We start from the raw sequence: 134,073 nt of genomic DNA on the forward strand, positions 1-134,073 counted from the left end.
GTTGTACATTTAAAACAGTTAAAATGGCCAATTTTATGGCATATATATTTTGCCACCATAAAAAAATCATAGAGGAAGGAAAGGAAGGAAGAAAGAAGGGAAGAGAGGGAGAGAAAGAAGGAAAGGAAAGAAGGAGAGAAAGAGACCCAGACCAGCCCAGCGCTGAAGTCAGGTAGGAGCTAGGTGGGAAATTAGGCATGACACTCCACAGAGTAAAGCTGCATTCTATGTCCATGCTCCTACCTGTGCATATAATTTATACCCCCAAGATTCCTCAATCTAGAAGCTTGTTAGAGCGTTTGCAGATTGTTTGAAGGATAGTAGAGGGTTCGGCTGGACCCATGATAAAGTGTACTCACTAGAGTAAATAAGAGGTTAAAAATAAAATCAAAGGACAAACTTGCATTTCCAAACCCACAATTTCAACAGAAGGTTTATGAGACCAACCTTGGAAGACTAACTTATAATTCCAACAACATTACTGAGTTTCTCAAATTCATGTTTAATGAACAGTGGCACTGAGCTGGGAGCAAATGGCGTGGGTTGGAAAGATCACCAGCGTAGTCTCTGGGAGGTGCAACGCCTGAATGATATTTTGTGGATAATTGTGTAACAAGGGTGCAGTAATGCTACCAAACAATGGGCACATTGTCTGTTCAAAATGAGGAAGTAAACAGTTTCTAGGGCTGTCATCACATAGTTGGTTTTTGGCTTTTAGCTGGGTTTTTTGTTTTTTGTTTTTTGTTTTGAAATCTGATGTCTGATCTTATTTATTTGCTACTCTTAGAAAAATCTCATTTTTGATTGGACTCAGAGGTAGAAGCTCTCAGAGAGGATACCCCGTCTCTTGGCAATCTGTGCCTGGTGCTTTTCTTTGGCCTCCTTCATTCTCTTGGCCGAAGGCTGCGCATATTCCGCACCCTCTTCCTTATTTTTCTCCGTACGCTGTTTCTGCAGAGCGATTCGCCGACATTTGGGTTCGAGGACACACGGAGTACCAAGACGCTGAATCTTGGGCGCTTTGGTTCTAGGTTTCCTACCTCCTTTGTTTAGGGGCTTTCTCACAACATATGGGCGGACATCATCTTCTTCAGAGAGACTGAAAAATTTGCGGATTCTGCTAGCTCTTTGGGGCCCCAGGCGACGAGGCACAGTCATAGCAGTGAGCCCAGGAATATCCTTCTCCACTGTTTTTTTTTTAACAATGACCAAGCTGAGAAGCCTGAGATCGGCGTCCACAATGCAACCCTGAACAGATTTGCGCTTTCTCTCTCCAGTCCTCCTTGGTCTGTAGTGGGAATGCCCCTTACCCAGCAGCAGGCGGACACGGCCATGGGTCAAGAGCACCTGCTTTGTGGGGAAGCCTTGTTTGTTATCGCCACCCTTGCTCCAGACCACGAAACTTGCCATTCTTCACCCAGAACATTGGCAGCAACATCTGTGGCCATGCGCTTCTCCTAAAAGGTACGAAGTCTGCGTTCCTCATCCACTTCAGTGAGTCTCTGGCAGCCAGTAGCTGGAAAGAGATGTTCTGTTTCATCCTAAAGCAGCCTACCGCCTCCCAGGTGCCACGAAAAAGAGTTGCCATCACATGTTCTAAACACTTAGGGGGATGTTTGATTTTATAGCTTTATCCTGGATTCATCTGCTGCTAAATGGAACACAAGCAAGATAGAGGAGAAAATAGAAATGGAATGTGTAGGGGCCCAGGGCAGGCTGCCCCAAGATGGGCCACTTTGGCATGAAGATTATTTCGAGCTGAAGGCAGTTAAGATCCTGAGGGCTCAGTAGAAACTTTGGCCCTTTCCTTAACTAGTTAGAAGAATTTAAATTGGGGATCTTTCCCAAAATAATGGTTATTACCAGAGATAAGTTTTATCTGAGTGACCTATCTGTACGGTGGGGAAAACATCCAATTACCAACATTCCTGCCCTGTGAATTGCATTCCTTCCCTCTGAAGTCCCAGACCCCAACCCCTTTCTCCTTAGGTCAGGATGACATATATCCCTCGTTTTGCCTGTCTTTAGAATTTCCATGTCTGTTTGGATTCCCTGTATGTACCCTGTTAGATTTTATTTTCTCTGTCTCATGTCAATTTGATTCTCAGTCCAGCTGGAAGGACCTTGAAGGGGATGGGATAGTATGGCTCCCCGACAAATGGTACACCTGATTCCACTTCTGTGATGTTCTCACCCATGTCTTCCCTCACATTTGTATAACTGGGGAGTTGGATGCCAAAATCTAGACAAAGTAAAAATCTCTATTCAACTTTACAGTTACTTAATGAATATTTATTGAGGGACCACATGGAAAGTCACCATCTCCAAAGATGGGAAATAAATTATTTCAACCATGTAGATTTTAAATTCTGTTAGGTGGGATTAGAACAGACTTTAGGACTAATTTTTCTCCACTATCAAGGTGATACCCTTCTGAATGTTCAATCTGATGTCCCATGAATTATACATTTTTTTCTACTTTGTGGGGAACATAATCTATTCCTGTCCCTATATGAGTTCTGAGGATTATTCCTTTAGGTGGGTTTTCCCCCCAGGCTTGGGTGGTTTCTTCTCACGCATGCGCTGATCAGAATTGAGCTGAAGTCTCAAAAGGGACCCTCTGTAGATCTCCTGAGCATTCTCCCTGTCCCTCTTTCTGTGCGGAGCTCTCTTCTTTGGGAATTCACCTAAGAATTCCTGGCATCCCCGACTCCTAGTTCTCCTTCTTCAGCTCAGGGGCTCTACCAAGCTCCACTTGGGGTCCAGTTCCCTGAGCTTTGGCCTAGAGACTCTCTCCAGGTAGTGAGCTGGGGCAACCACAAGGATCGTATTTTTTGTTCCCCATCTCTCAGGTCATTGTCCTATGCTGCCTGAGGTCCAGTGTCTGAAAATCATTGTTTCATATTTTGTCCATTTTTTAGTTGTTTCATGCGGGAGGGCAAATCTAGTCCCTGCTACTTCATTTTGGCTGGAAACAATCACATAGATTTTAAATTAGAAAATATTCTTTATTGCTTACAAATTGCTCTTGACTCCCAACATGTTATCTTTTATACTGAGGACTTGGTTTACCATCTTCAATATTAGGGGAGAGGGTTGTCCAGATAGGTGTCAGATGGGGGCTAGCAATTCTTTTTAATGATACTACAGGTTGATTGCTATGATGGATAGCACTGGTCTTGAATTTGGCTTCTCATATAAATAAAATAAAATCTAATTTGCAGTTTGAGCTTCCAGACTCCATTTTATGAAGTCTCTTCTCTTTTTTCACAGCTGCATCTCTGGGGTACATCGTGGGATAAACTTTAGGATAGGTAATCACTAAGAGATCTGTAAGTGTAAATGCAGGCCATTTTATTCTAGAGTAAATGGAAGCCACTTTATTTAGAGTAGTATGAATAAAATAGATTAAAAAAAAAAAAGATTTTATTTTAGAGAGAGAGAGTGCGCACACACGTGAACCTGGGGAGGAACAGAGGGGAAGGGAGACAGAGAGAATCTTCAGCGGACTCCATGCTGAGCGCAGAGCCTGATTCGGGGCTCGATCCCTCGACCCTGAGATCATAACCTGAGCCAAAACCAAGAGTCGACTGTGCCACCCAAGTGCTCCTAAAATATATCTTGAGACAAAAGAAAAGGAAAGAAAAGGAAAACCCACAAATTTGGGGATGTGCCACAAGTCGTCGAATAATGTTGGAAACTCCTTTTGACAACTGGCAGAAGTTTTTATTTGGCCATGTACTGTCTATTTCATCGTTTTCAGTGATGGAAAATGTGTAGGAAACACCTTTTTTTTTTTTAATAATTTTTTTATTATGTTATGTTAGTCACCATCCAGTACATCATCAGTTTTTGATGTAGTGGAAATACCTTATATGGGGGGAAAAACCCACTAAAAATCATTTCTAAATCATTTAATTATTACTTTATAACTGTTAGGGTACATCTGACCGTATGATTAAATCACTGTCACATTTGTCGATCTTCTAATATTTTTGACTCTTTTTTTGGCTTCACCGTCCCTCCTTCCTTCAGGCCAGGTCTTCCCATCGATTTCTGAAGTCTGTAACTGCTACAAGGCACTGAGAAACTGGGCAGTACATGCATTCATTGATTCATTCAATAACCTTGCACAAGTCATCCAACCTCTTTGAACCTCATTTTTCCTATCTGAAAAATAGAGATAATAATCATACCAATATTGAAGGAATTTTTTGATAAGAGTAAGTGTGTGAGTGTGCTTGCATGTGCACGCTCGTTTGTGTCTACTCCAAGAACAATGCCTGAGTCAAAATGGAAACCCAGTAAGCGATAGCTACTATTTATTTTGCTCAAACATCCACTCTCTGGGAAGAAGTATACATATTAATAAAATGTCTGTAATACCTCTTCCAGTGACTGATTGCTCTTCTGAAATATATCATGATGAGATTTTCAATGTCCGAGACTTCATCTATTAATAGCACAACCCATAAGAAAGGTCATTTGTTGAGGCTAGAGAGGAATTGCAAAAAGAACCAAAAAAAACTGTCTTTCATCTCCACGGATTTGGAATTTTTCCCATCTAATAGAGGCAACAGAATCAGTGATATTTATCTCAGCTAAAGTCTCAGATATGATTGCTGAGATACTTGACACTTACCAAGCCCATGGTCCTGATTTTGAATCAATTCCCCAACAAGAGAGTTGACTTAAAATTTGTATTCCTCTGCCAAAGAGCATTCAGATTTGGGTTGTCTGGTTTCAAGGGAACTATCTTTCAAATTTGAAATATATCATGCACTGATGATATTATGACTAATGGGTGCAGGGATTCATTCACCTTGCATATGTAAGTTCACTTTGCTAGTATTAAAATTGTCACCTGCCAACCTGGAGTGGCCTGCTTCTTTCTTCAGTCTCTCCCTGCCCTCTGCATATGGGGCCTGGTTTCAGATTACACCAGGAAAACTCCTGAGAGGGTTGTGAACCTACATATGCATACGATGGAATATTATTTGGCCATAAAAAGGAATGATGTACTGACACATGCTACGGAGTGGATGAACTTTGAAAATATACTAGTGAAAGAAGCCAGACACAAAAGATCACAAACTGTAGGATTCCATTTACATGAAATATCCACAATAGTAAATCTACAGAAACAGCAAACAGGAAGTGAGGTGGGGGAGTAGGGGTGCTGGGGTTTCCTTTCAGATGGATGAGAATGTCTTGGAACTAGAGAGTGATGGTGGTCACACAACATTGTGAATGTATTAAATGCCTCTGAATTGTTCACTTTAAAACAGCTATTTTTGGGGCGCCTGAGTGGATCAGTTGCTTAAGCAGCTGACTCTTGATTTTGGCTCAGGTCATGATCTTGGAGTCCTGAAATCAAGCCCCACGTCAGGCTCTGCACTCAGTGGGGAGTCTGCTTGAGGATTCTCTCTCTCTCTCCCTCTACCCCTCCCCCTACTTGTACTTTCTCTAATAATTCTTTTAAAAAAAAGTTAATTTTATGTCAATGTCACCCCAATTTCTAAAAAAAAAGTGCTATCTTAAAATTAATGCACAGGTTTTAAGTGCACAACTTGATGAGTTTTAACTAGTGCATTACATGTGTAAACAAGACCCCTATCAAGAATAGAGCATTGCCATCACTCCAGAAAGTTCCCTGGTACCCCTTTTCCTACCACACTATTAACTCCCCACAGGTTATTTTCCTCTGTTCTTGAACTCCACGAGTTGCACTGTGTGTACTCTTTTGCATCTGGCTTCTTTTATGCAACATAATTTTTTTGAGATTCATGTTGTTGAATAAATCAGTAGTTTCTTTTTATTGCTGAATGGCAATACTTCAGACCAGCTTATCTGATCTTCTATTGAGAGACATTTGGGTTGTTTCCAACTCTTTATTATGATGAAGAAAGATGCAACAAACGTTTTTGATGAGCATATTGTTTTATTGGGGGGAACTATCTAGGACTGGAAATGCTGAATCGAAGGTAGATATATGATAACTCACAAGAAACTGCTGGTGTCCCATAGCAGTTGTACTGTTTACACTCACACATGTCAGATGTGAAAGCCCCAATTGTATAACCTCTCCAACATTTGGTCTTGATGGCCTTTTAAATTTTAATTATTCTAGTGTTATCTCATTGTCTTTAATTTGTATATGCATGATGAAATGGTATCTCCTTGTCCTTTTTAGAAAGTCAGCTTCATATACTTACATACGATAAAACTCTCCCATCTGGAGTGTATAATTCGACTACTTTCAACAAATGTACAGTCATGCAACCACTACCACAATCAAGATACAGAGTATTTCCAACGCACCCCTGAACTGTCAATCCCCACCCTCATCTACAGTCTCTGGCAACCACTGATATGCTTTCTGTCACTACAGTTTGCCTTTTCTAGAATGTTACATAAGTGGAATCATAACGTACATAGTTCTGGTGCGCCTGGGTGGCTCAGTGGGTTGGGGGGCTACCTTAGGCTCAGGTCATGATTCTGGAGTCCTGGGATCAAGCTCTGCGTCAGGCTCCCCACTCAGAGGAGAGTCTGCTTCTTCCTGTGACCCTCCCCCCCTCTTGGGCTCTCTCACTCTCTCTCTCTCTCAAATAAATAAAGTCTTTAAAAAAAATAATGTACATAGTTTTTTGTTTCTGGCTTCTTTGATTTAGCACAATACTCTTGAGATTCATCCATATTATTGCATGTATCAGTTGATTTTTTTTTTTTTGAGAGAGAGAGAGATTGAGAGAAAGAGAGAGAACGTGAGTGCACATGCCAGGGCAGGGGGCCAGGGGGAGGCAGAGGGAGAGAGAGAATCCTAAGTAGGCTCCACACCCAGCACCGAGCCAATGCAGGGCTCGATCTCGGGACCCTGAGATCATGACCTGAGCCAAAGTCAGGACTCAGACACTGAACTGACTGAGCCACCCAGACCACCCAGGAGCCCCAGTTTATTCCTTTTTTATTCCTAAGTAGTATTGAACAGATATATCACAATTTATTTATTCAGTAGGTGTTGGATATTTGGGTTGTTTCCAAGTGTTTGCTCTATGAATAAAGCTGCTATGAACATTTGCATGCAGGCCTGAATTGCTGGGTCATATGCTAAGAGTATGTTTCACTTTACAGGAAACTACCAAGCTGTTTTCCAATGTACCATTTTGCATTCCCACAAGCAACGTATGCATTCCAGTTGCTCTGCATCCACGCTGACACGTGGTATTTTCAGCCTTTTTCATGTGAGCTATCCTACTACGTAAGTGGTGTCTCCTTGTAGTTTTTCTTGTACTTTGGTTTTCTTTTGTTTTGCCCTTTTCCCATCCCCACCCCCTATGTCAAGGGCTGCCTTTCAATAGATCCCGATGAGGGAATTGCTCAGCTACATAGCAACCCAGACCCAGAAGCAGGTCCTCTACAAACAGTTCAACACCAGGTTTTCCTTGAATGTGCCTTGCATGGCATGCGAGGACGAGGCTCCCTTTCCAGCCACACCCGTGTCTGGAGGAGCGGCTCTCTGCTCAGGACGCCGTCCAGGGTGCACCTGCAGCAGGCACCCGGGAGAACAGGTGGAGGCCCAGCCACGCTGCCCTATCATTTGGCCTCAATAACATTCGTAGAGGTTCAGTCATATTCGTAGATGGTAGCTTCGCCCCATTGGCTCATTGAAGAACATACACCAAATCTCTGAACCTGCATCATTATAGTTTTATTTTTTTTTTAAGATTTTATTTATTTATTTGACACACACACAGAGAGAGCACAAGTAGGCAGAATGGTAGACAGAGAGAGAGAGAGAGAAGCAGGCTTCCCGCTGAGCAGGGAGCCCGATGTGGGACTCGATCCCAGGACCCTGGGATCATGACCTGAGCGGAAGGCAGATGCTTAAGGACTGAGCCACCCAGGTGCCCCCCACTTTTTTAAAGTTTTATTTAAGTAATCTCTACATCCAACATGGGGTTTTAATTCACAACCTGGAGATCAAAAGTCACATGCTCTTCTGACTGAGCCAGCCAGGAGCCCCTAGAATCTATTTTAAATCTGAACTGTATGTTAGCAGACACTTTGCCTAATTTTTTCCATACATCCTCCCCCCCTCCCCATTTAACCCTCATAACTAGCCAGTGAAGTATGGTTTGGTCTCCCCACTTCACTAATTGAAGCGTGAAGAGAAAAGAGCTTTTCAAATTGTGTTAGCTTTTCCAGTGACAGTCCCTAGCATTCTGTGTCCAAGTCCATTATAATAAAGGCACAAATGGGTTTTTTGAAAACAACTATTGATCCTTCTCGTGTGCTTTCATCTATGTAAGAAATCTGCCAAGAGCAACATATGATTGCTTGCAGCTTTCATTGCTCCGAAGCTGATGAAAGGTCATGTCAAAAGAGCATCTATTGATCCCTGGACATTAACGAGGATGAAAACTCTGCTGGGGGTGGGGGGCGGGGTCCAAAGGCCAAGAAGGTTTGAGAGGCTGGATCAGAATCACAAGTGGCATGAGATAGAGGTCCCTCAGCTACACATCTCTGAAAAGTCTCAAAGCAGTTGGGGGATTCAACCAGTAAGTACACAGCTTAATCTTAGGTCTTAAAGGACAAATCCAGAGGAAACGAGAAGGGGAGGTCCCCCAGCTGCCTTTGGTGCCCCCCCTTATTTAACTAATTCAGCTGACAGGACGTGGAAGTACCTACCATGTGCTGGGTTATCCACCTTCTTCACTGGCCCAGGGCTGGATGGACTCAGGGGGCAGCCCGGTGTGTCGTTCAGCCATGGTGAGAGGGATAGTCGCCCTCAACGAATAGCCTAAGAGCTTAAGAATGCACCTGTAACAACTGTCCTTGGCACAGCTGTTGGGTCTGTGCATGTTCTTGGCTCCAGCTCCAGTTCAAGGTCTCCTGCTTTCTGGACCCTGCTCCTCCCCCTTCCAGCCACCAGGTCCCCAGTGCTCCCCTGCTCTCCCTTTTCTATCAACGTTTCTCTTGGGATAGGGCTGAATAATTTCATTCAATTCACATACTTGCAATGCTTAATGTGTTTCCTCTCCCAGGGAATTTATATTCTGTAAAATATTTCATTTATTTGATGGAGATCGAGAGAGCACAAGCAGGGGGAGCGGCAGGCAGAGGGAGAGAGAGAGAAGCAGGCTTCCCGCTGAGCAGGGAGCCCGATGCTGGCCTCGATCCCAGGACCCTGGGATCATGACCTGAGCCAAAGGCAGACATTTAACCAACTGAGCCACCCAGGTGCCCCAAATATTCTGTAAAATATTAACCAAAGAAACCCTCAATGAAGAGTAAAACAGTAGAATGAATAATGCTGGTAGTGTTTGTGTGGGGGTAATGAGGTATATAAAGCCTGTTCTGGCCTTCCTCACCTCTAAAATGTCTCAGCTGCTTCACTTCCCCTTTGGAAAGGGCTTTACGTTTCTTGCCTGCCTCCCCCTAGCCAAGGAACAGGGCTTGGACAGCAAATGGAGAAAGGAGTGACCGTGTTATGTATTAAGTTCCCTTTACGTCCTAAGTACTTTTACTATGTCTTGCTTAATTTTCACAGCCCTGCAATGTAGGTATTATTTTCATGTTATTTAAAACACGTGACTTTAGGGGTGCCTGGGTAGCTCAGTCGCTTGGGCGTCCAACTCTTGGTTTCAGCTCGGGTAGTGATCTTGGGGTGGTGGGATTGAGCCCTGCATCAGGCTCCACGCTCAGTGAGGAGTCTGCTTGAGATTCTCTCCCTCTCCTTCCTGCCCCTTGTTCATGCGTGTGTGCTCAAATAAATAAATAAATAAATAAAACCTTAAAACAAAACACTGGACTTTAAAAAGTTAGATGACATGCCCAAGGTCACACAGCAGAACTGAGATTAGAATCCAAGGTCAGACTACAAGGTCCATGTGCTCTTTCTATCACAACACCACCTCTTCATCAGTATGCATTCTAAATTAGTTTCTGATCAATCCTGAGTGAATCTGAAGTGAACAGGAATAGTGACCACCCTCCATGCCCCCACCCCAGATCCCTACTCCACTGATCCAGAAATACCCTGTTTCTCCCCGGTCTCCAAACAGGGACTGGGTGTAAGTCATCAATTTAGAAGAACAGTGGAGGGACGCCTGGGTGGCTCAGTTGGTTAAGCAGCTGCCTCCGGCTCAGGTCATGATCCCAGGGTCCTGGGATCGAGTCCCGCATCAGGCTCCCTGCTGAGCAGGGAACCTGCTTCTCCCTCTGCCTGCCGCTCCTCCTGCTTGTGATCTTTCTCTCTCTCTCTGACAAATAAATAAATAGAATCTTAAAAAAAAAGAACAGTGGACACGTTCTGACATTTACCCCACTATAGCTCCAAAGTTAAAACTTTTGAAAAATTTCATTACTTCCCCCAAAGTCCTTACTTAGCTGAATACCTTATACCGTGGGTATTCATTGCTAAACATGTATGCTGAATGCTCAAGCAAGATTCAATTTTCTCTCAAGGGTGAAGGGGGACTATAAGCCCCATTCCTTTCTCCCATCCGGCAAAACACCCACACCTTCAGATGCTGTGATGGGATGGAAATTAAAAATAGTGTCCGTACAAAGATGCTTTAAACTACTAAGGACACTTATTTTCATTACTTGCTTAACTAAGCCCTTCTCCCACCCCCCCATTCCCACGCTGCCACAACGCCGGTCCCCTCCCCCTTCTCATTACGGGGGGATGCCATCTGGGGACACTCGGAGGGCGGGCCGAAGACCTCAAGTTGCTTTCCAAGGAGCAAACCAGCACGGCCGGGCCTCCAGACCAAAGCCCTCGCCCCAGATCAGCCACCCCAAAAGTACTGAAGCAGGTGGCCAGCTCTGTTAGGAAGGCCGGGTCCTGCCCCCGTCACAAGGTTTGTTTGACCCGGCACTAGGGTCCTGCATGCAGGTGGGACGGGGGGAGCTGGCTTCAATTCTATCGGAAGGGATTTAACCAGACTGCCAGGGCCTCTCCGCTGGGCCTGACTTTGACGTCCTTGCTGCTGAGGACTTCTCCACCAAGCTTTCTTCACAATTGTCAACATGGCCTAACGAATGGCCAGCGCAGCCATCTACTGGGTGGCCTTGAACCCAGGCAGGCCTCTCAGTGACTTTTCTATGGCTCCATCCCAACTCGCCACTTAGAACTCCAGGAGCTATGAAGCAGGGTGATGATCTTTCCAAAACTCGGAGAACGAAGGCAGAGAGCCTGGGGCCAGGGGGCTGCGCGCTGGGCACCGCTGCTAGAAAACCAGAGACTGCAGGGCTGGGGGGGGGGGGGGGCGGCGAGCAGCTCCCGGGAAGTGCTGGCTCGAGGAGGAGCACAGTTCGAGGGAAAAGCACCTTTCTGATCCACACTATCACACCGTGTGCTTCCCCTGACGCCATTCTGCCCCAGGAGAGGAGCAGAACGCCCGGTTCGGGAGCTCGTGTTCTTCGTAGGCACCATTCACTCGGTCAACATCCCACACTCGCCATCTTACTGGGTCTTGGGGAGGGAGGCAGATTCAGTTAAGACTATGAGAGTTTCGTCAGCGGTCCGGCTAGAAGGCCATCCTATAGGGGTGACTGCTCCTGAAACCCACCTGCCATGCCACCAGACTCCGCTTGCCCCCGTGACCTGGGAGCCAGACCCCGCTAATCAGAGACCGTGAAGGGAGTAAGCAGAAGCCGAGACTCCCTCTGTGTTGCGGGGACATGAAATCACAGCTCCTGCCCTGGATTGTGTCCTTCGATGGATGGACATAGACAACAGCAACTGATTATCTGGGCTCCTTCCCTGGGGCCACAGGAAATTTGCAAAGCTCACAAGACCTCTCACCTCACAGAGCGCTAAGAACTAACATCCATGAGAGAGAGAGAAGTCCAGAAGGTTGGACAGGTGGTGATGTGAGGTCAGAATACGAAGGCTCAGGACTGCTGGCTGCTGGGTATATGAAGGAAGTGAAGCCCCTAGGACTAGGACGACAGGAAGTGGGTTTATCGTGTATGGCCTCTCCCTGCCTGTCTACTGAGGAAGACTGAAGGTTTCTCAAAGTGTCCTCAGGACAGGGTGTGGGGTGCCGGGACTGAGGGTGAGATCTGAGGAGATAAGGACCTTTGGAGGGACCTCCTCAATTACAGGCAAAGGACTTCAGGCCCAAATGTGTTCAGCGCGGTTTCTCCTCTAGAGCTGTGACTTCATCACCATACCAAGGTCGAAAACAAACCACACACAGCTCTCTGAAGTTAGAAACCAAACCCTGCTTTATAAGGCTGAGTGGCCATCAGTGGCTTCTCTGTGAAGATATGAGGTACCAGCCAGTGAACCTTCCTCACCTTCTCCCCATTCCCACATTCCCACCACCCCTCCAGATACCCATCTCTGCAATTCAACCACTTCAAAAAAAAAAAAAAAAAATACTTTGAGGAAGGGGCTGGGGCTCAGGCTGGCTGGCCAGCCAGCCGGCCGGCCAGTCCCCATGAGGTAGCTAACACCGGTGCTCCTAGGCAGGGGCGAGTGGAGGGAGGCCAGTCATGGGCTCACAGCAGCCAGGAGTGAGTCACCGGTTGACTGGGAGGTGGGGGAAGCAGACAGTCTCGAAGTCTGCCCAGAGTACTTCATCAGAGGTAACATCTGGGTGGAGACACTGGGCTCTTTGCTGGTGTCCTCACTGTCCCTGGAAGAACTGGGTTTCTCGGGGAGAGGAGAAAGGCCAGCTTGGGTCTTCTTGGGCTTCGGGATGGTCCCGTCTTCAGAGAGTGGTATGCTTCCCTCGGAGAAGCTGTGTTTTCTGAAGGAAACAGGTGGGGAAAGAAATGGCTGAGACGGCCGTGTAGCTGGGACTTCAGCCTATGATCTGCCTTCAGAGTCTGGAGCAGGCATTCACGACCTTGCAAGGCTATACACCATAGTTATATGGAGAGAGAGAGAGAACCATAAAATACATCTTCTTTATCTGAAGGCTGGAGAGCTTGGTGCAAACGGGAACGTGTGAGAGGAGACCTCAAGGAGCCCACGGGCAGTGGGCGCAGCTGAGAGACCTAACCCTGCACTCCGGCTCGACTGTGCCAGGCAGATGGGGAGCCACCAGGCAGAGGAGACGGGTGGCCACATAGTCCACGCCCCCACACCCCCAAATGGAGAACGCTGATCTCATCATAATGTGGGAAGAGACGAAGAAGAAAACTCCCTGAACTCACACCCAACACCCTTCCCTTGCCCAGACAGCACTCACCCCAGCTTGCTAGTCTCTGATTTGGAGAGAGCACTGAGTGCCACATCCCCCTTTGGGACGGTCAGAAGTGATGTTGGGAGAGACCACTAAAAACAAAGGAAGCAGTGAGGCCAAAAGGGCTAGGCAGAAGTCAGGCGGGAGTCTTTAGGCTCCTGGGACTCTCTCCCGGCTCTACCTCTGAGTGATCATGGGGCTCTCCTCTTCCCTACCCTTCAGGCATGGGCCCATCTGGGACAAAAATCTGTTTTCTCCAGATTCAGACAAGAAGTTGAGGCTACAAAGCACTCTTTGACCCTTGAAAGAAAGGCAGCCAGGGAATCCTGGAGGCCACTATTCCAGTGAAAGGGAAGGGTCAGGAGACACAGAGGCAGGGCCTAGGGGAGAAGTGAGAGGGTCTGAACCTACATCCAATCCATGCTGCGCTCTTAAGGTGGAGGACTGAGGGTGCTGACTGGAGTTGCCCCCCTCCCCCGCAATGGCGTCACTCACCATTGGAGCAGAATCAGAGACGGCTCCTGTGTGGAACCCTTTGTAGCACCAACTCCGAAGCAGATCTACTCCTAGGACAAGATTAGCAGGGGTGGGACTTAAGAGGGTGGAATCAACTGGTCAATTCTCCTTGTCAGGGAGGCCCATTTCTTGGTCTACTAGGATTTAATCACTCATTAAACATGGCCTCCTGTGGACAAGGAGGACACATCACCTTTGAGCTTGTTGCCATGGTACTTCTGTTCCCATTGGGTGGTGAGAATGTTGAAATATCGTGGCTGCTCAAAAAAGCGGAGATAGCGAGAGGAGATTCGAGAAGGAAAAATTCGTTCAAATTGACCACGGCGAGAAAACTCATCCTCCGTCTCAACCAGGATCCGAACGTCATCTGGCGTCAGGACATCCAGCACAGATGCATAGAAGTCCTAAGGCCCAAGGAATGGAGAGGAAGAGAGTGTGACAAGAGGGTGTGAGCTGGAGGCAGAGGATCAAAAAGCTGGGGGACGGTGAGCACAGCTCTGAGGTCCTAGGGCTCCAGGACTCCCAAGGGAACACCAAGGCTGACTAGTGGGTCAGCTCAGGACCTTGTCTGTTCCCAAGCCTACTGAGCTTTGCTGTCTGGAGAAGATACTCTTGGTCTGGGCGGGGGAGCCCCTGGAGCACAGAGGTTTTAAGAGGTTGGCTGGATGGAGTCAAGACCAGAATCTAGCAACTGAGATCTGGCAGCCGCCTTCGGTCTACTACTCTCATCTGCTCCAAGAAGACATCAAGCCTCCCCGGGGCTCACTGCACCTCAAGAAAGAAACCCAAAGGGTCTACGGCTCTGACAACAGGGGCTGGCTAGTACAGCATTTGGCTAAGAGCTGTGGTTGACCACGTGATGAAGGCCATCAACTCTCCCCTGGAACCACACATATGCCAGCAGATCCCTGCACACCAAGGGACCCTGGAGCTGGGTTAGAGGGAGGGAAAACTGCTTGCCTTGGGCTCCTAAATGTTTCACCAGGAAAACTTTCTGTTGGCACTTGGGGGTGGAGGGTAATCTCCTACCTGATCAGGAATTTTCTGGGTCAGATAATAGGCTTTCTTCATCTTCTGTGCAGTGAAATGCTCCGGGGCCATTCGACATTTATCCCTGGGGGAGCTGGGCAGGCTAACACAGGGGATGGAAAAAAAGCAAAGTGTAAGGTCAGCAGCTTCACATCCTGAGGACATGTGGAGAGGGGGTCCATCTCAGGACCCTTAGCTTAGCTGGAGGAGAAGACAACTCTTGGTTGGGGTCAGGGGACTCACTGGGGCACCAAGGTTAAGTGGTTTGTTGGAGGGAGTCACCCCCTTCTCAAGAGAAGACAAAGAAGTTTGAACAGATATTTGTTACTCAAGTAGATGAGACTGCAGTGTACTCTACTCAAGTAGCCTGTCTGAGCATCAAAGATCAAATACCACGGAATACCTAGAAGAGTGCAAGGCACGCTCTCTGGGTTGCATGTCAGTGGTAAAAAAGAGGACTCTGGAATAATCGCTGCGTAGGTCAATTTAGTTGAATTTGGTGGATAGCTCCTAAATACCCAACTCAGCACTGGCTGCGCGACCCTGGGCACACTACAGGACTCCCTGCCCAGTTTCCTCAGCCACATCACTACAACTACTGCTGACAGACACGAAGATGGCCTCCACAGAGCTCACAGGATGGCAGGGGTCAAGTGACAGCCACAGCACAGAGCCACACCGGAGTCTACAAGGCATGGTGGGGAAAGCAAGTGTTGTTCCCAGCAAATCAGGATTGGAATCCCAGCTCTACCACTTTGTAGCTGAATAACCATGGGTGGGCTGCCTAATCCCAGTGATTTCGTTTCCTCATCTGTCAACTGAGGACACTAATACCAACCTTATGGGGTTGTGGTGAAGATAAGTTACAGGTTTCTCCTTACACACAGCAGGTCCCAACTAAATATTAGCTCCCTTCCCTCAAGAGTGCTTCCAAGAGGTTCGGGGCTGTGGTGGAGAGAGCCCACGTGGAGCTGGCTTCATGAAGATGCTGCCCTCAGCTAGGCTCCCATGGGTGGGTGAGGTCCCAACAGGGAGGTCTGACTGAGGGCAATGTCAGGAGGAAGCAACCCCATGAGCAGAGGAGGGGACACTATGGAGGGACAGCGAGAAGCCACACACATTTCAGAGAGGAGACTCGATTCGCTGATCCTTCCAACTCTGAGGTTCTAGGAGTGACTGTTTTGTCAGAGCACAGGAGCCAGGAAGAGGAGTAGAGGGAGGGGCGCCTGGGGAAAGGAGGCTGGGGCCCCGAATGTCCCTGTGGGGAGTTAAAAGCTGATTCCCCGGGCCCTGTGGAGATTCCTGAGCTGGGAACAATATAACCAGCCATGCTTTTAAGGGGCACTGACGCGGGAAGAGGTGTGCGGGAAGACCGTGGGAGCAGACTGCGCAGCACGGGAAACCCAGCAGGAGGGGGCGCCCGGGCACCCTTCCTTCCCACAGTGCCCGTGGGGCTGCTCAGGCTGCCGGCCGACCTGGCGCTGGAGCTGCCGGAGCTGCTGGAGCTGGACACGACATCCTCTGCGTGGGGCAGCACAAAGCCTGCCAGGTTCAGAAGGTCCCGGATCATCTGGCCTTTGATGCTGATGTCCAGTGGAGAGTTGGAGTGGAGGCTTCGGAGAAAGGGTACAAGGAGTAGTGAAGCGGTTTCCGGCTATGCACCCGAGTCAGTGCTAGCCCTGTGTGTACCCTGCCTTCCCGACTCCTGAGCACCACCGTGGGGGACTTCTTGCCCCCCAGAGAGTGAATAACCTCACTAGGGTTGGTTCCTGACTACGACCTTAGTTTGCCAGGGGAAAAGCATGCGGTAGGGATCAAGCTGGAAAGAGCAACTTTTTTTTTTTTTTTTAAAGATTTTATTTATTTATTTGACAGAGAGAGACACAGCGAAAGAGGGAACACAAGCAGAGGGAGTGGGAGAAGGAGAAGCAGGCTTCCCGCCGAGCAGGGAGCCCGATGTGGGGCTCAATCCCAGGACCCTGGGATCATGACCTGAGCCGAAGGCAGACACTCAACGACTGAGCCACTCAGGCGCCCCTGGAAAGAGCAACTTTTAACAATCTCTCTCCATCCTCAAAAGAAGCTTGAGATCATGGCCAAGAATGAGCGAAGGAGCGAAAAACAGATCACGAAGGGAAAACACAAATTCTAGCGCAGGAAAGGTCTTCCCAAAGTCAGCGAGGCCAGAGTGGAAAGAGGACCGTGAGGATACAGGCAGGGTTGTACTCTGAGCGCCCTGAGAACTGCACCTACCTCGGGGAGATGTTGACCTCCAGGACCCAGGGCTTGAGGTTCTCATCCAGCATGATGTCAAAACCGAAGAGCTCGTGGCAGCTGTACGGCCGCCGCACATACATCTTCAGCAGGCTGGTCACATAGGGTTCGGACCTGGTCACGGGGAAGGCCAAGTCTTCAGCCCGGCTCCTCCCAGAGAGCCCTACCTACACTGCCCGGACGGGGGGAGCTGCCCAGAGATGGGAGAACAGAAGCACCCCAGGAAAAGCAGGTCCCAAGAGATGCCTCCGATCTGGAGCCAGCTTCTGGAGAGGAAGTTCAGTAAAAGAGCAGAATTCCATCCACTCCTTCCTATTCCCTGTCCTCAGAAACTGACACACAGCGTGGTTGACGTCTGGGGTGCAGCCGTGTGGAGGCCCATGAGCCAAGGGGTGCAGGGGCAGGCCCCACACCCAGGGTGGTAGTGTGACTCACGAGATGATGGTTTTGACAACAACATCCTTTATCTTCTCCCAGATGGCATCACTATTGACTCCCTTCTGGCTCAGGTAGTTCCATAAAGCCTTCAGTGCCCTGCAAAGCAGGGGGGAGGGGGAGGGAGTGTCTGGGGTTATATTCTATGAATGGGTGATGAAGAAAAGAGAAAAGAAAAGGGAGTAAGAGGTCCAAAGGCATTCTCTCCATGTCTCTTCTTTTGAGGTTTTCAATTAAGAAAGAGAGGAGCTTGGATGGAAACAGACCAATTCTGAATTGCCCAGTGTTTACATAACCTTTGGGTTTTACATCAATCCTCCACTGACCCATGCCCCTGAACCTCCCCAAAGCCCAGAACCCTATGTTCCCCTAGGCCTCCGCCTGACGGGGATGCCGCCTGGGTACCATTTGTGGCCCTGGCAGGCTGTTTCATCGGCATTGGCCTGGTACTCGGCATTCTTTTTATTGACACTGTAGTTGGTCAGGTGCATGAACTTGTTGCCAAGGCTCTTCATGGAAGGGGAATACCTGGAAGTGAGGAGAAAGGCAGAGGTAAGACAGGGAGACGGCAGGTGGACATTTCCCCAAATCCCGAGGCAGTAAAAGACAAACAGACAGATTTTTTCAGATGCACAAGAGTCTGAGAAGTATGTCTATTGGTAAGGTTTCTAGAATACCACAGCTCCATTATCATGAGCCGCTTACAAAACTCAGGAAACCAGTTTACTTCTGTTTACTCATTCCTTATAAAAGGAGACGACAAAGGATACAGATGAACAGCCAGGTGGAAGAGAAGCGTAGCGTAAGGTATGTGGGACTCATCTCCTTCATCCCACCTCAGTCCTGCAGAAAGACCCACCCCACATTCAGTGAGGTCGAGAACCTTCTCATTTCCTCTTCCCCATGTGACAATGCGATTTATAATAAGAAACTTACATGTGTGTCTCTGCCCCTGGTTCCTGGCACAGAGCTCCTAAATCCCGTATAAATTCCTCAGTGATAAGAGCGCTGTAAGAGCATCTTTTGACTAATATTTGGTCTTTGACCCCAGCTCCTGAAACCCTTGTAATTTCCTGGTGATAAGGAGTGTCTTGTGTTCTAATGAGGTGACTTTGGGTGGGCTCCTAGATAGGGTCTGATCACTAGACAGACCAAGCCATAGTTAGAAGCTTGGAATTTTTGGCCCCGCCCCCCTCTTAAGAGGGAGAAGGGCTAAAAACAGAATTAACGATCAATCATGCCTATGTGATGAAGCCTCCATAAAACCCCAAAAGTACAGGGTGCGTGTTCTGGGTGGGTGAGCCTGTGGCACGTGCTGGGAGAGTGGTGCCCAGAGAGGGCAGGGGAGCTCTGTGCCCCTTGCCATACACGCTGTCCTGTGCCTTAGCTCCTCTGACACCCCACCTTGTCTCTTCTATCTGGATGATAGCCTGTAACCGAACTTTACCATCTCCTTTTATGATGAGCTGCTCTGGCAAATTAATGGAAGCTGAGAAGGGGGTCCCAGGAACCTCTGACTTCTAGCTGACCAATGAGAAGCACAGGGGGCACCCGGGTTGGTGACAGGCGTCTGAAGCAGGAGGAAGGGGCAACCTCGTGAGATGCAGCCCCAAGCTGGGAGCTCGGACCCTGGTGGGGGGGGGGGGGCGGCGCGTTGCCAGTGTCAGAAGGGGAGTTAAAATGCAGGATACCCAGCTGGTGTTGCAGAGAACTGCTTCCTGTGGAGAAAAGCCCCACGCATTTGGTGACCAGAAGTGGCGGAAGGGAAGTGTTCTATGTAATAGGAGACACACAAGAGGAAAGGAAGATTGGGTTTTCCAGATACACCCCTCCTTCTCCCTTGCCAACAAAAACTACCACAACGTGTTGTTTTTCTGCTTGGCATCCTCCAGTTTCCCTCGTTCTCAGGAAAACAAATCCCCAGAGCTGTCAGGGTGAGGCCTCAGTGACCACGTACTTGCAACTGGCAAAGCGGACGAGTCCATCTGAAAAGAGGTAAATCCGCAGAGGATCGTAGGAGGTGACGTAAACATAGATTCGCAGATCGAACTTGCTGCCGCTGATGAGGTAGGGTTTGTGTAGATACCTAAACAGGGAAGGGCCAGCTTTAGGGACAGGACCGACGAGACAGGGCTCGGTGGGTAAAACAGCAAAAGCCAGTCAACAGTCCCCAAGGCAAAGACCTTAAAACCGTTGGCTGACGGAGGTCGATGGCTGGGAGGACAAAGGGCAGAAGAACACTCACTATAAAAAGGGAACCTCCAGGCTGAGGAGATGGGAGAATGAGGAGTGGGATGTGAGCTGGAGACGGGCTCACCTCTGTACCAGGAGGGGCCTTCGCTTGGGGAGCTGACTCCACTTGTGAATGACCTGGATGCCAATGCCTCGGGCTGACGCCGGCTAGAAGTCAAGTGGAAGGAGATGAGCTTTGCTGCCGGCCCAGTACGCCATCATCCGCACTCTCAGACCACAGCCCGCCGCCCGCCGCCCGCTGCGATCCACCCACTGGTTTAACAATCCACTTCTGCCGGCTGCTGCTGTCCCAGGCTTTGCGCAGGAGCTTGGCGTCCTGGGGCAGGATGAAGGACTGGGGGAAGAAGCTGAACTCCTTCTTGCCAAAGCGGCTCTGCATGCGAGACAGGTTCCGCCACAGTCGGTCCTTTCGCCCAATCTGGAAGGAACCTGGGAAGTGGTTTAGCTACAGAAGGGACAAAGGGTGAGAGCACGGAGAGGGCCCAGGTGAGGCCAGGAGGAAGACAGCAAGGCTCACTGGTGCCCTTCCAACTTCCTTAGCGACGCTCTGAGCTCTTGATCCATCTTTACCATCACCATCTGATGGTAAGTACTCCCTTGCTGAGCACTCACCAAAAGATGATTAAAACACAAACAAAAAACACCAAAATGTAGTGCCCCCGAGGAGTTGATAGCTCATGAATAGCCAGAGAACCATGATTAAGTCAGACATGATATTCCCCTTAAGTGTCTTTTGCCGTGACAGTCTGTAGGGCAAAGACAGGAAAGCACCTGGCCTTCGTGAGGTCTGGGGGCAAGGGACTCCTTTGTTGCAACATGAGACCAGGGTCCTCTTTGTGCATATCCAGCTTGGAGGACCAGAGGCAATGCACAGTGGTCACAGGACAGATATGAGTCATGGGAACACGTGCCGCATCTCATGACACACCAGAGGAGAAAGTGTCTTTGGGAGGCGGCAGCTGCGCCACTAGACGTACGTGACCCGCCAGGGCCCCGCTGCCCCCTCCTCCCGGACCGCCTCTGCTCCTCTGTGCACGTTCCTGGCTTCTCCGCGGTCATCCTCCTCTTGCCCCCCTGCCCACACCAACCTCCTCCTGCCTGGTCCGAAGTCCAGGGGAAGGGCTCGCCAGAAAGGACCCCTACCTTCTGATGCTCCCGAATGGATCGGAAACTAGGAGACTTCATGTGGTGACCCCAGCAGCCCAGCCAGTCATCATTTCCTACAGAAGGCACATCAGGGAGTCAGTCCTGCTAGCAGCTCAGTCCTTGGGACAGAGAGGCTCAGAGGCCCCAGAAATACCGCCGGGCCTGGGCACAGCTCCCAGACCCAGTTTTCTAAGAGTCGCCATGGAGCTGTCCTACATGAGACCCTGGGGTCAGGAAGAGAACAACGGCTCTCTGTCTTCTAACTCTGAGGACCAGGCTCCGGCCCAGACGGACTTCAGAGCCATGTCTTCCTAGGAGGTGGAAACTCCAGGTCAGGGGCCCCGCAGAGCAGGAGGGACCTAGGGCCCTCCTCCCGCCCAGAGCCCATCTGTCGGGGCAGAGGACAGGCTCGCAGTAAGGCAGGTGACTCACTCTTGCTGATTTTGAAGTGGGACCGTCCAATGGTCTGCTTGACAATGTTGGGGGTCACTGTGCTCATCTTCCACCGGAGCAGCTTCCTCTGCTCCCAGGGAAGTTTCTCCACTGGGGAAAGGGGATGGGGGGTGGAGAAGAGCAGGAGAGTCAGGGTTAGAAGGGGAAAGGCGGCACAGGTGCTCAACCTTCACTAGGGAGACAAGTCACTAAGGAGTGTTCTAGGCCAGAGTTTCAAAGGAGCACCCTTGGTGGGAAAAATGGCGGGTTGAGGAACACGGACAGGAGGGAGGTTGGAAGGGAGAAGAAACAAGGTTAGGTTATGGGGCTGACAAGGGTCAGCTCAGGGACAGACACGGAAAAGTTCCCCATATCAGACTGGGGAACCGGGCGGGGAACGAAGCACCAGAAAGGCCATTCTGGAAAGCCCCTTGCACCCTACTGCCACCTCCTCCCAACTTCGCTAGCATCCTTCTCCTGGGGACACTTCTGGGCTTAGACACTTGGCCGGGTTTACCTCTCTCATCCCGGGTGCCAAAATAGATGGTAGGGGGCACGTTGGGAAAGAGGCTGTAGATGAGGGCTGGCCGGACAATTTTCTCAGTGGAGAGGGGTTTGGTCAGAATCTCCGCACAGCTCCTAGGATGCAAAACAGACGTGTGGTAGAGAAAGGGGAGGCCACAGCCCTGAAGTGCTGTTACTCCGTCATTTCTTTCAGGGTGATTCTACAAAGACAAGTACTCAGTCATTATTTTGCAAACAGGAATCCATCCTGTGCCAGGGCCAGCACCGTTACATGTCACCTAAAGACCAGACTTTCCAATACTTCCTTCTGTGATACAGCTCCAAAATTTCCGGTGACAAGCCACAGGCAGGGGAAGCCCCTGGAAAGAGTGGTTCTGCGAGCAGGTATGCGACACTTGAACAAAGTGGAGTAAATGAGGAGCAAAAACAATTGATATGGACAATGAAAAATAAGGAAGAGCAGGAAAGACCTAAGAAGACGTATACAGAGTTTTAAAAAGCAAAAGGAAAAAAAAGCAACAGAAAGGAAAGAAATAGGGATACTTCTAACTCATTTTATATTTAGGCTAATCTGAAGATATGCAGATGATGAAGGCTCTTCTCCATTTTGGAAATGACCCGGGACATCAGGTTTTTATGTAACAGTGTGGTAACACAGGACTGGGAATCTGGGGCAGATGGCTCAGCCAAGGCGATCTCAAGGGCTCTCTAAAAACTGAACACCTCAACTATGTACCAGGTACAAGTGGACAGACCCAGACCATGTCTTTAAATAGCACTGGGAAAGAAGAAAACAGTTATTACTCTCTCTACTGAGCTGACATGACCCACAAACATTACTATTTAAGATTAATCTTTAGCTTATAAAGAGCCGTTCTACCTGTTATTTTCCAGGACAACATAAAGAGGCACCAGTATGAAAAACATTTCAGTGTTTAAATTCTTAAAGATTTTTAAAGAGTGTTACTGGTTCAAGTTAAATACTAATTCTCAGTTAAATAATTCCAACTCTTAATTCCTCATCCAAAATATTTTATTTCGAAGGCTTTTAACTTACAGAGTATTAGAATTTAAGATTGCTGAAAATCAAGGAGTTAAGATTTAGAAACAAAGACAAGATAGGAATGTAACATGGTATAGCCATTAAAAATTAAACATGTGGGGTGCCTGGGTGGCTCAGTCGGTCAACTAGGTCATGATCTCAAGGTTGTGAGATCCAGCCCCGCATCGGGCTCCACACTCAGCTCGGAGTCAGCTTGAGATTCTTTTCCCCTCCTTCTCCCCCGCCCTCTGCTCCTCCCCCTGCTAGTGCTCACTCTCTCAAATAAATAAATAAATAAAATTAAAAAAAAAAAAAAAAAAAAGAACAAAAAGACTAAATATGCAACTACCACACGACCCAGCAACTGCACTCCTGGACATGGATTTCAGAGGGATGAAGACTTATGTTCACACAAAAATATGTACGTGAGGGTCGCCTGGTTGGCTCCATTGGTAGAGCCTGTGACTCTTAATCTCGGGGTTGTGAGTTCGAGCCCCACGGTGGGTGTAGGGATTACTTAAAAAAAATAAAAAATTTTTAAAAAATATGTATATGATGGTTTACAGCAGCTTTATTTGTAATAGCCCAAACTGGAAGTAACCCAAATATCCTTCAACAGGCAAATGTACTGTGGTACCTACATCCACACCACACAACATTGCTCAGCAATAAAAAGGAATGAAAAACCTCAATGCATGCAACAACCTACATAAATCTGCAGCAAATACGCCAAGTAAAAAAAAAAGCTCATCCTAAAAAGTTACATACGGCAATCATTCTATTTGTATAATATTCCTGAAATGACTAAATTATAGACCAGATTAGTGGTTGCCAAGCATTAAGGAGGGGCTAGTCATAGGAGGGAAGTAGGTGTGGCTATTAGGACAACAGGAGGATTCCTGCAGTGATGTACATATTTGTATCTTGACTAATATTACTCTCTTGGTTATACTACATCACCCTAGTTTTGCCAGATGTCACCACTGGGGGAAACTGAGTAAAGAGTTGAGGGGATCTCTGTATTATTTCTTACAACTGCATGTGAATCTGTAATTGCCTCAAAATCAAAAGTTTAATTTTTAAAAAAAAGGGCAGAAAATCTTTGTTAGCTGCCTCTCAAGAGTACTGGACTGATCATCCTCAAGAGGCCTGGCTTCTGGTCTAGCACTGTTGGAAACTATGGCCCCACAATAGTTAACTTCTCTGGTCCTCAATACTCATATCTGAAAAAAGAGTCTGGACTTAATGACCTCCAGCTCTAAAATTAAGTGATTCTTTGAGAAAAAGAATATGCAACAGGAAAGACAATAAACTACTGCTAGGTAGAGAAACAGAGACAGTGTCTTCAATGACCTTTCTAAAATTGTCAACTTTTCTATAATAAAATATATGCATCTCTCACAATTCAGAGAAAATGATTTTAACAATCCAAAAGTATTTCTGATTTTAGTCATCCTTACAATGCAAAGTGGTTTGGAACTCATCAACCTCCATTTGTTTGCAAATCCATTTAAGCCTGTATAGACAAGGACAGTACATCTTGTAGGAGTTAAATTAACCAAGAAACAAATTGTAAGTATTTCACCTTTGGTGAATTTTATCTTATAAATCAGAAAAGTTAAGTAAAGGGCCATGCAGCTGTCTCAAAGGAGGCCTGAAAGACAAACCGAGAGCACCCTTAAGTATGGAAAACATGAGACTCCAAGTCAATCACGTAATAAGTATCCTTCTCTTACGGAGAGTAGAGGTCCTCAGGCAACATCCAGATGTACCTTTGTTTTTCTGGAAGGAGGACAGGTTAGGCTCAAAGTAACAGAACTGAGGCACCAGACTCCAGGTACCTAAGACAGGATTTCTATCGCCCTTCACAGAAAGTCCTAGTTCTGTCTCTCCACTTTGCAAACAGCTCTCCCCCCTTGCTGGCTTGGAGCTCTGAAACTGATGCGGTCGCCGCCACCATCACACGCACAGAGCTGCGTGGACAAGGCCACACTAACCAAAGCATGGAAGGCTCCTGGTCCCCTTGGCTTCATCTGAGGCACAGCGGACGCAGAGAAAAGCAAGCTGAGTGCGGGTGCTACGTATGACAGGTATGGGTTAGCCTTCATACAGGTGGCTTTTCATTAAAATGAAGAGACATTTTGCATGAAAAACAGAACAAAACTCACCAATTGTCAATGCTTGTACTTCGGGGGTTTTTGTTTGTTTTTTTTACATTTTCAGTAGAAGTTATTTTTAAAAAGAAGAAAACTTTAATGTTTAGTACTTTGGGGAGGGGGGTTCTTTATAATATTTAATAGACCAATATAATGAGGCAAGGCGGGAAGCGGTGAGGGGAACAAGATTATGTTGAAGCGTGTTAACTTTCTACCCGAAAGATGGCATATATGATCCTTTAGCCAGTTCCAAAGATCTTTAGCACAATGACACGCCCTCATTTATTGTAACTTCCTCACAGTCCTGCATTCCTTCCTCTCCCCTGACTCCCCATCTCAGTTATGCAGCATCCTCCAACAACCTGTTTTGTAAAGGAAGGGCCTACATGAAGAGACTTCCATTGGTCCTTGTTTGAAAACTGAAGTCCCAAATGTAAAAATCTGGTAAAAATGAGTTACGGTTAACAGGGCCATTAATGACTTTATAATCTTTTTTTTTTTTTTAAGATTTATTTATTTGAGAGAGAGTGCAAGTGAGCAAGCGGGGGGTGGGGCGACGGTAAGGGAGAGAATCTTCAAGCAGACTCCCCACTGAGTGCGGAGATCATGATCTGAGCTGAAACCAAGAGTCAGCAGCTTGACCGACTGAGCCACCCAAGCGCCCCTCTTTACAGTCTTAAAGAGAGCAAATGAGCCTGTACCAACGACCGACACAACACTCACCGAGAGATCACTGCTACTGACTCGCTGGTGGAGACAGCACTGAATGAGGAACACTCTGAGTCTCCTGGAGGGGAAAGAGCAGAGACGTTCCACTAAGAGAGGCTGCTACAAAACCCACCAAGCCTAGGCATCTCTTCCTTGGGCATCTTGGCTCAGCCTTCCTGCGGAGCCACAAGCGCCCCCCTGCCGCCTTGCACTGCCTTCCGTGAGCTTGGCAGCAGTGCAGAGAAAAGAAGACTGGTGGACCGCAGGGCTAGTGAATCAATTTCCCAGAAGCCACTACCGCCCTTACACCCACAAGGCAAATGATTACGGTAGGGGGTAAAGTGAGTCAAGGACCCAGTATACAACTGTCAGCCCCCTTCCCACGCGGGTGGTGACCACTTCCCAGTTGGAGGGGAGAGGGTCCCTTACTCACCCTCTTCCTCTTCGTTCTCATCATGGCTGCAGCAGTCCTCCAAACCATCTACTAGCTCTTCTTCTAGATCTTCAGCCTCACCCAGGTCTAGCTGGGGGTCTGTAGGTGAACTATAAGAAAGAATCATGCCCCAGCCCAGTCCGTAAGAGAGAGCTCACAGCTAGATTCTCATTCCTTCATCACCTCCCAGTGTTTGTCTCCTCCCCACTCACCAACCTGCCGTCTCTTGCCCGGATCTCACAACTCATTTTTCTTGCCCTCAGAGCTTAGGTCTAGCCATAGTTCCTCAACCCCACAGCCCCTGTTGTGCAGAGAGGCACTCTGTCTCCCATCTTCTCTGAAGTCCCTCCACAGCACTTCAGTGCAAAATTCTGCATACAAAATACCATCAATGAATGTCTGGTAATTGACTTCACAGGTCCCTGGACCTCTGGGAATTCAGAACAAGGCCTTGGTGGACCAAGGTTCCAGAGAAGTTACAAGGCACAAGAGAAGGAGCCAGGTTTGTGTATGCCCTAACTCTGAAATGGCTCTGAAACAAGGAATGACAGAGAGCCTGATGTGGTTTGGAATTAAGTAGAAAAGTCACAGGCCCCAACGTTTGGTATTATTTCTTCCTGGTTGTAACCTAAAGCAGGGTCGGCAAACTCCTTCTCTAAAGGACTAGATAGTAAATCTTTTCAGTTTTGCGGGCCATTCAGTTTGGTGCAACTACTCACCCCTACCACTGTAACAGGAAAGTAGCCACAGACAGCAATAAACGAATGGGTGAGGTTGCGTTTCAATAAAACTTTATTCATAAAAGCAGGCAGTGGGTGAGATTTGGCCCACATGCTGGTCTAGGTGTGCTAACCTCTGCCCTAAAGTGAAAACCAAAATTCCAGGGCAGCCAAAAAAATAAAACCACCTTCAGAGACGTAGGGTCAGTGTCACCAAATTATGGTGTATACATTCTACTGCGTCTAAAGGAATCAAAAACTTTCTCGAACTTACCCGATATCCCTAGCAGGGCAGTCCAGTCCCCTGGCTTCCTTAGGCCCCTCCTTCCCAAGCTGGCCCAGATGGATGGAAGAGAGGCGGGTGGCCACGTCGGCTACACCAAGCGGCTGAGGGGGAGAAGGCAGAACGGGAGCTTTGTCTTCTCCAAGTGGTAGGGAGTCCATCGCAGACCCACAGGCAGGGCTGTGGCTGAGCGCGCTGGCATGGGAGGCAAGGAGGTGAATGCTGATGCGTTTGGTACAGAACACTGTACTGTCCAACTCCAAGGTGTCCGAGGCGCTAGGGGGGATCCTACTGTCTGCTCTGGCATCCTCCTGCGGGAACTGCTGACCTACCACGGGAGGTCTCCACTGCCGGGTCCTGTTGAGGAGATCACACTGCAAGCCGGGGCTCAGGAAACAAGACTGTTCAAACTGGCAGCCTTGCCTTGGCTTCTTCTCAAAGCCTCTTGCAGTCAACTTCCTCACGGCCTCGGTGAACCGAACCTCCTTAGTCAGAGCCTGAGGAACCAAGTCGCCATCCAGGCCACAAGGATGCGGCTCTGCTCTTGCGGCTAAGTTACTGCGGTTGTACTGGGAAGAGGCAACACTGGTGGTCAGAGTGTCGAAGGAGCGAGGTGCGGACAGGGTGCTAGGGGCTGGGGCGTCACCTGGGACAGTGCCGTTGCTCTTGGGCACCTTGTGCTCCACGGGCTGGAGTGCACAGTCTCCGGTGCCCCCCGAATGATGCCAGGGGACGAGATGGACCTTGGGTGAGGGTACTGTATTCAGGCACTCTGGGGCCTGCGATAAAGGCACTTTAGTGCTATTTGGCCGCATGAAGGAGTTGTTATTCAGCATGGGCTTGTAGGAGGAGTGGGGGGAGGCGAGCGGAGACGGGATCTTCCCTGAGATGGCAGAGGCCAGGCTCTTCCCCGAAGGGTTTTCCCCAGCCGCGCCCAGTGAGAGGTACGGATCTGTGGAGGACGCCATGGGCTGGGCCATGGGGGAGACCGTGAAAGAAGGGGCCTTATTGGCAGTGAGTCTGACAGGGAGGCTCTTTGGAGGGAGAGAGAGAGGTCTCTTTTCCGGCAGGCTTGAGCGCAAGCAAAAGGACTCCAGCTGCTGGTAGGGTCTGTGCCCGTAGCCGGCGCGGCGGTCCAACAGGGTGCCGCTGAACAAGTCTGGGAGGGAGTGCAGGGAACGGGAGCCGCTGCAGCCCGCGATGACAGCCGAGCGCCCCGAGCTACACAAAGCGCCGGGGCAAAAGAAATACGCTGGCTGGGCTGGGACACCCAAGAGGCCAGGGCCCAACCCCGCTGACAGTGTCCCCACGTGCTTCCGCTCCAGCTTCCAGATTGGCTTCACCTGCTGATGGGCCTGCGCCCAGCCTCTGCCCTCAGAGGGCTTCTCCGGCGGCTGCGCGGGCACCGAGCCGGAGGGGCCGCTCTGCTTGAAGCTGGTTCCCTGGTGGAGGCCAATACTGTAGTGCTCTGTTCCTGCGGAGGCCATGAGGGGCCCCCATCATGGCCGCGTGGCCTCGTGGCCCAACTCGGAACAGGTGCCACGCACCTCCGGTAGCCGTGGTGGCTGCATTCTCGAAGTCCGTCAGCCTGGAGGGAAGAGAAGCCGTTGGGAATGTTACTGTCCCAGGAGGACAGACCGCATGCTACGGCGGTCCTCAGTGAAGCAACGGAGCCCCACCTCTGTCCCCCCCACAGGGCAACCAGCCGTGGCTGTCACTTAGGAGCCCCAGAGAAGAACATTAGACTCCTCCAGTGTTTTCAGCGGTCTTCCGGCTGCCCTCACGCAATCAGAGCCAGCTTCATCAGGGACTGGGCCACCAAGGAGTCCACTCACAGGTTCCCACTCCCTCAGAGCTCTTTGCTCTCTCTCCAAAGAAAAATGCATCTCTCTGTCTCACCATCCGTGACTTCACTGAGCGACTTCCTTCTCTCTCCTAATAAGGCAAGTCCGGGGGTGGCAGAGAAACCAGCCAATATCTTCCTCCTCACCAACCAATTCTGAAAGGTCAGGGGTTACCTGAGAAACCTATTTTACATCTACTCATCCCTGACCAACTCTCAGAGGCCCCTGGTGTGGTCTGCTTTTCATGGCTAGGTGTGACAAGCTGAGATAGATGCAGAGAATTCCCCTGCTGACCTCTGGAGTTCACTCAGAAGCTGAGACACTGACTTCACGTCTCCAAGCGTGTCGCCAGCTATAATAGACTTAAATCCCATTACACGTGTTGATGGGAAAAAGAAGAAACAAAACGGAACTGGACACCAACATTATTTTTACTTAAAGTGACCTTATTTCCAGCAGCCATGGTGGGAGAGGAAGAGTTCAGGGAGTAGAATACAGGGGAAGAAGGAGGAGAGCTTGCTTCACCCCAAGCCCCAGGCATCAGTTTGGGCTGACCTCAGGGGGGAGGGCCTGTCTCAGACGTTCCCTCATTCGATGTTTCCTCTAAGGCAAAACCAGCCAGTAATTCTGAGTTCCAGTCTGTTAAGCATGGTCACTTACTTTCTAAATCAAAGTCACAAAATAATCTCCAGTTTTCACAAATGACAGCATCCAGAGGGTTGGAAAAACAAGACCCTTCTATAAGAAGTCACTCATCTGGGATAATTCTGAATGGAATCCTGGCATCCATACCAAGGAAGTGTTTTTGTAGTGGCTACAGGGAAAGAATTAGCAGAGAATTTTTTTGTTCAAAATACTTTTAAAACACAAACTTCGGGGCACCTGGGTGGCTCAGTTGGTTAAGTAGCTGCCTTCGGCTCAGGTCATGATCCCAGGGTCCTGGGATCGAGCCCCGCATCGGGCTCCCTGCTCGGCAGGAGGCCTGCTTCTCCCTCGCCCTCTGCCCCTCCCCCACTTGTGCGCGAGCACGCGCGCTCTCTCAAATAAATAAAATCTAAAAAAAAAACCCAAAACAAACAAACAAAAAAACCCCACAAACTTCAATGCGGAGAGGACCGCATATTCTGATAAGAGACTAATGGCCAAGGAAGATCCATGATTCCTTTCTACATCTATAGGAACTGTTGGTGTTGTCTACCAACAGAAAGCCTGCAGAAGCCACATGACGTCACCTTCTTTTACTGCAAAGGCTGACCTACGTGGATTCTTTCTCAAGGACAGAGTACAAAAACCACAACTCATGGCTGCCAGTATTCAACATGACAGTGGGCTAAAAACAGCCTAAGTTCTAAAACTAGATTTTGATGCCAGGAACCTTAAATTAAAGAGACAGAAAATGGACCTCCACCAAGTCCAAACCACGGAAATCCTGTGCAGGGGCTGATTACACTCCGTGCATTTATGGTAGAGAAGCAGACACAAGGGAAGAGTCAAAGCCCGCCAGGGACTTTACCAGACCACATGTGTGTGTTGTGTACACCCAACAGATTCACAATCCCAACTCATGTCGTCCTGTTTCAGGAATCCATGTCTTGCCCTCCCCGTGCAACCCAAAAGACACACCAAAGTGATGGGAGAAAAGAGCCAAAGAAATGAAACTGCCCTGGGCGGCCTGAAAAATACCCCACTTGTGCTTCCTCACGTGCATCCCGCTATCTCCGACCTTCATGCCTTTACAAGTGCTCCTCCCCGGAGTCCTTTCCTTCTCTTTCACCAGACTTAAAAGTCATCAGCTTGAACACCCCCTTCTCCAGGTAGCCTTCCCGGACTCTCCTCTTTGAACAGGATGCCTCATCCGCGTGCAGGCCACCATCACCGCTTCTACCACACTGAACTGTAATAATGCACCACTCATCTGACCAGGAGCCACACGCTGGTTTTCTGCTAGCTCATGTCCCCAGCAGCATCTGGAACACAGTAAGTGCTCAATATTCCGTGGGATGAATAAACTGCAAAAGTTCAGTAAGTGAAGGGGAAACACACTAGCAGTGGTGAATACTAATTTGGGCACCTAACAAATGCCAGGTACCGTGCTAGGCACTTCGCCTCTGCGGTCTTATTGAATCCTCACAAAAACCTTACGCTCAATTTACTGACGATGAATCTGAGAATCAGAAAAGCTAAGTAACTCTTGTATAATTAAACAACCAATAATGAGTGGTGCCGAGATTAAAACTTGAGTTTGTCTGACTCCACATGCCTCTTAAATAGGAATGAAACACACGCTTAGTCCCTGTCCCCTCAGTTATCCTTAAGCTTCAGGGACAAGACAAAACCCAGGTTGGAAACACTCTCCCAGTTTATACTGAGCCCCGTCGGGGTTGCAGCTTGTAAGAGCATGCGTTCTCATCAGCACCACGGCCAATCTCACTTTCCCCCGTAGCCATGGATGCCCACTGCACACTACCCCAGGGCTGGGTGAAAAGAACCCTCCCACCATGCAGTGTCTGCCTCTCTGCATTGCATCACATGAATCCAGGCCAGGAATACTGAATGCGAGTGGCCTGGCATCTGGCTAGCTTGACTTCTAATCCAAATGAGGAAGAGGAAAGCAAAGAATACACTCCCACCCTCTTCAGAGGCTGCGGGTGGCCGGCTCCCAGGCAGAGTGTGAAGCGGGCCAGCTGGGCAAGCACCAGAGTCAAGTGGATTCTCCTCTCTCTGACTAACAGGATTCCAGATCTCGTATGTCTTTGCAATGGCTGTTCCCCACTCCTTGTTCCCTCCATAGTCCCCATGATGTGTAGGATGGCAGCTTAGAATAGAGCCACCTGTCTCCCTAAGGAAGCATTATCTGGACACAGGGGCTAAGCAGATGATGAGACGGTTCTGTAAAAGTCTCTTTCTGGGAAAGAGCTCCATTGCTAGTAAAAGACGGCCAGGGTTGGCTAAGATGACTGTCGGGAACTACCGAGCAAAACAAGTCTGTCATGTCAGATAATCTACACAGAGCAGATTCGAGAACATGAAGTAAACAGTTGCACTCAGAGCAGTACCACATACAAACGTTCTGCCCTGGTACCACAGTTTCTGCCTCAGAAGTAGTGTCTGGTTTAGAGAAGGAAATGGTCACTAAAAGCAACCTTCTTCCTTCTCCTTACAGAGATTCTTGATGAAATCACAACTCCACGTGAAGGGGAAGCAGGGACCTAGCTAGAAAATTCAGGCAACCTGGGTCCCAGGAACCTCTGACTGCTGCCACAGGCCGCCTTTTCCCAGATGTGGCCCTTAATAGCACTACCACTCAAGTGCCACGGAATGACCCCATCTCCCTACAGGAATGAGGAGTGACAAACTTTAAAAAGGCCTAGGTGGTCGAAAATGTAAGTAGAGGAAATGAGAAAATAGTTGCAAAATACAGCACACTGAGAGTAGTGGTTTCTGGCCATAAAGTCAAAGTCTAGATTGCCAAATCAGGTCTGGCAGCCAGACCCCACAGATAGCTTACACCCAGAAGGTCGTTTTTCCCTGAGGTCATAAAACCTGTCCCCTGTGGTATACCCTGGGCTCCTGACACAATGTCTGGAAGATCCTTCTCCCCATCTCCCTCAAATGTCTAAGTGCACTGAGATGACACAAACTTGGTGTGTCTGTGTGTGTGCCTACAGAATCTCAGAGATGGGCTGCCCATCTCCCAGGAAATATTTTAGGATGAGACATCAAAGGCAAGAGAACAAGAAGGAAAGGTATGTATATATGTAGGAGGCCTCACAGAGGCTACTAATGGAAGCCTTGTCTTAGCGCCAACTAAGCGGCCCCTGGGTGGCTCAGTCGTTAAGCATCTGCCTTCAGCTCAGGTCATGATCCCGGGGTCCTGGGATCGAGTCCCGCATCGGGCTCCCTGCTCAGCAAGGAGTCTACTTCTCTCTCTCCCTCTGCCTGCCTCTCTGCCTACTTGTGCTTGCATGCTCTCTGTCAAATAAATAAATAAAATCTTTAAAAAAAATAAAAAATAAAAATAAAAGAATAAAAACACCCAACTGAAGCAAACCTAAACTTAGAGTAATTGGTGATTATATAAATTAAAGGATTCACAAATCCCATTACTTTCATTCAATTTACATACACTTTTTTAGCCATATATATCCACTACTTAAAAATAAGCAAAGGCATTCATACTTATTCTCTCTGACTAAGCCTAAAGGATCCACCATCAGTTGACCCTCCAATCGACAGCTTGTGAGGAACTTACTTTAAGGAGCCAACACACTGATCTCATCTGGAAAAAAGTATTTTGAACAATCTAACACATTTCACAGAGCTATTAATCTTATATCTTTATTGCTCCTACACATTATCCCTGGGGAATAGGAGGACTTAAGGGGTGAACAGGGGATACAAACACTATTCTATTGCCTGCAGAGTTCAAGTTTAGAAGCAAACAAGCCTGTTTCTGGTTAAGTTCCTCAATCAAGGTCCAAACAGGAAAATGCCCAGCTGAAAAGAAAGGTTAGTTTAGGGCAGAGCAGCTGAGGAACGGGTTCTTGGGAAAAATTCACATAAATTCACATAAACCACAGTGCATGGTCCACACTAAACATTCAAGGGATGGCAGTTATCATGCTCATTATGACTGGCACCAAATGATCTCTCTCCACTCAGCCCTCTTCTCAAACTTCCGTGAAGAGGGGTGGGGAGGGGGACACACTTGGCGAAGGCAAAGAGTATTCCACTGCAAAATTTCAGCTAGTACAAATAATGTTCTTTTATAAAAAGACATAGTAGTCTTGTCATCTGGAAACATCTGTGAAATTTATTATATTACCAGTAACTGGGTTCTTCAGTGGCAGGTCTGAGTTGGCACTAAAAAACAATCGAAAAGTGCTTTGGGATATACCCAGAGAAAACCCTTGCTTCTGGCTCTTACATTTTTTATATAACTAGATGGTTGGGATTTCTGAAAACACTGGGAGAAGAGTTAAAAAGTGATTGTTACTCACCTAGTGCCTAGACCCTGATCACTACGTACCATTTGTCAATAAAAGAAACCAAGAAACTAGAGCTCCTTGGAGAACAGTTGGGGCAGGGAAAGCATCAGATGAGCCCAAGTGTCTCTTATGCTGCAAAAACTAAGGAAATTCTCAAATTGTGATAGAGACGTATCATAAGATCACAGAAATAGCTCACATCACAGTTAACAGTTAAACCCTAGACGTTTTCCCTCTAAGACTGAGAACAAGGCAAGGATGTCTACTCTCCTCATTTCTGTTGAACATTGCACCGGAAATTCTAGCCAGTGCAATAAGGCAAGAAAAAGAAATTAAATGCATGTAGATTATAAAGGAAGAAGTGAAACTATACTTACTTGCCGGAACCATCATCTGGTACATACAAAAATCCTAAGAAATCTACAAAAAACCTACTAAGGTAAGCAAGTTTAGTAAGATTATAGGATACAAGATCAATATACAAAAACTAATTTATTTCTATATACTAACAAGTAAAAAATCAAATAAAAGAAGTACACTGAAAACTACAAAACACTCCCAAGAGAAATTAAAAAGTTAAATAAATGGAGGGATATAACATGTTCATGAATTGAAAGACTCAATATTGTTAAGATGGCAATTCTTCCCAAACTGATCTATGGAGTAAATGCAATTCCTATCAAAATCTCAGCAGGCTTTTCTGGAGAAATTGACAAGCTGATCATAAAATTTATATGTTAATGGAAAAGACCTAGAACAGCCAAAAACAATTTTGAAAAAAAAAAAAAAATGAACAAAATTGAACTTATACTACCTGATTTCAAAACTTAGTATAAAGTTACAGTTATCAAGATAATGTGGTATTGGCATAAGAACAGACATACAGATCAATGGAACCAAATAGAGTCTAGAAATAAATCCTTATATTTATGGTCAATTCTCAATAAAGTTGCCTATGCAACTTAATGAGGAAAAGGATAACCTTTAACAAATGATGTTGGAAGAAGTAGATATCCATGTACAAAAAAATGAACTCAGACTCTTACCTTACACCATAAATTAACTCAAACTGGATCAGAGACCTAAATGTAAGAACTAAAACTATAAAACTTCTGGCAGAAAACATAGGAGAAAATGTTTATGACTTTGGGCAATTGAAAAATTTTAAGAGAAAATATAACAGTCCAGCTGTTAACTAGGGATTATATCAATGAAGAATTTAGAAAAACACTATTGAGAGAATGAAAAGAAAAATTTACAAACTGGGAGAAAATATTTGCAATTATAAAGGACTTGTATCCAGAATATGCTAAGAACTCTCAGAACTCAAGAAGATGAAAACCAACCCAATTAAATTTTTTTTTTAAATAGGCAATTTTAAAGATAGGTAAAATATCTGAATAAACATTTCACTAAAGAAGATGTATAAGTGACTAATAAGCACATGAAAAGATGATCAATATCTTTAGTCATTAGGAAAATGACAATTAAAACCACGGTAAGATACTACTACACACCCACTAGAATGGCTATAATCAAATGGATTGATAATAGTGTTCACCAGAATATGGAGAAATTAGAACTTTCCTACATTGCTGATGGGAATATACAATGATACAGCCACTCTGAAAACAGATTGTCAGTTTCATAAAAACTGTAATATATAATGACCCACCAATTCCACTCCCAAGTATCTACCAAAGAGAAATTAAAGCATTATGTCCAAACACTTACACACAAACATTCATAGCAGCATTTTTCTTGATAGGCAAAAACTAGAAATAATCCAAATGTCCATCAACTGGTATAGTAATAAACAAAATGGAATGCTACTCAGCAATAAAAGGCAACAACCTGGATTAACCTCAGAAACATTCTGCTAAGAAAAAGAAGCCAGACACAAAAGACTATATATTGTAGGATTCCATTTTTATAAAATTTCTAAAAAAGACAAAATTATAGAGATAGAAAGTAGATCAGTGGTTGCCTGAGGCTGAGGGTAGGAGCAAGGAATGACTATAACTGGGAATGAGGGAACTTTATGGGGTGATGAAAGTGTCCTAAAACCAGATGGTGGGGGCACCTGGGTGGCTCAGTCGGTTACGTGTCTGCCTTTGGCTCAGGTCTCAGGGTCTTGGGTTGGAGCCCCTGCATCGGGCTCTCTGCTCAGCAGGGAGTCTGCCTCTCCCTGTCACTCTCCCTCTGTGTGCTCTCGCTCTCTCTCTCTCAAATAAATAAGTAAAATCTTTAAAAAATAAAATAAAAAATAAAACCAGATGGTGGCGATGGTTGCACAAATGTACAAACTTACTACAAGTGATCAACCTCTACTTTATAGTGAATGAATCAATTGTATGGTATGTAAATTATACCTCAATAAAGCCGTTAGAGGTGGAAGGGAAAAAAAAGGACAGAGGAGCCAGCTTAAAGAGGTTCCCTCTAACCAAATCTGGGACAACCTGAGCAGCAAAATAAATGAGTATCAGACTACATAAACAAGAATCCATGAATCCATAGTGATATAAATAAATAAAAGAATGAATGAATAAATTGGGGAGAAGGAACAATGCCCCTTACAACAGAATTCCAACTGATAAGAATAGAAACTTACCACTGGCAACCACCATGGTAGTAACTGCTTCAGGCAAAACTCATCAGTGGATCCTAAAACTGGTGGGTGAGAGATTACTGGGAAATGGAATAATTATATTGTCTCAAAACATCTCTCCACAAGATATTTATTAATTATGAAAGAAAAAAAAACATAACTTGGGGTACCTGGGTGGCGCAGTCGGTTGAGCCTCCGACTCTTGGTTTTGCTTCAGATTGTGATCTCAGGGTCCTGAGATCAAGCCCCACATCAGCTCCAAGCTCAGTGTAGAGTCTGCTTAGAGTTTCTCTCTCCCTCTCCCCACTCCCTGCCATGTGCACTCTCTCTCTCAAATAAATAAATACATCTTGAAAGAAAAAAAACAAACACAGTGGAGAAACCAGGCAGACACGACCATAATCAAGTGATCAAAGTTCCTATCATCAGTAAGAGCACAAATTGGCATTACACACACATCACCGCATCTGTGATTTCCTGACCTAAATGCACCACCTGAATTCAAAGGGAAATATCAGACAAGACCAAATTGAAGGTCATTCTACAGAATAACTGGTCTGTACTCTTCAACTGTGTCAAGCTCATGAAAGACAAAGGCTGAGGAACTATTCCACTTACAGGAGACAAAAGACAAGACAACCAAATGCAATGTGTGCTCCTAAAACAAAGGACAGTGACAAGATAATTGACAACATCTGAATAAGGTAGATATGATAATAACATTATAGTATATGGTATTATATCAACGTTAATTTCCTGATTTTGATCAACATACTGTGTCAGTTTAAGAGAATATCTTTGTTTTAGGAAACATTAAGAAGTTTTTAGGAAATATTCAGATGTACAGGGGTTTCACGCAATTTATTGGCAAACATTTTTTTTTTTTTTTTAATTTTATTTATTTATTTGACAGAGAGAGCACACAAGCGGGGGGAACGGCAGAGGGAGAGGGAGAAGCAGCCTCCCCGCTGAGCAGGGAGCCTGATGCGGGGCTCAATTCCAGGACCCTGGGATCATGACCTGAGCCGAAAGCAGACGCTTAACCGGCTGAGCCACCCAGGTGCACCTTGGCAAACATTTCAAAAAACAATTCACTGTTCACATATGAACACTAAAGCAAGTGTGGTAAAATATTAACATTTGATAAATGTGGGTAAAATGGAAATAGGAATTCTTTGTACTATTTTTGCAGCTTTTTTGCAAGTCTGAAATCATTTCAAAATGAAAAAGTTTTTTTTAAAAAAAGGTTATTACTATTTTTAAAGGGAAGCTTGGTTTTTCTCAGACCAGGAGGCAGGCAGCGCACAATCACCTTCAATTCTTTGAAAAAAGACTGGCAGGAATGGATTTTACCAGGGAATGATTCCAGCCAATGAAGTAAGACTCACTCCTTGCTCCATACCTAAAAGCAGACTTGACTGGGGACCTGCCTGTCATCACTAAGGTACAAGAACTGAAGTCACACGCCTTTCCCCAGTACATAATTCTTCTCAGTGTAGCCACCTTAATATGAACTAGCCACCCAGCTTACTCCGCTCTAATCTGCCAGTGAATTTGCAAACTCTGGTTTAAGGGGAGTTCGAGGAGGAAGGCAAACACCAGAGCCTGGCAGATGATGTCCAAGAGCACTTTCTCTGGGGCCCATCAACACACAATGTCGGGGGATGTCTCCAATTTTTAGGGGAGAAATGCCGTTTAAACCTGATTCTACGTGAAAATCTCACTGCCTAACAAAACACAAGTCTTTGTCTTGACTTCAACCTAGAAAGCAGTTACTGCCAGCACCATCTGGGAAACAGAAACCTAGAGGCTGAGATAAGGACTGGCTAGACTCAAGGGATCACAGAGACAAAATGGGAAACTCAAGGTTTTCTATGACCCCTGCTATTGAAGAAGGGAACATGCTTTCTCTTAATCTCCTTGAAATTAGATGAGAATGTCAGATTTTAATAAAGTCATGCTAAGGAGCATGGGAGCAAGGCTGAGATAAGAATGCATCAATCATATCCCTCACTTAATTCACTTTTAGAGCCAATTAACCTTGTAGAGTCAGGAGCAGTAAATAAGCTGCAACTGCACAAAAAGACTTTAGAAAAAAAAATTGTACACACACACACACACAGAGGCAGAAGGGGCTAAGTCCCTGGGACAGGTGTCCATGCAACCCCAAAACTCCCAACATGCCCTGGGTAATGATTTCACCCCTACCTCAGATCTTCACTCCTACTCACTCAATCCATCAACAAGTCTTTCCAGCTTCAAATATATGTCTGGAGCCATCTATTCTCTGTTTCCACCATTATTCCCTTAGTCCACACCACTATCACCTCTCACCTGCTGGTTTCCCCCTCCTTCTTTATAATCAATTCTCCAGACTGTGGTCGAGGTGCTCTTTTTAAAATGTAGCTTAAAGCTATCTGGTGGCTCCAAGGCCACATGATCTGACTCCTATCTCTCTGACTTTCTGCAAGTCACTCTTCCTCCTCAGCAAGCGTGTTCCCACCTGTGTTCCCAGGGGCTTTGTTGTTCCCTCTGAAACACTCAGATATCTGAATGGCCAGCTCAGTTCCCTCACTCAGCATTCAGCAAACATCACCACCCCAAAGAGCCTGTCCACACTAATACTGCACCACCCCTGATCATTCCCTATCACATTACCTTATTCTAATCTGTTTCATTCTTCCACTAGCTGAAATTACTGTATGTTAATATTTCCTTATAACTGCCTAAAGAAACGGTGGAAGAATAAATAGGAACTGATTTTTTATAAAGGTGACCATGGGGTATGAGACCTGTGTATACCTTTTCTATCATTTTAACTTCTGGCTATATAAATGAATGACCTAGTCAAAAACCCTGTTCATTATTTTTAAAATAGAAACTTCAATTATTTATGCATTCCTTTGTTATGTGTCTATCTTCTCTTCCAGAATGAAAACTCTTTGAGAACTGGGGCCTTGTTTACACAGTCTGTGCCCAGCCCTGGAAATGTCATCAGGGCCCATTAAATATTTGCTGAATACATACATGCATCTACAACAGTGAAACCCAGCATAGCCACAGCAGGCCCTCTTCAGATTAAACAGGTGCTCCTCTCCTACCACCATCTCCTTGTCGCTCCTTTACTCAGTGCAGGAACTTGGCCACAGCCAAACCCAGCTCCTTCAGGGGTGCCTCCTCCTCCCCAAGAGTCCCCCTCCAAAGTCCTCCATGGCTCCTGTTTTATCCTCCCTCCCACGTCCAACCAATCTGCTCTCGCTATTTTAACCATTATCTGCAGAAGCTCCACTCTTCAGATCTGACCTCTCTCCAGCTTCATGTCCTCGTCACCAACCCTCTGTGTCACCTTTTCCACGTGCATATCCAACCACTTCAAGCTTGTCACACCAGCTCTGCACTCTTGACCTTCAGTTTCTTTCAGTGAAACCTTCTTTCTCTCAGTCACCTGAGAGGAACACGTAAGCCACTTGTGACTTCTTCCTTTCCCTTATTCTCCAAAGCCATGCCAGTTGTAAAACTTAAGAGAGATTCTTCCTTGCTAGCATGCCTCCTCCATTTATTCCCCCACTCCCTCCGCAGAGCTGGACCATTGCAATAACATCCAGACTGAGGTCTGTGTTTCCAGGGTCCCCCCCTTCCAAAGTCCACCCTGCAGGCAGCCTCGAGATTAACTTTGCTTGATTTTACTTTATCGGGTTACTCCCCTTTCAAAAATTTCCTAGGAGTCCTCACTAAATATCACAGTAGCCCACCAATCACCTACATCAGAATAACATGGGGTGCAGGGCGCCTGGCTGGCTCAGTCAGTAGAATGTGCAACTCTTGATCTCAGGGTTGTGAGTTCAAGCCCCATGTTGGGTGTGGAGCCTACTTGAAATAAAAAATAATAATAAAAAAAAAAACAGAACACACATGGGATGCAGATTCCCAAGCCCCATCTTCAAAGTGGATTCAGTGGGTCAGGGGGGTAGGGTCGGGAATCTGCATTTTTAACAGACATTCCAGATGATTCTCACATGAGTCAGTAAATAAAATCCAGGTTTCTTAGTTTGGGTTGAAAGGCTTATTTCCATCTCCTTCCACCTTGAACTCTGCCCTATGAACTGTGCTGGTCTTAACACTAAACTCCCAGAATAAACCTTTCAAACCTGTCTGCAGGCCTTTACTCCACTAAGCCTCTTCCTTCTGAATCCTTATATTTTATTTACCTTTTCCAGGCACAGCTCAAGCCCCACTCTCTCCATGAATATCTCTTGCATATCTATCCCTCTAACTCGATACTTTACAAAGGCTACTCTCACCACTGTTCTCTTTTCACATGGATATGCCTACGCTGCACAGATGGTTTTCCTAGGGAATCCCTGTGCCCCTATAACAGACAGGTGCAAAGCTAATCTGGTGGAAGATCACTGCCCTAGTTTGTCCTCCTCAGCCGTGGTGGCCATGTCTCCTCCCCAAAAAACTTCGTGGGGCACTCGGTCCCTAGAACAAAGTTTCAAAAACAATTGACTTAGGATGATGGATATGTCCCATATCAGTTATACCTCCACAAAGCTGTTAAAAATAAAACCAAAAAAAAAATTGACTAAAGGATAAGAAAGGAGGATAAAGAACCGCAGAGCAGTCTAAAGATAAAATGGCCTCAAACATCCCTTCCTTTCTATTTACATGCCTGGCTCAGCCCAATCCCTAGCCCTCCGAGCACCCACCTGACGAAGTGCAGGACTCTTGCAGTAGAAGCCTGACGGCCGTCCCTGCCTACAGCCTCTGCAACCAGCCTCAGGAATCACACCAACCTGCTTTGTCATCTTTATCCAGCACTCGGAATCTGCCTATCTCATTCCGCCTTCCACTCTCTGAGATGTAATTTTGCCTCAAGTTTCCTCCTTAGTCGAGAGTGAATGAAGAGCAGTCTATGCTAGAAAAATCTATGGTTGTTGTTTCAAACCACCAAGTCTCTAGAGGCCAGGTCCAGACCAACCTGGACAAGGTATCTATTTCTACAGAAAGCAGTTATTCATTGCCCACTGATTAAATCACTCTTCTGTATTACAAGAGTGTGTGTGTGGCTCTTGGGACCGGCAGTTTCCTTTCCCTCCTCCACCTAGGTGCTTCCCTCCGTCACCAGGGGAACTCAGGACATCAGAAATGGTTCAGAGTCTACAATTAGAAGGATCTCTAATGAGATTAATTGCTCAGTAGTTATTTTAGATGACGTAACTGACTTACCTGGAACCAAAGAGAATGGGGAGGATCGTAGGAATCATCTTCATTTTCTCTTATGAGGTAAATCCCTAGCTATGTCTCCCTAAAAAAAGTTGGAGGGGCAATGAACTTCTTGAAGGCCTATTGAGAAAGGAAGGTCAATACCCCAGCCCTATGAGACGGGAGGGTCAGTCCCACAAGTTAAGATAGATGGCTTTTGTAGAACACAGTTCAGCAATGCAAAAGGAGGTGGCCAAGCTGAGAGAAAAATATAGCTTACGGCACCTAGAACTGAGGGGGGCCAATCTACAAATTACTGAAAAGTGACAACTGTTGAAGGCTTAACATAATTAGGTGACTAGCTCTCCTAGAGCCTTGGCTTTTATCACCTTCAGAAAGGAACCTCCTTCCTCCTCCTGAGAGGGGACAGTGGTCCTCAGGGTACAGTACACAAGTTCTGCTGGGGAAACAAGCTTCCTAACAAAACTAAGGTGTGATCTGCTTTTTTAATTGTGCTGGTCTCTCCATGATGGTACAAAAGCAATGGCAGGTCAGACTGTTGATGCCTGAGCAAGAACTGAGACAATGGCACACCGAGTTGGATCCTTGACCACCACACACTTCCTCACCACACAGTCAAAGAATGCCAGGTTTACCCAAGAACATCCTTGGTGCCACAATAAAAATTATCTTACATCTCAATTCTGGAGTGCATCTTTTTAATGCTCTGTGTGACCAAACAAGGAGCGCGTGTAAAACACTTCTGTGGCGTACACAAGGTGATGGCCGTCTCTAAGGAAAGCACTGTGTGTTTGAATTTCCAAAATTTTTCTGTGGAACACCATGTTCACTTGAGAGAATAAATGACACGAAAGTGATGGGTTATTCAGACTTTGGCATCTGGCAAACATTTTCTAGAAAACAAAACAAAGTGAGTCTGTCAATTCAAGAAAAATAACTGACAGTATTTGTTGCCAATGATAAAATTTCAGCTTCCAAGAGAAAAATTAGAATTCTGACAAAACTGTATCTGCCACCATAAACTTGACAGCTTCCCAAAAGTTAAGGATTTTTCTGATGAAAGTGTGGTGATAATATGAATGATTTTTTTTTTTTTTTTTTGGATATTGTTAATAAAATGTGGCAACATTTGGAAGAGCTGTTTTCCAGATACCTATCACAATGTTACAGAATCATGTCTGGGTAAAAGGCCCTGTCAAAAACAAACAGGAAGAAAAAGAATAAAAAGACCCAGTCAAAATGAGACACAGACCGATGGATTTTAATGTAACAAAGTATGAAAAGTTAATTTCAGATTCCACATTGCAATAATCTTCATAAAACCACCCCTTGTTAATTTTTGTGTAATACCAAAGAATACCCACAACTACCAACTAAATGTCTGTGAAGCTGGATTTTCTTTTCTTTTCTTTTTTTTTTTATTATTAGAGATTTCATTTATTCACTTGAAAGAGAGAGACAGTGAGAGCATGAGTGGCGGGGAGGGGCAGAAGGAAAGACAGAAGCAGGTTCAGGGAGCCCCAGGCAGGGCTCAACCCCAGGACCCTGGGATCATGACCTGAGCTGAAGGCAGACACTTAACCAACTGAACCACCCAGGCGACCCGAGCTGGATTTTCTTAATAATTCAACCAGAACAACACATCACAACTGACTGAACACAGAAAGAGATATGAAAATCCAGCTATCTTCTATTAAGCCAGACATTAAAGAGATTTGCAAAAACAAATCTACTGTTCTCACTGATCTTTTTGAAACAGTATCATTTTTCATTTAAAAACTTCTGCTTATGGGGCACCTGGGTGGCTCAGTCAGTCGGGTGTCTGACTCATGATTTCGGTTCAGGTCATGATCTCCGGGTCATGAGAGCTGCTCTCAAGCTCTCATTCAAAGAAATAAAATCTTTTAAAAAATTAAAATAAAATAAAAATTCTACCTATGTTAACTTGTATTTATTACTTCTAAATGAATTAATAGGGTGGGGGGATGGGGTAGCCAGGTGATGGGTACTAAGGAGGGCACGTGTTGTGATGAGCACTGGGTGTTATACGCAACTAATGAATCATCGAACACTACATCAAAAACTAATGATGTACCATACAGTGGCTAACTGAACATAGTAAAAAAAAAAAAAAAGAAGAAATAAATGAATTAATATTTCAATTTCTAATATGGCAAATATCCAGATTATATATCCCACATTAAAAAATATATTGACGATCCGGAAGAGGTTTTGAAGTGCTTAAAAGAGTCCTAAAAGCAGTAAGTCTGAGCACCTCTGGTCTAAAATACCATTGCCTGTCCAGAATATCCATGAGGGCTCCTAAAGACAAATTTCTCTGTATTTCAGGGCCTAAGAGAAATTAGCACTCTCCATATTTATTCCCAAATACCCAGTCTGGTTCCCTCCAGTTCTGCCAGAGGAAAGGGTAAGAAGTTCAGGGCACTTAAGAAAATTTTTCTCTGCATTTCACTGACAGATCAAAGCATCTGATGCCATGCTGGAATCCAGGGAGCCTATAATCAGACAATTCAAGGTCACAAAGGAATCTTGTGGGGAAGCTAAACTCAACTCCAGATCATGAGTATCAGATCCTGAAGTTAAGGCTTCATCCAGATACAGCTGTTTAGCAATTGACTTTTCATTTACACACTCATTTTTGTATTTGGTTATAAATTCTCTTTCATCCCTTTTCCTCTGCCCACTCTCTCAATGTTGGTGTTCCTAGGAGTTCAGTCTTCTCACTCTGCCTGGCACACAGTCAATATTCAATAAACTCTCCTAGAGCAATCTCTTCCATCCCATGACTGTGACCACCTCCTCCATTCTCAACTTTTTATCATCACCCAAACCTCTGTCATGAACTCCAGACCTACAGAACGACCTCCTGGGCCTCTCTACCTGGATGTGCTGTAGGGAACTCAACTCGTCATGTCCAAAGTGAACCCCTTTATCTTTCTCCTCAAAGCTCCTCTTCCTCCTAATAGTTTCTCCTGCATCACCACCCACCTGGTCACTAAAGTCGGAACTTAGGATCATTCCAGATTGTTCTTTGTCCCACTCTCTGTATATCTATTTTGCCACCAGGCCTCGTCCACTCTATCATCTTTAACGTCTCTCTAAACCCTCTCCATTCCCACTGCAGCCAACATAGAGCCCTCAGCATCTCTAGCCTGGTCTCAAATTTTCTCACTGGCTCCCTGCCTCCAGTCTAAAATCCTCCCTATTCAACCCACACTCTAATGCTACAGTAACCTCAAACACAAATCTAATGTTATCTTCCCGCTAATTATCTTTCCATGGTTTTCCTGCAACACACTCTTCAAATGGTTTAACTCATGTATCCCCAAAAGAATTTAAATCATGTATTCCTTGCACATTAAAGTTTAATTCTAAGATTTTCATCACAAGTTTAAACATGCTTATTCTTTTGTTAAAAAGGTGGTAGAATCTACTAAACATTTTATAAAAAGAACTCAGTTAAGGATTAACTGTAATTCAAATAAGCATTTCATGATTTAATAAAATAATTTTTAACTATCTTATTGAAAAATGCACACCTAAATTAAAAGAAATCTCTTTAAAAGTTTTTATGCAAGTTTTATCCTATAGCTTGAAAAACCCATGGTCCCAAAAAACATTCTAGCCACATTTAACTGTTGAGTTCTTCTGTATTCAGAATATCACAATAAGAATCAAGCCTCACCCTAACAGCAATGTGTATTAGGGGAAGACAGGAAGACTTCTGAGTTTTCAAAGTAATTTAATCATCAAAGGAGGCCTTCCTGAAATCAGTATTTCCTAATACTACACTTGGCAACCTGACTTTTTTTTTTTTTTTAAAGATTTTATTTATCTATTTGACAGAAAGAGAGAGAGAGCACAAGCAGGGGAGCTGCAGACAGAGGGAGAGGGAGAAGTGGGCTCTCCACTGAGCAGGGAGCCAGACCTGGGATCATGACCTGAGCTGAAGGCAGATGCTTAACCGACTGAGCCACCCAGGCACCCCACAACCTGACATTTTTACACTTGGGACAACATTATAATTTGGGAAGTGTGAGGGATATAACATCCTGCCGCCCCCACCTTTTCTTGTAAGGTCAGTTTCAGAAGAGTTCATTTGGAAGCTGAGGATCTGGAAACTGATTCTTCTAAAGCTATATGTGCAGGTGTATTCCTTGGAAGTCCTGGGCCCCAACCACCCTGCTTGAAAACCTTGAGGATACTGTTCTCTTTAACAAAACAGCTATGGCCCTTTGTGATCTAACCTCTATTAATTTTCCTCTTCCGATTTGTCATTGGATGGCTACCTCCAAACCCAGCTCAGGTCTGTCAAACTGTTTCCAATTCTCTTTTTAGGCCTTGCTGTATATTTTCTAAAGCTACTTTGTATCTGGAGTGTGCTCTCAACTTCTTTATTCCCAGAAGGCACTTGATAATTTTTCAAGGTTCCATTCAGCCCAACCAATAAGCAGCTGGTAACTTTCTCAGCGTCAAGGGGGTAGGTCTCATTCCGTGTCCCAGTATTTACTGCAAGAAATGAAGGATGGACAGAACACTGTCCCAAAAAGTCCCCCAGCTACTTGCTGATTGGCTAAATCAACAGGTGATGAAGTTGAGGAAGATGTGAGCTGGACTATCTGAGAGAGCAAGGATGACTCCCTAAAGAATGATTAAAACATTTCCTAGATCCAGAATGAGAATGTGAAGACCAGGGAATGGGGATAATATACTTTTACAAGCAAGTCTGGGTTAACTATCTTTCTAATGTTTTATCAGAGCACACACCACACAGTATGGCAAATACTTGTTTACTTGATTAAAATCCCCCCTAGACTATAAGCTCCGTGAAGACATGCCTGCCTTGTTCACCACTGTTATCACCCCAGCGCCTTCCATAGTGCCCTGGCTTCACTAAATATATGCCGATGTTTGTAAAAAGTTGTTGAATGAATGATTACATAAAGGGTGCATAAATGAAGAGTTAAATTTACAAGATCTCAAATTCTGTTTGAAACTCTACAGTTTAGAAAAGTATTTCCCTACAGCTACTGAAGATGGAGAAAGAAAAAAGTGGGTATTCATGTTCAATTCAGCTACGAATTGAGAGGAGCCTGGGCTCACACCCAGGCGAGGACAATTTAAACCGCAGCGCGGCGGGAAAGAGGAGGCACGGAGGCCCAGGGTGAGGGGATGCTGCAGGGTTCAGGCACCCAGAGGCAGGGCTAAGTTCACGGGGCGTGGCGGAAGGGGAGAAGGGTCCCGAGGACGCGCGAAGACCTGACCCGGTGGAAGGCCGCAGCCCCCTCGCCTCCCTGGAGATGGCGAGGTGGCGGGCAGGAAGCGGGGCAGGGGCGGGAGCCGCCGGAGGGCTGGGGAGCCGCGCGAAAGGACCCGGGCAGAGGGAGGGGCGGGAGAGTCGGCGGGCGGAGGGTCGTTCCCCCGGCTTCACCGTCACACTCACCTAGCGGACCCAACTTCGCCCCGGCTCGGCGCCGGCTCCGCGCTGCTTCCTCCCTCGGCCTGCTGGGCAAGCGGGCGGCCTGAGACGCCCCTAGCAACCACGCACCGCCACGCGACCCGCGCTCCCAGCCGCCGGCGCTGAGGCCGCCTGCCAGGCACTGCGCGCGCCCCCAGCGGACAGACCGAGGGCCTGGAAGGGGCGAGCTCAGCAGGCGGGCGGGAGGCAGGCAAGCGGAATCTCGGGGGTTGTGGGGCCTGGGAAGGCAGGCCGTCACCTGTCTCGCGCATGCGCAGGCGCTTCGGAGCGCGTGAGACCCAGAGAGCGGAATTCTGGGAGATGTAGTCCTGAGATTAACACATTTCCCCCCCCCCCCCGCCACTACCACCACCACTACTACCACCACCACCGTGAAAGACTACGTTCTGGGATTCCAGGATTCTCTCCTTCTCTGGGCCTTGATACCACCTCACCGAATGGACTCTTTCTTTGTCCATGCCTTAATTCGCTCCTCTAAAATCAAATCTTTATTAAAGAAGTTTCTAAGTAGTCCTTTTCAACAGAAGTCTTTCGAATTTGACCCCAGGAGAGGAGACACCGCCAGATCCGCTGTTTCCCTCCAACCCACTTTCTCCTAACTCCAATCTACTCAGTAGAGTACTATTACAACCACCTGCTTTATGGGCTTCAGGTATGAACTTTAGGAAACACTGACTCAATTCATCATCTCCCTAGGCAAGGCAGACTGTGCCCTGGATGTTCTTAGTCCCAGATGTCCCTAGACCTAATGGATTTGAAAATCAAAGGAGAGGGGTGTCTGGGTGGCTTAGTCAGTTAAGCGTCTGCCTTCAGCTGCGGTCATGATCTTGGGGTCCTGAGAGAGAGCCCCACCCACATCAGGCTCTCTACCCAGGAGGGAGTCGGCTTACCCTTCTCCCTCTTCCCCTCCCCTGATCCTGCGGCGAGTGCTCTGTCTCTCTCAAATAAAAATAAAATCTTTAAAAAAGAAAAAGAAAATCGGAAGAGAGCTGGAGGGTGAAAAGGTCTTTTCTAAACAGTAGGCTACAGAAATAAAGGGCGCAATAAAAGTGAAGCTAACCTAATGAAAACAATCTGGACCAGCGCAAGGAAGGTTAATGAATAATTGACTTCAGCAATAGTATTGACAGATGCTAAAACCATTAGAGGATTGATTGGGGGAATTTTACACTGGAAGGATCACCTCTAGATTTTAACCAATCTTAGATCATGAAATGCAGGACAGCTATAAATTATGTTTCCTAATGTGATACAATTTGAACTATACAATATTTAGGAAGTAGTGTATTTTTGTCAGTAGTTGAATCTGAATCTAATCAAGCTTTTGGCTCCAACTTCCAGGTTATAGGAAATAAAGAGAAATAATGACACTGCAAGAAAGCAATCCGGCGAATCCAGAATGTGGGTCAATGTACAGATGAATGACCTCATTTCTTCAACAATTTCAGAGTTTTAAAAAAAAAGTGAGGTGTTCTAGATTGTAAGAGACTTAAAAGACTCTCAAATGCAGTGAGTGGACCCTGTCTGGATGTTGATTCAAACAAACCAACTGTAAAAGATATTTTTGAGACAATGGAGAAATCTGAATATGGACTGGGGACATTAAGAACAAAGACAGGTGTTAGGAAACCATTATTAATTCTGTTATGCAGTTGACTGAATGGTGCCCCCTCCAAAAAAATATATCCACATCCTAATTCCAGGAACCTGTAAGTATTATATATATATGGCAAAAGGATTTTGAGAGGATTAAGGAATTTTCCTGGATTTTCTGAATCCTAAATCCCATAACAGGTGTCCTTCATAGGCTGAGGGAGATGTGACAGAGAGAAGACACAGAAAAGAGGAGGAAGGGGCACCAGGGTGGCTCAGTTGGTTGTGTCTGCCTTCGGCTCAGGTCATGATCCAGGGGTCCTGGGATTGAGCCCCACATCGGGCTCCCTGCTCATGTTCTCCCTCTCCCTCTGCCTGCTGTTCCCCCAGCTTGTGCTCTCTCTCTCTCTCTCTCTCAAATAAATAAATAAAATCTTTAAAAAAAAAAAAAAAAAAGGAAGAAAAGAAAAGAGGAGGAGGCAATGTGACCAAGGAGGCAGAGATTGGACTGATGTGGATACAAGCCAAGGAATGCCTAAAACCACCAGAAGATAGAAGAGGCGAGAAGTGGATTCTTCCATAGAGCCTTCTGAGGGAATGGAGGTCCTTAAGACAGCCTGATTTCAGACTTCTGGCCTCCAGAACTGTGAAAGAAAAAAATGTCTCTTATTTTAAGCCATTAAATTTGAGGTAATTTATTGTGGCAGCTACAGTTTACTTTGACATTTTGGTTATTTAAGAAAATACCCTTATTGTGGCACCTGGGTGGCTCAGTGGGTTAAGTGTCTGCCTTTGGCTCAGGCCCTGATCCCACCGTCCTGGGATCAAACCCCACATTGGGCTTCCTGCTCAGTGGGGAGCCTGCTTCTCCCTCTCCCTCTGCTGCTCCCCGTGCTTGTGCAAGCTCTCTCTCTTTCTGTCAAATAAATAAAATATTTAAAAAAAGAAAATACTCTTATTTTTCACATACAGATATTTTTTAGCAATTAGACATGATGCCAGGGATTTGCTTTTGCTTTAAAATACTGATAGCAAACACTCTAGAGGCAATGAGCACACCTAGCACTCAGGTCCTACTTTCTTTTTTTTTTTTTTTTTAAGATTTCATTTATTTATTTGACAGAGAGAGACACAGCGACAGAGGGAACACAAGCAGGGGGAGTGGGAGAGGGAGAAGCAGGCTTCCCGCGGAGCAGGGAGCCCGATGCGGGACTCGATCCCAGGACCCTGGGATGATGACCTGAGCCGAAGGCAGCTGCTTAACGACTGAGCCACCCAGGCGCCCCTCAGGTCCTACTTTCTAATATCATTCTCCATTAAAAAAAAAACAGGGGCTCCTTGAAGAAATGTCTGATTCCAGGACTGGGGTAAGAAATATACAAGATGAGCCTGAAGCATTTTGTAGTGCCAGAAAGAAAAACCACATTGGTGGGAGTGTGTCACGGGAGCTAACTGAAAGAACTCCCAGTGACCAAAGCTGGAACAATTTGAGCAACAAAACTGAATAAAGTAGTAGTGGTTTATAACCTAAAGTATAAAACAAGTATCTATGAGTCCCTGGCATAAATAAATGGTTCAATATGTTCATAAACACAGTAAATACACAAATTTCCTGTGCAGAAGAATTCCAAATAAATGTAGATACTATGTAGATACTCAGCCCTAAAGGAGGGGAAGCATAACTCCCTCATTCCTTAAGTATGGGCTGTGCAAAGTGACTTCTTTCCAAGAGCACAGTAAGGAAAGATGGAAAGGGTGGAGTAGGGCAAAAGTAGAAACAGTAGAAAAATCTGACAAACACCACTTCAGCCAGGTGATCAAGGTCAACATCAACAGTCAGAAATCAGATACACAGTATGCACCCTTGATAGGTCATGAAAATGGCACTTTACTTTTGTGATCTTCCTCCCCAAAACCCATAACCCAGTCTAGTCATGAGAAACATCAAATTCCAATAGAGGGGAATCCTACAAAATACCTGACCAGTACTTCTCAAAATTGACAAATTCATCAAAAACAAGAAACTTCTGAGAAACGGTTATAGTCAGGGGAGCCTAAGGAGACAACTAAATGTAACGTGTAATGAGATCATGGCACAGAAAAGGCAATCAGGTAAGAAAACTAAGGAAATCTGAATAAAATACAGGCTTTGGTTAATAATATATCAATCTCAGTTCATTAATTATAACAAATGTATCATAATAACGTAAGATGTTAATAATAAGGGAAACTGTGTAGGGGAGGAGTATAACATATGAACTCTCTCTACTATCTCCTCAACTTTTCTGTAAATCTAAAACTGTTCTAAGATATAAAGTCTATTAAAAAAAAAAAAAAGCTACATCAAAAGAAATCTGCCCAGACCACCTTAACCAAGTGATCAAAGGTACTTCACCAATAATGGGAAAAAGCAACATCATTAGCTTCGGATATATGATATAGAAGACACATCACCACTTACGTAGTGTTTCTACTAAAAATGTATAACCTGTGGGGTGCCTGGGTGGCTCATTGGTTAAGCGTCTGCCTTTGGCTCAGGTCATGATCCCAGGGTCGTGGGATGGAGTCCGGAGTCAGGCTCCCTGCTCAGTGAGGAGTCTGCTTCTCCCTCTGCCCCTTCCCACTGCTCATGATCTCTCTCTTTCTCACTCTCTCTCTCTCAAATAAATAAAATCTTTAAAAAAATAAAAATAAAAATGTATAACCTGAATCAAATCACAAAAAAATCATCAGATATACCCAAATTGGCCTGTATTCTTCAAAATGTCAACCGATGTAAAAAAAGGCAAAGGAAAAGATGACGGGTGTTTCTAGATTAGAGACAACACAACTAACACAAAGCATGATCTTTGGTTGGATCCTGGACCAGGAAAAAAAAAATTGGTATAAAGAACATTACTGGAGGGAGGTGGGCAGGGGTTAGGCTAAATGGGTGATATGTATTAAGGAGGGCACTTGTTGTGATGAGCACTGGGTGTTATATGTAAGTGATGAATCACTAAATTCTACTCCTGAAACAAATATTACACTATAGGTTAATTAGAATTTAAATAAAAATTTGAAAAAAAAAAGAGAACCATTTTGAAAAAAAAATATATAGGAACAATTGAGAATATTTGAATATGGGCAGCAGACTAGTTAATATTATTATATCAGTGTTAAATTTCCTGATTCTGCTAATCATGTTGTGATTATATAAGTGAATATCCTTGATCTTAAGAAATTGCCACGTAAGTATGTAAAGGTAAAAGGACATGATATTTACAACTTACTAACAAATAGTTCAGAAAAAGATGGTAAAACCAGTTGTGGCAAAATGTTAATCAGTGACTCTGGGTGAAGGGTGTATGCAAGTTCTTTGTAACTGTTCTTTCAACTTTTCTTTACATTTTAAATTACTTCAAAATAGAGTGCTTTTTAAACGATAACAATGACAAAATTTAAGAAGGAATAGGTAGAACCAGTTTGACAAAATGTTTGTAACAGCTGAATCTGTGGGATCAGGGTTTGGGAGCTTACTATGCCATTCTCTCTCCTTTTTTTTTTTTTTTTTTTTAAGATTTTATTTATTTGACAGAGAGAGACACAGTGAGAGAGGCAACACAAGCAGGGGGAGTGGGAGAGGGAGAAGCAGGCTTCCTGCCCCGAGCAGGTAGCCCGATGTAGGACTCGATCCCAGGACCCCAGGATCATGACCCGAGTGGAAGGAAGAGGCTTAATGACTAAACCACCCAGGCGCCCCTCTACTTTTAATGTTTGAAAACGTTAACCTGCTTCTCACCCCAGAAGAGTTAAAACACATATACTCTCACACATGCAAAACCAAACACAGGCACAAATCCTCAAACCTTCCAGACATTCTCTGAATTCCAGGCACTAACTCAGACCATTCATGTCAAATCCTCTCAGTACTTTGTGCAATGATATAAAATGAAGTGAAATTGTTTACATATTTCTAAGCCCTTAGATTATATGCTCCCAAGGATGGAAACGTGTTTTCTTATTACGCTTACTCATGAAATGATTAACTATTGTTTTATGTGAAAACCTAAAAAGTTTGTATATTTAATTTCTCTACATCAAATTTTTTATGTACCAGGCAAGTATGGTATTTCTAGCTAGTATTTAATGAATTATTTGGGGGAAAAAATAATTCTTTCCTAAGGTAATTCTTCCTAGTTCATCTTTTAGGGGGAAGAAATCTAGATTTTAAAATACAATACTGTATTTGCCTGAATCCACACAAGTCTTAGTGAAGTACTGTGGTTTTGTTAAAAACAAAAACAGAAGTTCTGATCTGTTAAAGATATACACCAAAGTACTATGGGTAACATTATATGTTTTCCAAGATTTATTTTCAAATACTTGAAGAAAAAAAATAAAAATAAAATAGAATACTTGAATAGAAAAAGAATAGATATGGCAGCTGTAGGAACCGTAATAGAGTTCACTGAATTTATGTCTCTACTTTTGTGTGTTTAAAAATTTCCAGCTGGGGCGCCTGGGTGGCTCAGTTGTTAAGCGGCTGCCTTCAGCTCAGGTCATGATCCCCAGGTCCTGGGATTGAGCCCCCGCATCGGGCTCCCTGCTCGTCGGGAAGCCTGCTTCTCCCTCTCCCACTCCCCCTACTTGTGTTCCCTCTCTCGCTGTGTCTCTGTCAAATAAATAAAATCTTAAAAAAAAAAAAATTTCCAATAGACATAACATGTTCAAAACTGAACTTGAATTTTCCCACCCATTATCCCTCCACTAACAGCCTTCCTCATTTTAGTTAACGGCAATTCCGTTCTCCCAATTGCTTAGGCCAAAAATCTGGGAGTTATCCTGTCTACTTTCCTTTGTTCACATCCAATCAGTTAAAAAATCTTATTTGCTCCATGTCCAAAATATATTCAAAATCTATTTTTCACCATCCCACTGGTACCACGGTAGCCTCCTAAGCACTCACCCTGCCTCCCAGCCCCGCCCCCCACTCCTCACAGTCCATGCACAACACGAGAATGAAGAGTAATCTTTCAGAACATAAGGTAGATCACATCTCTTCTCTGTCAAAACTCTCCAGTAGATGCCTACTTTACTCAAAGTACTAGGTCTGCAGGCTTATAACATCTGGTCCCCACTACCTTCCTGTCCTCATCTCTACTATTCTCCCCCTTCTTCAAATCTTGCATCCAAACTGGCCTTCCCCACAGCTCCTCAAGCCCACCAGGTATGCTTCTGTCTCAGGGCCTTTGAAGTGATTATTGTCTCTGCCTCAAATTTTCCCTCAGATAGCTGCCCTGCTCGTTGCCTCATCTCCTTCAAGTCTTTGCTCAAAGGTCATCTCAGTGAGGCCTAACCTGACCATCCAACTCAGCATTCCTCATCCTCTTTCTGTGCTTAATTTTTCTCCAGAGCTTTTCTCACCTCTCTACATGCTATGCAGAATTCACTTATTTTATTAAGTTCGTCGTCTTCCCGCCCAGAATGGAAACTCTATGGCGAATACACATTGCTTTATCTCCAGTGCCTAGAACAGTACCTCTGGCATAGAGAAAGGACTCAATGGTGAACCGAACTGAAATAATCTGGATAGGAGGAAATTATGGTGGTCTCTAGAAAAAAAATGTTATTTTTGCTAAAATATAAACACAGACAATGCACAATGAAGATGAGGGCTAAATAAAATTACTTATAAAAATAAGGGCACATGGGGCGCCTGGGTGGCTCAGTCAGTTGAGTGTTCAGCTCTTGATTTTGGCTCAAGTCATGATCTGATCTCAGGGGCATGAGATCGAGCCCTGTTTCAGGCTCAGGCTCTGCGCTCAGCACAGAGTCTGCTTATCCCTCTCCCTCTGCTCTTCCCCTGACTCGCGTGTGCATGCACACACACACACTCTCTCTCTCTCTAATAAATAAATAAAATCTTTAAAAAAAATTAAGGACACTTTACTCATCTTTCATTTCAAAAACAAGTGGAATTTAGGAAGGACAAAAAGTAGTCTCCCCATTTTACAGATGGAGAAATCAGAGCTCTGGGAAGCTTGTTGCAAGGTTTAAGCTTTCTAGTATGTTTCCAGCTGGATCACGACTCTAACTAATGGGTCTGCCAAACATCTCTTTCTGGTAAAATGCACAATGTCCATAAACAGTTGCCCTTCTCAAGCAGCTGGGCTTCCCAAACATTGAAACTACATCAAACATCAAAACTCGTCAGTCAGGCTGAGATCACAAAGCAATCCAATGTACCTCTCTGTTTAATCCTATCCCTCCCTATTTCAGCTCCACTGGCCCTGGCTTGGAAATAGGTGACCACATGTAGCTCATCTGGGATGGAAGAAGCTGGAAGGCAGAAAGAGATAGAATAAATAAGCTCCCAAACAGGATCTTTTGTGAACAGGACACGAGTGCTTGCAACACCACACAGCAGCTGAGAGAGGAGCTGAGCCCCCCAACCTCTTACCCTGGCAGCTCCAAGTAAGGTGAGGTATACCTTTTATGACAAGGGTTTACAAACAGAGGAAGGATGAGCAGAAGGAAGGTAGGAAGGCAAGAAGGCAAGAAAGAAAGAGAGAGAGAGAAAGAAAGAGGAAGGAAGACAGGCAGGAGGGCGGGAGGGAGGGAAAGGAAGGAAGGAAGGAAGGAAGGAAGGAAGGAAGGAAGGAAGGAAGGAAGGAAGGAAGGAAGGAAGGAAGAGGAAAGAAAGAAAGGAAAGGAAAGGAAAGGAAAGGGGAAGAAAGAAAGAAAGAAAGAAAGAAAGAAAGAAAGAAAGAAAGAAAGAAAGAAAGAAAGAAAGAAAGAAAGAAAGAAAAAAAGAAAGAAAAGACTCTCCACCCTAACCCATGGATGGGAATGTGGGCTACGGGTCAGAGAACCATCCACAGCAGGGACTGATGGCATTTATCACCTAGAGAGGAGACAGGCTCTGTCCTCATCACTGTCCTGGGGCCAGTGCACTAAGGCAGGAACCTGCTGGAAGGATTATAGGAGCTCCAGAAAGGAAGAGAGCTCTCAGATAGAAGATGCCTCCCTGACATCCAGGAGACATGTTCTTGAGATTAAAGACACATGATTGGAGAAAGAGCCTTTGATGTAGAAAAGGAAGGAATCTTCTCTGGCACCAACATCAATGACGTTTACTGGTTGAAATCAGTATCTGGGGAAAGGAGGGAGCTTTATACATAAATCTCTTCTAGTTTCTCGTTCTCAAATCAGTTGACTTGCAGCTTATCTCTTTTTTTTAGTCTCCTTAGCTCTTGGTTGAGTTGGTGGCTCGTATGGTAGAAAAAGGAGAGGCTGGCAATAAGGGGGCCACAAAGGCTGGAGGACGGACCACAGGAATCTGAGATCACGTGCTGTGGGTTGGCCTCAGGAGGTGAATGAGCTTCCTGCAGTGTCTGGCAGAGGCAGGCCGGGGGCTGCTGGGCGCCAGTAACTGATTCCCCAAAGAGAGCATGGCTAATCGCTCACTGGCCCCCAGGGACACCAGCACCTGTGGGACAGAGAGCAGATGACAGAACACGACATGGCCCAGCAATTCCCACTCTACAAAAGAAAGAAAAAGAAAACGGGCTCTTGGCGACTCAGTCTAGATTGGGTGGGGAAAGAGAAATGGTGGAGACGGGGCTCATCAAGACCGGAGGTCTACTCCCATTCACTTTGGTTATACACCATGAAATCAAGGCACCAAGGGATCCATGGGCTTGGCCCCAAGAAGGGTTAATACATGCTGTGCTGATACTCAGTCAAAAGCGCGATTCCCAGCCATGGGTCCTAACCAGTGGGCCTTAACCTCGTTACCACCGAGAATCCTTTTCGTTATTCCCCCCCAGGGATTGCCAGAAAATCCTATAATTTCTATCATCGCCACCCTGTCAAAATGTCTGTTCCGCATGCACCATCCAATGCTACCACATCGCACTATAATAATTTGGACGTTTAGCCTTATCATAGGTAGATGTGTGATTTCCATTCGGCTACTTCATACACCGGGCAGAAAAAGCAGGATAAAGCAGTGGTTAAGCTATGGGGCTCAGGACTCAGACCCTTGAGCTCAGAAGTCCAATCCCCCAAACTAGCTTTGTAACTTGGACAAGTTCTTAAAATTCTTAGTGCCTCAGTGTCCTCACCTGCAAAATGAGGACTATAATAGCTTCAACTAAGTAACAAAGGTAAAATGCTTAGCATGCTGCTTGTCACATGGTGAGGGCTGAAAAAAGACAGTTAGCCGCTTCACGGCCCCCAGGATGAAATCCCTCTATGCCTCAACATGGCCTAGTGTGTCCTCACCTCCATCCCACACAGCAAGACAGAAAGCCTGGTCCTTGAGATCCCAGGAACTTCCCACTCATCGGAGCCCTCTCCTGCACTCCTTCCCTTCTCCAGGGTGGGAGATGGGAGATGAGTGCGTCATCTCCCACTTCCGGACAAGGGGATTTATGGGTGTCCCGATTCCTTAAAAGACTACCTCAGAAAGATGTTGTGAAATACAACCCCATCGCCGTGGTCCACGAGTCCCCAGGGGCGTACCTGATGGATGCAGGGCTCCTGTCGGAGGCTCCGGAGGGCAATGAGGGCGGCCTCCTTCACATTTAGCTGGGGGTCTCCACACGCCATCTCTAGGAGCCGCTGGGGTACTTGGCACTGTAACAGCTCTGCCCCCAGCCCCTCAGGCCCCAAGTTGCCCAGAGCCGACGCGGCATTGCGCCGGATGCCAGCCTGAGGGTCTCCAAGCAGCTGGGTCATACCGGGTACGGCAGCAGCCAAGGCAGGCCCCAGGGGACCAGCCTGGTAGGCTGCGTTGCCCACAGCAAAGGTGGCACTGCGCCGCACAGCCGGGTCCTTGTCTCCAAGCCCCACCAGCAGGAGGCTGAGCAGCCCCGCCTGGCTCTGCAGCGCCCCACGCAGGGCCATGCTGTGTTGCAGCAAGTGTCCCAGGAGCCCGTATGTGCGGGCCCGCACAGAATTCTCTGGGTGGCCCAGGAGACTCCGCAGGGGCCGGTAGGATTCATCAGAGCCGGCCAGGAGTTCTTGGATAAAGGACAAGTGGCTGGGAGACAGCACTCGGGCTGTGTGGGCCAGCAGGGAGAGAAGGTCGGAGGTTAGCAGTGGCTGGTCACCCAGGAGGGCAACTGAGAAGAAGGAGATGACAGGTCTAGGGGAGGCAGCCACCGCGGTCACAAACTGGTTGAGAGAGGTGGGATCCGTAAGGGCCAGGCGTGTGAGGAGACTGACAGGCAACTCAACTTGAGGCAGCGGAAGATGGTGACAGCAGACCTGGGGACAGAGGGGCAGGGCAGTAGGCAAAACGGGTTCAGGGAGAGGGAGCACTCACTACAGTGAGGTAGCTCGAAGGAGCCCAAGCTCTGGCAGAGAGAAAAGCCAAGCTATGCTGCGAAATACCACAGAGAACCGGAAGACCTGACCCAAGCCTGCCACGTGAGACCCAGGGTGGAGCCCAGGAGAACAGGTACAAGATCATTCCTTGCTCTGCAAGGACGCGCTCGCTCTGCTTTCAGAGGCCCACTGCTTAGTGCCAAGAATTGCCAGAGAGGTGATTCCTGGCTGAGGAGCTGAGTATCCAGTGCCTAGACTGGGATGTCCTCCCAACGGAGCTCCAACGGATCCAGATGAGGGACTGATGGAGAGAGGGGGGTGCCAACCCCAGCTCCAAACAATGCCTCTGCTCAGGCCTGGATGCTTTCTCCACTCCCAGCCCTTAGATGGAGTCAGACCCTCCACTCTCCCCGGGGCCCAGAAGAGCCTTGGAGCTGTTGGCAAGTGAATTCGAGTACACAGGGTTGGCCATCCTCCTCCCCGACTGTCGCGCCTGAGGAGCTTCCCAAGTACCTGAAGCAGGTGGGCTGCGACTTCTGAGGCCCCAAAGTCAGCCAAGACACCTCCGAGGAGGTCGTCGTCCACATCCAGGGCGAAGGGGAAGCAGAGGAGCTGGCAGACAGACAGCACCACGAGCGGCAGAAACTCAGACCCGTGAGGCCTAAGGAGGGCAGCGTGGAAGGCCCGACTTGGTTTGCTCACCCGCCCTTTACCATTCTCCGCCCCCTTCTCAAATCCCGGCTCCACTTGCCCAACCTCACCCATCCCACTGCTCCCCTCATAGCTCGTGTTCTCAGCGACAGCTCTCCTGACTCCCCCTCCCCACCCCGCCCTGCAGACTCTCTCCTCCAGCTCTGACTCACGCCCGGCCCAGCTGATGCAGGAAGCTGGGGGAAAGCAGATGCTTCAGGGTGGACATGAGGATACTTCCACGCTGCGACAGGTGGCTCAGGCATAACTGGGGCTCCTGGGTGAAGGTGGCCACGGCCAGGCTCAGCAGGGCTGCCACACCTGGAAACACCCAGAATGGAGACCCAGTGGGGCAGGCAAGAGGCCTAGGTGCTCCTGCCTCTCCAGGGCTCCCGGGGCTTCCACTTGCTTAGTCCCTTTCCCACCCAGCGTGGCCCGCGCCATCCTCTTCCCAGGTGGCAATGGTCGCGGCAATCTCCTCCTCTTGAAGAGGGATCAACACTTTGGCCCTACAACGGAGGCCATGCCGATGGAAAGATACCTTGGGGTGAGATCAGCGTCCAGTCTGGCTCTGGGTTTTGTGGCCTAGACAGCGACGGCTCCTCTTCCGGTGGAGACACCACCTCGGGGAGCCTTAGGGCCATGGAGAAGCGGTGCCACAGAATGGTCCACATTTCTGAGCTAACCACGTCCCTTATCAGGCTACCCTTCCCTGGCTGGAGAGGAAATTGAAGGAGGGTGGGTAGGGAGGTCGAAGTCAGGCCTCAAAATGCCTTTTTCCCCCCCCACTCTTATCCCTGACCTCCAAGGAAAGAGAGTCCTAGAAATAATTCCTCTATTTTCCCAAAAACCTGGGATTTCCCTAGTGTCTGAGTTCCTTTCTTCTCACATCTTAACCCATGTGTGTGTCTGCTGGAAACCAGGGAATTATGGCTCTCCTCCCCCACTGAATCCTGATGGAGGCAGCTGTGATTCCCCAGAAAGGGTCCGTGCTGAAGGCAGGTGGGCCCATTCGAAGGGCACCCTAATTTGACTGAAGAGGCGAGTATGGGTTGCTTCTTCATTCCTATTGTCTAGCAGCTCATTAGCCTAGGAGGCACCCATACCTGGGTGAGGAGGTGCAGCAGGAGGATGAGGAGGCCGTCGTAGAATCCACAGCTACCTGGTGGGGTCAGCCGGACCTGTTGCAGAGAGGCAGGGAGCATGCAGGTCCTGTGCATGCAACTCCTGGTCAGGCAGAAAGAGCTCTTCCTCAGCCCAGGGCAGTGGGGAGAGCTCTTCTGGACTTAGGAGTCTTGGTTCCTGACTATTCATTCAATGACTACCTCTGTCCCAAAGACACATAGACTGGTAGGGTAGGAAGATACTTGCTAGACAAGAGGCTGGGGTGGGGGTGGGGGTGGAGACACAGTGGAGAGGGCCTAACTCTACTTTCTGGAGGTAGAACACTGATGAATTAGAAGTTTAAAAGGCAGTCAAGAGAAGGAGGTGGTAGGAAGGGACAGCATTCCAAGTAGAACGCATAGCATAAATAAAGCAGCTCATGAACGATGACTGTGACCTTTGGAAGTGGTAAGTCCTGGTGTAACAAGATTATAGAGCCCAGAGGAAATAGATGAGCTCTGAGGAGAAGGTAAAGGAGTCTGGACTTTATCCCGGAAACAGTGCGAAGCCACTGAGGACTTATGCAACGTCCACACGGGCAAGATTTTTATCTCTTTTATTCACTGCAGTATCCTCAGAGCCCAGAATAGTGTCTGGTACTCAATACACATTTCTGTGCTAAATACTTACTGGTTGAACAAATGACTGGACTTTTAAGAAAGCTCACCCTGGTGGCAGTGAAGAGAATGGACTGGAGAGGAGAGAGTCTAGAAAAGAGATCCTTCAGCAGGCAAGCGCCACAGTGCAAGATCGATGATATGCCCACAAACTAAGGCAGGACCATGATAGTGGCAGGCAGCAAAAGATCTGAGAGATGACAGGAAGGCAGAGCACATGGGGCCTGGGGGAACCATCTAGATGGCGGAATAATGGAGCAGAGGGCACAGTCTATGAGGACTCCCAGGTTTCTGACTGGGGCTCCTGGATGAATGGTAATGCCATCCCTACCACCTCTCTGAAGTTCAACTTCATCTGGAAAAAGCAGGTGAGTATCATTACATTTCATGTGTCTCTCCTTCAAGCATGTTGTGGGATAACAGGTGAAGTGCTTTTAAGTTATAAGGAATTCTGTGTCTGTAAGGATGACAATCATCTGAATATGAAGTCTATCCTTCTTTTTACAGAATGAGAGAAATACAGATTCCAAAGTATCTAAAAAGGAGGAGGGGGGAAGGCCTGGAAAAGGAGAAAGTGGAAAGGAGGCTACACGGTGGACGGGATTCCTGAAGAGTTCTCAGGATGCCAGCCACCTTTTCCACCTCAGTTAAGGAGAATGAGGGGGCCAGGGAGTGCAAACTGCAGGCAGAGGGGAAGAGATGAAGCTTCTGAAAAGACCTAAACAACAGGAGCAGGAGCTGCTGGAGGAGGGGACTAGAGCAGGCAGGGAAATCTCATCCTGGGGTAACTCGGGTCCCCCTCCCTCTCTCCTTCCTTGCCTGCGAGTCTGGGCTCAGAGGGGGCTGTTATCTGGGGGCAGACACAGAGGAAAGGAAAGACCCCTTGGCTCCCTTCCCACCCCTTGGTTTGCCCCAGGCGGGCTGGCGCTTCAGTCTTTTCCCCTGAATGGAGTCCTGGGTCTGGTCAGAGAGGTCTGTGTCCTCCCCGGCCCGCCTCACCTCCGCAGGGGCAGACAGAGCGTGTGAGGCTGCTGCAATCCACTCCACAGGCTGGAGGTCGAAGGTCACCCCTTGCTGACCGAGTTGTCCCAACAGACAGGCTGCTGCACTCTGAGAGGAGTCAGAGGAGAAAGAGTGTCTGAACCTGCACAGCAGGCAGGACAGGCAGAGGGGATTTACGTCTCCGTCCGGCCCCACGGACAGCCTCAGAACCGGCTGCTACTGGGACAGTGACCCCCGTGCTCCCCGAAGGGCCGGATGGCAGGGTGAAAAGGGGAGGAAGAAGAAAGCTGAAAACTCACCACGAGAGAGACGATGTGTGAATGGGTAAAAAGAGTAGCAATCTCATTGCCCAGCTTCTCCATTCTGGAAAAAGGAGATACATCAAAGGGTGCAGCCAGGGAAAAGGAGGCTGGCGAGTGGCCTCCCTCCCCGCTGGACGGCACTCTCCCCAGAGGCTGTACGACCCCCGCCAAGACACAGAGTTGGTGGGAAGCTAGGTCTGCTCTTTGCAGAGAAGACTTCACTCTCTCTATCCCAATCCCTCCTAAAGATAGGCTGCAAGGTGCCATTCCCCCATATTTTATAACAGGGTGAGCTGTGGGGATGGAAGATTCCAGTGGAGAGACCCCCCTTTGTGACCTACCCAGAAGGCAGATCTTGCAGCCGGAGGACAAGAAGGGAGAGGAGGTAGAGTGCTACTTCGGTAGACTCTTCCCAATCCATTACCTTTACCTACAAAGGAAACCCTAGATAGCAGAGCAACTTCTGATTGAGACAGCGGGGCCACCATGATATACCAGCCTGTGTTGCTGGCCTACCTTGCCCTGGACCAACATCAACAGTGACTCCAAGGCCAGGGGCTCGTGCCCTAGAAGATGGCACAGGCGCTCACTGACGTGGCAGCAGGAGTAAAGAACCTGAGGAAAGGGGAAGCAGTCTATCAGTGAGGCTCAGCAGCCCCTGAGCTGAGAAGCAAGCTGGCCTCTCAACAGATCTAGCATCCACCGTGGAGGTAGTAGAGAAGTCCAGGCCACTTCCACCTCTTGCTATAGGACAGTGAGATCGGGCTACTTCTAGGCTCTGGAGGGGACTGGCTGACAGTGGGGTCATCTCAGTGGAATAGATTTAAAAGCAGAAAGGGACCCTCTGGGGTCTTTTGTCTTTCTCAGTGTCTTTCTTTCTCTCTCTCTCAGTCCTGGGGATTGAAAAGAAATCTGGGGCGCCTGGGTGGCTCAGTCGGTGAAGCGTCCGACTCTTGATTTCAGCTCAGGTCATGATCTCAGGGTCATGAGATCCAGCCCCGAGTCCCACACCCAGCGCGGAGCCTGCTGAAGATTCTCCCTCTCCCTCTGTCCCTTCCCCCCCTAAAAAAAAAAAGAAAAGAAAAGAAAAGAAAAGAAATCTGAAGTCCCAAGGGTTTTGGACAGGCAGTACCTTGAGAAGGTGGAGGCACAGGATGGGATGCTGCAAGCCAGAGATAAGGGATGGCCTCAGTTGGTTGCTGTCTTCAGTGAGCTGATTCGCCAAATGCCGAGAGATCTGTAGGAACATACGTGAAGCCTCCATCCCATTCCCATGATTCCCATCCTATTCCTCTATCTCCAACGAATCAGGTTTCTCAACGCCTTGCTAGCCACTCTCCCTCAGATTCACCAGGAACCTCAGACCCCATCCCATCCCTAGTCCTCATGGCCAGTGGAGAACCAAAGGTCATGGCCTAGTTTAGCCCTAGTGTAGGCAGGTACAGAGGAAAGTGTTGCTGGCCAAAAGGGGGCAGGAAATCTAAATCCTGAGCCGTTGAGGAAGCATCACGGGTGGCTTCAGATCAGCCACCCTGCCACATGGGCAGTTTGTCACTGAGCTCTCTAACCAGCTGGCCAAGGGCTCTGGGATCTTGGTGACATCATGTTCTACAAGTGGCCCCGACCCAGGGTAGGAGCATCTGTTGCTGGAAGTACAGAGTAAGGAGAAGTATAAAGGCTTGTTTTTCTGCCTTTCTGAGAAACTGAGGCCAGCTTCCTCATCTCCAGCAACCCGGACGAGAGGAAGCAGACACTGCAGCTCGGACCTGCTCCTTGGCTTCCCAGCAGCTGGGCAGCCCCACCGGAGCAGTGCAGACGGCTGCCAACGCAGAGGACATGGCTCCAGGCAGATCCTCGCTCTGCTCCCGCAGAGGCTGGCTCACTTGGGGGGCTCCTATAGAGAAAGGGCAAAGAACGCAGGGTGTGGTCTGGTTGCTTCTCTCAGCTCCCGGTTCATTCTTTTAGCACATAGCACACAGTTAGTTACTGAGCGCTCACTAAATGCCAGGCATTATTCAAGACAATGGCAGTCGAGGCAGGGGTGGGGGGGGCGCAGAGCCAGAGTTGCTCTGGAGTCAAGCGAACCTCCGCGCCCTACTCTGGTTACCTGGGGGTGTGTGGAAAGGGAGCTGGGGAACTGTCAAGCCGTGGAGCAGCCCGTCCAGCACCGCCCGCTGAGTCGTCAGCAGGCTGGAGTAAAAGGCTTTGGAGACAGACCAGCTGTTCCCATCCATGGCTTCACACAGAACAGTAAAGCACTAAGGGAGACAAGGACGGGGTTGACATGAGGGCAGCAGAAAATTGACGGGGCTTAGGGTAAGGAGCAAGAATCCCCCAGAGAACCTAAGCAAAAGGGAGAAAACCCAGAGGGACCAGCGGTGCCATTAAAAGTGTTCCTTGCACAGAAAATGCATTATAATCACCCTCACGTTTTATTTTTATTTTTTTTAAATCTTTTTTTTTTTTTAAAGATTTTATTTATTTATTTGACAGAGAGAGACAGCGAGAGCAGGAACACAAGCAGGGGGAGTGGGAGAGGGAGAAGCAGGCTTCCCGCTGAGCAGGGAGCCCGATGTGGGACTCGATCCCAGGACCCTGGGATCATGACCTGAGCCGAAGACAGACGCTTAACGACTGAGCCACCCAGGCGCCCCACCCTCACGTTTTAAAGAATGGCAATTTTAGGTGTCAATCCTTCTATTCTCTGATCAGCTGCCTCCTAGATAATGTTCCTCAAAGTGTTATCTATGGACCATGAGTATGAGAATTCCTGGGGATTCCTGGGTCCCTCCCAACCCAGTCCTACTGGTTCAGAATTTTGGGAGGTGGGGTGTTTATTCCAAACTCCCTATGCAGTCGCTGCACAGTGACATATAGGATAAATGCTGGCCAATAACATAAGTTGCTGATGGCCAAAATTTAGGTTAGGCATTGGAAAAGCTTCCTGACTCGAAAGGGTGAGGGATGTTAAAAATAGGCTCTCAGACTAGAAGAGTTTGAATGGACTGCTAGTTGGAAGCAGAAATGCAGTCCAGATCTGTGTCCCCCACTGCCAGTTTGAACAATGACTAGGCAATTGCTTACTTCCTTGCTGATGTTCCTAACTGTCTCCTCTGAGATCAGTCAGAACTCAGCTATCCTCTTGCTCAATCCTCCATTCTCCGGTCCCTCACCTCCACAGTCCAGGGATGAGAACCCACTAGTTTACTGGTCCACAGGACAAATAAGTTTGGGAAATACTAGCCCATCTGCAAGTCTCTTTAAAAAGGAATACTTCAACTTGTGGTTCCCTGAAATAGGCCACAGTGCTTAATGCCTCTAGATCTTTATATATGCTACTCCTTCTGCCTGGACTGTCCTCCCTACTTCCTGCCTCACCCATCTGGCAAACTTCTATGAGTTCTTCAAATCCTAGCAAAGATGATTTCCTTCAAGACTTCTTCTATGACTCTCCAAGTAGCATTAATCATATCTTCTTCAGTGGTGCTTCTGTATTTCATACAAGTTTTATGTAAGTTCTAATGTACTTCTCATGCAATTATCCTTGATCATTTTTCATCTCCCCTACTAGACTATTTCTAGTCCCTTGAAGATGGGGACTTTCTCTTACTCATATGGCACATAGTCGGTAAATGTCTGTTGTATTACCTTGACCTAACCCTGTATAGTTATAAGAAAGGGGAAGGGAGAAACACAGGGAAATACGTCAAAGACAGAAATCTGGACAAGGGCGCAGATTACCATAAGGCTATCCCTCCGCAAGGTCTGCTCAGAGTCTTCTGGTTGGGCCAGCAGTTTCCCCAACAGGTCCAGAAAGAGGTTGGCAGCCTCCTGAAACACCTGTAGGCTGGGGAAAAATAGCCCATCTCTCTAAAAGCCCACATGTGGTAAATGGGTCAGTTCTGGGCAGGTAGGAGAATCTCTGCAAAGGAACATCTCAGAATGCTCCCTCCCCTCTCCCCTACTAAACACACACACAGTCTTCTATACACACCCTCCTAGCCCCTTCTTTGCCATTTTCTCTAGGTTATTCCTATTGTGACCCTTCCATTTAGTGTATGGTGACCCTTAGAACCTGCAAGTCTTGGGGTGAACTTAGAGGGGTCTCAGGGTCCTTAGGAGGATTAGCTAGACCCTCAGTGGTCAGTCAGCTGATCCCTAACCTGTCGGCTTCTCCTTACTTAGCCTCTTCCTAACAGAGAGGGGAAGAAATGGGGGTAGAAATTGAAGCCAAAGTGGCCAACGGACCAAAGCTGGCTCTCATCCCACCTGTCACCTGTCTGGCTCCTCTCCAGATTGAAGGTACAGGCAAAGTAGGCCTGGATCACAGCCATCAGGTCCCGTGAGAAGGTCCCATACCAACATTGCTGCCAGGCAAGAGGACAGAGAGTAAGGGCAATGGAGAGGATGGAGACGAAGAAGAGAAAAAGCAGTAAAAAAAAAAAAAAAAAAAAGGTGTCCAATATCCAGGCAGGTTGACCAAACAGGAAGGGGCAGAGGGAAGAGAGCGTCCGGACAGAAAGGGGAAATCTAGAGGTCACAAAGTGGTGGCCAGTGGGCAATAAGCAGCCTGAAAATGTGTCCTGTGTGGCCGGAATAGGATTTAGGAGTTTAGGAGGCTCTGTTTTTCAAAATAGCTTAAATTCTTCTCTAAACTCCTTAAAAACACTCAAGGTTAGTACTCATGAGCAGAATGCAGCTTTCAGCTGCCTGAGCTGAGGCCCCATTAAACGTTTCAGTATTCTGTCCTCTCAGCTCGGCCACAGCAGAACACAGTAGGGGGAGGGAGGGACTCAGCCTCAGACACACTGAGCCTCAATCCTAGCTCCTCCACTCATCGTCCCTGAGACCATTTACAAGTTAGTGCCTGTGTATAAGTTGGTGAATCTCTGAATTTCAGTACTCTGTTCTATAAAATCAGGGCAACGAAAGCCTAGGATTTAACATTCCAAAACACAGCGCTCTAAAGATTGGGAAACTGTGCATACAAATTTGGATTTCTAGCTTCTCTTAGAAAACTGGAAGATCTGGTAACACTGGGCCCATGTTCTTATGGGCAGCAGTGAGCTGGAACTGAGGGGATGTCACATTCAGCTTGGGCACAAGCTCTCCAGTTTATCATACTCCCCACTACTCATATGATCACACAGACTCTACTTCCCCGCCTGACAGGATCTGTCTGGCCTCAGAGGGCAGCAGAGTTTGCAACTCATGATCTACTAACTAGACAGGAGGAAAGAAAAGAAAATGCGGGGGGCTGAATAGAAATCCAAGGTGAAGAAATTGAAGAAGAGGAAATTTGAAGAAGAGAGATCCAAGGTGAAGAAACTCCTATATGTCTTCCGAGGTTCCCAGGCTCCCTGCGTAGGGCTTACCTGCTGGATACTGTTGCATTCCTGGCTGTGTCTGAGCAGGCTGAGCAGGAGCCCGGGGAGCCCCGCCTCGCGGCAGAAGGAGTACAAGGGAATGGAGTCACTGCAGCTAGACAGAAGACTGCTCAGGACTCGGAGTGCCGGAAGGATACGGGATGCACCCTCCAGCATGCCTTTCAGGATCTGGGTGATGTGAGGGAAACACATAGTAATCGATATTATCAGAGGGAAAAGGAGGGTGACAAATACCAGTCCCCAAGGAGCTGGCAAAGCAGACCAAATGTTCTCACTCCTTTCTTTGGGACTCTAAAACCCAGGGAAGGAGAACAGAGAAAAAGGGAAAGAGAGCCAGGGAAGTGACCAAGGGAAAGGGGACCTCCCCTCAGTCTCTGTGGGACCCAGTGTCATTCCTATCTGCTCGCTCCCTTCCCCAGCCCTTCGCCTTAAACACACACACACAGGCACACACGCATGCACACACACACATGCACATACTTCCAAAGATTAAAACAACAGACACAAAACAATGTCATTCAACTCCAAACAGATAAAACGAATTATCTAACTCTAGATCAAGACTTGACTAACTATGACCCACAGGCCAAATCCAGTCCGTCACTTATTTATATATAACCTGCAAGATAAGGGCACTATGATACTTTTAAAGGGTTATTCTTTAAAAAGTCACTCTTCAAAAAAGAATAACATTTACGTCAAGTGCTTTATAATATGTCATCCTCTGTTTCTAAATCTTTTCACTTATTTGTTCATTTACTCTTTACAATCACAGTGCACAGTAAACAATTATCCATTTTACAGATGAGAAGACTAATGCCTCTACATAGGTTAGGTAAGGAGTCAATTACCACACAGCTGAAGGGTAGTTCAGCTGGAATTCCAACTCCGCAAGACTTACCCTGGAGGCAGAGCCTTTCGCCTGCCTCCCTACTGAAGTTACCACCCACTACAAGGACAGCATGGAAGGCCCAGAAGGGAGGTGCAAAGTGCCAAGACAATTCAATGGGGAAAGGAGAGTCTTGGACCAAGGGTGCTGGGACGACTCTATAGCCACATGCAAAAAGATGAACTTAGATCCCTACCTCACATTATATATAAAAAGTAACTCAAAAAATGGGCCAGAGACCTAAATGCTACAGCTCCAACTAAAAAACTTTTAGAAAACACATAGGAGAAAATCTTCCAGACTTTGGGTCTGGAAAAGATTTCTTCCATATAACCCAAAAGCATAAACCACAAAAGAAAAAAAATGGTAATTGGACATCATCAAAATTCAAAACCTTTGTGCTTCAAAAAACACCCTTATAAAAATAAAAGAACAAACCATAGACTGAGAGAAAATATTTGCAAACCACATATCTGATAAAGGTCTCCTATCCAGAATATACAAAGGACTCTTACAACTCAAGGGGACAAACAACCCAACTTAGAAACAAGCAAAAGAACCGAATAGATATTTCACCAAAGAAGATATACAAAGGGCTAATAAGCACATGAAAAGATGCTCCACATTAGTTATTAGCAAAATGCAAATTAAAATGACAATAACACACGATTTCACATTCACTAGAATGGGCTGTGATAAAAACAGACAATACATGCTGGCAAGAATGTGGAGAAACGGAGACCCTCACACAGTGCTGATGGGAATGCAAAATGAGGCAGCCACTTTGGAAAACAGTTTATCAGCTTCTTAAAATGGTAAATATAAATTACCATGCAACCCAGCAATTCCTAGATATCCAAGGGAGAAAAAAGAAAACGTATGTCCACACAAAGACTTCCATGTGAATGTTCATGGAGACATTATTCATAAAAGCCAAAAAGTTGAAACAATTCAAATGTCCATCAGCTGGTGAATAAACAACACTAATTATGAATGCCAATTAAGCGAACTGTTATCCTTTAAAAAAGAATCTCGTTCTTCTCATTAGTATACCTGTATCAGAAGCTCTTATACACTTATTATATCTATATTTTTAATTTCATCAACAAATTTTTTTTATTTAAATTCAATTAGCCAACATATATTCATCATTAATTTCAGATGTGGTGTTCAGTAATTTATCAGTTGCGTATAACACCCAGTGCTGATCACATCATCATCAATAAAAATTATGTGGAAAAGTGCTTTCTCTCATTCCAGAAGTACTTAATAACATCCTCCATTTTTGCCTCTTGCTCTTCAATGCCCAAAACGTTTACCATCCAAGTTTGCCAACCCCTGCTCTAAATGAATGCTTTTCCCTTCAAAAAGAGAAAATCCAGGCCTGTTTTGGGTTTTTTTTTTTTTTTAAGATTTATTTACTTATGGGGGCACCTGGGTGGCTCAGTCGGTTGGGCATCTGCCTTTGGCTCAGGTCATAATCCCAGGGTCCTGGGATCGAGCCCTGTATTGGGCTCCCTGCTCAGCAGGAAGCCTGCTTCTCCCTCTGCCTGCCCCCCCCCACTCATGTTCTCTCTCTCTTTCAAATAAATAAATAAAATCTTTATAAAAAAATATGTATTTATTTATTAGAGAGAAAGAGAGAGCGTGCATGCTCAGGAGGTGGAGGAGCAGAGGGAGAGGGAGAGAAGAAACTCAAGCAGACTCCCCACTGAGTGTGGAACCAGAGGCGGGACTGGGTCTCTCAACCCTGAGATCATGACCTGAGCCGAAATCAAGAGCCAGACACTTAACTGACTGAGCCATCCAGGCGCCCCCTTTATTTAAAGATTGATTTATTTAATTTAGAGAGCCGAGACCTGTTCTTTCTGTGTTACTAAAGGAGGCTAGCAAATCTTGAATTAAATAGATGAATTGAAAAAGAACTGAAAAGGGACAAACTTTCTTTTTCTCCTCAAGTTTTTTAACGCCTCATCTGTGATTACAATAGTCCAAAATCCCATTGCGTGTGCCCGTTACCTGCCCCCCGGCCTCATGCAGCTGGCCCTGGATGCGCTGGCAGAAGTCAGGATTGCACAGCAGAGTGAGAGGGGCCTTCAGTTGGATGGGCACAGGCTCAGCGGTCTCTAGCAGGTGCTGCCACTCATCGTCGCTGTCTGGCTCCTGAGGTATAGGGGAGTGAAAGAGGTCAGGAGCGTGTCGGGTTTAAGGGTAGTAGCGTCCAACCTGGGGAATCATGGAGCAAACGCAAGAACCAGTGAATTCTTCAGCACAGATATATATGTTTCAACAACCAGTTTACAAAGGCAGAGTTGGCCATGCGTGAGGGGTCTTGAAAAGTCTCTCGGAGAATACTGGCACGTGTTCATAAAGAGATACCTACAATTAGGTCTACTGCAGCATGGTTTATAATAAAAAAAAAAATTGGAAGTGTCATAAAGCCAATCAGTAAGGGAATAATAAATCACGGCACATCCATCTTAGGAAATATTATGAAGTTATTAAAAAGACTATAGAACTGGGGATGCACCACCTATGCGGTATTCCCACCAAAACTGCATACATGAATCTCATCATGAGGAAGTATGAATTTGAGGAACATTCTACAAAATAACTGGCCTTTGTACCTCAAAACTGTCAGTCATGAAAAACAAAAAAAGACTAGGAACGATTCCAGATTAGAGGAGACTAATGAAGTATAACAACTAAACACAATGCCTAACACCAGATTGGAGCATGGGCTGGGAAAATTTTTTTTCCCCCTATAAAGAACATTATTGGACCAACTGGCAAACTTTGAATATGGATCGTCGATGAAGTAACGGAATCGTATCAGTATCAAATTTCTGACTTCCGTAACTGTACTAGAGTGGTGGAGGTTAATGGTCTTGTTCTTCAGCAATAGGCACTATTTAGGGATAAAGGGACAGATTGCATCTTACGCTACAACAACTCAAGAAAGAGGATTTACCCATATGCAGATATCTAGGGAGAGAGAATCAGAAAGCAAATGTGGCAGAATTTTAACAGTTGGTGGATCTGTGTGAAGGGTATACAGGAATTCTTTGTGGCATCCTCACAACTACTCTCTAAGTTTGAAACTATTTCAAAATAAAAAGTTAAAACCCCCCAAAAATGACATGTTCAGATGTAGAAGGATCTCCGAAACAGATCCTATGGTAAGTGAGGCACGATGTAAAACAGTACATGCAGTGTGAACTCAGTAACCAAAAACAGCCAAACTATAGATTTCTGCGTGTGCATATACATATCTAAAAATTCAGCAAGTTTGGAAGAAGAAAGACAAACTAATAACAGCAGACACCACTGGGATTGGGGTAAGGCTCAAGAGGGACTTTCATTCTTACCCGTATGTTCCAATTTTTTTATAATTACCTGTTCAGATGCTATGCAATTAAAATCTACAAACTGATAATAAGAAATCAATTTTTAACATAAGGGGAGCTCATACTTGGGATAGCTAGGAATCAATGTTCTAGAAAAACATCTGCCCAGACCCAACATCCCATGGCAGGGTCAAGGCCAAGTGGAGCCTCTAGGGCTTACCTCATTTTCTAGGTCCACTGCATCAATGCTCCGCTGGCCCACCACCTCTGGCCTCAGCTCTGGGAGAACTTGTTCAGAATCCTGAGTGATCTGGTTTTCCCTGCCAGAGGAACAGGGAGTAGGAGGCTCCTACTGACCTGTGAGGTTCAGAGTTCATTAACATGTCCCTCGCTCTAGGTCCAAGATAAGAATGAAGAACAAGCCATACAGGATTGGATAGGGGAGAGCTTTCTTCTAGGATATGGCCAGGACAGGATGTTGACCACTCCACACGTATCCTTGACTGCCCTTCCACTTTGGATCTTACTGTCAAGTCTACCTTGGCAGTTTTCACCTGTAGCTCTCAACTCAAATAATCTTCCCTTTTGCATGGAAACAATTCTTTCCTTCTCAGTCAATGTGCAACTGAGGCATAGAGAAAGGAAAATTCCCACGATTCCTGATGAATTAGGAAAATAGCCAGAATCAGAATTCAAGAACCCAGGACTCGGACTCCCAGGGCCCTGTCCCCATGAGGCGGTGGCTAGTGACAGGCACCATGTTGTATTTGCTTTGGCAAAAGCCAAAGATCTGCAAGATACTTCACCCTATAAATTCCTGGCTACCCCCTCCTCACCGAGGTGCAGGGGGGGCCTCTCCAGCCCCCAACTCAGCCCAGCTGCTCTTCATTTCTGAGGCCAAGATTCCAGCCAAGAGGCCTGGTTCCTGAGGAGTGGCTCTTAGTCTAGGCAGAGGGGCTGTGCCAGAAGCCATCTTGCTGGTCCTATCCTCTTGCTCAAGGGCAGGTCCTGTGTTCTGGTGTTTCTGTGGGCAGTGGGCAGGAGACACTGAATCAAAACTATTTGGTTGCCTTAGGGCAGTATGAATCCTATTCATGGCCCTTCATCAACCTTCCTTCTCCAACCTCCCCAGTCGCTAACCTGGTCATGTCCCCTATCCCCTCTGTCCTACATACCTTCTGCTTGGCCTCCTCAGCCATGCGCTTACAGGCCTGTCTCAAGATGCGAGATCGATTGCCCTTGGGGGCCAGCTGATGCACCTGTTGGTCCTTTAGGACCTGAAGTTCTGGGGGTAGGCGACTGGTGAATGGAGTGCCCAAATCTGGGCCTCCTGGTTCAGTTATTACTGTAGGGAAGGAAGAGGGAGAATGCGTGATCATGCTACAGCTGCGCCACCATCTCCACTTGGCCAGAGACAACGACAGTGTCCTCAGGCTTCTGTGGAAGGAGACCATCTTGACAACGTGACAAAGAGGGAGTGGGGTGGCAAGGGAAGTGGCAAAGGTTAGGCAAAGGGCGAGGAAGAAAGTTCGAGCTGGTAAGGTAAAGCAGATGCGCTGTATCCAGACACTGGGGAAGGGGGCAGATTGGGAAGAGCCCAGGGAAGTGCGAAAGCCCTGGGGACCATAAGCACTCACTGGTGACACGGCCAGCTATAAAGGGGTGATGTAAGAGGTCTGGCCAGGACAGACGCTGCCTGGGGTCCTTGGTGAGCAGTCCCTGCAGGAAGCTCTGTGGAGAGAAAAAAATACCCCATGGGTCTTCGCTTTCCTACAGACTCTCTTTAACTCACCAGCAGAAGCAGGAAACCAAGACTCCTGAGCCCATTCCTTCAGCAAACTAGATGGTCTTAACCACATCCTCTCTAATCCTATCCTCAGGCCTCGTTTCCCTGGCTCCAGGAACAGATTTTACTCCCTCCCCTCCTGGAGAGCTCCACATCCTGTCCAGAGACATTCTGTCACCTTCACAATCATCTTCAGAAAGCAAACATTCAAAGGGGTCCAAATGGCTCACTGTGCCTTCCCTCTGATTGCGGGTTTGTTTGCAGCTTGGTAGGAACAGATGCACACTCACACACAAGTCATTGCACAAAGACAGGTTTGGGAGCACGCAAAAACAGAAATCTTTCAGCAAGTCTTCAGATGGTAGTGGGAAAGGGAAACTGCCTCTGAAAAGGGTACATCTGTTATGAGGTATCCTTGGGAAAATCCTCGGTTGGGCCTAAAATAGGAATAGAAGGTACTGGTAGATGATGACCACTGTTCTAAAACAAAGTGCCATCTGTGGCTCTTGCTGAATGAAGATGCCTGCATGTCTGCTCTAAGGGAGAATGGAATATCCTATGCCTATCACCCACTCAAGTTTCTTTTGTTTAGATTCTTTTTGATAATTACTGAGCTTTCCCAACTAAATAGGTTGGGGAGAAACTTGTCCCTTTTCATCTTAGAGCAAGGGAAAGTTATAATGAGACTGCACTCTGGGAAAAGGTTGCATTTAAATTCCATTGAGGGTCCAAATTTTGCCCTAGATAAGAAATAAAAAGGGTCAACTCTTTTTCCTCCCTCCCTCCAACCCTCCCTCCCCCACTGAGACTTAGGTGCAATCAATAGGCACCACCTCTGTCACCTGTCCCTAATCGCTGAGCTGGCCCCACTTGCTCTGGCCATTGGAGTGTCTTAAGATTCTTTCTTTCAGGAAGACTGAAAAGTTCTGTGGGCAAATCTAGATATCATCTGGACCTTGCATCTGATAGGAAATAAGTGGAATAGAGTGTGTGTAAAAGGACAGCATCTGTCCCTGGTGGCTTGAAATTACCTTTTCGTTGTGATAAAGAATAACCTGCCCCAAGGAAGGGCTGCTAGTCCCAGGTTTGGCGGACCTTAGAACAGCCGCCCAGAACCAGCCCCTGCAGTAGAAAAGCAAGGCAGTTGGGCCCAACTCCTGCATTCATTCAGTAACAGCAAAATCTTGCCCCAGATTTTGGAAAAGGGAACAGGGGCAGAGAAAGACAGGTTTCAGATGCAAAGTAATCTCCCTTTCTATGTTCATTACCTTGAAGCAAGGACTAATGGTGGTCGGCCAGCGCACAGGGTCCTTGAGAATGAGGCTGACCAGCTGAAAGATGCTCGTAGTGTAGAAGGGAGGGGTGCCTACAGCCAGCTCATACAGTATGCAGCCCACAGACCAGAGGTCTGCGGTGTGGTCGTATGGACGCTCTTCCACCAGCTCTGGAGACATATAGAGTGGTGTGCCTTTGATGGACGTCAGCACCATCGTGTTGGTGCTCATCGCCCGGGCAAATCTGCAGGAGATGATGGAATGGAAATGGGAAGAGAGACCGTAATCAATACAAACTAGGCCTGGTGACTACTACCTATCATTGTGTGAGCTATCCCAAACCCACACAGAGAGCACCTTCCTAAAGACCCAACAGGAATCCCAGTCTCCAGCTCGGCTTCTAAAATGAGGCCTAGGTAAGTCAAGCATATGGTCTGAGACTCCCTGCAGAACGAGAAGCAGAGACGGAAGGTCAGTCTCCTCACCCAAAGTCACAGAGCTTGATGCCACCACCCTTAGCAAGAAGGATGTTCTGAGGTTTCATGTCTCGGTGGAGGATGCGGTGGGAATGCAGATAGTACAGAGCGGACACCAACTGGGCAGCAATGGCTTGAACCTAGGGGTCAAACGGGTGGGAGAAAGAAAGGAGAGGTCAGAGGAAGGAGCCCACTGACAAGCCCAAAGATACTTCCCGAAATTACCGATGTGATCTCTTCTTTTTCTTTTTTCCAGAGCTTCCCATGACATCTTCCTTAGTTCTTGCCCCCCCATTCATTCATTCTTTCATTTGGTCATTCATTCATTGAAGAAAAATGACCATGGATGAGCAAATCATCCCATGCCTCTCAGATGTGTCATTTATAAGCTGATGATAAGAATACCACCTCCCTTATAGGGTTACTGCAAGGATGAAGTAAGTTACAGCATGCCATGCTCAGAACGGTGCCTGGCACTTAGTAAACCTTCAATATACATTAGCTGTTATTAAGTAAGACAAAGTCCTCTTTCTCAAGAGAAGTGGCCAAACGAATAAGATACACAAAATGAGCAAGATGATAACTTACAAATAATAATGCTCAGAAGGAGATGGCATGCTGCAACAGGAAATCCTGAGGGGGGGGGCTCTACTTGCTAGGGTACAGAGAAATCTCTAGAACAAGTGTAGCTGCAGAATGTGTTTGACCAAATCCCACTGCTAACCACTAGATCTTGGTGGTGAATCCTGCCTTAACCACAACCCTTATCCCTTCCTGCCCCCTCTGGTACCACACACTAAAGGTGCCTAGTGACAGCAGCAGCATTAGTAATTGGGCGCCTGGGTGGCTCAGCCAGTTAAGCATCTGCCTTCGGCTCAGGTCATGATCCCGGGGTCCTAGATTGAGGCCTGCATTGGGCTCCCTGCTCAGTGGGGAGCCTGCTTCTCCCTCTCTCTCTGCCTGCCACTCCCCCTGCTCATGCTCTCTCTGTCAAATGAATAAATAAAATCTTTAAAAATAATAATAATAGCTAACTATGTTGAATACTGCGTGTCAGGCACCCTTTTAAACACTTTACATGAATTAATTCACTAATCTTCACAACAGCCTCATGCGACAGACATTATAATTACATCCATTTCTAAATCAGGAAGCTGAGCACCAAGAGGTTAAAGTAACTTGCCCCCGAAGATCCAGCTAGAAAGTGACAGGGTCAACCTTTGTACTCCAAGATTCTGGCTCCAGTGTTCACATACTTTCCTGTCACACCACATTGTCTCCACATACACCCAGACTTTTGTATTTTCCTTGGGAGTTTTCAAAATGGTGACTCTCAGTGCCCTCAGCTTTCCCTACCAGTCCTTAAACTGAAAAGAGGTCAGGGGAGGGGAGAAGTTTGCGCCAGGAAACATACCTGGTCTTCGGGAAGTTTTCCGTCATCTTCCAAGATCTGAAAGAGCTCTCCCTCAGCATAGTCTGTCACCACCACCACCTGCAGGGAGAGGTCAATGGTCCTGATGGCTCCAGATTTATGCATTCTGAGATCGGGAAATTTCCGGGACCCTTCTTCTTGGGGAAGCGTGACCCAAACCCGAAGTGCACCTCTTTGTCAGTTTCAAAGCTGTCAAGCATATGCACAATGTTGGGATGCCGCAGACCCCGCATGATTTCAATCTCTCGTTGCAGATTCCTCAGCTCCTTCTCTGAGCGTCCCAATTTTGGAATGAACTTCAGGGCCACCACCTGTCAGTGGTAAGATGAAGAAGAGTCAAGGCCTAACTACACTATTGAAACATTCACCTCAGAGCTCCAGAACTCAGGCTTTAGATTGTTGGAGCAAATTCTCCTACTCCCCTTTCCCACAGTACCCTGGCCTTATCCAGGCCTCCTCCACCCTTGCCCTAGGAGAAAACAGCCTCTGCCAGACAGATCCCTTTGGTGGATTCTGGGAGAGGTGTTCTGATCTGGGTAACAAACTCTGGGTAAAGATTTAAGAGATTCAGGGGAAAGAGAAGGAAGAAAAAAAATGAAGAATTGAGTTCAGGTGGTTTATCTCTTCCAGCATGGTATAATAGAGGAGAATAACAATAAATATAAAATTTATTTATTGTTTACTAGGTGCCAGACACTGTACTCGTATAGTAATTCAGCGTGAATCACATTTAATCCTCAAACCCCATCAATCAGATACTGTTCATAATTATCCTCATTCTAGAAATGAGGAAAGAGACATTGAGAGGTTAAGTAACTTGTCCATAGTTCGAAGGCTACAAAATGGTGGACCTAGGATCTGAACCCAAGTAATCCAATATTAGGGCTCATACTCCGTAAGAGGAATGAGGGAGTCAGTGCCTCAGGAATACAGGTCGGTATTCTGGTCCCATTTTCCACCGTAGTTGGAGGTACAGAATCCCACCCAAGAGATACCCCTCTTTGTTCACCACCTGAGCACTGTATTTTCTTCGACCTTTGTACACCCTCCCAAAAGAGCCTTCTCCAATCATCTCCAACACGTGGTACTTCTCCATGACAGAGGTTTCAGGATCCCTCAGAAGGAAGGAGGTAGAGATGGTGGTGAAGGGCTACAGCTCCAGGGACAGTTCCATACATCTAGGAGGCCTGGTTCGGGCATGGAAGGAAGGTTAATGTTAGCCACCTTGCCTTTTCCTTTTTCATAATAATCCAGGCGTCAAAAACATCGTAGGGCGAAGTGGATGGAAAAATGAGATCTTGGAGCAAAGAGAGCGCCTCCTGCCGTTCTCCCTCCTTTTCAGCCACCTCCTGTCCCCCAACCCAACCTCGTTCCCACCGGACCCCGTGTCCCCCTTCCCCCTCCACGCAGCCCCGTCCACCCGCCCCCTCCCCCTCTCTTTCTCCCTCTCCTTCTACCCAGACTCGCCCCTCGGCCCCGCCCCCTTCACCCAGACTCGCCCCTCCACCCCGCCCCCCTCCGGCCAGCCTTGCCCACCCGACCCCGCCCCCTCCATCAGCCTCGCCCACCCGACCCCGCCCCTTCCAGCCTCTCCCAAGTTCCTGCCACCGCCAACCTCCTCAGAACCGCCTCCCACGCCCCCTGCCCGCGCGCTTCGCAGACCGGAGCCCCTCTCTCACCCCCAGCCTAGGAGTTTCAAGCTCCTTAGGCTGAGGGACGTCCGCCCTGGCCTTCAGCCCCGTCACTTCCGGCTGCCTGCAGACTTTGCCTGACTTATAATTCTTCTCCACCCCCACTGCCTGTCTCTTTAGACTCCCATTGTTACCAGCTGTACTCGTTGGAACTGGTCAGAGAGGTTCAGAGGACGAAGGCGTTCAGAGGTGTTGGGAGAGACGGCGGACCGCCCATAGGCACTTCCTAGGGCACTTCCGAACCGTCTCTTGGGCATCAGGACCCACTAAGGACCTGGAGTCTACGGTTGCCTAGAAACGGCCGCTAGCCTCCCTGCCTCCCTCCCTCCTTTAACTTGCCGCCCCTGGTTTCCCCGAGAGTATTTCCGGTTCCGGCTGTGGGCCGGAGAAGACATGGCGGCGACTGCGTCGGCGGCTGCAGGGGAGGAGGACTGGTAACTTTGGGGGCATGGGCTTTGGCTGGCCGCCTGGATCCGATCCGGGGGACTAGCAGTGGCCGCGGACGGTCCTACGGCGGGCTTGTGGGGCGGAGCGAGGGATAAGGGATAACAGAGACGCTGACATGTCTTCCTAAGAGACCTTCTGTACTGGGGAGCAGGAGGGTGGAGGGGCACCGATATGGTGGGAGAGGAGAGCGGATCTGCGCCGGCCAGGCCAGCTCGGGCTGCGCCTTATCTGGCTTGATCCCCTCTTCTTCGGCCTCACTCGTCCCATTCTCCTGAAGTGGATTTGTTCAGGGTCCCGGAGGATGCCTGCACCTCCCTTTTACCTCCCGGAACCGATGTCCTCCAGCCCCCCGACCCCCTTTCCCCTTGGATCAGCCTATTTCCGCCGAGGCTTTCCTCAGCCGTCTGTCCCCGACAGCCCTAATGAGGACTGTTGTCTGAATAAAGCTTTACACCTCACAAAAAGCTCTCCTAGTCCTTCTCTGAAGCATTCTCAACAAGAGACCAAAACCTGGAAGGACTCTGGGATTGGAAATAGGATAAATGTGGGTTCACTCCACATTTTATTAGCGTGTGATGCTGACCAGGCCACCCAGGTTCTGTGAGTCAGTGTCCTCAGATGTAAAAAAGTGGGTGTGGCATCTACCTCATAGAATAGTTGATAGGATCAGGGTGGATTTGTAACATAAAAGCCTCCTTTTTGTAACTGAGGTGTGGGCCCCTGAGGGGCCTAGATGAGGCCTGAAGAGGTAAATCGATTTGCTAAAAAGGTACATAGTTATGACTAGGAATCCAGGTTGTCTGACTCCATGAATCTTAGTTTTTAGTTCTAGGACATTATACAATCCCCCTGCCCCCCCCCCCCTTTTTTTTTGTCACCACCTTACCATCATCCCATTCCATACCTCACATCCAGGGCCCAAGTCCCAGCTAGGGTGGGTGAAGTATTGAAGGGCCTCTTGATGGAGGTTACACTTCAGTGTTTTGTTGGTTCAGAGAGGCCAGCCAGTGTTGGCCTTTTTGAGACCACCTGGGCTCATCGTTTTCACCTTGTTCAGCGGAACTTTTAAGATTCTGAGGAGACACTTTGAGCCATGGAGAGGGCAGTAGTGATCGCACAGCTAGCTTGTGCTCTGAGACTCCCACACTTATGTCAACCAAAACTACTCCACAGTTATCTGTTCTATATTTTGAGGTGTCTAAGACTTAAAAAGAAAATTTGAAAACCAGTAATATATGGGTCATGCTAGGGCAACCCTGCTCTTGATGAAGAAAGAACAATATAAGAAAGGAAAGCAAGCGTGCATCTTTACATGCATTACCTGGGTAGAGCTATGGACTCGAGCCTATCACTAACTTTCAGTGTCATTACAACGGCTATTTCTATAATTAAACATGTATGTCCTCTCATTTACATCAAGACCACCAGATCCTGACCTGAACAGGTTGATCTAAATCAACCAGATAACAAGGGTCAAAAATACATTGAATACTAACTATATCCTTCCTTCTTTCCTTTTAAGGGAGAAGGTTATATACAAATAGGAGAAAAGAGAACATAGACTAGCTACTATGGCCAAGATATTATTAGGTACTTTCATAAACAACTTTTTATCCTCGCAACAACCCTGGAGAGTAGGTGGTATTATCTATATATGGTAGACAGTGTGACTCAAGCTTACAGAGATACTTACTCAGATCATGTAGCTGGTAAGTGATTGGTACCTATTACTCCCAAGCTGATGGCTCTTCTGCTACATCACGGCCTTTAATACCACCTCGATCTCTTTTTCTGTTCAGTTGGTATCTCCTTTGAGTAGGCTTAGGGCAACTGATATTGGCAGTATGTGTAGACGCTGGGATCCATGTGAACAGTGGTGTAGGGAAAGCCAGGAGTGGTATTGGTAACCTTGATGTGAACCAGTGGACATCTTATTTCTGGGTCAGAGATGGCCAACCAGCAGCGCGATGCAACTTAAAACAGGGAGTCAGGAAACCTGGCTCTGGTTCTAGTTCTGCCTTTGTTAAACTTTGATATTTGAGCTAGTCATTTCACCTTCCCGGGAATCCATTTCCTCATCTGTTGACAGAAATGGTCCCTTAAACTCTGATTCCCATGCTTCCTACCTGGCCACTTGACAACTTAAGAAAACATATTTCCCCCATTTCTGTGGAGGTTAGCAAGAGCACGCACTCAGGCAGATTGCCAGTTTTCTATAAAGCCAGCCTTCATGGGCTCTAGCAGGCTTTAACGGGGAGAGCTATAATGGTGAGTCAGTCTCCTCCTGTCTCCCTAGGGTACTTCCCTCTGAAGTCGAGGTGCTAGAATCTATCTATCTGGATGAACTACAGGTGGTTAAAGGAAACGGCAGGTACGTATTTGACTAGAGGTGGGCAGGAGTCCCCTTAGTAATGAGAGAATTCCATGCAGAATCCACGAACCTTGATTCAGAGAAAATGTTCTCATGGAGACAAAGACGACTTCTTTAATCGCCCCCAAAAGAAGGAGCCCGGTGCTCACTTCCTCTACCTGCTTTACTGTTTCACCCCCATCTTCCCCGGTCCTCAAACTCCTGCTCAATCACATGCCCGGTCCCCACTTCATCCACCTGCAGATCTTCACCGTGGGAGATCTCCATCACCCTGCACCCTGCCACTGCAGAAGACCAGGATTCACAGTATGTGTGCTTCACTCTGGTGCTTCAGGTCCCAGCACAGGTGAGGCCCCTGCTTCACGGCAGCAAAGGGAGGAAGGGGAGAGGCCCTGGGGTGGAGTGCTTTAGCAGTAATGTTATTTCCTCCCACTAGTACCCCAATGAGGTGCCACAGATCTCTATCCGTAACCCGCGAGGACTCTCAGATGAACAGATCCACAAGTAAGTCGGGCCGGTCAGAGCAGGGAAAACGGGATACAGCTCAGTCTGGTGAGAGGAGGGGGCACGCCTAACGTTTGCTTTGCCCTTTTCCAGGATTTCACAGGCGCTGAGCCACGTGGCCAACGCTGGGCTGGGTACTGCCATGCTCTATGAACTCATCGAGGTAAGAGGTGTGCTAGCTCGGGAAACTGTGAGAGCCGCTTCTCTCAAGGGAGGTAGTGGGCCCAGAATCTTAAATATATCTGGAGTCATACATTCAGTTAGTCCTTGTTTAGGTGAGGCCTAAATCCAGAAAGAAGATTTTCTTCTGTTTCCAAGAACTGCCCCCCACAAAAGACAGTTCTATAGCTTCCCCAAGTGGCCTATGCCAGTATCTTGAAAACGGCTTTTCCTGTTTAACTTGGATTTTTCTTGATTCCGTTTCAGTGCATTCTTTTGGTACTGGCAACCAAAAGTAGCCAGAGATAGGGACCTTGCCTAGAGGGTCTCGCCACGGATTACATTTGAGAGCTAGCCTGCCTTTGGAGCGGACGGAAAACGGCCTGGTTCTTTCACTCAGAGCTTCTACCCTAATGAAGTTAACAACCCACAGGGACCACCCTGAGCTACAAGTTCACATACACAGAAAACTTCTGTTGCTTGAGATTAAAAACACACAATTAAGTACAGTCTTGTTTTCCTCAACTTTAAGTTTTGAAGAAAAATGTCCAGAGAAGAATGAAGGTGGGCGGCCTGGAGTCAGAGGGTGGGCTTAGAGCGCTGTAGCGCTCCTGAGGCCGGCCTCCACGATGCAGCATTGAGCTTTGTGGAATTCCAGAGTATTAGCTATTCAAACAGCAGTGCGCACGAGTTAGTTCATAGCCCAACTCGATGCCTTTGAGTTCTCCGTCGTTGGGGCTGTCCATGCCTTGACTTTTTCTTTCTTTTTTTTTTTTTTTTTAAAGATTTTATTTATTTATTTGACAGAGAGAGAGACAGCGAGAGCAGGAACACAAGCAGGGGGAGTGGGAGAGGGAGAAGCAGGCTTCCCGCTGAGTAGTGAGCCTGATGCGGGGCTCGATCCCAGGACCCTGGGATCATGACCTGAGCCAAAGGCAGACCCTTAACCTACAACCACCCTGACGCCTCTCATTTTTTATTTTTTTAATATTTTATTTATTTGAAAGAGAGAGAGAGTGAGAGAGAGCACAAGATGGGGGAAGGTCAGAGGGTTTGACAAAGAGAGACACAGCGAGAGCAGGAACACAAGCAGGGGGAGTGGGAGAGGGAGAAGCAGGCTTCCCGCTGAGTATTGAGCCTGATGCGGGGCTCGATCCCAGGACCCTGGGATCATGACCTGAGCCGAAGGCAGACGCTTAACGACTGAGCCACCCAGGCGCCCATGCCTTGACTTTTTCTGAAAGCTGCTTCCAAGAACAGCCTTTTGGGGGGAGTGATAATCAGAGGGGGTGAACCAAGGAAAGCATCCCAGAAGATAGGAGCATCAACAGGACATTTTATTCTCCCCGGGTATATCATTTTCATGCCTGAGATGTATTAAAGGTGACAATGCGTGGAGAAACAGTGAAATGGGATTTTGCAGCTGGGTGGATGGGGCAGGAGGGGCAGGGACGTGGAGGATTGATTCCAGGCAGAGGGAGTCTCATCAAGACAGAGAGGCGGGAACACAAAGTACCACACCGGCTTGGTAGGAGACGGTCCCATGGTCACTCCTGGGAATAAGTGACGGGCTTTGTGCACAGTTCTTGCCCCTGCCTCCCTGTTTGAACAGTGTCTTCTCTCCTCTCAGAAAGGGAAGGAAATCCTCACAGACAACAACATCCCCCATGGCCAGTGCGTCATCTGCCTCTATGGTTTCCAGGTGGGGTTCTCTCTTGGGACCTGGGGTCAGCCCGGGACGGGCAGCAGAGGGCTCACGAGAGCTTTGGCGCCATGCCCTGTGTCTGTCGTCCCTTCAGGAGAAGGAGGCCTTTACCAAAACCCCGTGTTACCACTACTTCCACTGCCACTGCCTCGCTCGGTACATCGAGCACATGGAGCGTGAGCTGCAGGCTCGAGGCCAGGAGCAGGAGCGGCCGCACGCCGCAACCAAGCAGGTCAGCGCGCCCACCCGGCCCTGCGCCCACCTGGCCCCCTGCCTCACACCCTTTTCTGTCCCCCCGCTCCAGTGGCTGCTCACCTTTTTAGGGTCACAGATACGTTTTTGTTTAACGAAAGCTCACCTCCGTCCAGAAAAAAGGGCTTTCTTAGATCCATATGTACACACTGCATGCAGTTTCAGAGTCCCCGGACCTCTGTCTGGAGAGGCAGGCCCTGCGCTGTCCTGCTTCCCTGCTGAACGGTGTGCCCCTGCCCTGGGTCCCCGCGCTGTGCGGATTAGGCTGGCTGACGGGGTTGGGCCGCTGGCGAGCACCCTGCGCTAGAAAGCAGGGCTGTGAGTTCTCTCTTATTTTTAGAAGGCAGTCGGTGTGCAGTGTCCGGTGTGCAGAGAGCCCCTCGTGTATGATCTTGCCTCACTGAAAGCAGCCCCCGAACCCCAACAGCCCATGGTAAGGGGACTCCCTTCTCATCTGAGCCAGGAATAATGGCATTCTCTGAGGAGGGAGGGATGGCATCTTGTCTGCCTCGAATGGGATCTCTGGAATTGGGCTGGACCTCCCTGGGACCTCTCTGCAGAACTGCAGCCCCCACTAGGCGAAGGCTCTGGGAGCCCAAATCTGAGGGACACACCCAAGCACCTCATGCAGATCTCCTGGGGCAGTCCTGAAAGCAGGGGTTCGAGTCTACTTCTTCTGTCTACTCTGCTCCCTTCTCTCCAGGAGCTATACCAGCCCAACGCAGAGAGCTTGCGCCAACAAGAAGAGCGCAAGCGGCTCTACCAGAGGCAGCAGGAGCGGGGGGGCATCATTGACCTCGAGGCTGAGCGGAACCGGTACTTCATCAGCCTCCAGCAGGTGAGGGAAGGCTTTCTCACTCCTCCCAGACCGCCACCTACCTTCCCACCAGTGCCCCGCTGCCATGGCCCTAGGGTGAGCTTTGTTCTACCCTTGAGGTTATAGGCTGATGGTGGTCAGCCCCTGTAGTGAGCGAGAGGCCTGCAGTTCCCCGCTTTGGGGAACTACATCTCCCTCACTGCGTCTGCGCACTTCTTTCCAGCCTCCTGCCCCTGTGGAGCCTGAGTCGGCTATAGAGGCCTCCAGAGGATCCCAGCCACCCAGTGCCCTTGCCACAGAACTGTCCACCTCATCAGCTGCCCAACCCAACCTGTCAGCTCCTCTGCCCGTGGCCTCCCAGTACATGTGTGAGAAGATTGCAGGGGCTGGGCCAAATCAGCAAAGGTTGGGCGAGACCCAGAAAGCTATGCTAGACCCCCCCCGGGCCAGTCGAGGCCCCTGGAAACAGCCTGAACGGAGGCACCTAAAGGGAGGGGAGTGCCATGCCCACAGAGGTTCCAGTGACACCCAGGAACTGCCACCTCCTGAGGGGCCCCTCAAGGAGCCCATGGACCTAAAGCCAGAACCCTGTAGCCAAGGGGTTGAAGGTCCTCCCCAAGAGAAGGGCCCTGGCAACTGGCAGGGTCCCCCACCCCGCAGGACTCGGGACTGTGCTCGCTGGGAGCGCTCCAAGGGTCGGACACCAGGTTCCTCCTACCCCCGCCTGCCTCGGGGTCGGGGAGCCTATCGTCCTGGTACTCGAAGGGAGCCCCTGAGCCTGGAGTCTGAGGATGGTTCCTAGCAGTACTGTGGGGGGCAGGGACTTGGGGGGGCAGGGGGGCAATAAAGAGATTTGGCCTTGTTTGGCTTTCTTTGCTTAGTAGTGCCTAGCCTGTACAGTACGGCTCTGAGTTTCTAGCAAGACTGATTATGTGGCAGAACAGCCCCAGCTTTGCTCTAAAGTCCCATTTTCCCAAGAGACCAGGGTCCGAATAAAGACAGGTCTGACATACCAGCTAGCGTGGTGGGTTTCAGGAAAACTGGTAGATGCCAACATTTAAGCAGAATATGTGGAAACATAACACGCACACACCCACTTCGTATACATCCATGTTTTTACACATACACATTTTTTAAAAAATTGAATGCCTTTAGGTGGTAGACTGTACTTCCCTGTTTACCATAGCGTTTCTTCCAGCTTTGCCTTAGCTTATGCCCCCAGCACTTGCCTCTGTGGCTGCCTGAGGGCCCCTGCTTTTTACTTAAGTACCAACACAGGGAGGTCAGACCAGAATGGTGTGGCAGGTGTTTATTGATCTACAGGAGGAGAGCTGAGGACAGCCTGCTCATCATGTCCTCAGAGACTCAGCATTGTGAATTGCCCCTGCAGGGTCATTTTTATACAGCATGAAGTAGCCCTGTACCTGGGCAGGACTGATCTGAGTTGTACCTTGAAGGACACGTCCTGCAAAGGCCTCAGCCAAGGAAGGCGCCTGCCCTGGATAGAACCTCTGGAACATGTGGGTCAGCTGCCAGTGTGAGCAGTAGCCCACGTACTCCTTCATGTCTACTCGTCCAGGGCGTATCAGGGCAGGGTCCAGCCTAAGGGGACAAGGCAGGAAAGGGAGAGTCACAGGCACAAGTACCACCAGGACCCCCCCAAACCTCCTGATCCTCCCAAGGCGCTGAGGGGGTGGAGTCTTGCCTCGCAGTCTCAGAGGGCCTCACCCCTTCTTACCTGTCAACATGGTTGGTGGTCATGAACACGATGCGTGCCTCGGTGGATGCCACGCCATCCAAGGCATTGAGCAGTCCGCTGAAGGTGAGGCGACCCAGACCTTGGTACTTGACTGGGTCTAGAGGAAGGCAGAGATAGAGAAGTGTGGCTGGCCATGACCCTGCTTAAACCCTCTACTCCCCACCACATTCCCTGACTTGTCTGTGCCTCTTGTGGACTCCTATTGCCAACCCCAGGCATCTTCGGTGAGCCCTCCGGATTTCCACTTTCTTCCACTGCTCCTCACTTACTCCTGTATCTCATTTACCTTCATTTAGGAATGCTTCCCCTTTCCTCAAGACTCCCCTCACTTACTCTCTGCAGCTAGGTCTCGGCTAAGAAAGGCTGCATCCACGTCCTCCAGGAGCACCAGGCTCTGCTGTGGGGCCACGCTCAGCAGGTGGTTGAGCCGGTCGTCGGAGAGGCTGGAGTCCGTAAGGCTCAGCAGGCAGATGCTGTGTTCCAGTTCCCCTGCCAGGGCTGTGCTATGGAGGATGGGAGGACAGGAGCTGGGCAACCTGGGAAGCCGTTCTTCGGCCCAAATGCTTGTCCTCACCGTCCTGGGTGGGTCTCAGAGACCTAACCCTTCTATGACCCGAACGCTCCTCATGTCCCACGTTTATCCTGTTCCCTGGTCCCCACATTCAACTCCCTTTCCAACCCCACGGCCGATTTTTTTCTCCAGTTTACCGATTAAAGAGAGAATGTGACCCTACTCACATAAAACTGCTTTTTCCACAACCAGGGGGCCCATAAAGCAGGTAGCCACGTCTGTAGGGAATGCCTAGGAATACAGCCAAGAGGATCATCAAGACCTAAAATGAATTCCTGTACTCTACCCCAGATGTCCACATTCATTCCCAACCCTGCCCCCTGGTGGCCTGATGACCTTGATATGGGAAGAAATCACCCCCACGGCAACTTCTCTTTCCCCTTAATGTCTGGGAATTAGGCTAGAGCTTTATATTTGCCCGTCTGGCCACAGAGACCAGCCCGTTTCCCCCTACTCTGACACCACATCAAAAACGTCCTGGCCAGGACCCCGGCTGCTGCTCACCTCTGTCAGTGTACCACTTGGGGTTATCGATGAATTCCCGGACGTCTCTGACAATTCGGTCAGCCAGACCCTGTCCTAGAACCACAGAATTCAGCGGCCGCCGCCGGCGTGGATAGCCAAAAGGACGCCACTCAGAGCCCATGGCTGTGTACATGACCGTCTTCCCTTCCTCCTGCTGCAAGGCCAGCTCTCGAGCTAGGAGGGGGAAGATGAGACAAGTTACAACTCAGATCTTCCCCGCACAATTAAGCAGAGCTGTGCCAGAACAGCTTCCCTCTTGGTCCCCTGGCTGAGATCCTCCTCTCCAAGCTTCCCTTGCTCCGATGTCAAATGCCCCCATTCTTGCAACCCCCATGTAAGGCCAGCCTGTGCCATCCCACACCTTCCTCCAGGATGTTGAAGAAAACCTTTCGGTCAGTGCCCAGAGCTGTGAAGGTGACAGATTCCCAAGGGGTCCCTGTCTGCAGGTCTATCATCTGCATCTCTCGGCTTCGTTCCACTCGGATCCATTTCCCCTGATACCTGAATAAAAATGGTCAAGGCAGGGTGAATGAATGGGTCAAATCCAGCTCCCCTCATTCTCCTTTTCTACTCTTTGAGCCCTCCCTGGTTCCCAACCTTACCAGATAAAGTGGTTTCCAGGGCTGGGGACAAATTCAAACTTAGTGGAGATGCGCCCACTCTCATGCTGAAGGTACGAAGTCTCAACACTGAGGTGCTGAGTACGGGTACTGTGGCGGGTGAGCCAGCTAAGCAACCAGGCATAGCTTCGATCTCGAGCAGGGACTTCCAGTGTGATCATGTAATGGCGCCGGAATGCCACCAGGCCCAGTTGGGCACCCTTCCGGGCCAGGGCCAGGGCTGTGCCCACACCCACAAGCCCAAATCCAGCCCCAAAGTAGGGATTGTCCTTCAGGGCCAGAATAAAGTCTGAGAGGGGCATCTTGAGAGGGAAACACTCAACTTTACAGGCTCTGAGGCATTTTCAAAACCTGGGGGTAGGGAGCAGCAGAGATGGGACAAAGCACAAGATCAGTTCAGAAACTGGACTCCACAATCCCTCCTCACCCTTGCCCACTCCCTCCGCAGAAGCCAGGTGCAGGAAGCACAGGTCAGTGCTACTGGATGTTTCAATATCCTCTGTGGGCTGGAGGAGGTGCTGGAATGCAAGAGCTGAGACTCCAGGCCCCCTTTTCCATTTTACCCTTCATTATCCTGTTCGTATCTCATTTTCTGCCAGAGGACTAGGTCTGAAGATTCTTTAAACATGAGAGAGCAATGTAACCAGCTTCTCATCAGGATAATGGACAGAATATTTGTGGTCCCTGGGATTAGCTGAGATAGAACACTGGCCAGAGTGAACAGGGGATGAAGTTATTTTCTTCCACTGACCTGTCAGTAACCTCATGCCTTGTCACCATGATTAATGTCCTTCAAATACCCTGTCCTTTATATGCTCAATTGCTAACGTCCTGTTCAGCCCTTTATTACCTCCCAACTGCCTCTTGAAAATTAATTTTAGTTCTTGAAATGTCATCTTAATGGGTCTACCTACTGTTTCACCAAATCGCCTCACAGGGATCTAGAACTTTCTTCATAAAGTCCGCTTCAATCCTATTATTTCGGGTACCGCAACACCTCCAATGGCTGGCTCTCAACAGATCCCTGAATTAGGTAAAAATTTCTTTGCCTGGTACTCAAAACCGTCCACAGCACGGCGCCCACCTATCTTTCATTCTTAGCGCCTAATACTCCCTGTTGTACAAATAGGCAAAGAACCTTTTCCTTGCTCAAGCAGGTCTCTTTACTCGGAATGCCCATTCTAATTGATTCTTTCCCTCTCTCCAATTGAAGACCTGTCCATTTGCTGCTTTCTCCATGGAGATTTTTCCCAACCCCCCCCCCCAATAAAACGTGACCGAGTCTAATTCTAGAGATCCCGAGGGATAGGAGGCTACGTCGTTTCTAGTACACCTTCCCGGCCCCTGCCACTTTGCGCGGGGCGCAGGGGGCACGCGGGGCGGTGAACCGACGGCCGAGACCACCGCCGAGGCTCAGAGTAGAATCCAGAATGCCAAAATACCTATGCATGGAAGGCCACAAACAAAGCCCTTCCCCCTCCTGGCCCTTGTCGGACGCCCAGAAGCCCCCTCCCGAACCCCCTCCACACCCCAGCTCGCGCCTGCGGCAGCGTGATTTAGAATAGCCCGTCACTCCGCCCCCTTACCGCCATGACTCTCTGGCCCTCCCTCTCGATGGTTTCAGCCCTGCGCACTTGAGGAAAGCGCCGCTCGGCCCCGCCCCCGCGTTCCTTCACCTACTTCCCGCCACACCCACCCAGCGGGCCCTGCCGCTCTGCCCCACAACTCTCGATGGTAGTCCTTGGGCTTCTCGGTTGGGGGAAGGGGCAAGGGGAAACGCCAGAGAAAACCATAGAGTACCCCGTCAGCCGACGAGCGGAAGAGAGAGCGGCCTCTATCGGCCCCGAAGTCCTAGAGGTGGCTGGGCCGGAGGCGGTCGCACAAAAGGAGTCCCGGGAGGCCGCTCCAGCCGCTGGCGGACCATAGAGACTCGGCTCCCGCCCGCCCTGGGCCGGGAGGTGAGTGAGCGGCTGCTGGGCGGGAAGTAGTAGGGGGTGCGTGGGGAGCGGGCCGCAGGCAAAAGTTTCTCGAGCCCCAGGATGAGGGTGGGCCTGGGCGGCGGGACCCCTCGGGAGGAGGTGCTGAAGGGAGCACGCCGACGATCGGGGCCCCGGCGCACCACAGCAGCAGTCCCGGTGCCCCAGCCGCGTCACTGTCCTGGACCCCGCCCGGTTACCCGCTGCCTCTCCTCAGGACCGTAATCATGACGATGCTCCATCCCAAGCTTTGCAGGTTACAAAACGCCTTTCCCATTTGCTGGCTCTTGTGATTCTCGCTCCCGCCCAACGATGTGGACGCTGTCATCACCTCCACTTTACAGATAGGAAAGCTGAGGCCCTGGGAAGCGAGGTGACTGTATCTGTCTGAGGCTACGCGGTGAGTCAGAGCCCAAAGGCAGGTGGAATCCCGGTGCCTCGGGTCTCATTCTTTCCGCAGGCCCTCTCTCCACCTTAATTTGTCCTTTCTCTTCCTCAATGCCTCTGCCCCAAAGATACGCTCATTTCTCCTCCTACCTGTCTCCCACTTCACCCGCCTTCCAGCGGCTGAAGGTTCAGGTTCTCCATCTAGAAGGACCTAGTCCTCCTTGGCTCCCCACAGAGCGGTGATAATATTCAGTAAGTGAAGGCTGTGGTTTCCAGAGAACCCTCTGACCGTGGAAGTGCACTTCCCAGCTACCTTCCCCTGAGCCGAGGTTTTGAGTTGCAGGGTTTTCACCTGCAACCTGATTTCCTAGCCCTAAGCCCTCACTCGACGGGCATGACTCAATTTCATGAAGCTATTACCGCCATTCTTATACGTTACTAATTATTCAGCTTCAGCTAATTTTAGCCCTGTATAACAGGATATGCAGTTTAGTTGCCATTCATTTCTCGATTGTGTTCTAGTGTTTTCAATATGAGGCCATAGTCAATGAGTTTGATATTTCTCTGGGTGGGTTACTTTATACCTAAGGAACCACTGGTTTGTTATCTTTGTAGAAATCTAGCTTTCCTCTGATGCATCTCCGTGTCTGCAGTTCTTCACTAGAATCTCATCTGTCTGACTTGCGTAGACTGTTGTGGTTTGTGTTCAGTGAAGTGATATTGTCAGTCAGTTGCACTCAGAAAGCTCCAAGTCTAGGGAGGGAGACTGATAGGTAACAAAGGTGCAGTGGGACAGAGTTTCTGGCAGAGCTAGGTACAAGGTGCCAGTGGGACCCCAGAGGGAAATACCTTCTATGAACAGTGTCAAGAAGCCATAGCCAAAGTGACATTTGTGCAGATTCTTAAAGGATGGGAGTTGATTAGCCAGATAAGAGAGAGGGCGAAGGGGAAAAGGCCCATCAGGTGGGGGGGAGGGGCATGTGTGAGGGTATGGGAACAAAAGAGGATGTGGTGAGCCTGGGGTGTGGCAGCTCATTGATATGGCTGGGTCAGAGGTCTGTTAAGGGGTGAGGTGGAAGCTGAGTCTGGAGAGGTCAGCAAGGCCAGATCCTGAAGGAAGGGCCTTAGACCTATACTAAGGAATAGTGAGATCATAGTATGTTAAGAGGGGAAGGGACTCTGAGATCCCTTGGCCCCAGTTTTGGTGCAGATAAGAAAACTGAGGCCCAGATTGCTTAACGATTTCACCAAGGTCACTTAGCTCCAAGAAACATAACCTTCAGTCTTTAATATATTGGCCAAAACTTGTTGGCTCTCTCCTAATGCTGATCCCTATTAGCATCTGTATACTTTTTGTTCTGAACATTGTTGTAAAAAGACTTCTAGGTTAGCTAGGTATGGCATGTTGCCATGCAAGGAAATGCCTAAGTGGGCAGACACTGGGCCGTGCCCCCACACCAACGGGTAAGAAAGTGAGATTTCTAACTCTGTTTTGTTTGGGTTCTCTTCCATTGGCTTTTCAGCACATAAGGAGACCACAGAACACCAGTCAGTGGTGATGACAGACCCCGTGTTGGACTCACAGCCAACCAGCAACACTGGGGAGATGGATGGACTGTGCCCTGAGCTATTGCTGATCCCCCCATCTCTCTCTAACCGTGGAATCCTGGAGCCCGTCCAGAGCCCCTGTCCTGCTGAGAACCCCACACATTTGCCTGCTGACCCTGGCTGTCTACTGGTAGAGGCCACGGCAACTGAAGAGGACACAGGGAACATGGAGATCATTGTGGAAGCAGTAGCTGGAAACCTGTCCCCAGGTGCTCCTGGAGAGACCCCAGGTACCAACCCAGTCGCTAGCAGGCCACTGGGACAATCAGCCCTGAGGTTTTCTCTGTGCTATTTTTGACCCTTTTGTATAAATAATGATGAGAACACAAGGTAGCATCTTATTTTTATTCTTAGAGATGTTGTCATTTGGTTTGCAGTTGGTGAATGTTGATTGAAGGCTGGCAAGCTGGTTCACAACCTGGTACCAAGCTCTTGGCAGAGTCTCTCCGTGCAAGGACTTCATGTCTGCTAGGCAGGAATCCAGAAGGGAAGACCTTTTTGACACCTCCACCCAATCCTTACTCCTATAGCGTATTGACCCTCCCACTCAGGAACTGCAGCCAGGGATTAGGCAAAAGGCCCAGCGTCTCCACCACCCTGGGCTTGGCAGGGCTTCCCGGAGGTAATCCGGTATTTCCTTGCCCTAGTTTCTTATGTGTAACATCCGTAACTCATCCAAGGCATGTTGTCAAGAGTGGGAGTTGAGCATTTATATTTATGCTAGAAAAAAGATTCTCCCCTTTATTCTTCCCATATCTACAACTTCTTATTTTTAGATAACTTCCCCGTTTGTTAACTGCCATCCTCCGGTTACAGTTGTCACAACTTGCCTTGGCAGTGTAGTATAGTGACAACGAATCCTGGGAAAGATTAGCTAATTTGATCATAGAGTGTTTCTAAGCTTCTGTGTCATAAAGCAAAAAATAAAGACAGAACAAACATGGGAAAAACATTTGCAATACAGACGAGATCGGGCACATTCAGGGTGGTATGGCCGTAGACAACATTTGCAATACATAAGGAAGAGTTATTCTCTTTAATTTTTTGTAAAGATTATTTATTTATTTGAGAGAGAGAGAGCTAGCAAGAGCAGAGCAGGAGGGTGGGGTAGAGAGAGAGAAGCAGGCTCTCCACTGAGCAGGGAGCCTGATGCGGGGCTCCATCCGAAGACCTCAGGATCATGACCTGAGCTGAAGGCAGACGCTCAACCGACTGAGCCACCCAGGCACCCTGAGTTAATCTCTTTGAAATTCAAAGAGCTCCATAATAAGAAAAAGAACGGGTGTTTTGTTTTTTGGGGTTTTTTTGAAAGGGAAAAAGAAACCTACATGCGATTCACTAAAGAAGAATAAAAATACTTAATAACCATAAGAATGCTTAATCTCACTAACACACAAATTCCAGTTAAAAATAATTACGAGGGGTGCTTGGCTGGCTTAGTTGGAAGAGCATGTGACTTTTTTTTTTTTTTTTAGATTTTATTTATTTATTTTTGCAAGAGAGAGACAGCACACAAGCAGGGAGGAGGGGCAGAGGGAGAGGGAGAAGTAGACTCCCTGCTGAGTGGGGAGCCTGATATGGGACTCAATCCCAGGACCCTGGGATCATGACCCGAGCTGAAGGCAGACGCTTAACTGACTAAGCCATCCAGCCGCCCGAGCATGTGACTCTTGATGTCAGGGTTGTGAGTTGAAGCCCCATGTTGGATGTAGAGATTACTAAAAAAAAAAAAAAAAACTTAAAAAAATAATAATTATTATGATATGCCATTGTTGTTTCTCAACTTTGGCAAAAATTAAACATTTTTTATAATACCTAGTGTTGGTGGGAAAACAGATACTGTCTTATAGCTTACAGAGAGTATAAATTTAGCATAATCTTTTGAAGGTCAATTTATCTACATAACAGATTTGAAAATATGCATACTCTGACCCAGTAATTCCATTTCCTAGGGCTCTGTCCTCTAGAAAGTGCTCACACGCATACACAAGAATACAGGGGTAAGGATGTCTAGAGCCGCTTTATTTACAAGGGTTGCAAATAACCCAAATGTCCATCAGTAAAGGCAAGACCTCATTTTGACCTGTTCATGCTTGGAAGTACTATGAACTGGACAAAAAAAATATTAGATCTGAAGTTACTCATAGAAGAAAGTATCTGATCTATAGCAAGTGGGTGGGGGGGGAAGCAAATTGCAGAGAAATGACTCAGAAAGGCCTAAAACAATATAGACCAAATTGTGTGTGTAAGGGTGGGGTTGGTTATTCTTTCTGTAGGTACATCCATGTCATTTGAATTGTTGCACTGAATTTTTCTTTAAACAAAGAAATGATAAAGAAAAAAAGAACCACCAGAGTAGACATGGCACAAACCTGGGCTGGGGTCTTAACAAGTGCCACGGCCTTCACCTCCCAGAACTCTGGGGCCCTCTTCTCATAGGGCAGCTAGAAGACCAAGTGCGTGTTTCCTAAGCCTTTCTTTATCAAGGTCCTGCCCATTGCTTAAGAAATGACAGTGATTACTATGAACACGATTTGGGTCTTTCGAAAACAGATGTTCTCCATTTTATGAATTACTGTGCCTTTGAAAAAAATCTCTTTACAGAATGTAAAAAGTAGCACTTTGTCATTTAAACTGCAGATATTATCCCCATATTGTCATTTTCTTCTTTTGAAAGCTCCTAATTTTTCCTGAGGGCAAAACGTATTGCCTTTTCTTAATGCTTTCTGGATTTGGTTACTGCTTATTGTATTCGTTCAGCAAATGTTTATTAAATACCCGTTTTATGCCAAATATGGTGCTACCTACTGGGAACCCAGGTACATGTGCATATTGACTGTCCCTGACCTCATGGGGCTTACACTCCGGGTAGAAGACTTAAGGTCCATCTCCACTCCACCAATATTAAAAGATTCATCCACATTTTCTATTGGTAGCTAACGCCTGAGAGTCTCGTTCCGTCTGATTCCGTGCCTTTCTCTGTCGGTCCTCTGCCTGCAGGTGTCCTGGTAAAGGTGGTGGAGGTGTACTTCTGTGAGCGCTGTGAGCAGAGCTTCGCAGAGCCCACTCTGCTGGCCCTGCACCAGTGCACTGAGACCCTTATACAGCCTCTAGCGGACCTCTCTGGCCCCCCATGCCCTGTAGAGCTGACCCCCAGCAACCTCCCTCTCTCTGGCCCTCCGCAGGGCCAGAGCCCACCAGATAGCCCCCTGCCGTGCCCTGTGTGTAGACAGGAGTTTGCCCAACCCCAGGCCCTGAAGAGCCACTTCAAGAGTCACCGGAGCACTCCCGACACCTTCCCCTGCCCAGAGTCTGGCTGCGCGTTCTCGGCAGAAGATCGCAAGGGTCTGCAGCACCACCTGAGGCTGGCCCACACCGCAGCTCCTGTGCCGTGTTCTTTCCGGGGCTGCCCCCTGCTCTTTGGGAGCCAGCAGGGCATGGAGCTGCACCGGCAGGCCCATTACCCTTTCCACTGCAACCACTGCAGCTTCATGGGCTCCAACGTCAAGCTCTTCCGGCAGCATCAGCGGAACCACGGGGCCGGGACGCAGGGAGAACTGTCTGCCCAGCAGAGTCCTCCATCCCAGGAGCTGCTGCCAGGTATGAGGCCAAGGCCCAGCAGTCCCTTGCCTGGAACGTGGCCACGGTCAGTCCTGTAGGAGAGGCAGTTGGTTCCAGTGCCATGAACATGTGCGTGAATGCAAGGGACTCTGGAGCAATGGTTCAGGAGGGCAGAATTACTGATGGACATGGGAAGGCCTCTCAAAACCTTGTGCCAGTCAGAATATGTGAGACAAAGAGGAAGTCTTTGTCCATGACAATGAGTGAAATTTGGCTTTGGCAACACTGTGGCTTTGAAGTTACTTGATGATTATTCTTTTTTTGATTCATTTCAGAACTTTCTGAGGGCAAAAGCTAAAATACTGTCAGCGGCTGTAGCCACTGGTAGAATGCCTGTAGACTTCCTGTTAGAGCAAGTGGGATTGGGCCAGAGAAGCTGGGGTTATTTTAAAAAGAAGCCTTCAATGAGGGGTGGTACTTCACTGATTCTTACTCCTCTTGGTCTCAAAAAGAAGGCATGAGGTGAATAGAGGAGGAGGAGGAAGAAATAGGCCAGGAGAGGCCAGGATTCTGCTGAGAGACCTAGGCTTGCTAAGACTGGTTGGTGCTGTGTTCCCAAAGAGAAGACCCCTCTTTCCTGGGAAATAGTCCTACGTCTTTGCCTTATTGAAGCAACTGCCTCTGTGGAGATGTAGAAGCGATGAATTGGAGGGGACAGGGAGTGACCCTGAATTGCTGAGTTAGGCTTCTCAGTAGACCAGTTTAGAGGTCAGGCTATGTTCACCTGCACTGGGCCACCGGCCATTAGCCCTGGGAACCCGAGCGAGGGAAGTGCAGTCTACCCATTCTGTACCTTCCAGCCGCCTTCCCCCACAGTGATCTCAAAGCCCTTGCCTTCAAGGGGTCTGAGGATGGTGTTATCTGAGGTTTGATTTGCTTTAGGTTGGAGCATTAATGATACCTTAGCTCCTGGTCTTCCTCTGTCTGCCTTGAGTGGTAATAAATGTATAGACCTCGAATCCAAGTGCAAGGTTCTCTTCCACTAAATGGGGAGGGGGTGGTCCTGCCAGCCAGGAAGAGCAGCAATACAAGCAGCCGCTGCTGTTGTTGGCTCCTGTAGACATTATCAAGTTTTATGTGTCTCCAGCTCCCAAACTGCCCCCTAGAGAGGGAGAGCCGTCAGAACGAGCAGATATGCCCTTGCCCAGGCAGGAGTCAGCAGACGAGGAGGACGTGGAGGAAGAAGAGGAGAGTGGTGCCCTGAAGGACACCCAGAAAGCCCTGGAGAAAGGCCAGGGGCCTCAGCAGTTAGAAGGTAATGACGTGATTAGGCTTGACCCTCTTGGTGGTGGGGAGGAATGGATCGTGGCTCTGGGCTTTGGTTTATAGCCTTTTGTTCTTAACCTTCCACTTTGATTTGTCTAGTGGGGAAATGATAAGTGGGTAAAGACTGTAGAAACACAGAGTAGGGGTCAATAGAGTTTGCTCTCCTGGGCTGGTTTTCCTCAGGCAGAAAGCTCTTTTGCAGGAAAGGAGAGGGTGATATTCATCATATAAAAGTACTAGAGGTTATTGGTCAGCAGCCTGTCTTGTCTGGCATTGGGCCCACGAATATTTTATTTCTGAATCCTTGCTTCCTGGTTTTCCAGCTCACTAGAACAACATTCGAAACCCATCCATTCCACAAGGAAGCACGTTTACTGTCAAGTGAATAGAAAAGATCTGATTTGTACAGTTCTCTACGATCTAGAACTCAGTGAACCAGTGTTTAGAAGCAGGAGTACTTGACCTTCTTCTCTTCCCTTCTACACACTCTGTGGGTTTCTTTTCCTTCCAACCAACCCTGCTGGTCCCGCTGCCTACTCCCGTGAACGAGGGCAGGAAAAACGAGAATGCTTCATCCAGATTATTCTCTTGAGCAGCTCTGGACATAGGCTTAGGAATAGTAGGTGGCTGGGTAAAGCACTTCAGATGGGCCCACAACAAGGTCAGAGAAACCCTTGTGATTTTGCTTCTTCCAGTACTTGAATTTCTCGTCTCTTTTTTGAGACGACGCTGTTTGAGATGCTGTTGTTAGGTTTCCTGCAGAGAAAAGGGAAAGGCCACGTAATGTTGCATCTGGGCAAATGGTGGTTCTTCCGTTATCTGGGCAACCCCCGACCCCACACAACCTCGCTGTCAACCAACCCTCTCTACCTTTCCCTCTCCCAGGGGATGTGGCTTCTGGCCCCGAGTCCCTCTTCAAGACCCACATGTGCCCAGAATGCAAGCGCTGCTTCAAGAAGCGGACGCACCTGGTGGAGCACCTGCATCTCCACTTCCCAGACCCCAGCCTCCAGTGCCCCAACTGCCAGAAGTTCTTCACCAGTAAGAGCAAGCTCAAGACCCATCTGCTGCGGGAGCTGGGCCAGAAGGCCCACCGCTGCCCACTGTGCCATTACAGCGCGGTGGAGAGGAATGCGCTCAACCGCCACATGGCTAGCATGCACGAGGACATTTCCAACCTGTACTCGGACACCTACGCCTGTCCCGTGTGCCGGGAGGAGTTCCGCCTCAGCCAGGCCCTGAAGGAGCACCTCAAGAGCCACACGGCGGCGGCAGCCGCGGGGCCCTTGCCCCTTCGCTGCTTTCAGGAGGGCTGCAGCTATGCGGCCCCCGACCGCAAGGCCTTTGTCAGGCACCTGAAGGAGAGCCACGGCACGCGGGCCGTGGAGTGCCGCCATCACTCCTGCCCCCTGCTCTTCGCCACGGCCGAGGCCATGGAGGCCCACCACAAGAGCCACTACGCCTTCCACTGCCCGCACTGTGACTTTGCCTGCTCCAATAAGCACCTGTTCCGCAAACACAAGAAGCAGGGCCACCCGGGCAGCGAAGAGCTGCGCTGCACCTTCTGCCCCTTCGCCACCTTCAACCCAGTGGCCTACCAGGACCACGTGGGCAAGATGCACGCCCACGAGAAGATCCATCAGTGCCCCGAGTGCAGCTTCGCCACTGCCCACAAGAGGGTGCTCATCCGCCACATGCTGCTGCACACGGGTGAGCCGCCTGCCCCTCTGCAGTTACCCCTACAGTCGCCCCTACCGTAACCCCTACAGTAACCCGCCCGTGATGGCGAAGACACACGAAGGGCTCCGCGTCCGTTGTTTTCTTTGACCCCGTGTTCCTAGAGCTAAATCTACCATTTGTAGTTTACAAAGGAGCCGTAAGTGGAGGGTCCCTTGGCTAGTGAAACGGTTCAGCTGGGATCGGAATCCAGGCAGTGTCCTCCCACGCTCTAACCGTGGTGCTGCTGTGTCTCACCCTCGGGCAGGCGTGGGCGGGGTCAGTACCCAGCCTGTTAGAGCAGAGAAACCCAGAGCGGGAGAGATACCTTCCTTTGTGATTTAGGTTTTCAGAACGTGCTGAGAGATGGGGGCGGTGGGGAGACTGAGCCGTCCACACCCGCGAGAGCCTTGGCAGCCAACGCGGACCCTTAATTGGTTGCCAGCATTATACCGATGCTTTGACTGACAACCAAATTGGGCTTCCTGCCTCAGCATCATCCCATTTGTGATCTCTAGGCAAGCATCAGTGGGTTGACAAGACATTTTTTTAAAAATCTCATCAAAGGGGCGCCTGGGTGGCTCAGTCGTTACGCGTATGCCTTCGGCTCAGGTCATGATCCCAGGGTCCTGGGATCGAGCCCCGCATCGGGCTCCCTGCTCAGCTGGGAGTCTGCTTCTCCCTGTCCCACTCCCCCTGCTTGTGTTCCCTCTCTCGCTGTCTCTCTCTGTCAAATAAAATCTTAAAAAAAAAAAAATCTCATCAAAGACTCTAGTTTGGGAGGACAGCTTTTAGGCAGCTTGGGACAAAGCCATTGCTCCCAGTGAACAGTTCATTTCTGTGCATGCTTTAGTCACCAGACCTCATTTTTCGGAGGCCCTTCATAAAATCTCCCATCTCTAAGAGTTTGCTGACTTCTTTTATATTATCTCATTTAATGCATAATAACAGTCTTGCAAGGAAGGCAGGTAAAGGAGAGAAACTGAACATGTAAATGGCCCGTTTCGGGATCACACAGGTAGTGTTAGAACCAGAGCCAGAATACCATTTCCCTTGCCTTTCACCACAGGGAAACGGGCTGAGTGGGTCAGCAGGGATCACAGGGAAGGGTCCTGAAGGAACGTGCCCCCTTAGTGCGAGCTCTTGCCCAACTCCACGGACAGCTCTTTCTTGTGTTCTTGCTGGGCACCGCGGAGGACTTTGGGACGTCTCGCTTAATCGTCTCACCAACCATCAGCAGTCAGTATTTCCGTTGCCCCCTCTTTGGAGGCAAGGAAACAGACTGGGAGGGGTTATATGACCTGTCCAAGGCCACATAGTAGTAGTAAGCTGGGATCTGAACCACCACTTCCTAGCTCTGTGGTTTCCCTGTGCCTCAGCTTCTTTCTCTGTAAAATGGGGCAGTCCTAGCGCCTGCCTCATAGGGCTGTTGGGAAGAGTCAGCAAGAGGAGGCATTTTTTTTTTAAAGATTTTATTTATTTATTTGTCAGATAGAAAGCACAAGCAGGGGGCGCCTGGGTGGCTCAGTTGGTTAAGTGACTGCCTTCGGCTCAGGTCATGATCCTGGAGTCCCTGGATCGAGTCCTGCATCAGGCTCCCTGCTCGGCAGGGAGTCTGCTTCTCCCTCTGACCCTCCCGACCCTCCCCCCTCTCATGCTCTCTCTCTCTGTCTTTCTCTCTCAAATAAATAAATAAAATCTTTAAAAAAAAAAAAAAAAGCACAAGCAGGGGGAGGGGCAGGCAGAGGGAGAGGGAGAAGCAGACCCCCCGCTGAGCAAGGAGCCCGATGCAGGACTTGATCCCAGGACCCTGGGATCATGACCTGAGGCAGAGGCACACGCTTAACCAACCGACTGAGCCACCCACGTGCCCCAAGAGGGGGCATTTTTATAAAGTGCTCAAAAGGGGGCACTTTGTAATGCACATTCTGTACCTGTTAGCTATTAATATCTTTATTAATGGGATGGACTCCAGAGTCCAAATTCTTAACCACTATGTTGTATGGCCTAATTTTTTCTCCTCTTCTGCAAAACTGGAGGGAATTGGGCTAAGTGGAGCACTCGGCCGTTAGTGCCAACAAGCTCCCCAGCAAATCCCGGTAGACTCGCCAGCTGGTTGTGGAAAGCATGGTCTTCACTTGCCCCCCGGCTTCCTCCGTGTCGGAGCGGAGGAGAGGGCCGGGAAGAGCTTTCGCTTGTGCTGGGCATCAGGGCAAGCTTGCGGGCGTGGGGGCGGTGGGGGGGGGGGGTGGTCTGTGTGCTCACTCCACCTGCGTCTGACCCGTGTTTCTGCCCCTCCCATCCCTACCCCCACTCGCACCCAAGGTGAGAAACCTCACAAGTGTGAGCTCTGCGACTTCACGTGCCGAGACGTGAGCTACCTGTCCAAGCACATGCTGACCCACTCCAACGCCAAGGATTACATGTGCACCGAGTGTGGCTACGTCACCAAGTGGAAGCACTACCTCAGTGTGCACATGCGGAAACACGCAGGGGACCTCAGGTAGGAGCGCGCGAGCCTCCCTCCCTAGCCCAGGAAGCTGACGCTAAGCCAGCGTCCTCTTGAGCTCAGCGTGTTCTCCTGGCCGCAGAGCGACTCCTCCCAGTGCCCCTCTCTGCCCCTCTCGTGTCCGCTCCATTGCCTGCAGCTGGCCTCTGTGCCTGCGGCCCAGTCTGCCTGGGGAGAGCTCCCTAGGCTCAGGGAAGGGAGCACAGACCCAGAGTCCAGGCCTAGACATGAAGGTGGCCCTTGAGCTCTCACAGAGTCGGGGCCTGGGAAAGTCGGGAGATGGCACCTGCAACCCCAATCCTAGCCACGCTCCGCATGCAGGCAGGCTCCCCTCTGCGCTGGGGCACGACTGGCCAAGGGGTTTCTCCGGAGCTCTCACGCCTCCGTGGGAGAACGGGATCTAGGCACAGACACCTGCCCCGTGGGGCCACAGCCCCGCAGCTCCTTCCGAGTCCACAGCGGGTGGCGGATTCATGCTGTCTTCCCTGTGGGGAGCAATGTAGAGTAGGGGTCGGAACATAATTCCTGAAGCTGGGCTGTCAGCCCTTCACTTCCTCTGTAACCTGAGGCAGGTCATTGACCTCTGTGCGTGAGTCTCCTCACTTGGAAGTAGGTGCCGATGTCGTAGGGTAGCGGCAAAGAATAAGTTAGATGACACGAGTACGACGCTGAGCATAGAGCCTCGTCCGCAGGAAGTACTTACGGGCTGGTTACGGGAGATTGATCACGGCGCCTTTGCCGCACCCCCCCTTCCTCCTCACCAGATACCAGTGCAACCAGTGCTCCTATCGTTGCCACCGGGCCGATCAGCTGAGCAGCCACAAGCTGCGCCACCAGGGCAAGTCCCTGATGTGCGAGGTGTGTGCGTTCGCCTGCAAGCGGAAGTACGAGCTGCAGAAGCACATGGCCTCCCAGCACCACCCGGGCGCGCCGGCGCCGCTCTACCCCTGCCGCTACTGCAGCTACCAGAGCCGCCACAAGCAGGCGCTGCTGAGCCACGAGAACTGCAAGCACACGCGGCTGCGGGAGTTCCGCTGCGCCCTCTGTGACTACCGCACCTTCAGCAACACCACCCTCTTCTTCCACAAGCGCAAGGCCCACGGCTACGTGCCCGGCGACCAGGTGTGGCAGCTCCGCTACGGCGGCCAGGAGCCAGAGGGGCCCGGGCCGTGCCCGACCCCCCCACCCGACTCCGAGCCCCCGGGCCAGCCGCCCGCCCAGCCTGCGGGGCCAGACCGTGACCCTGGGCCCGTGGTGGAGCCCGCCCTGGACCCGGCGCCGCCGGAGACCAGTGAGGAGGAGAGCGCCGGCAGACGGGATGGCAGTGAGGTTCCGCCGGGGGCCGAGCTGGTTGGCAGCCCCAGTCCGGCGGAGGTCGATGAGGCCAGCTGCACGCTACACCTGGAGGCCCTGGGGGTAGAGCTGGAACCTGTGGCCGAGCCACCCCTTGAAGGGATGGCTGAAACCGCCCCTGTGGCGTTCAGGCCCCTGGATGCCTCAGGGCCCCTGAGACTGGAAGGGCCAGAGGAAACTTTGACACAGCTGTCTACCTTTGAAGGTGCCGGAACTTCTGGCTTGGGTGCCGAAGAAAAGCCCGTTCTGGAAAAGCCAGTTCCTGAGGCCCCCCGAAATGCCCCTTCCTCAGAGGAGCCCCCTGACAGCTGGGCGGGCACCTTCAAGGCCGCTCTGGCCGCCGAGAGCGCCCCCCTCCCCCAGTTCCCCGAGTCAGAGTCCTTACTCAGGGCCCTCCGGAGGCAGGACAAAGAGCAAGCCGAGGCTCTGGTCCTGGAGGGGCGGGTTCAGATGGTGGTGATCCAGGGAGAGGGGCGGGCTTTCCGCTGCCCGCACTGCCCGTTCATTACCCGCCGGGAGAAGGCCCTGAGTGTGCACTCCAGGACGGGGTGCCAGGGCCGCCGAGAGCCCCTGCTGTGCCCCGAGTGCGGGGCCAGCTTCAAGCAACAGCGCGGCCTTAGCACCCACCTGCTGAAGAAGTGCCCCGTTCTGCTCAGAAAGAACAAGGCTTTGCCCACACCGGGTTCACCCCTCCGTCCGCATCCCCTGCCCCCGGGCACCCAGGGCTCTGAGGATGCAGAAGGTGGGAAGCGCCCGCCTGCACCGTTAGAAGTAGAGCTGGTGCTCCCCAAAGATGCTGCTTCCACGCTTCCTAGGGAGCCCGAAGAAGTAGAGGAGCCTCCTGGCCCACTCTGCGTCTCCGCAGCCCCTCCCGCGGGGAGCACCTCACCCGCAGAGACCCCCGAGAAGTTCCACTTCGAGCAGGGCAAGTTTCACTGCAACTCGTGCTCGTTCCTGTGCTCTCGGCTCTCCTCCATCACCTCTCACGTGGCCGAAGGCTGCCGGGGGGGACGCGGCGGGGCAGCAAAGCGAGGGGCCTCCCTTCTGAGCAGCGGGGACTCGGCCTGCGCAACCGGGGGGGGCGCGGAGTGCAGCCCCGGCAGTGGGGACCCAGCTGTGGCTCCCAAGCAGAAGGGGGCCCGCTTCTCCTGCCCCACGTGTCCCTTCAGCTGCCAGCAGGAGCGGGCCCTGAGGACTCACCAGAGCCGGGGCTGCCCCCTGCAAGAGTCTGGAGAGCTGCAGTGTGGCCTCTGCTCGTTCAGCAGCCCCGCCGCCGCCGCCCTGCGGCTGCACCAGCAGCGGAGGCACCCCGCCGCCGCGCCGGCCCGCGGGCCCCGGCCCCCGCTCCAGTGCGCCGACTGCGGCTTCACGTGCAAACAGAGCCGCTGCCTGCAGCAGCACCGGCGCCTCAAGCACGAGGGCGTGAAGCCGCATCAGTGCCCCTTCTGCGACTTCTCCACCACGCGACGCTACCGGCTGGAGGCCCATCAGTCCCGGCACACGGGTGTGGGCCGCATCCCCTGCAGCGCCTGCCCGCAGACGTTCGGGACCAACTCGAAACTGCGCCTGCACCGGCTGAGGGTCCACGACAAGACGCCCACCCACTTCTGCCCGCTCTGCGACTACAGCGGCTACCTGCGCCACGACATCACCCGCCACGTCAACAGCTGCCACCGGGGCGCCCCCGCCTTCGCCTGCCCCCAGTGCGAGGCCCAGTTCAGCTCGGAGACGGCGCTCAAGCAGCACGCCCTGCGCCGCCACCCCGAGCCGCCGCCCGCCGCGCCGGGCCCCCCCGCCGAGGCCGCCGCCGCCGGCCCCCTGCGCTGCGCCCGCTGCGGGCTGCTGTGCCCCAGCCCGGCCAGCCTGCGGGGACACACGCGGAAGCAGCACCCGCGCCTGGAGTGCGGGGCCTGCCGGGAGGCCTTCCCCAGCCGGCCGGCCCTGGACGAGCACCGGCGGCGGCGGCACTTCAGCCACCGCTGCCAGCTGTGCGACTTCGCGGCGCGGGAGCGCGCCGGCCTGGTCAAGCACTACGTGGAGCGGCACGAGGGCGAGGCGGCCGGCCAGCCCCCCCTGCGCTGCCCCTTTTGTGACTTCGCGTGCCGCCACCAGCTGGTGCTGGACCACCACGTGAAAGGGCACGGCGGCACCCGGCTCTACAAGTGCGCCGACTGCGCCTACAGCACCAAGAACCGGCAGAAGATCACCTGGCACAGCCGCGTGCACACGGGGGAGAAGCCCTACCGCTGTCACCTCTGTCCCTACGCCTGTGCCGACCCCTCCCGCCTCAAGGTAAGGCCGCGGCCGCCGAGGGAACTCCCCGGGTTCTCGGATCCTGGCTCCCGGTTATTCATTAGTTCCGGGACCTCCGCCAAGCCCCTGTGAAAGCGGGCCCCGGGGGGCGGGGGGTGATGCTTCACGGGGTGGTTGCGAAGGTGAAATTCCAGCGTGCGCGCTTGGCCCGCGACCAAGGCATGTAATAGTTCGGTGGTCATCTAGACGATAACGGCTAGCATTTATCGAGCACTTACTGCATGCTGGACGCCGTAATTTTAATCCTCGCAAAACAGGAGATCTAGTTACCTTTGCTCTTTCTCGTTTTATAGATTAATAGACTGAGAGTTAGGGGTTAAGCACCCAAAGGCAGGCCCAGTGGGCTAGGGTGGCGTCAGAGTGGCCAGACCGGGGAGCCCGCTTGGGAGTAGGGCGAGGGTGGGAGCGCCTCCGTTGAGGACCAAGGGTGCACATTTTCCGGGCATACTCTGCTCTTCCCTCCTCCAGTACCACATGCGGATCCACAAGGAAGAACGGAAGTATCTGTGCCCCGACTGTGGCTACAAGTGCAAGTGGGTCAACCAGCTCAAGTACCACATGACCAAGCACACAGGTGAGTCTGCGTGGTTTCGACGGGCCCAAGGGGGTCCCCCCAGCCCCCACTCCCTGGCACACCCAACCTCCCTGAGGTGGCGGATGTCCTTACTCAGATTCAGGGCGCACATTAGGGGTAGAGGGGAGGCTGAGGCCAGAATAGCTTCCCAACCCACTGAAGACCTATGAGCATCAGGAGAGAGGTGAGCCTGAGGGCCTGGACATGAGTACTTTGTAAAAGCTTCCCTGCTGACCGTGGCACTAGGCCACCCACCCCTCATTGAGAACCCCCCAGCATAAACCTGTGACTGACGGAGGTCTGCTTAGTTCCGGCAGACACGATGGAACTATTAGGAGTAACGAGGAGAACATGGAAGGTTCACCTGTTTTAACTTCTTTTTTTCTCTTGGGTATGGAGTCCGTGAATTTCAGGTGCTCAGGAAACGGCTAATGATGGCGTGCCTGTATTACTCATAGGATGCTCTCGTGTCAAGGAAATAACCAGATGCATTTCAGGGCACTCTGCATCTATGAGGGCCACTCTCTTGCCTCTACCCCTTCCTTCTTAAGCATTTTTGTTTACTTCTTGAGTTGAACAAGGAGTTCTATTTAAATGGATTCCCAAGTTCCATGAGTACCCCATGATCAAAAGGGGGGTTGGAGTTTCCCATTTGGAAACGCTATGATATCTGAGTGAGTATTCATTGCTCTCAGGTGGCTACTCAGGGGTCCAGTTAGTTAGCAGCATTCATTGGGCACTCATTGTACACAAGGGGCTGTGTCGGGAGGAGGGCATGGAAACGTCAGACGGGGCTGGAGCGTTCCAGAGGTGCGGTCCTGAGTCAGCTTGCTGCTTGGGTCACGTCCCAGGATCTCAGCGACTCCTGGGCCCACGAGACGTTGCTCCGCCCCCTTGGGTAGTAATTTTGTTCATTGGCCCTGCCCGCCCTGTAGGGCTGAAGCCATACCAGTGTCCCGAGTGTGAGTACTGCACCAACCGGGCCGACGCGCTGCGTGTGCACCAGGAGACACGGCACCGGGAGGCGCGGGCCTTCATGTGTGAGCAGTGCGGCAAGGCCTTCAAGACACGCTTCCTGCTGCGCACCCACCTCCGCAAGCACAGCGAGGCCAAACCCTACGTGTGCAATGTGTGCCGCCGTGCCTTCCGCTGGGCCGCCGGCCTGCGCCACCACGCGCTCACGCACACCGACCGCCACCCCTTCTTCTGCCGCCTCTGCAGCTACAAGGCCAAGCAGAAGTTCCAGGTGGTGAAGCACGTGCGCCGGCACCACCCCGACCAGGCCGACCCAAACCAAGGTGTGGGCAAAGACCCCGCCACCCCCACGGTGCACCTGCACGACGTGCAGCTGGAGGAGCCCAGCCCCCCTGCTCCTGCCGCCCCCCTACCCGGGACCGAGGGCTGAGAGCCCGCGCGGCCTCCTGGGGGGCGTGGGCCGAGCCGTGCCGGCTGGAAGCAGAGCTCGCCTGCGGCTCGGGGCCTGAGGAAGGGCTGGCTTCGAGGAGCCCGGGTGGCCGGAGGCCTAGCACTGGGACGCTGATGGCCACATACCCGAGTGACATGGACCACAAATTGATTTCCGGTTGGGGCACACTGTGTTTCTAACCCGTGAGTGCCCGACTCCTTCATCGCCCCCCCAGAGTCCCTGGCTCTGCGACCTCGGTTTGCCGCATTCTCTCTTCCCCTGCCTCCTTGCTCTGCCAAGTCCACACAGCGTATCTAACTGCATGTGCCGTCGCGCCGGCTGCTCTCTAAAGCATGTTAAACAGAACGGTTCCTAGCTTACCGACGCGTCCACGTCCCTGACTCAACACGGCCAGGCTGTCCTGTCCGTCTGCCCGGTTCCCTCTCAGACCTCTGCCTCTCCTCTGTCTCCTTCCATCTTCGCCGAGGGATTCCAAAACGTTCCCGGGTCTGCCTTCTCTCTCTGTCCTTGAGCCTGTCTTGGCCCTTGCCCTGCTCCTTATTTCTGAGCCCCTTGGTCTACCTGTAGACCCAGGAAGCCGCCCGGCCCGGAAGCAGCTTTAATTCAGCCTCTATCCTCAGCCTGTCTTGGCAGCTGGGAGCATGGGAGTTAAAGCACGAGACAGTGTGAAAGGCACGGGACTTGGGGGAGGCGGGGGGCCCAGGGAGAACCTCTAATCCAGAATTCTGTGAGTACCTCATGGTGACCGTATGCTTAATCATTGAAACTGGGACACGCTGGGAAAATGAAGAAGAGTACTTCTAATCATTATATCGGGACAGTAGACATAAACCGGGACTATTCCGGGCATACTCTCGGGAGGGCTTGGATCACATAACCCTTTGTCTCCTCCTTTTGCCCGTAGGAGCCGTATTTCTGTACCCTTCTATGTAGCACATGCGGCGGGGGGAGGGGGGGCCTGGAAACTTATTTTTCCACCCTTTCCCTGCCCCACCTGTCTTCCCCAAATGTCCCCCAACCTTCCTATGTCCTCTTCTTGCCCCGCAACAGACCATACTCAGGCCAAACTGGGTAGGAAAGCTCTATTTGTACAGGTGGGGCCAGGAGAGAGCGGTCCAGTGGGGACTTGGGGCTGTGCAGTGTCCTCTTGAACGTCAAAGTATAGTCTTAGGGTCTGGTGTCCTTCCCCAGCCTTTGCCTGGGGAGGCTTGAGGCTTGATTTATCTTTCCCTTGGCTCTGGGCTTAGAGGAAGTTAGGGTGGAGGGGATAATGCCTCTTTGTGTCCTTCTGCTCCAAGCCCCTCTCTGGGTTGCAGCCAGCCTTTGAGCCAGGGTTGATGAGAGAGAGTAGTCCTAGATCTGGGTAGGGGATTGAGCCTATGGCAAGAGAAAGGAAGGAAGTCCAGTATAGAATATGTGAAGGAAGGGGGTAGAAATGATACCACAGACTTGTAAAAACGAAGAAAGGGAAGAGAGAGAGAGAATGAAAAATCAGGTCCTAGATTGGCTTGTTAGGAAGGGTGAAGTAATTTTGTGCTTAGGAATGCACAATCCAAAACTTGGTTTCTACCACCTCGGTTTGCTTTCTGGAGCATCCTTCGAGGTTTTTCTTACCATCTCAAGCCAGTGCACCCACCCTTCCCAAGAAGTGCCCACCTTAGGATTCATCCCCCTCCAGCCCTTCCCGGATGCTGATATGCACGAAGATGGAAGCTGGATGGAGGCTGATGCCATCCTTGGAGAGCAGGTGTATGTGGCGGTAGCCTGGAGAGGGGCAGGAGGAGGGCATTAGAAGGACAGCCCGAGCCCGGGTGGTGGTGGCCAGGGGTTGAAGGACTGGCCCACCTTGCTGCATGCAGGTCCAAGGCACTGTGTACTGCCCGATAAAGTCATGTCGGGATTTCCAGTTGTAATCCTTCACCACGAAACGCAGCAGGGCCAGTTCGGGCACCAGGACCCGGAAGCTTAGCGTCTGCCCCCAGTATGGATTAAAACCTGAGGTGGGGGTGAAGGAGAGAGGGAGTGAAGGAATAGAACTTGTTGGCTGTTTGCTTTAGGCGCATCCTTGTGTTCCACAATTTTCACAGCGATCAGCATCTTACAGGTGAGGGGATTGCGGTGCAGAGTGTGTAAGCAGTTTGCCCAGGTCACCAGAGCATGGAAGTAAGGGGCCAGGATTCAGATCCAAGATGTCCAAGCCCTTATTCTTTGTCCCGTTCCACACTGCCTCCCATGGAGGTGGGAGGGGGGTGGAGACAGGGACTGTGCTTCCTGGAGGGAGGGCAGCTGGGTAGGGAAGCAGCCACGCTCCTCCCCCCGCCCCTCCACCCTCCCAGCACCGCCCAGCCTCACCGTTGTTCTCCACGTAACTGGTCTCTTGCCGGGTTGTGTCAGGGCGGATGCCAAAGATCTCCACTCTCACCAGTGGATCCACAATGGACCTCTCTTTACTCATGTCCTCCTTGGGGAGTTGCTGCCCACTGATCACCTGCAAGCAGGACTCTGGGACCTCACTAGTTCCTGTTCATCCCAGCCCCACTGGGGGGGGCGGGCAGGGGGTGGGGGGGGGGGGGGCTGGTGTCTCAGGACCTGGCGCTATAGCTTCTGGCTTTGAGTAATACATTCTCTTCTAGTAACCCAGCTGCAATTTAAGATGCATCCGAGGAGAAATTGCACAAGGTTTGAAAGTAGGTGTGTTCAGCAAACCCTTTACAGCCCCGACCCTGCCCCAGGCATTGTTGTGGGCACTTGTTAGACTCATGATCACAGCAACCCTGTGGGCTGGGGAGTGGCATTCCTCCCATTTTGCAGGTGAGGAGCCTGAGGTTCTGGAACTTGCCCAGAGTTACACGAACCTAGGCGGCTGGCTCCCAAATCCCCGCGGTTCACAGTCAGGCTATCCTGCCTCTCTTGAGGAATTCTTCACCCACTACGTTCCTGCCAGGCCCCGCCACCTCTGCCCTGCCCCCCCGGTTTCCATCCTGGCTACCCTAGGTTCTTCCTGCGGTTTCTCTCTCCGTGGTACCTGGATTAGGAGGGTCTGGGCTTTGAAAGGGCTGATGGGCCGCTCGGGGTGGAAGGAGCTCTGGACATCACGCAGGAAGTCAGGCTTCAGCACGTAGCCACAGGCACCGTTCTGGCGGAAGAGCCCATCGTAGATGTCCATCTCAAGCCCCGCGGTCTGCACATTCATGGCCACTGCGGGCCCCAGGAGAAAGGAAGGGAAGCATACATCTCAGGAGCCCTCTAGCCCCTCTTTCAGGGAACGAAGGAGATGGATTGGGTATAAAAGGGCCTGCTGGGAACACCCCCCCCCCCCCCCCGATTGCATCTTTCTTCGCCTAGCACCCTTCAAAGCATTCCCTGGCCCTCCTGCCACCGGGGCAGGTAACCCCCCGTGTTACCCTTCCACTCCCTCTTCCCTGTCCCTGCCACCCCCTCACCCATCTGGCAGCCTGCGTTCCAGAGCTCCTGGGGGTTGTAGTTGGACGAGTCTGTCCTCAGGCCACTGGGATACACGCGGCTGAGCTGCCAGGCGTTGTGCTGCACAAACTCATTGCCTGTATAAAGGGCATAGTGGGGAGATGACAAGGGGGTGGACCCCCCGCCACTTCCCTGGCCTCAGGTACACCACCTACCCACTTGACTCTTGTCCCCAGCATCTCCTGAGGCCAGGCCCAGAAAGCTTCTGTGCCTGTCTGTTCCATGCTGACCGTCTCCCCCAGCTCTCCTCCCCCTAGAGCCTTGAGCGCACTGCCCAGAGCTCCTGACCCTGTACCTGCTCTGAGGAGCCGCTTAGCTCCCTCAGCCCCCCTCAGCCCCTTGGTCCTCTTTCTCGGGACTCATGTGCCTGACCCTACCCATCCCACTTCCCTCCCTGGCCCTCCCTTTCGGTCCTGACCAGCCTCCTTGATGAGGCTTCTGGCCTTGGTTTCAGAGAAAGATGAGGTCTCATAGAAGCGGTAGTGTTCCCTTGAATGAGTGAAGCTGTGGAATGAGACAGACTTCAAGTAGACAACCAGGGCAGAGAGGGATGGACACAAGATGGGTTTGGATCTCTGGAAAAGGAGAAAATAGAGAGGAAGACGGAATTGAACCCTCAGGGGTCTGAGAGGGAAAGAACCGATGGCCAGGATCTGAATTTCCCCGTCCAACCTAAGCCTCTGCCCGCTGCCTCCCCTTTGCGTTCTCCCTCCTGCCTCACCTGCTTGGGAAAGAGAAGGGGCCCAGGCTTGGAAATAGGAGCCTGAACCACAACCTCACAACAGACAGGCGGACAAAACAGCGGACACATCACAACCTGGGGATGGGAATGGGAATAAGGCAGTCTACATACCCTCATGGGATCGGTTTCAGCCTCTGGGCTTAAAGGGTCTGCCCTACTGTTAATTTCTGGGTAACAGGTTCTTAATGATTACTTTTAAGCAGAGAGGTGTCCTCCTCCCTACCTCTCGTCTTTTAAAACAATTTAATAGTATAGTTTGGTCAAAATGTACACGAACCCAGACAGATATGTCGAGGTACGCAAATGGCCAGGAAAGTCGCACCAGAAGGATGTGAGGGTCCCAGAGTAATATCGTTATATTCTTCTGAATTCCCATTTCCTTCCCCGGACATGGTAGCAGGTTAGACACGACAGCCCCGGAGAGGGGAGGACAAGCTAGAAGTGAGTCAGCTAAGTCAGGGAAGCGCACGAGAAGGAGAAAGGCAGACTTCTGACCAGGACCTTGGCAGCCCCACCAATGGCACCCCTTCCCCACAGGGAGGTGGACCCGACCACTTTGGCACGGTCTTAGAGCCTTCACCTTCCCCAACTCTCTGCTCCTCCTTTTTGGCTACTGCTGGCCCTTTCTCAGACTCACCTTTTCCAAGAAGCTTTCTCTAAGCCCATTTCAGATGAGGTCACAGCAGTCACTTCAGTAAGCCCTACGTCCCCAATGCAACAGTGCAGGGTGTACTCTCTCTCTGTCGCGCGCATGTGCGCACACACACACACACACAGAGCAGTGTTTTTCAAACTGGCCTTAATTTAAAGAGACTGAGAAGAAGTACAAAGATGTCTCGGGAGCCAACAGGGGACCCGAGAGAGCCAAATGGGTGCTTCAACCAGGATGGCTCCGCATTGATCCTTTTGTATACAGGGCTCCCATATACAATTTCATTCAAAAATGATTCCATGGCCCAAAGAAGTTGGAAAGCCACTGTAATCTATCTACATATGACAATATGTCATGATGTCATGCACGCATCCTTACACCTCTTTTACTGGGGGCAAGGGGCATTTTGCTCCTCGGCCCTCCACCCTGCCTGGCACTAGTCTCTCCACACATGAACTCAGCTTATGGTACAGACTGACCAAATGCTAGAGCAGAAAGACCACTCTGCTGGCCCACCTTCTCCTTCTTTTTGTCCTTACTGCGTGGGCTCAACGCCTGGGGCTCAGACTCCAGCTGGGCCTCCAGCTCCGGGTCAGCTTCCTGCTCTCTCTCCAGTTCAGACTCTAGCTCTTCCTCCTCTTCCTCTTCCTCAAGATCCTCCTCAAGTGTCCTTAACTTCTTCCCCTTCACCAAGATCTTCCCCCGAAGCTCCTGGAGACAGAAATGAACGGGCTTGTTTACCTGTCTGCTCTGGGGGCCATGCAGCTGAGTGGCCAGAAGTCCCCACAGGGGGGCTGCTTGGTACATACAGTAGGGATTCCCTATTGTTAAGCGAACTTGTCACATCTCTATCCAATTGGAAAACAATACAAAACAAAAAATACCTCACTCTTGACACAGAGAGATTTCTCCCAGATTAAAGATTTACATGTAAATATAAAGGATATAAGAGTATTAGAAGAAAATAAAGAATCTTTTTGGGGCGCCTGGGTGGCTCAGTCGTTAAGCGTCTGCCTTTGGCTCAGGTCATGATCTCAGGTTCCTGGGATCGAGCCCCGCATCTGGCTCCCTGCTCCCTGCTCCCTGCTCCGTGGGGAATTTGCTTCTCCCTCTCCCACTCCCCCTGCTTGTGTTCCCTCTCTTGCTGTGTCTCTCTCTGTCAAATAAATAAATAAAATCTTTTAAAAAAAAATAGAGAATCTTTTTGAATAATCAAAGTGGGAAAGCCTTTAGAAACAGGAGATGAGGGGTGTGTGGGTGGCTCAGTCAGTTAAGCGTCCTACTCTTGGTTTTGGCTCAGATCATGATCTCAGGGTCCTGAGATCAAGCCCTGTGTTGGGTTCTGCGTTCAGCAAGGAGTCTGCTTGAGATCCTCTCCCTTTCCCTCTGTCTGCCCCCACCCCCGCCGCTCTCTCTCTTTCAAAAAAAGAAAAGAAAAGAAAAGAAAAGAAACAGGAGATGATAACTCAGAAGACATAAAAAGCACTGGCCAATTTGACCACATAAAGCTTAAAATCCTCTATAGGGCAGAAGATGCTATAAGACAAAAGCAAAGACTGCAAAAACAAATTTCCCAATGCATCAATGTCTTTAACATTTAAATCTTGTTATATACCAATAAAGATTATAAATCCCAATAAAAGTAGGTAAATAATATCAATTAATTCAAAAGAAGAAAATATAGACCTTTCTTTTTTAAAAACTTGGCTTTTTTCCCCCCACATTTGCCACTATGAATCATCTTACTACTGGAGATATTTGTGGTCCATCTCTTACATTGTTGGTCAGAGTGCAATTTGGTATTTTTTTCCAGAGGGCAACTTGGCAGTAATAACCAAAATATCAACATGCAAACTCTTCAACCCAGCAATTTACTTCTAGGAATCCATCTCAAAGAAAGAGTAAATGGGGCGCCAGGGTGGCTCAGTTGGTTAAGCATCCGACTCTTGATTTTGGCTCAGGTCATGATCTCAGGGTCGTGGGATTGAGCCCCGTGTCAGGCTCTGTGCTCAGCGGGGAGTCTGTTTGAGATTCTCTCCCTCTGCCCCCCCCCCCCCCCCCCCCCCCCCCTTTGCGCTCTCTATCCCTCTTTCTCTCAAATAAATAAATTTTTAAAAAAAAAAAAAAGAAAGAGTAGATGGACAAAGCTGTATGTACAAGTGAACAATTACCAACAACCTGAATGTTTACCATTTACTGGTTGAATAAATAATGGTTCATAAAAGAAAATGGACTACCACAGAGCTATTAAAAGGAAAAAAATTATACATGAAAAGACATCCATGATATATATTGTATGTGAGATATAAAAGGGATATAGAAAATGACCCCAAGCATTTTTTAAAGTGCAAATATATACACACATATATGTTTACATAAGCATTTACAAAAATCTCTTGACACCTGTTATGGGAGAGGTTGAGATTATGGTGGGGGGATTTGCTTTTCTCTCTATTGTCTGTACGGTCTACAACAACTATGAACTATCCGGGAAAAAAATCAAGATATTTCCATTGAAAAAAGAAATAAGAAGTAAACAACTGATTTCAAATTTAGAAAACGATAAACAATTCTGCATTGAATTGGACTTTTTGAAAATTAAAGTTGTCTCCAAGGATATTAAAGAGCAAGATGGTCCATGTAAGGGTGAGAAGAAGGGAACAGGAGGGGCACGGAGGGGCACGGTAGGGAGGGAATGCAAGCCACAGCAGAGCCCGGGCTAGGGGAAGAGGGCGCCTACCTCAGGTGAGGGCAGCTGAGTGGGCAGAAGCCCATCCAAGGTAGTGCTCAGCAGTTGCTCCCCCAAGATCTCGGTCAGATGGCATGCCATGACCTGCTGCTGTTCCCAGCTGCAGTGGGTCTCCAGGGACAAGATAACTGGATAGTCTGAGGTCTGATGGGGAAGGGAAGGAACGCTAGAGCCAGAGGTCTAAAGCATGCAAACTCCCTGCTTCTCCGGACCCCGCCACCCCTGGTGACTCACTCAGAGTACCCTGATTCTGGACATCAAGGAGGTCTTGCTGGGTCTGGGGCCCACCTCACAGCTCAAAGTCACTGTTGGGATCCCAAATCTCAGACCTATACTAGGTGTGACCCAGGTCCTTCTGGGACCTTTGAGTTTTCAGGCTCAGCGTGGGACGGCTAGGCCATTCCCCTGATTATGTGTTCATGTTACACTCTCCTCTCCAGACTCCTATTTTCCCCCAGCCCTACCCACCACTTTCTCGGTTTCCTTAACCACCCTCTCCGAGATGGGTGACAGTTGTTAGAAGTAATAGTCACTGAGCTCTAGCAATTACCTCTAGGACTACTAATTACTAGTGACACATCCAACCCTTATTCATAATCCCTTAATATTTGCCTGATGCTTCACAGTTAAAATCTCTTGTACATCTCTGCCATTTGACATAACCTCCCCTGCATCCATCTACCTTCGCCAGATGCAGAGCCAGCCACTCTTCCCTCAGATCATCTTCCCTCACCAGTACGCCCATCCCGGGACTCCTACCTGGAAGGCGTACTGGGCTACAGTGGCCACGACATCTTTGAATGGGATGCGGGAGGTCAGGGTGTGTCCATGGTAAACGATAGGTTCCCCGCTAGGTCCATCCCATATATCCACCTCCACGCAGCGGCACCCCCTCTTCAGGGCCCTGCAAGAACCCCAAGCCCCCAGGGACAGAGAGGTCAAGGTCTTATCATCCGTCTAGGGACTCTCTGCCCACTCTGGAGAGAACAGTGCTCACTGGCACTTAGTCGTCAAGACCCCCTCAAGCTACATCTCCGCAGACCCTTCTCTGTCCACCGAGATACTGCTACGGCTCACTACCTCCACCCCCCACCCTCCCCAACTCGCCATCTTCCTTCAGCAAGTCATCACATACTGCCTCATGATGCTTCTAGGGTTCTGGTTGTAGAGCATTCTGCAACACCTGACTTAGTCAAACTCTCAGTAATTCTGTTTGTTTGTTTGTTTGTTTGTTTGTTTTTAAAGTAAGCTCTATGCCCAACATGGGGCTTGAACTCATGACCCCGAGATCAAGAGTTGCATGCTCTACCGACTGAGCCAGCCAGGCGCCCCTCAAACTCTCAGTAAATTTATACTTTATTTTCTCGACTAGACTTCCTAGGGCAGAAGCAATATGTTCCACTCATCTCTTATACCCTGAAACTACTAGTTCAGTTGCTGCCGCTACAGCGATATCTTGACTCCTCGATCCAAGTCATGATTAATCACAATAAAAGCAGATATCACTTATTAGTTATTAACAGATGGATTATTTCATTTAATCCTCACAACAGCTCAGACAGAATAGGCAATGTTATCATCCCTATTTCATAGATGGGGATACTGAGACACAGAGAAGTTAAATACTTAGAACCAGAGTACCAGTGAGAGAACTAGGATTTGACCTCATATCGTCTGACTCCAGAACCTATGTTTCTAACTTCTATGCTCTCCTGCCTTCCATGTAACGTTTAGTTTATTTGTTCAAAATAAATCTTCCAGGACCTCTGAGTTCCAAGAGAGTTTCACAGCCTATGAAAGAGAGAGAAGCTCCATATACCCATAGAATTTCAATACTACTCTCCTGTCAGTCTTCAACATCTCTTCCAAGTCTCTCAGGTATCCAGGGGTCCTCAGCCCCAAGCCCCCCACAACATCTTTCAATCCCTGTTATCCACTGATAGAACAGATGGCCCCTTCTCATGAGCTGGAGCCCTTTCCCCTTCTTTCCCATTGCACCGTATATAGCCCTCCACGCTGCTCTGGCCACAAAGCTGGTCCCCCATGAGGTAGGTGTTGTGAGAGGAGTTGATGTAGTAGTGGTTCAGGGGTTGAGTCATATCCTGGTAGATGGGAAGGCAGGTCGGGTTGAAGATATCTCCATCCTTCGAGCAGAGATAGCTGAGGAAGCCATCCATGCTCAGCACGTGTCGCAATTTGCCTAAGGTGTGGAAGAGGAGAAGGCTAGAGTGAGAAGCTCTGAGCGAGGGCATCCCAGCACACCTCTAGCCCATCCTGCACCTCGCCCCTCTCCAGGGTCCTGCCTTTCAGATGGTGTCCATTCTCAGCCTCCAGATCCCAAACGTGCCCCACCCACTGTCTGTCATTTCAATCATCCCCACCCTCAGAGAGAGTTAAAGCTACGAGGAGAATCATTAAGATCATGCTAGTTCACTAGTATCCAATAGAATTTCTGCAATGGTGGAAATGTTCTGTTCTGTGCGGTCCAGTATGGCAGCCTCTAGACACATATGGCTACTGAGCACTTGAGATGTGGCTGTGTGACTGAAGAACTGAATTTAAAATTTTGATTTTAATTAATTAATTAATTGAAAGTTTTTTTTTTATTTATTCATTTAAGTAATCTCTACACCCAAAGTGAGATCAAGAGTCACATGCTTTTCCAACTGAGCCAGCCAGGCACCCCAATTTTAGTTAATTTAAATTTATTTTATTATTTTTAAGATTTTATTTATTTTTTTAGATAGAGCACGTATGCGTGTGCATGTGCGCAAGAGCAGGGGGGCCAGGAGCAGAGGGCGAGGGAGAGAGAGAATCCCAAGCAGACTCTGCTGAGCACAGAGCCCAACATGGGGCTCAATCTCACAACCCTGAGATCATGACCTGAGCCAAAATCAAGAGTCAGAAGCTTAACTGACAGTCACACAAGGACCCTGTTAATTTAAATTTAAATAATCACACAGTGGGGTGCTTGGGTGGCTCACTCAGTCAATTGAGCATCCACTCTTGGTTCCAGCTCAGGTCATGATCTTGGAGTTGTGGGACTGAGCCCCATATCGGGCTCGGTGCTCTGCACTCAGCCTGGAGTCCACTTGTCCCTCTCCCTCTCCCTCTGCTCTTCCCCCTGCTCATGTGAGCCCCCGCACTCAAGTTCTCTCTCTCTCTCAAATAAATAAAAATCATAAAAAAAAAAAAACTTTTAAAAAATAGTCACAAAGAACTCATGGTTACCATAAAGGACAGCATAGTATTCAGTGTAAAGGGTTAATTTTATATATAGGGAAACTGAGCCCAGAGAGGAACAAAGTCGAAGACTCTTAGCAACACGACCAAGGTACCTGTGTTTTATTCCCTGGGCTGTGAGGCTGATGCCAACTATGACCTGAGGGTTTCTTCCTATCATCAATTCCCATATGGTGTTCGGCAGAGTGGTCGTCCAATATACCCCTGGACTACAATACACCCTCTGTTTGAGGGCAGGGCCCCGTCACTCCTGCCAGAGCCCTCACCCATGTCAGCATGGGCTTCATACAATATCTAGTACTGGTACTGAGCGACTAGTGCTGAGCACTTGCTCTGTGCCCAGGACATCCCGTGCAGCATCTCTCTTAATGTTCTCGCCAACGTGATGAGGTAGATAGAATATAATCTGCCCTGAGAAGTTGGGTAACATAACTAGTAAGTGAAGGAGCTGGGATTTGAACCCCAGCCATCAGGTGTCTGAGCCACGCCAGTCCCACCGGGCCGTGCAGTCTCACTGAGGGCAACATTGCTGCAGGGGGCCTCCGTGGGAGGTGGAGCAACTCGACTCTAATGCCCAGCTTCGTTGCTCCCGCTTTGACAAGGCTACAGACGGTGGAGAGCGGCAGGAAGTCAGGCAGGAAGTTTTATTCTTAACAGTAAGAACTTAAATTGCGAGAGAAAATCCACAGTTGCCAGATACTTTTCATGTATGTCATTTCATTTGATCACCGATTATTTTACAAATGAGAAAATTGAGCCCCCACTAGATTAAGCAGCTTGCCCAGGGTGACTCAGTTAGTAAGCGGCAGAGTGGGGCCTTGAGCCCGGGTTTCCTGGCAGAGACTATCCTCTGCAGCCAGTCGAGAGCAGGGGGGGGAACACCACCCAGAGGGGCAGGTGGTAGAATAAATGTAACTGATGTCTACTGGATCCTGCACTGGAGATAGAAGACCCTATTTCTTGGGGCACCTGGGTGGCTCACTCAGTTAAGTGTCTGCCTTCGGCTCAGGTCATGATCCCAGGGTCCTGGGATCGAGCCCTGCATTGGGCTCCCTGCTCATCAGGGAGCCTGCTTCTCCCTCTCCCTCTGCCTGCCGCTCTGCCTACTTGTGATTCCTCTCTCTCTCTCTGGGTCAAATAAATAAATAAAATCTTTTAAAAAGAAGAAGAAGAAGAAGAAGATCTTATTTCTTAACCCTTAGGCATTCTTCTTCTATTTATTTTTCTGAAATGATTGCTTTACAGCCCCCTTTCTTCTCTGAGCACAGACATGAATCTGGAATCAGGGATTCCAACCCTTTCTGTTTGAGTCTCAGTTCCATGAGGGCAGCGTTCTTGTCGGACCTCCTGCTGTATCTCTGGGGCTGAGCAAAAGTCCTGGCCCATTACAGGGGTTCAATAAGCATTAGCTGAAGTAGTGAGTGAATGAATGAATAAAAGGAGTAGGAGTTGAGACCTAGGAAATGTGGGTCACTTGTCCAGCTCTCATTCATCTCATCTCTCTCTCTCTTTTTTTAAAGATTTTAGTTATTTGAGAGAGAGAGAGTTTGCGAGCAAGTGCATAAACGCAAGAGCAGGGGGGAGGAGCAGAGGGAGAAGAGCGGAGGGAGAGGGAGATACAGACTCCCCGCTAAGCAAGGAGCCTGATCCAGCGCTCAGATCCCAGGACCCTGGGATCGTGACCTGAGCTGAAGGCAGACGCTTAACCGACTGAACCACGCAGGCACCTCTCATCCACCTCATCTCTAATCCTCATGCTCAACAGAGGTATTAGGTAAGGGTCAGGTGACCGGGGTTTGAATCCCAATTCCTCCTCTCATTAGGCTTTGGCTTTGAGCAAGTCATTTGATCTTTCTAAACCCGAGTTTTCCTCTTTTGCACAACTGACTTAATAACAGAAGCCACTTCAACTGGTCATCGGAATGATGAGAAAAGACATGTAGAGATGTTAGCACATTAATGGGATACTTAGCAGAGGCTGAATAAGGATTATGCTCCTGATTTACAAGATCGTAGTGAGGGCTAGAGGAAGTAAGTGATGTGAAAGTACCTTGTCAATCATTTATTATTAATGTAAATTCCTCGTATTCTGAAGGGAATGGAGGGCAGGGCAATGTCTATTGAAGGGGCAAGGAGAAAGGGCTGAAGACAGAGGGCATATTTGAGCTGTGCTTGCTGAAAGAAAGCCTCCTCTTCATCCCCCTCAGCCAGGGACTGACTAGCTTCCTGGCCTGGAGGCTTAGCCACTCAAGAACCACTTGGAGAATTTGGAGAAAGCCCAGGAAGCGGCAGAGAGCCAGCATTTAAAGAGACAGCAAACAGGAACCATGAAGAGAGCTGGAAGCAAAGGAATTAGGCACTAGAAGAGAAGAAGCCGAAGGAAGAGGACCACGGATCTTCCTTTCCACTGGGGACAAACGTTGACATCAGGACGAACTTATTCTGAAAGTGAAGCATGAGCATAGTGGAGGAAAGGAGACTTGTGGAATGTTCTTCCTCCTGAGAGATACAGCATTACGGAGGAGACTCCTGTCTTATCTGGGCAGGAAACTGCTGCTCCCCTTCCCAGGGGTTGAATGAGATGAAGATGCTTGCACAGGGGCTGGGGTAGGCATGGGCTCAGCCTTCCCTGAGTTAGGCAGAAGGTGGCTTGTCTCTGGACCTTTCTAAGGTCCCCCTCCTCGCCCATGCCCAGTGCCTCTCCACCCTAGCCCTCTTACCGCTATCTGAGGGCTCATAGCGGTCGATGAGTTCCAGAGCAAGGTCAGAAGCTCGCTCTCCTTCTTTCTGCTCCTCTTGGAGGAAATCCACAAATTCCAGCAGGGTCAACTTCTGCCCATCGGCCGAAAAGTTTTCAAACAGCTCGTGCACCTCAGTACGTTCAGTCAGCGCCTTATAGAACTCTACAAACTCTTTTCCCTCCAGAGTCCCAGACTCGGATGTGTCTGCTGCCTGCAAGCAAGGGTTTAGAGGATGGTGGAAAAATCCTTTTAAGAGCACATTGTATGGCTTTGACCCGTCCCATAAGGGCAATCTTGCCGACAGGTGGATACAAACATCTTTCTGCAAAATTCTCCCAGAACTCCTGACACTTTGTGTTCATAGAAGCCGCTTCAGTAAGTAAAAAGCAAAATGGCAGCCGTACCATTTGCTATTAGAGAAAAATTTCAATCAGAAAGGGTTAAATGCCCCAACAAGTGCCTAAAAGTTTAAAAGATCCCTCCTCCTATTTTATTCACATTCCAGTTGGAGTTTTCCATTGTTACTAGGCACGTGGGAAGTTCTGGCCATGGACAGAGAGGTCCTTGAGGTCTGACACAGTAACGTATGGTTGTTTACCCTTCATAAGACTATGAATCGTCTTTCTAAGAAGACTGAAGGGTGAGAACCATGCCTTACACTTTCCATCGAGCCTGGCACAGTGGTAGGGCATATAGGAGAGATTCAACAAAGAGTGATGCTGGATAGGGTCAGGTATATCTGGCCATGTGAGAACATGGCCTTGGCTGGCTTCTGAAAATCCTTCCCCAAAACACTCACTTGGAAAAGCTGGAAGGCATATTCTTGGTCCATTTCCACATTCATCAGGCGCAGTAACCGCTGGACTTCGTGGAAACTCATCCGACCATCCTGGTTCCTGTCTCCACGCTGGAACCAGTCACTCAGCCATCCAGGTGTGAGTCAAGGCAAAAGCACTGTGTGTGTTTGTGTGTGCATGTTCATCCACTGACATTGTCTCCCCTATCTCCTCCATGCCAATGCATTTTCCATATTAGCTTCCAGAATAATCTCCCCCCGAGCACCAATCTGTCTTGTCCCTGCATGGCTCAGGTGCTGCAGGGTCCTCCCTGTTGCTTGCAGAAAGAAGCCCAAATTTTTTCACGTAGATTGAAGGTCTTCACCCCCATGATCTGGCCCCCACACAGCCTTCTCAACACACCTGTGTCCTCCCTGTACTTTAGCCAGACTCTCCCTCCTGCTCTTCAATGTCCTATCTCTGAGACTTTTCTCATGCTGTTCCCTCTGGCAGGAGAGCCTTCCCCCTCCTTTCTTTATGTTCAAGTTCTACTCCTTTTCAAGGCTCAGCTCAAATTCAACTTCCTCCCTGATGTTTTTCTCAGAACTCTCTCAGCTAGAATTAAATATCTCTCCTTCCTTTGAACACCCACAAATAATTTCAGTCCCATAACACTTCTAGGGTACTTAGATGATTTACACAATTCCATTTTCTCCACCGACTAAAACAATGCCTGAGTCTCATTAATCTTTGTACCTCTAAAGCCTGGCACAGTGCCTGATACCTTCTGCTCAATAGATGGTGAATGAATGAACGAACGAACAAATGAATGAACGACCTGGCATGGAAGATGAATACAATCTAGGAAACCTGAATAAGTCAACACCACGAAGTTCTGCTTCCCAGTCCTACGGTAGCTAATGCCACTGGGATCTTCTGTTCAGCTCTCAAGATCAGCACCTTGTTTGGTCCTTTGCCTCGCACCATCCCTCCCACCAGTCCTGAAGGGCCTGATTTCTGCCTACTCTCTGCCTGGTTATGTCTTTGTCATCCCAAGCCTCCATTACACCTTCAATATCCTCTGCCTCACAGTGGCCTGAGCTGTCCTTGCCCACCCCATCTGGACTCTTAGGCCTCCCTAGCGCAGCATGCCAACCCCCCCCCCAACCCCGTCTCTAGCCCTGCAGCATCTGGCTCCTTCAGTGACCCCTGGCCCCACCTCTGACTCCATCCTGCTGATACTGGTCCAGCCGCTCCTGTTGGTCCATGCTGGTAACAAAGTCCACCAAAACCTGGAGCCCCTGCATCCATATCTTGGCCTCCTCGACGCTGTTGGCTACCAGGTCCAGGTTGGAGCGGCGGCCGTGGAAGACGATGGTGAAGCCCTGCTCCAGGGGGAGCTCCTCTGCCAGGCTCCGCAGCAGCTCAGACTCGTGGCCCTCCCGCACCGTCTCCACATCAGAGATAGAGACTACCAGAGAGGAAACAGGGGGGCGCAGGGGGAAGAGAGTCCACCAAGTTGCAGGGGCAAAGGGTCAGGGACCCTTTAAGGAGCCATAGGGAGGAGGAACCCCAACCTCCCTCCGCAGGATGAAACTCCCAAAGACTGGGTATGGGGAGATGCAGACCCCTGTGATTCAGGATTCCCCATGAGTCGCTGCCATGCTCAGAGGCAGCATGCCAAGGGGCCCATGCTGGAAGCGGCAAGACCTGGCTTCGGGCCCCTGGCTGGCAGTGGGACACAGACCAAAATGACTTAACCCCTCAGTACCCTCGTCTGAAATAGGGGATAGTCCCTTCTATGGCCAGTCCACATGGTGACCACTGGCGGGGCTGACGGGATGGAAACACACTTAAAGGTAGAAGCGGTTACACCAAAGCATGATATGTCCAAGTTCAATTTCCCTGTTCCAGGTTTGAGGGCCTCCTCTTTCCAGATGTCTAAGAAAGCACCAGAGAAATTCTTCCACCCCCTTTCCTCAGCTGGGGGTGCTATGGATCGTGAGCTTTGATTATGTCTCTAAAGTGGACTCTCTCAGATGTGTCCTGTGATCACATTTTTGGAGGGGTCATAAAGCGTCTGGCCAACAGGATGCACATTGTTGTGCTGCATTTGTGGTATTTAAAAATATGCATCATAGTGGCTAATTTGTGAAATGCATCCTGGCTTCAGGTGCCACGCTAGGTGCTTTGTGCATTAACTTACTGAGTCTCTGTAACAACCTGCTAGCAGGTACTATTCAATCCCCATTTTGCAGATGAGGAAACTGAAGCTTAATGTAACTTGTCCAAAGCCACTCAGCTAGAAAGTGGCAGAGCCAGGGCTTTGATCCGGGCAGTCTGATGCGTGAGGTCATGCTCTCACTATAATAATAATAAATATAACCTAGGATTTATTGAGCCTTATTATGTGCCAGGGCACTCCTAAGCCTTTTACGTGCAGTAACGGATACACTGTAGGACCCTGGTCCCTGCCCTGCTCTCAAGCAGCTGGGCTCTTCAGAGTCCGACCCCCCCCACACCCACGCCTAGCCATCCACGTGACTCACAGGTGGGCTTAGCAGTGCCTCCTGCCTGCCGGGCATGCCAGACTGTCATGCCATCATCCTGAAGTCTGAAGTATCGCAGTTTCTTCCAGCTTTTGGACCTCACCTTGCGCATCAGCATGCCCTTCTGCATCAGCAGCAAGTCTTGATTGATGGGCAGCCCTGGGCCAGGAGAAGAAGGGGCTGGCTGGGTAGCCGGCGGGAAAGGTGGAGGGCCCAGGAGGAGCTCTTGAACAGGGGTCCAGACTCCTCCCCGCCTCCCCATCCCTGGGCTGTCTCCCGAAAGCCTCCTCTCCTGCTGGGGTACTCACGGCCTTGCATCAGAGACACCATCACCCACTGGTCCGCCAGCTGGTGCCAGAGTCACCTGGAGGAGCACAGAGGAACAAAAGGCTCTGGGTTAACGCTGGTGATCTTAGAATAACAGATCAGAGGAGGAAGAGAAGGAAACCCGTGTGTCCTGACAGCCCACGATGGGCCAGGCACTTCATCTACATAGTCTTTAGCTCTTTTTTACTTTTCGTTTGAGTTTGATGACTTTGAGGCTTAGAGAGGCTAAGAAACTTGCATCAAATCACATAAGGATTCAGAATTTAGAGCCAAATATGTCTGATTCCACAGCATCTGCTGTTTCCCATAGCCGTCGCCAGAGAGGACTAGACCAGGGCTTTCTGCCCAACACCCCAGAGTCACACCCTTCAGCTCCTCATTATTAAGGACCACCATCTTGCTGGCTGCCCCCTTTCAGAACCTGAAATCTCTCTATATCCTAGCCTTCTCTTCTCCAGGGGGAATCACCCCAGCTGCTCTATCTTGGGAGCCCTCCCCATGGTCCCGGGCAGGCCCCCCAGCTCCCAAGGGGCCAAGGCAGAATGCTACTTTTGCCTCTTCGGGGACACTTAGTACCATACTTGCTACATAAACCACATTCTTCTGCCTTCCCGTGGTAAAGCACACTTTACTTGTCATAACAGTTATTCCCAACAGCTTAACGGACCAGGTGAGTTACGTAGTCTTAGAAATGCATTTTCAAGTTTTCTTTGCCTCCTCAAAAAGAGAGCCCTCTTTAAGATGCGTGCTAATTTAGGATCTGGTTAAGTTGTCCTAGTAGGTAAGAACAAACTTCTCTTGAAAAGAACCAGAAGAGGGGCAGCCTGGGTGGCTTAGTCGGTTAAGCGTCTGCCTTCGCCTCAGGTCATGATCCCGGAGTCCTGGGACTGAGACCCGGGTTGGGCTCCTTGCTCAGTGGGGAGTCTGCTTCTCCCTCTCCCTCTGCCTGCCCCTCCCCCTGCTTGTGCGTGTGCGCGCACGCGCGCGCTCTCTCTCTCTCTCTCACGCTCTTTCATAAATAAATAAATAAATAAATAAATAAATAAATAAATAAATAACTTAAAAAAAAAAAAGCCAGAAGACTTGATATGTAGCCACATTGATTCTAGCTCAGCCCCTCTAAGAAATTCTCAACTCTTGACCAAATCATTCTGGAACTGGCAAAGCCCAAGAAACATAGAGCTCAATGCTTTGCAAAAGCAAAGGAACTGCGGGACGCCTGGGTGGCTCAGTCGGTTAAGCGGCTGCCTTCGGCCCAGGTCATGATCCCAGGGTTCTGGGATCGAGTCCCACATCGGGCTCCTTGCTCAGCAGGGAGCCTGCTTCTCCCTCTCTCTCCCTCTGCTTGTGCTCTCTCTGTCAAATAAATAAAATCTTAAAAAAAAAAAAAAAAAAAAAAAAAAAAAATTTTTAAAAAAAAAAAAAAAGCAAAGGAACTGCACTTGAATAGAAATGCTGTGTTTTTTAATTGATCAGTTTAAATTTTTGACAATGGTGAGCATCTAAAACACGAAAAGCATCTCTAAAGCAATCATTCAGTTGGTGCTCCATTAGAACATGGTGCAGTTCAACTCACTAGATCTCATCAACGAAAAGCAGAAGTCCAAAAATGATTTGTGACTTGTCTGAGGTCACATAGCATCTCAGTGCCTTCTCTCTCTTTAGCTGGAAGGGCCTATCAAGTCACCCAAGTGTGACTAAATCTTTAGGAAAAATGTAGAGGTCACTGAAAATACAGCTCCCCTGACTGGAGGACCTAGAGAAGGCTTTCTAAAGGAGTAGCAATATGCAGGGCCCCAGAGGGAGAGGGGAAGTTTGGGGAGCCAGACTGTACCTAAGTGGGAAAGATAACTCAAGGCGGCCCTCAGGAGAGACAGAACTCTGCGACAGTTCCAAAAAGCAAAGGTTTTGCTGGCTGAGGCTGAATACAGTGAGCCTGGGTGAGATCAGAAGAAGCCTCTGGATGGAAGAAGGGACCCAAGGTGCTTCATGAGTGGCAGAAAAGCAGCCCCGCTTAGAATCTAAGGCTCGCAAAAATTGAATGAAGAGTGAAGTAACAGGTCCCTCCTAAATGTCTCAGGTCCCCAGACTGCAGCGGAAGGGAGAAGCCTGGGGTTCTGATCCCCCTTGCCAATATCCTTCCTTACCTCCTCTTTGAATTTCAGCTCCCATGTTTGGGGTATAGGGACCTTGGGATGGGGTGGATCTCGGCCCTGGGAGACGACAGAATGCCCTTTCCTTACACCTGTGTCCAGGAGCCTCACAATCATGTCCTGAAACATGTGCTGGGACACCCCTGTTTTGGAGCCTATCTCCTCTCAAGAAAGCCTTAGAAAATTATTTTATGCATTTTGGTCAAACTCTTCCAACCCCAGGGTTTGGCATGCTCTTCCAATCCTGCTCCCATTCCTGACTCACTATTTTAAACCTAGATCCAGGTGACATGTGGCCATATGAGGGCCGATTTCAACTCAGGGAGCCACAGAATGTCAGAGCTGGACTTCATTTTATAGAGAAGGGCTAGAAAGATTAGCTGAACTGCCAGAGTCATTGAATGAATTCTGTGGCAGAAGTGGGACCAGAACCATGGTTCCTTGTGACCAGCTCAGAGATCTCACCAAGGCTCTGCCCTTAGAAAAGGTTTTCTCTGGGGGTGCCTGGGTGGCTCAGTTCATTGCACGTCCAACTCTTGGTTTCGGCTCAGGTCATGATCTCAGAGTTGTGGGATCGAGCCCGCATCAGGCTCCACACTCAGCAGGGGGTCTGCTTGAGATCCTCTCTCTCCCTCTCCCTCTGCCCCACCCCTCGCTCTCTCTCTCTCTCAAATAAATAATAAATCTTAAAAAAAAAAAAGAAAAGAAAGGGAAAACCCTTTCTTTCCAAAAGGAAACTCTGGAAGCAGGTTAGAGCAGGGCTAAGAAGCAACAAGGGACATGGATGCTTTGTCTCCCCACTTTTGTCATTCTCTGCCCCCACCATGTCCCACTTAATAGCCTTTCTTTTCTTTCTTCCCATTTCTCTCCTCTCCCCATCCTGGTGCCTTCCTTCTCCTTTCGCCCAGCTCACTCTTCTCTCCTGATCCCATCTGCCTCCCTACTTGCTCACTTGCCAACCTCTCTGTGCTCTCCTCTCCTTATCCTTCTCCCCACCCTTTCTCCCCTCACCTCTTCCTCTTTTTCTTTCTCCTCTAATTCCCAATAGGTCGGGTTCTCGTCCCCTGTGGGGATTTTGACCCTGGGGTCCAGGAGGGAGGAGGACACTCAGGAGCACACCCCTCCACTCAGCCTCGCTTCCCCCGTATCCTAGGAGACTGACTGAACACACTGCTCAGAGAATGCGACTTGGAACCCAGGTGTTCTAGGTCTTGGTGTTGCCTCTGGTTTCTGAAGGTAGGATGGGAAGGATGTCACAGCTGATGCAGGTGCAGTGAGGAGAGAAGGAACAAAGAATTGGGAGTGGGAGCAAGACCAAGAGGTGAGGAGCAGAGGATGAAGACTGAGAGTAAAAGATTGAGTCCTCACTGTTCACACCTAGACGCGAATGTGGAGATCCTCGAGGACACAGATAATTACCTCTATAATATTGATGAGAGGATAAAGACACAAAATAAGGTGGGAAGTGGCCAGGGCTGCCCGGTAAGATTTGGTCCTCAATTTACAGGTGGCTGTAAGAGATGGACTTTGGCAGAGTTGCCAAAGGTGCCAAAAGCATTACAGTGAAATTCGGGGTGTCTCAGATCTCTCTGAGGGGCAGGAAGAAAGAGAATCATTATGTCTACTCTCTTGCTTCTGAGCAGGATTATTGGGTGACTTCATTCATAGAAAGAGGACAGAATGGCTCTGGTCATAGGGAGCCTTCAGAATGTTAAAGCTTGAAGACTCTTTCTTTCATAACTCATCCAATCCAGAGGTTCCTGGCTATACTGATATCCCTAGGTCAAATAGCGATTCCTTTGCCCCACCCAAAAGGATGGAGCTCAGGAATATTTATTTTAAAAAAGAACCCCTACTACACAAGCAAGTCTGGGAAACCCTAAATTCCTACCACAGATCAGGAAGCTGCTGTCCAAAGTTACGTAGCTGGTTAGTGGCAAAATCAGGACTAGAAGCAGGTGCTCTTCCCAGCACAGCCCTTGGGCATGCCAACAAACTGCCCTAGCCCATGGAGCAGGCTGAGAACAAGTATAGAGCTCAAACCCGGGCTCTTTCTAAGGAAATCTCATAACTCTATTGTTTCTATGATCTTCCCTGGGTCTTCGGTAATCCTCAACATTCTGCTAATGAATCTATCCTACTCCAATTCTCTCTCTTCCTGTACTAGGATGGGGCTCACTTCTGAGTGGTAGCTAAGAGGTCCCCATGTAAGGGGTGACTGCCACAGCCAGGAGGAAAGCTGCAAATCAAAGTGCTAGAGAGAACCAGGAGGTGGGAGCCTTGCAGACGTGTTAGGGCTAAGGAGTCCGGGGTACAATTTAATCAGGGGGGATAAGCATTTGGCGGACAGAGTTAGGGACTCAGGCAGGGCAGAGCTTGGGGCAGAGGCTGGTCAGAGCCTCCAGGCCCTTACCGTGGGCAGGATAGCGGTCCTGTGTCTGCGAGCTTGTGCGATGCTCTCTCCTGTGGGACGAGGAAACCCAGCTGGGCTCTTGCTCTCCTCTCTCGCTTGCTCGCTCACTGGCTTCCTCCCCTTTTCTACTGCAGTTTGCTGCTGTGACTGGCAGACTTGCAGCCAAAGGGAAGGAGTAGGGAGGGGAGAGGTGTGAGCTCTTCCAACTCTTAAAGGCCCAGGACACTGGTCAAAGGGAAGGAGTTTTGGGGGAGGGGTGGTGAGACAAGGATTAAAGGAGGAGGAGCCCGGCTGCCCTTCATCTTGATGCCAGCCCTCATTGACCCCAATCCTGCAGTAGCTCTCCCGGTGAAACCCAAGGAGTGTCTGAGTTGCGGTGCTCCGTGAATCACTGCTTTTCATTCCGCACGGTTTCTCCCTGCATGTCACACAGCTGTCTTTGCCCTGATTTCATCTGGCTCCTTTCCAGGGTGTCTGTTCCACTGGCCGGCTTCTGTGTCTCTGCGTCCTGCCTTGCAGGGCACTCAGTCTAGCTCTGTGGCACAGGGTAAGGAAAAAAGAACCAGGACGGGGAAGGAGGAAGATGAGGAGAAAGGGAGGAGAGGAATGATCCTAGAGGGTAGAGGGACGGGTTAGTTAGTATCTCTGTATATTTTGGGCACTCGCTAACCATTGAAGGAATGCATACATAAATGCATGAAATAATTCATTTCTTCTTTCTTTACATGTATGCATTCTAGGAACGTTTGGTCAGCACCTCCAATATGCAAGGACACACGTGTGTGTTTATAAAGATGTGTGTAGAGATGATGCGGACTCATGGTATTGTAAGAATCAAGGGCAAAGAGTGGAGCACAAGATTGGAAAGACACCCAGGGGGAAAGAAAGGTGATGAGCTTCTTGCAAGGTGAATGAACAGGTGGCTGTAATAGAAACCGAGACTGAGGAAAAGGGGACCAAGTTAGGAGAGGAATATAGGGGATTGTAAAAGGCTTCATTATGGCCCCATACTACACACTGAGACCAAGACCCAGGGAAGTCTTGGCAATGTCCTGGGCTCACATGTCAGCAGCAGAGACGAATAGTCCCTGGCGCTCTCCCAAACACTGTGAGCTGGGACCTACTTTTGCTCTGCCTTGGAAAGACTGTGGGGTATGGAGATTTCTGGCCCAGTGGGTGGGAGTCAGGCAGCTAAGGGCACAGGGCACAGCCCTGGACTTGGACTTCTGTGGATCCTCTCCAGTGAGGTGTGTTTTAATCTAGGCATAGGGGGAACTAACTATATGAAATGATGCGATTTTAAGTGTGCTGAAGTCTGGCTACCTCTCATGGCTCCCCAAACACCCTTTGAGTGCCTAATATTCTACCATTAGTGATTATTTATAGCTAAACCTTTAGTCCCATTAAAATAAAATCCTCCTAAGTGATTACCATAAATGTCAGGACTGTGGTTACTTTGGGGAGGAGGGAAAGTTGTGATAGGATCGGGCACGTAGCTGGCTTCTGAAATAGCTGGCCAAGTTCTAATTTCTAGTCCTGGGTGCTAACGAGGGTCTTCCCTTTATAACTTACTCAACTATACATTTTCCTTTCTTTTTTTTTTTTAAGTAATTTTATTTTTTTTTAAAGATGTTATTTATTTGACAGAGAGAGACACACAGAGAGAGGAAACGCAAGCAGGGGGAGTGGCAGAGGGAGAAGCAGGCTTCCCGCTGAGCAGGGAGCCCTATGTGGGACTCAATTCCAGGACCCTGGGATCATGACCTGAGCCGAAGGCAGACGCTTAATGACTGAGCCACCCAGGTGCCCCTTTTTAAGTAATTTTATTTTTATTTTTATTTTTTTTTAAAGATTTTATTTATTTATTTGAGAGAGAGAGACACAGCGAGAGAGGGAACACAAGCAGGGGGAGTGGGAGAGGGAGAAGCAGGCTTCCCGCTGAGCAGGGAGCCCGATGTGGGGCTCGATCCCAGGACCCTGGGATCATGACCTGAGCCGAAGGCAGACGCTTAACGACTGAGCCGCCCAGGTGCCCCTAAGGAATTTAAAAAAAGATTTTATTTATTCATTTATTTAGAGAGAGAGCACACAGGAGCAGGGGGAGGGGCAGAAGGAGAGGGAGAAAGAAACTCAAGCAGACCCCATGCTGAGCGTGGAGCCTGATGCAGGGCTCGACCTTGAGACCCTGAGATCATGACCCAGGCTGAAATCAAGAGTCGACAGCCCAACCAACTGAGCCACCCAATTGCTCCAGTACTTTAGGTAATCTCTACACCAAACGTGGGACTTGAACTTGCAACCTGGAGATCAAGAATTGCATGCTCCACCGACTGAGCCAGCCAGGTACCCCTAACTATACATTTTATGTAATTTTCTCTATCTGTGTTATATTTTACAACAAGAGGGTTTCTGATTTTTGCAACTGGTAATTTCTGAAGTTTTATTGGTTTTCCACAATTCATTGGTTGAGTTTCCATATTCTCCTGAGAGCAGAGTTTTTTGTTTGTGTTTGTTTTTTTAATTTACTTATTTAAGTAATCGCTATACCCAATGTGGAGCTTGAACCTGCAACCCTGAGATCAAGAGTCCCATGCTCTTTTGACTGAGACAGCCAGGCGCCCCTGAGAGCAGGTTTGGATAAAGAAAGAGGAATATGCAGGGAGGGGAGGCTGAAGAGGGAGGCCATTCATGGGGAATAGAAAGATTAAGGGGGCATCAAAATTTAAACGGTGCTGACTTCACGTTTTAATAGAGCCCCTGTCTTCCTCTCCCATTTCTACTCCCCTAACATCATCATGTCCTTAGTTTTCCACGTTTCCCCCTTACATTCCTCACTCCTTCTACACTCCAGGATTATGGACGCTTTGCCTCTACTGCCCCACCTAATTGCTGCCAAACTTCTTTCCCTTCTGCGGGGGGTTCAGTGGGGGTATTATCATTCCTCCTGGATTTTCTGGGAGAGTTCAGATCTTAAATATTCTTTTTCAGTGTTTTCATAAACATTCCAATCCTCCCCAGATCATGCATTCTGATTTTTGGGGGCAGGCACTAGGGAGACCTTCACAAGGTTAGAATGGCTCCAAAGAGTGGCTTAGAAGACATCCCTGCTGCAGGGCGATCCTTAGATCCAGGGAGGGAGCAGACAGACGGGGGTGGGGGTGGGGGGTGGTACAGGAACTGTCCATGTGGTTTGGTTGTTCCTATTTCCATAATGATCCTGGCCCTCCCCCACTGCTGTCTATTATTAACAGATCCAGAAACTTGATCAGGGCAGCAGCAGCAGAGGGATTTTCTGGGAACCATGCCCAGGAAAGGCCCAGAAGCCCTACATCGAAATGAAGGGGCAGCTGGCAAGGAGGGAGACCTAAACACTGTCCTCTTCCACGGCCACGCAAACCTAGACCTTCCTCCTTATACACAGTGGAGATGCCCTAAATATCTTGCTTCTCGGGACTAGAGAGTCAGAGATCAGTTTCCAGTCCATCCAGACAAACTACTCAAACTTCTGAAATACAGCCCATCTTCTTCGTGGTCAAAAATGCAGCTCAAAGTATTAAATTCCACTTAAAAAATCATCAATATGAGATCACTTGTGGAATTAAAAGCCAGGATACCTAACTTCAGAAGACCAGAGAATATATAGCCATTCCTCAATTCTGACATTAAAAACAGAAAACTAAGGGGAAGGGGAAAAGGAGGTATAAAATCAAAGAACAAGATGATGGAATTAGAATAAAAAATAGAAATCGTGTAATATTCCATACTGAGACAAAACCTTCAGAAAAGGTCATAAAACAAAATACAAGTATGTGCTATTTGTAAGAAGCATGTCTACAGAAAGGCATTAAAAAAAATAAACTGCTGCATAAATCTTAACAACAAAAAGGTTGAAAGTTAAAAGAACATATCTGGGAACAGAGACTCCACTTTTGTCCTTATTCAAAGTTGCCTTGGCTGTTTTGGCACTTTACATTTCCATACAGATTTTGGAATCCTCTGCTTGTCAATTTCACAGAAATAAACCTGCTGGGATTTTACTTAGAATTGAGTTTAACCTGCAGATCAATTTGAGAACACTGGCATCCTTACAATATTACTTTCTAATCCATGGAGTAGATATATCTTTCCATTCATTTCTTTCAAGAATGTTTTGTTGTTGTCAATGTAAAGGTTCTGCATATCTTTCAATGTATCTATTTTGAGCTATTTGATTTCTTATGCTATATTTTTTTATTTTTAATTTAAGTAATTTCTACATCAAACATGGGGCTCAAACTCACGACCCCCAGATCAAAGTCACACATTCTTCCGAAAGAGCTAGCCAGGTACCCCGTTGTATTTTTGAAATTCCTTTTTTTTTTTTGTATTTAGAAACACGTAATTGATTTTTTTGCATATTGACTTTGTATTCTGGTACCTTGCTAAATCCATTTCATTCTAAGGGTTTGCATATTCTTTTGGATTATCAGTGTACACAGTCATGTTGTCAGCAAAAATATTTTTCCTTTATAATCCTTTTCTTGGTTTATCACACAGGCTTGGACCAGTATAATGATACATGGAGGTGTGGCAGTGGACATCTTTGGCTCAATCCTCATTTCATGGAGGAGGATTTCAGGATTTTTTCATTGAGAGGTTTACTATAGTGTTTTTGTTGATACCTTTTGTTAGATTAAGGATGTGCCCTCCTATTTCTGGCTTTCAAAGTTTTTTTTTCTTTTAATCATGAATAGGTATTGAATTTTGTAATGTTCTTTGGTGTATCTACCTAGATTTGATTACTTTTCATGTATTGAATCAATCTTGGTTTTTTACAGTAAACCCAGATTAGGTATGGTGCATTATCATTTTTTTTTTTTTGCTAGATCTGATTTGCCTATTTTTTCCAGGAATTTTACATCTACTTTCAAAGGACAGTTCAGGCCCTGGTTTTCCTCTGTGATATCCTTGATGGGTTTTGGTCTTCAAAAGTGAATGGGGACCTGTTCCCTTATTCCATAGTCTCTGGAACTTCATGGAAGATTAGTGTGTAAGATATGAGTGATGTCCCTTTTTCTAACATTTTTTTGGTCTAAGGTCTACTAAGGTTTTATCAATTTTATTGATGCTTTCAAGGGAATGACTTTCTACTTCATTGATTTTCTTTCTTGGACATTTGTTTTCTATTTCATTGACTTTTGGGTTTTTTTTTTATTTTCCTCTTTTTTTGAATCTGCTATCCTGTTTCTGGACATAAAAACTTAGATCACTGACTTCAGCCTTTCTTTTTAACATGTGAATTAAAGTGAATTATCACTTTACCTGTATACCAAAGGTTTTGATATGGTGTATCTTATCAATTTTTTTTAACTTTGTGATTTCTTCTGTGACCCATGGGTTACTCAGAACTGTACTGCCTGTTTATTTTTAAAGTTAGGGATTTCCAGTTCTCTTTTTCCTAACTTAATCCCCGTGTTCACAGAACATTATTTTAATTTTTAAA

The 134,073-nt window shown here is 48.8% G+C and overlaps 6 protein-coding genes and 1 pseudogene across 21 annotated transcripts; 2 read left to right on the forward strand and 5 right to left on the reverse strand.

Moving 5' to 3' along the window:
* Positions 1 to 794: 794 nt before the first annotated feature.
* On the reverse strand, positions 795 to 4,651 carry LOC116637833 (annotated as a pseudogene).
* A 7,565-nt stretch (positions 4,652 to 12,216) lies between these two features.
* TTLL4 (tubulin tyrosine ligase like 4) lies at positions 12,217 to 47,536 on the reverse strand. Of its 2 annotated transcripts, XM_032402033.1 has the most exons (19): positions 47,284 to 47,536; positions 27,145 to 28,741; positions 26,152 to 26,261; positions 25,734 to 25,797; positions 21,805 to 21,926; positions 21,288 to 21,398; positions 20,853 to 20,929; positions 19,963 to 20,154; positions 19,774 to 19,856; positions 19,414 to 19,542; positions 17,862 to 17,984; positions 17,457 to 17,555; positions 17,001 to 17,135; positions 16,223 to 16,360; positions 14,748 to 14,850; positions 13,912 to 14,122; positions 13,698 to 13,768; positions 13,209 to 13,294; positions 12,217 to 12,764 (listed from the first exon to the last, which is right to left on the reverse strand). In XM_032402033.1, exons 2-19 carry the CDS (start codon positions 28,638 to 28,640, stop codon positions 12,506 to 12,508), a joined length of 3,609 nt encoding a protein of 1,202 aa, XP_032257924.1. In that variant the 5' UTR covers positions 28,641 to 28,741; positions 47,284 to 47,536; the 3' UTR covers positions 12,217 to 12,505. The 2 variants fall into 2 exon arrangements, with proteins under 2 accessions (XP_032257924.1, XP_032257935.1); XM_032402044.1 differs by lacking the exons at positions 19,414 to 19,542; positions 19,774 to 19,856; positions 19,963 to 20,154; ... (1 more) ...; positions 21,288 to 21,398; positions 21,805 to 21,926.
* Positions 47,537 to 55,756: 8,220 nt separating this feature from the next.
* Positions 55,757 to 78,579, reverse strand: STK36 (serine/threonine kinase 36). Of its 5 annotated transcripts, none has more exons than XM_032402106.1 (27): positions 78,419 to 78,579; positions 77,606 to 77,780; positions 76,764 to 76,904; positions 76,576 to 76,653; positions 75,171 to 75,301; positions 74,680 to 74,929; positions 73,263 to 73,356; positions 72,801 to 72,970; positions 72,462 to 72,649; positions 71,846 to 71,945; positions 70,298 to 70,441; positions 67,378 to 67,557; positions 66,272 to 66,369; positions 65,744 to 65,849; positions 64,110 to 64,260; positions 63,769 to 63,896; positions 63,135 to 63,239; positions 62,519 to 62,617; positions 62,344 to 62,432; positions 62,000 to 62,063; positions 61,698 to 61,808; positions 60,024 to 60,098; positions 59,459 to 59,633; positions 59,091 to 59,238; positions 58,741 to 58,888; positions 57,421 to 58,167; positions 55,757 to 56,383 (listed from the first exon to the last, which is right to left on the reverse strand). In XM_032402106.1, the coding sequence occupies exons 2-27, from the start codon at positions 77,687 to 77,689 to the stop codon at positions 56,240 to 56,242; spliced, it is 3,948 nt and encodes a 1,315-aa protein (XP_032257997.1). In that variant the 5' UTR covers positions 77,690 to 77,780; positions 78,419 to 78,579; the 3' UTR covers positions 55,757 to 56,239. The 5 variants fall into 5 exon arrangements, with proteins under 5 accessions (XP_032257997.1, XP_032258018.1, XP_032257988.1 ...); XM_032402127.1 differs by lacking the exon at positions 78,419 to 78,579 and adding an exon at positions 78,273 to 78,373 and having other exon boundaries at positions 77,629 to 77,780; XM_032402097.1 differs by lacking the exon at positions 78,419 to 78,579 and adding an exon at positions 78,273 to 78,373.
* Positions 78,580 to 78,642: 63 nt separating this feature from the next.
* RNF25 (ring finger protein 25) lies at positions 78,643 to 85,622 on the forward strand. 3 transcript variants are annotated; one of them, XM_032402180.1, is made up of 10 exons: positions 78,643 to 78,718; positions 81,028 to 81,102; positions 81,346 to 81,448; positions 81,539 to 81,606; positions 81,700 to 81,769; positions 83,396 to 83,467; positions 83,565 to 83,702; positions 84,063 to 84,155; positions 84,426 to 84,560; positions 84,763 to 85,622. In XM_032402180.1, the coding sequence occupies exons 1-10, from the start codon at positions 78,678 to 78,680 to the stop codon at positions 85,339 to 85,341; spliced, it is 1,374 nt and encodes a 457-aa protein (XP_032258071.1). In that variant the 5' UTR covers positions 78,643 to 78,677; the 3' UTR covers positions 85,342 to 85,622. The 3 variants fall into 3 exon arrangements, with proteins under 3 accessions (XP_032258071.1, XP_032258052.1, XP_032258062.1); XM_032402161.1 differs by having other exon boundaries at positions 78,663 to 78,718; positions 84,066 to 84,155; XM_032402171.1 differs by lacking the exon at positions 83,396 to 83,467 and having other exon boundaries at positions 78,663 to 78,718.
* Positions 85,623 to 85,645: 23 nt separating this feature from the next.
* On the reverse strand, positions 85,646 to 89,899 carry LOC116631052 (mitochondrial chaperone BCS1). 6 transcript variants are annotated; one of them, XM_032402203.1, is made up of 8 exons: positions 89,815 to 89,899; positions 87,997 to 88,365; positions 87,756 to 87,895; positions 87,374 to 87,568; positions 87,037 to 87,100; positions 86,632 to 86,801; positions 86,278 to 86,395; positions 85,646 to 86,141 (listed from the first exon to the last, which is right to left on the reverse strand). In XM_032402203.1, the coding sequence occupies exons 2-8, from the start codon at positions 88,314 to 88,316 to the stop codon at positions 85,889 to 85,891; spliced, it is 1,260 nt and encodes a 419-aa protein (XP_032258094.1). In that variant the 5' UTR covers positions 88,317 to 88,365; positions 89,815 to 89,899; the 3' UTR covers positions 85,646 to 85,888. The 6 variants fall into 6 exon arrangements, with proteins under 6 accessions (XP_032258094.1, XP_032258086.1, XP_032258113.1 ...); XM_032402195.1 differs by lacking the exon at positions 89,815 to 89,899 and adding an exon at positions 89,601 to 89,677; XM_032402222.1 differs by lacking the exon at positions 89,815 to 89,899 and adding an exon at positions 89,457 to 89,475.
* Positions 89,892 to 106,760, forward strand: ZNF142 (zinc finger protein 142). 4 transcript variants are annotated; one of them, XM_032402074.1, is made up of 9 exons: positions 89,892 to 89,972; positions 91,901 to 92,215; positions 94,986 to 95,585; positions 96,694 to 96,861; positions 97,758 to 98,582; positions 100,914 to 101,091; positions 101,862 to 104,742; positions 105,232 to 105,337; positions 106,273 to 106,760. In XM_032402074.1, exons 2-9 carry the CDS (start codon positions 91,936 to 91,938, stop codon positions 106,740 to 106,742), a joined length of 5,508 nt encoding a protein of 1,835 aa, XP_032257965.1. In that variant the 5' UTR covers positions 89,892 to 89,972; positions 91,901 to 91,935; the 3' UTR covers positions 106,743 to 106,760. The 4 variants fall into 4 exon arrangements, with proteins under 4 accessions (XP_032257965.1, XP_032257956.1, XP_032257949.1 ...); XM_032402065.1 differs by lacking the exon at positions 89,892 to 89,972 and adding an exon at positions 90,159 to 90,246; XM_032402058.1 differs by lacking the exon at positions 89,892 to 89,972 and adding an exon at positions 90,301 to 90,390.
* Positions 106,761 to 108,407: 1,647 nt separating this feature from the next.
* Positions 108,408 to 128,770, reverse strand: PLCD4 (phospholipase C delta 4). Its single transcript, XM_032402148.1, has 16 exons — positions 128,592 to 128,770; positions 124,007 to 124,062; positions 123,699 to 123,857; positions 122,392 to 122,620; positions 121,173 to 121,302; positions 120,353 to 120,584; positions 116,388 to 116,589; positions 115,149 to 115,293; positions 114,381 to 114,533; positions 112,157 to 112,351; positions 110,665 to 110,821; positions 110,207 to 110,323; positions 109,789 to 109,961; positions 109,116 to 109,251; positions 108,609 to 108,758; positions 108,408 to 108,527 (listed from the first exon to the last, which is right to left on the reverse strand). Exons 2-16 carry the CDS (start codon positions 124,026 to 124,028, stop codon positions 108,421 to 108,423), a joined length of 2,307 nt encoding a protein of 768 aa, XP_032258039.1. The 5' UTR covers positions 124,029 to 124,062; positions 128,592 to 128,770; the 3' UTR covers positions 108,408 to 108,420.
* Between the last annotated feature and the right edge of the window lie 5,303 nt (positions 128,771 to 134,073).

Source organism: Phoca vitulina, unplaced genomic scaffold (assembly GCF_004348235.1).
Source record: "Phoca vitulina isolate PV1807 unplaced genomic scaffold, GSC_HSeal_1.0 scaffold1, whole genome shotgun sequence".
Lineage (NCBI taxonomy): Eukaryota > Metazoa > Chordata > Mammalia > Carnivora > Phocidae > Phoca > Phoca vitulina.

What these genes read in the sequence shown, in the direction of transcription:
- TTLL4 (XM_032402033.1), bottom strand. Translation starts at nt 28,640, where the DNA reads ATGGCCTCCGCAGGAACAGAGCACTACAGTATTGGCCTCCACCAGGGA. An exon ending in TGCCCTGCTAGGGATATCGG is followed by an intron (nt 26,262 to 27,144) that starts GTAAGTTCGAGA and finishes TCTTTCTTATAG; the next exon opens with TTCACCTACAGACCCCCAGC. An exon ending in TCAGAGACTAGCAAGCTGGG is followed by an intron (nt 12,765 to 13,208) that starts GTGAGTGCTGTC and finishes TGTTTCCTTCAG; the next exon opens with AAAACACAGCTTCTCCGAGG.
- PLCD4 (XM_032402148.1), bottom strand. Translation starts at nt 124,028, where the DNA reads ATGGTGTCTCTGATGCAAGGCC. An exon ending in TAGCCCAGTACGCCTTCCAG is followed by an intron (nt 114,534 to 115,148) that starts GTAGGAGTCCCG and finishes CTTCCCCATCAG; the next exon opens with ACCTCAGACTATCCAGTTAT. An exon ending in AAGCCTCATCAAGGAGGCTG is followed by an intron (nt 110,324 to 110,664) that starts GTCAGGACCGAA and finishes CCCTTTATACAG; the next exon opens with GCAATGAGTTTGTGCAGCAC.
- RNF25 (XM_032402180.1), top strand. Translation starts at nt 78,678, where the DNA reads ATGGCGGCGACTGCGTCGGCGGCTGCAGGGGAGGAGGACTG. An exon ending in TGCTTCAGGTCCCAGCACAG is followed by an intron (nt 81,449 to 81,538) that starts GTGAGGCCCCTG and finishes TCCTCCCACTAG; the next exon opens with TACCCCAATGAGGTGCCACA. An exon ending in ACTTCATCAGCCTCCAGCAG is followed by an intron (nt 84,561 to 84,762) that starts GTGAGGGAAGGC and finishes ACTTCTTTCCAG; the next exon opens with CCTCCTGCCCCTGTGGAGCC.
- LOC116631052 (XM_032402203.1), bottom strand. Translation starts at nt 88,316, where the DNA reads ATGCCCCTCTCAGACTTTATTCTGGCCCTGAAGGACAATCCCTACTTT. An exon ending in CCTGGAAACCACTTTATCTG is followed by an intron (nt 87,896 to 87,996) that starts GTAAGGTTGGGA and finishes ATTTTTATTCAG; the next exon opens with GTATCAGGGGAAATGGATCC. An exon ending in CAAGTGGTACACTGACAGAG is followed by an intron (nt 87,101 to 87,373) that starts GTGAGCAGCAGC and finishes CTGTATTCCTAG; the next exon opens with GCATTCCCTACAGACGTGGC.
- STK36 (XM_032402106.1), bottom strand. Translation starts at nt 77,689, where the DNA reads ATGGAGAAGTACCACGTGTTGGAGATGATTGGAGAAGGCTCTTTTGGG. An exon ending in ATCAAGCTCTGTGACTTTGG is followed by an intron (nt 74,930 to 75,170) that starts GTGAGGAGACTG and finishes CATCTCCTGCAG; the next exon opens with ATTTGCCCGGGCGATGAGCA. An exon ending in TATAGCTGGCCGTGTCACCA is followed by an intron (nt 72,971 to 73,262) that starts GTGAGTGCTTAT and finishes CCTTCCCTACAG; the next exon opens with TAATAACTGAACCAGGAGGC.
- ZNF142 (XM_032402074.1), top strand. Translation starts at nt 91,936, where the DNA reads ATGACAGACCCCGTGTTGGACTCACAGCCAACCAGCAACACTGGGGAG. An exon ending in ATCCCAGGAGCTGCTGCCAG is followed by an intron (nt 95,586 to 96,693) that starts GTATGAGGCCAA and finishes ATGTGTCTCCAG; the next exon opens with CTCCCAAACTGCCCCCTAGA. An exon ending in AAACACGCAGGGGACCTCAG is followed by an intron (nt 101,092 to 101,861) that starts GTAGGAGCGCGC and finishes CCTCCTCACCAG; the next exon opens with ATACCAGTGCAACCAGTGCT.